General features: G+C 39.2%; 9 protein-coding genes and 1 non-coding gene across 12 annotated transcripts; 4 read left to right on the top strand and 6 right to left on the bottom strand.

The window, feature by feature from the left end:
* Window positions 1-36,826: 36,826 nt before the first annotated feature.
* glulb (glutamate-ammonia ligase (glutamine synthase) b) lies at window positions 36,827-39,394 on the top strand. Its single transcript, XM_085448267.1, has 7 exons — window positions 36,827-36,938; window positions 37,308-37,491; window positions 37,601-37,762; window positions 37,846-37,992; window positions 38,090-38,217; window positions 38,305-38,504; window positions 38,589-39,394. Exons 2-7 carry the CDS (start codon window positions 37,326-37,328, stop codon window positions 38,905-38,907), a joined length of 1,122 nt encoding a protein of 373 aa, XP_085304393.1. The 5' UTR covers window positions 36,827-36,938; window positions 37,308-37,325; the 3' UTR covers window positions 38,908-39,394.
* A 20,336-nt stretch (window positions 39,395-59,730) lies between these two features.
* znf648 (zinc finger protein 648) lies at window positions 59,731-62,663 on the top strand. The gene is made up of 2 exons (XM_085447994.1): window positions 59,731-59,809; window positions 60,087-62,663. Exon 2 carries the CDS (start codon window positions 60,087-60,089, stop codon window positions 61,551-61,553), a length of 1,467 nt encoding a protein of 488 aa, XP_085304120.1. The 5' UTR covers window positions 59,731-59,809; the 3' UTR covers window positions 61,554-62,663.
* Window positions 62,664-63,053: 390 nt separating this feature from the next.
* sec16b (SEC16 homolog B, endoplasmic reticulum export factor) lies at window positions 63,054-78,672 on the bottom strand. Of its 2 annotated transcripts, none has more exons than XM_085447992.1 (25): window positions 78,269-78,672; window positions 77,916-78,194; window positions 77,585-77,673; window positions 77,385-77,487; window positions 75,129-75,331; window positions 74,902-75,053; window positions 73,009-73,070; window positions 72,747-72,885; window positions 72,394-72,624; window positions 71,864-71,961; window positions 69,615-69,696; window positions 69,397-69,514; window positions 69,208-69,319; window positions 68,936-69,041; window positions 68,159-68,296; window positions 67,950-68,063; window positions 66,240-66,315; window positions 66,001-66,160; window positions 65,725-65,888; window positions 65,593-65,621; window positions 65,330-65,437; window positions 65,147-65,242; window positions 64,954-65,068; window positions 64,596-64,639; window positions 63,054-64,207 (listed from the first exon to the last, which is right to left on the bottom strand). In XM_085447992.1, the coding sequence occupies exons 2-24, from the start codon at window positions 78,176-78,178 to the stop codon at window positions 64,623-64,625; spliced, it is 2,775 nt and encodes a 924-aa protein (XP_085304118.1). In that variant the 5' UTR covers window positions 78,179-78,194; window positions 78,269-78,672; the 3' UTR covers window positions 63,054-64,207; window positions 64,596-64,622. The 2 variants fall into 2 exon arrangements, with proteins under 2 accessions (XP_085304118.1, XP_085304119.1); XM_085447993.1 differs by having other exon boundaries at window positions 65,147-65,239.
* Window positions 78,673-79,535: 863 nt separating this feature from the next.
* gadd45ab (growth arrest and DNA-damage-inducible, alpha, b) lies at window positions 79,536-81,430 on the top strand. The gene is made up of 4 exons (XM_085449000.1): window positions 79,536-79,692; window positions 79,999-80,100; window positions 80,202-80,409; window positions 80,614-81,430. The coding sequence occupies exons 1-4, from the start codon at window positions 79,643-79,645 to the stop codon at window positions 80,725-80,727; spliced, it is 474 nt and encodes a 157-aa protein (XP_085305126.1). The 5' UTR covers window positions 79,536-79,642; the 3' UTR covers window positions 80,728-81,430.
* A 2,209-nt stretch (window positions 81,431-83,639) lies between these two features.
* gng12b (guanine nucleotide binding protein (G protein), gamma 12b) lies at window positions 83,640-114,182 on the bottom strand. Of its 2 annotated transcripts, XM_085448933.1 has the most exons (4): window positions 114,116-114,182; window positions 109,835-109,898; window positions 85,774-85,894; window positions 83,640-85,672 (listed from the first exon to the last, which is right to left on the bottom strand). In XM_085448933.1, the coding sequence occupies exons 3-4, from the start codon at window positions 85,864-85,866 to the stop codon at window positions 85,547-85,549; spliced, it is 219 nt and encodes a 72-aa protein (XP_085305059.1). In that variant the 5' UTR covers window positions 85,867-85,894; window positions 109,835-109,898; window positions 114,116-114,182; the 3' UTR covers window positions 83,640-85,546. The 2 variants fall into 2 exon arrangements, with proteins under 2 accessions (XP_085305059.1, XP_085305060.1); XM_085448934.1 differs by lacking the exon at window positions 109,835-109,898 and having other exon boundaries at window positions 114,116-114,172.
* Window positions 114,183-116,169: 1,987 nt separating this feature from the next.
* Window positions 116,170-120,375, bottom strand: LOC146680509 (protein wntless homolog). Its single transcript, XM_085448610.1, has 12 exons — window positions 120,249-120,375; window positions 119,399-119,662; window positions 119,176-119,300; window positions 118,929-119,084; window positions 118,680-118,816; window positions 117,921-118,089; window positions 117,737-117,834; window positions 117,594-117,661; window positions 117,360-117,499; window positions 117,149-117,232; window positions 116,849-117,014; window positions 116,170-116,740 (listed from the first exon to the last, which is right to left on the bottom strand). The coding sequence occupies exons 1-12, from the start codon at window positions 120,352-120,354 to the stop codon at window positions 116,640-116,642; spliced, it is 1,614 nt and encodes a 537-aa protein (XP_085304736.1). The 5' UTR covers window positions 120,355-120,375; the 3' UTR covers window positions 116,170-116,639.
* Window positions 120,376-120,557: 182 nt separating this feature from the next.
* dr1 (down-regulator of transcription 1) lies at window positions 120,558-123,891 on the bottom strand. The gene is made up of 3 exons (XM_085449135.1): window positions 122,921-123,891; window positions 122,633-122,796; window positions 120,558-121,752 (listed from the first exon to the last, which is right to left on the bottom strand). The coding sequence occupies exons 1-3, from the start codon at window positions 123,138-123,140 to the stop codon at window positions 121,606-121,608; spliced, it is 531 nt and encodes a 176-aa protein (XP_085305261.1). The 5' UTR covers window positions 123,141-123,891; the 3' UTR covers window positions 120,558-121,605.
* A 1,596-nt stretch (window positions 123,892-125,487) lies between these two features.
* Window positions 125,488-128,154, bottom strand: LOC146680507 (retinol dehydrogenase 8). The gene is made up of 6 exons (XM_085447483.1): window positions 127,825-128,154; window positions 126,899-127,060; window positions 126,621-126,800; window positions 126,450-126,543; window positions 125,894-126,077; window positions 125,488-125,809 (listed from the first exon to the last, which is right to left on the bottom strand). Exons 1-6 carry the CDS (start codon window positions 127,919-127,921, stop codon window positions 125,579-125,581), a joined length of 948 nt encoding a protein of 315 aa, XP_085303609.1. The 5' UTR covers window positions 127,922-128,154; the 3' UTR covers window positions 125,488-125,578.
* A 67-nt stretch (window positions 128,155-128,221) lies between these two features.
* On the bottom strand, window positions 128,222-139,846 carry scinla (scinderin like a). The gene is made up of 17 exons (XM_085447481.1): window positions 139,742-139,846; window positions 138,717-138,909; window positions 138,462-138,616; window positions 135,948-136,109; window positions 135,683-135,832; window positions 135,482-135,568; window positions 134,277-134,409; window positions 133,285-133,373; window positions 132,965-133,177; window positions 132,754-132,887; window positions 131,856-131,946; window positions 131,107-131,277; window positions 130,836-131,010; window positions 130,641-130,756; window positions 130,423-130,500; window positions 130,268-130,328; window positions 128,222-129,704 (listed from the first exon to the last, which is right to left on the bottom strand). Exons 2-17 carry the CDS (start codon window positions 138,892-138,894, stop codon window positions 129,559-129,561), a joined length of 2,139 nt encoding a protein of 712 aa, XP_085303607.1. The 5' UTR covers window positions 138,895-138,909; window positions 139,742-139,846; the 3' UTR covers window positions 128,222-129,558.
* Window positions 133,663-133,734, top strand: trnac-gca (transfer RNA cysteine (anticodon GCA)). Its single transcript has one exon. It is a non-coding gene; the product is annotated as a tRNA-Cys (tRNA).
* Window positions 139,847-143,524: the final 3,678 nt, after the last annotated feature.

Here is a 143,524-nt window from a genome sequence, read left to right as displayed (position 1 = left end):
ATCTAACGGACATCCCTGGGGCACCAGTAGTTGTTAGTGTCTCGTAGTGGAGGTGGCGGTGGGGGCCGAAGTGCAACACGGTCTCATTACCTCCACATGCTCACCCTGCAGCCCACAATGGGGGTCTGAGATGAGGGGTGGCGGACAGAGCCTGATTCGTTTTGATGTTGCGCACATAACGAGGCTCCCTAGTGTTACTCCCTGTCCCTGAGTGGAGCCCCGAGGAGCCTGACGCGTGGCCCACGCCGTGGCTGCATGAATGCCTTGCTGCAGCATCCCAAGCAAACCTCACAAAGGTCATGGAGTAATGTCTGCTGAATTTCTGTGTCCTCAGGGCTTTTCTCATTAACAACCCGGAGTGGGTGGATCTCCAGCGTCAATCAAGAAACACTCTAAGGATCTCCCAGTAGGATAAAGAGAACAATACCACGCTGTACTCTCTCTGTAACAAAGCAGATATAATACAGTTGGGACTATTCTGCAACCAAACCTCAGGAAGGCATCTTACCCTTCTATCCCCTAACTCTCATTCTCATACACTTCCTCCCAGCCCATTTCCCGACCACATGCATCGCACCGTCACACATATCCTGCACTTAATCGCCTCAGCTTGGCCTCCAGACTGACAGTTAAGCTTGATAAGGTATCTGGTTTTCCATTATTGTGTCTAGGATGATGACTGAGAGCATGTACACATGTACGGCTAACACCGAGCTGTGTCTGCCTCACTGATGCTTCTAACTGGTAGAGCCTAATACCACCTGATTGCCAGCGCTCAGAGAGGCTTTACTCCCAGTCTGCCACCCTCTCCACTGCCTCCTCTCCCAGCTCTGTTGTTTGGTCTCTGGAATAATCTAATAGGCACATCACGCCTGAGATACTTCGGCCTAATATTTTCTCTCAGAGTCAGCTCGGATGCGGCTGGGAGTGAATGCCAGCTGACTGTCTGTTGAAGTATTCAGTCATGACAGAGTGCTGGAAAATTTAGATGTATTTTTTATACATTTCAATTATAGCTTAAAAAGGTATCTGCATGAAAAATACACTTCCTGTGACCCCATATCTGCACTGCACTGCACACAAGCTGATATTAACATCACTACTAATGTTACTGTTAAGGCAAGTTCTAATAAAATAGTAAGAAGTAATAAACAAAGGGTTAGGTCATCGAAATAATGAATGTATTCTAGATGTAGGATAGAGTCTATATAGAGTTAGGGAAATAATTATTTGATCCCCTGCTGAATTTATAAGTTTGCTTTACTTATTTCATTGAGTGAAATAAGTATATAGCCAGAATCATTACAGACACTGCTGACCTCAGCGTATGTGTATAAAAGACATAACAAGGATGTCAGGGATAAGGTTGTGGAAATGCACACGTCCAGAATGGAATGCAAGACCATCAACAAGAAGCCTGTTGAGGTGATAACTGTTGGTGCGATTTTTTGGCAGCGGAAGAGACATATGGGGTGTGGATGATCATGAAAAAGGTCAGCTCAAAACCACATAGAAGTAGTCTGCTAATTATATAAAGGCAATTGGGGACCACAGTCATCAAGAACACCATTGGTAACACTCTTTTTTGTAATGGACTGAAATCTTACAGCACTGGCAAGGCTCCTCAAGAAGGCACATGTGCAGTACAGACCAGTCTTACGTTTGCCAGTGAACATCTAAATGATCCAGAGAAAGCGTGGGGGAAAGTGCTGTGGTCAGATGAAACCAAAATCTAACTTTTTGGCATCAAGTCAACGTGCTACATTTAGAGGAATAGAAATGCTGAGTATTGCTCAAAGAACACCACCCCCACAGTCCAGCACAGAGGTGGAAATATTATGCTTTGGGTTTGTTTTTCTGCTGAGAATATGGGATGATATTTTGTCTATCGAGTGTCTATCGAGACTGAGGTTTTGGAACAAGCCATTTGAGGACCTAGTTTTAGTTTTCTTGAAGGACAGATGGATAATTTTTTTAAAAATTATCTGGAAGGCAGAGAAGTAGCGAACATACAAATGCTTTATTATTGTATTTAACTATCTGTATTTCACTTGGGTATTTATTTTTCTGGCAACTTTTTACTTTTATTCCCTACATTTTTACACAAATATCTGTAATTTCTTACATTTTCAAAACAGACCCTTTACTTTAGGTTCAGCTGTGTCATTTATAGCATTTATAGTTAAGGGTTAAAATGGGTCAGAACAAACGGTGTCTGTAAGTTGTGTCACTTTAGAATCTACTTATTGCTGCTGAATAAAGGGAGTAACATTTTTTAAGTGGCAGGTATTTTTAAATGCAGCTTTTCTATTAGCTCAACAAACATCAGCAAACACACAAATTGTTCGTGTGTAGTTTGTCGCATAGTGGGCTGCTAGCTAAAGGTCCCACTTCTTTATTCCCTAAGAGAGAAAAGAGTGTGAAATAAGTTCAATCAGAGATGGAGAAAGATGTAAGAAGACAAACAGGACAGGACAAGAAGAACAGAAGTTATATTTAAAGGTAAAGACTGCTCAGTGACACTTGCTAAACTGCAGATTTAAACATTAAATGCAGTTTTAATCACATTTTGGATCTGTATGTGATGTATTATGATAAATTATTTATTTCCATATTGTAAAATGTCAAAGCAGCTAAGTATACAAATTTTGTGTTATTCAAATGTTGCATCATAGCAGGATAAAAAGGTTAGCTTGTACTGTGGTGAATTTACAGTAAATCACTATGTTCGGCTGGTGCACGGTGGCTGTGGTACTCATGGTCAGTATTAGGTTATCGATTTGCATTTACACCGATGACACTAAAATAATTCACTTAATTCCACCTAGACAATATACAGTATACTGTCAGTGTAGGATCAGCCAACAGAGCTCGTGAAACATCTCGTATCTTGTTGAATTTAGTTGTCTAAGGAAAGTAAGTAAAGTTTACTTATTAAGTTCTTGTCACCGATAAACAATCACAAAGTGCTGTATGTAAAAAAGAGTGAAATAAATAAGAACATTAATTGCCATAATAGTCAATAAAAAATACAATAATACACGAAAAACCCCTTTTAAAATAAATTTAAAATTATGAAAAATATCTCAACAGAAAACCTTTTTAGACAACGTTTTTAAATGCTGAGACATAGCAGGTTTTCCTATCGGTATGTTAAAATGAGAATCTTAAAGCTTCCATTAGAAATTATTGTGATTCTTTTTCCCATGCTTTGCTACTTGTGGAGGCAAAGTCAACCTCTACATAAGAAGTAGAGAGAAGTAGAGAGCAAATAGTATTATTTTTAACACAGGCATCTGTACTTCTATTTAAGTAAAGAATGTCTGTATTTGCCACAACTAGAACACCACTATTGATGTGAACTGAGTTAGGTTGGCAGTATATTCTAAGCAAATTACTATAAATTTAGCTTAAAATAAGCCATTATTAATGATTTTTAAAATTTGGATTTACTAGTAGATGCAGATTTATTCCACAGATTACATAAAGATGTCTAAAAACACGTATTATTTAGTAAAAAAATACTAAATAATACAAGCACTCAGCAGAGCCATAATAATAGACCTAATAATAGCATGTGATAGATACGAAATACCTGAAATAATAAAGTAGGAAGTATATATAGCAGCTTACAAACTGTTAGATAAACAACATTGAAATCAAAAATGCACATATATTTGAAACGAAGAAGTGATATTTCATTTTATCACGTGAAATAGGCAATGTTTTACTTACTATGTTTCAGTCAGGACCACTACAGCTCAAAAACTTAACTGAATTGAATTTTCTTGTGCACTAAGAGCAGCAGCAAGACCCAGCAAAGACTAGATTACATTAGATATACCATTAGAGGAGGAGCTTGAGATGGGTTGCAAAGGGAATGACTCAAAAGTCAGCTGTTTGATTTCTTCAGGTCTTTCTGAACTAATGTTGTGCTCAATGTCTTTCATATTTAAGTCAGTCTAATCTTGGAAGTTAAACCACTTGAATGTCAACACTGTAGTATTCCACCAGCTCCACCAGAGACAACTCTCTCTAACATGGAATAGATTATATGTGAAAATAACAATATTTTAAAAAAGGCTAATAGCAAACAAACAGCAAATAAAACAAGGCTGATAATGAAGATATCACTCCTTTTTCATCAGGAGTAAAAGATTAAAGAGCATTACTGTTACTGCCTCATCAAGAGCTGAGGAGAAGAAAATAATCTAATTTTAACCGGCTATCAATTTCAGTTTGCAGAGACTGCAGGAGCAAAATCAACAAGAAAGGGTTACAAAGAAGCCTGTCTAATTTCTCTGTTTTTCACCTTTACTTTCTTTCTCCTGGAAACCCTGTAATGTATGTGCCTCCAATATACTGACTTCAGCAGAACCGTGATTGGCTCCTTTGTGCCTGTCCTATCAGATGGGAGTTTAAAAAGAGAGGTCTCCCTCAGCCTTCAGACATCTATTCAGTCCTGCTCCTCTCCCCTCTGCTGTGCCAGGCCAACAGAATGAGAAGCTGCAGACAGACAGACGGACAGCAGCAGGCAGGTGGAGATGGGATGAAGCACACTCGAGAGTTTCTTGTTGATCACTATCTGACACACAGGCAGGGGAAGGCAATCAGCACAGCAACCAATTCTTACTTTTCTCCTGCAGCAGCGTTTTATCACAGCAAATTTTATCTGCACCTGATGCTTAGATACTCAAGGAGCTGAGGACATGGAAAGAGATTACCCAAAATATACAGCCTGGATGAGACTAGATACCAGCTGCTCACAATGCTCCATACATATGCTCAAAATGTATTTGTTTGTGGAACAGGAAATTTATTTTGTGCCTTCACCTAATTTTTTACCAAGACTTTCCTAGAAAACCTTTTGAACATGTGGTAAATTTGTGATGAATATGCAAAATGAATGTGCATATGCAAAAAAACAAAAACAAAAAGAGAACAAAAGAAAGAAATGTATGTCCATGACCATTTCACAACTGTGAGGGTTTCTATACATGCACTGTTTAGAAAAAAAAAAACTTTTCCCCATTGGCCGCCATTCTAAAAGACATCGCTAAAACAGCTGCCTTCCAACAGCAAACAAAGTCTAGAAAAATAGGTTTTAAGTAATGATTCTCCAGAAGGGTTCATAGAGTGCAAAAGGCAGAAGCAAAGCTTGCTCATATGACAGCTGTGAGTCCGGGTTCAAATGATGTAAATCAGTAAATCAGTGTAACATAAACAAGCTAATGCTGACTAACATTTTTGCAACCATGTGCGATGAACTTGTGAACTTATTGCCTTTGAAATGGTTGCATCCAAGCCAGGGACCATGTAAAACACCATTTACGATCTTCAGAGCAAATCTGGTGTAGCAAAACAATAACACAACCATAAGTCTGGTATCAGTTTGCTGTTGAACAGGATCAGGCTGGTAATTACATGCGGTCTGTTTGTGGTATTGCGGCGATTAAGTGTGATAAATCTATATTTATTTGGCAAACCTGCTGCGAACTACATACACAGAAATTCACATTAACTATTTGTGTTAATGTTCAAGCTGGAACATTATAGTTGGAATGAGAATTGATGTATTTGCTGCATTATAGCAACTCAAATGCGACATTACATAAATGCTAAGCAAGTTTTATATATAAGAATTATCCAGAAAAACTCATTTGCAGACAAACTGGTGAAGGTTTGTGAATAATTGCTGTTTAATTTATAAAAGCAGAAATAATTAGCCAAGCTTTCTACTTTGTGTGAGTAGATGCTTAACCTTGTTGGGTTTAATTTTGCAAAGGAATGCTTAACTTAAATTTCACTATGTTTTAACAAGCTCAGATAAAACTGAATGCCAGTGGCAAGCGTCTTTTTTCAAAGTCTGTAGGCTAATAGGCTATTCAATGGAACACAGAGGTACTTGACAAAGAGTCCCACTACAAACATCAGCTGTCAGATGTCACTTAGTCACTATTATGGTAGATATCATAGCCATAAATATGTCCACAAACTATTGGCTATTTTTTAAAAGCACGGAAATATATGCAAAGGATTAAGTAATAGTTTTGTTTAGGGATAAAGAATTCAATTATTTAAAATGCAAATATGCATCAAAAAATTATAACTGTTTGCTCATCTTTAGTGCAAATACTTTACTTTTGCTTGTTTGCAGGATAAAACAGTTTTTGTCTATGCATTTGCATGACCATGCCTGCTTTTTAAGGCATTTCTGCAGCAGCCTTTAACTGGCTTGCAATGTGCTCTGGGAGTACTGGTCTGTTTTCTCTTAGTCCAAAGCAGGAGATGGGGATCAGAGGGTGAAAAGTCAGAGGGAGGACAGCTTGACAGATAGAGCCGGGGTGGTGGAAGGGTCAGCGCTGGGAGGGCCATTTCCTCGCTGATTTTTATCTGTCTATTAACACAATACACCACCTGGCAGCTATAAACACACATGAATAAGAACACGGTGAATGCATGCATGTTCAAGGAACAAACTTGCAAGAGAAAGAGACTGCCTGATTGTGGATCATTTAAAAACTCACAAACAGCCATGCTTGCAAAATAATATAATTCAGTATGTTCTTTTTAAAGCACCATTCCAGGAACAGAGTCCCACATTAATCAAAATAACTTTGATGACAAACTTTAAAGGTAACGCTTTGTCCCAAGGAACCGTCTCTTTGATTGCATTTTCCTTTTATTCTTCAGTTTAATCAGAGGAGCCTTTTCAATAGAGAATTCAATTACTCCATACACCTGAACACACAATACTCTGGACCTCATTCAGAGTGGGTCATTGTTGGTCTAAGCATCAGCGTCTCTAATAGGAAATATTGATTCAAACTTCCTCGCCTTCTTTCAGTTCAGGCGCCAGCATGTGTTCTGGTCTGCAGCTGAACAGATCGGAGTCAAAAGTGAACGGGTGTTTATTTCATTTGGGCGTATTTCCCTGCGGACAGCCAACGCCTCTTTGCAGTTTATTGCTTGGATTATCATCCTGAAAAAGCAATTAGTATGAAATGATCCCTTCAATTCATTACTATTGGGAGAGAGGGATGAGGATTCAGGGCAGAACACGCTAACCTTTCTATGTGGTTTGAATACCATTTGTAATGAAACCTGAAGCACTGAGAGCTGCTTAATGTTACACACTTAATAATCCTGACAAAGGTAACCGTGTCTCAGCAGCAGAGGATGTAAAGGAATCATAATGGCAAAAAATACTTAAAGGAATGAATGCCCTTTTGCAAGAGTGGTGGCATATTTTGTTAAAGGTCAACGCGGTAGAGTCGACTCCCAGAATAAACAGGAGTGCTCCATCCAGCTCTGGAAAAAAGCAGCGTTCTTTGGACAGCACCAATTTCAAATTCAGCAGTCCAGCCAGAGCCAAGTGGAGTATATTCATCATGTCCAGGTCTAAAGCGAACAGCATCTACAAACGACTCCTGCACAGATCACTTCATAAATCTACTAAAGCGCACTTAATGAAGGTCTCCGATCCCAGGCACAGAGATTTACATACAAGTTATGACACCGAAGAAGGCTCCGAGTCGATGCTGTTATCTACTTTCATTTGGTTTTAGCTGGTGCAGAGGGCACTTTCTATCCAAGTCTCCATATGCCAAGTATATCAATTTAATATTACAGGCAAGAGACACTCACTGCAAGACCACACCATAAAAACCATTCAATAGATATTTACCGTCAATGGCTGTACTTCTATTGCAGTACTACTTACAGGATCGTGCGCACCCAATGCACTTTAAGTTCAGTTTTCATATGTGTTATATGATATTTATTTAAGAGTGGATAACAGATTTTCTCTTTAGGTTTTCACAGTTTTCTCTAAAAGCTAATTAAGATTTAATAGGTAGAATTTAATATTTACTTCAAAGCTGCAAGCAGAACCTCAGCGATATGGTATGATCAGAAAGTCAAGAGCATCTCTAAATAGGGTTTAAAAATGCATTCTTGGGGGGATTTGTATTGTAATGTCCCCTGTCTGTGTGTTCACTCTGCTGCTTTGCAGCGCTGCAGACTTTTTGCTTGAATCAATCAATTCTCCCAGTTTTAAATGGTCTCTTAGTAAGTATACTTCTCTATACGGGGAAACAACAAAAAACTACACTTGTCCACATGACAACACTACTAATACTAATACTTGTGGTTTTTTACACTGGCACGCTTTAGGACATCTAAAAATGGGACTTTGAGAAACACTCCTGAATTTTATAAAGGCTTGTCTATGTCGGCAAATTTTTTGAGTTGACTGGGTAAATTTGCTTCAGGTGAGACCTGTTTATTCAATGTCGAAAATTCTTTCTTGAAGCTTATTTTCATTGACTTTTTTTATTTCTTAATAAGGTCAGCCTAGTGATGTAGTTTACTTCCAGGGCATCAAGGACGAAACCATTTCAGCCCAAAAGTTTAAAGAAAAAATCCACTTATTACCAATTCTGACAGGCCTGGAGGGCTCCAGATCAGTTGAAGATGGTTGCACTAGCTGGCAACCATAAAATAAAAATTCTGGGAGCCCTGAAAAGTTGAAGAAAAATCAAGCAGATAAACAGAAGCAGCTAAAAAATGAACGTCATATATTTAGAACAAAATTCCCGGTACAGATTAGAGGAGAGAAAATGAAACATACTAGAACAGAGCAGATATTAAACATTAAAGTCCTCATGGTGCTTCAAAACAAAAATATGAATACTGTATATTTTTTACTGCTTTTTAATGGCAAGTTCATCCCTCATAGTAACATAAAGAAATACAGTGTCATGTCTACAACAGAGCCTCCCTCTGTGTTTTCCATCTCGGAATAGAGGCACTCTACAGAGCATGTAGTCTTCTCTCTGTGTATATCTCTGTGTGTGTTTGTGTGCGTGTATGCTGTCTACCTGCGTCTACCACTGAACCCATTGCAATGGGAGGGAGGAATCCGTGATCTCCCATCAAGCGCTCAGGAGAGCGCAGCCACGCAAGATTGATGACACCCTCCGGAAGAAACAAAAGATCTGCCGCCTGCGAGAACCGGCTTATGAGACCTGATAGACTCGTCTCTTAATAAACATCACTGATATGTCAGCCACAGCGTGTTTCACCCACAGCTGCATCGTGGAGGGTGCAGCGAGCAACTACACCCTTACTGTCACTGCACTCTCACAGTGAAAAGCCATAGTGGTTACAGCAGATGAGACAGGGGTAAAATACTAAACCACTAATATCACAAGTTTTCCATAGGGATTCTGGGGGGAATTATTGAGGAGTAAAAGAAAAAATGCCTCTCTGTCACAGCACTGCTTTAAGGCAGTTGACCTTAAAGCTCTTTTATTTAGAATTTCTAAATAAAAGAGCTTTCACTCTTGGGACTTCTGGTTTCATAGTGGGTGTCCAGGATATCCAGGATACATCGGGTCCTAGGGAGGCGGTGCCAAGGAGTATAACATTTTATAGGTTTCCTTGTTAACAGGGATATTGCATTAGCCATGCCACTTTTTAGCATTCACCATTGATTTCAATTACAGATAAGAATTTCTAAAAAAGCTCCTGGCTAGCTGTCAACACCGACCACCCAAAAAGCTGCTTTTTATGCAGTCATGTCAGCGTCAATCGCAATTGTATTTCTATCGCATATTCAAAGTAACAGAGCTGACCAAAGTGTTTTGCAAGTTAGTTAGTGGACAAGAGAAAAACCATAGAAAAATAAATACAATAAAATATAAGACTGTGAGATTTTACTTATGTTGAATAAGTCATATTATTCATCATTAGTTTATTTTACATATTTGTGTTTCCAAATCTATTATTTAAATCTTTAATTGTTTATATATGCGTGTATGAACCTGATGAATCTGCTTTTATGGTTCCGTCACATTTACCTGAGTCTAAGACCTAGCTTGTGATTGGCTACTTCAGTCACATGTTACTGTTTTGATTTCACTACATACCCAATGTGTACTCTTGTTATGGTTAGTGATAGCCAAAGCGGGGCTTTGCTGCCACTCCTGCTGCCACTTTGTAAGCCAACTGTCAAAACTGGGGTGAACTACACCAAAAACTTAAACTAGCCATCATCACTTGGCATGGGTGTTCTGAACCACACTTGGGCTTTGTAAGCTCAGCACAGCATCAGGCCATGAGTATTGATCATCCAATATCTAGCCATTATTTGAAAAAGTGCACCAACCGTAAGTCATGTTGGAAATCTGTCAGTGTTAATTTCACAAACTGTACAAAGGTGCTATTTTATGTGTTTTATGGGGAAAAAAATCCAGTTTCAGTTTTCTGTAAGAAAAACTGAACCATCTTAGTATTGTTTAATTTCATTGTCACTATAAAAATCAAGACAATATTTGCAAAAACTAAAATAAAAAGTGGTCTGTAAATAAAATTTTTTGCCATTTAGCTCCATTCAGTATTATCCCTTAAGGACTACCTTTACGCGTCCTGAGGATGAAGTGCAGTGAATTTCAGCAGAATGGTATCAATAAGAAGTGAAGAGGCTTTCCGTAGATCAGCTCAGCATTTCTTATTCTAAAATTGCAGATTTCCATACTTGCCTGGTTATGGTTTTCTAATAGGACCTTGAAACTAAATCACACATAATCAATACTCAGTGATCACTCTGTGAAATAGAATGTTTTATTTGAATGAATAAAACTGGAACCATTGCTGCTCCTACTGCTAAAAAGCTCTAAATAAATAGTGTTTTGCCCATGTATGTAATTTCCACAGGGAAGAAGAAACTGAATGACATCTATACATACATGAGCAGCTTTCCTTTCTGAACTCTGCCACATTTATATACTCTGCTGTTTACAATATTCTGTATTCTTGCCATAAAAAATGTTGTATCTGTCACAATTCTATCTCCCAGACCTTCCCTCAGTGCTGTATAATGCCTTGTTAAAGTCAGCCGTGTGTGAAATGGCGTTTTAAAATAAATGAAACTGAGCAGGAAAGTGAGGAGAGGGGGAATATTGCGATGTCAAGCTGACAGACAGGCAGTGAAAATGTAACAAGAGCTATCATCTTAAAGGAAACTGGATTAAATAAGAACCTAGGACCGTCGGTGCATCTCCAGCCCTGATATTGACATGTCTCCAGCTAGGGCCATTTTTCATTGTCTCATCAAGACAAAGCATTATGGGAGATCAATCTCCCCCTCTTGCATCAGATAGGCACATCCCGCTTAAAGTGCTGGGTGTTGGTTTTATTATTCCTGGTAATCCACTGAATGTTTTGGACACTGCGAGAACAGCGCTGTCACACTAGCATGCCAAGAGGAAGCTTAATTTTAACCTGGAAGGATTCATAGCATCTGTTGTCGCCACACAACCGGATGTTAATCAATAAAATACTGCTGGAATCATTTTGCATTTACTTAGCCATCACGCTGGCCCTTTACTTGTAAAAGGTTGAGTCAATTTAGATAACAACTGTGAAAATCAAAGGCAAAAGCTTCACTTTTAACCACAAACTAATGGTTGTAAAATTCTTCTCTGTGTTGCAGCGCATGATAACAAATAACACACTGAAAATTGTGCCCAACGATGACACGAACATCTACATCATGCCTTTAAGCGCAAGTGTTTGTATATCTTTCAGGGTCATTAATTTTAAAAGTCAACCATTAACCTGTGGTAATGTGGGCTGAGAGATGTAGTAAAGCAGGTCTCTATAAAAACAAACACAGATTGCAGATGTGCCATCAGAGCACAGACACGGTCAAAACTGCTTAACAAGTCCAGCAGTCTGAATACTTGTTACACAAAAATTGCTCATTTTGCAGCTTTTGACTTAAATTTTAATCTTTCTTGTGCAGCAGGTCTGAATGAGGGTGATATCTGCATATGAATATGCAGAATCTGTAGGCAAGGGAAAATATTTTTGGTAATGGAGTTTCTTGGTTTCCCTTTACATTCCAAGTTCTATTGACCAATCAAATTTGATTAAGGTCTTGCATGCTTTTGCATGCAGGTGAACAGTCACTGTGTAGTGCAAAAGAAGCATGGCATTGCTGAAATCCCAGCCCATTGAAAAATGTCTAATGGTAATCTGTATTTTATTTGTTTTTTTGATTCATTTGCATTATAAACAAAGGCCTGCAGATTAAACAGGAAGTCTTGGCCCAGATAGCCGATGCCTAACTGGAAGCCCTGAAAAATGGTCTGTTACTCCCAACGGCTTCCCAGATTGCATGTATTTTCAAACATGACAATTGAATTTACATTTATTTAATCAAATTAAACTGAATCTACAAAGTCATTTTAGTTAGTAATAGAATTTTTCCAATTCGATTTACCACGCTTAAATACTTAAACATTTCTTGTTATTGAGCAGTGAAACTTCTGCATAATTTACTTAACCTCATTAAAGCTTAAATCCACAAAACCTGGGTTAGGGTTAAACTGCCTAATAGTCTTTAAGATAGAGTGTACGGGTTCCATCTCAACTAACAACAGCAAAGACTATGTAAGCATTATTGAATCAGGAATATGTATCCAAACGTGATCTATAACAGCATAGCAGAGCTAATAATTGTTATTCATTTTGTGTGCAGACTTGTGATGGTATTTTGTTAGGTTTTGGTATTTACTTAAATAAAGACTTCATCAAAATTGAAGTTGATATTAGGAATAATAGTTGGAGTAACACTGTGATGCGCACTCACAGATCACTTTATCCAGAGATGTCAGTGAAGTGCACAACAGCTCCGCCTGAAATCTGACTTTTACATCTCTCTCATGTATTTTGTGTTCTGTACACTAACAACAACAAGAGGAGCATCTTTCTCAGCATTTAACAATGACAATGTTCAATGCTGGTAAAAGTATAAGTCACAGCAGAGGTGTACTAAATACTTGTAATAAACAGAACAAATACCACATAGCAACAGTAACCAGTTTTGTAACAGAAAGACAGGTCCTTGTATGTTGTCCTGTGACAATAATACTCATGTGTGATTGGTTGATTTACTCCTTATGAGTTGGAAGATTTGAGCAGTTATATTTTTATGATTACCAGAAAGACAGACAAGCTGTTCATAAGTATAAAAGTCTGTTTACTCATTGTCAGACAGCAATTAAATTATTTTGCATTATGAGCCCCAAGCAATGAAGTGAATAATTACAATTTTTAAATAACAGCTTTTTGCAAGAACAATAAAGAGCGCAGCCGAAACAAAAACAAACTGCTGTGCTCTTCTGCCTGAGCTCTCCCTTAGTGAGTTCAGGGCTCTGTGATTTTACCTTCATGGCCCCGCAGGGAGTTAGGTACGAAGTCTTGGCTTTGCCTGTTGATTGCACTTTGACCGATCATTTCCTTGAAGTGCTCCAGAATGTCACATACAAAAAGCATTCTTCATTCAGTGCAGGGAAGCCAACGTCCACTGAGATCAAAGAGACATGAATGTATCTGGCACTCTCCCACAGAACCATAAGTCCTGAGTGTTTAGATTTCAGTGTCTATAACTATATTTGGCTGCATGTGTCAGAGAAAACACACAAGCTCTCTCAAACTAATGTTTTCTTTGTGAAGGAAAAAAAAATGTATAAAGTTTATTTCCCAAAATACAGCAAAAAATAAAATAAAATCTTTGAAGCTTTTTTACCTTTTGAAAACATGTTTGACATTTCACACAATGGTAAGGAACAACAGCTAAAATCAGCAGAGATTTAGCGCAGTGCACCCGAGTCAAGAACAAAAAGAGAACCTGATGTATCCTGCCCGAGGAGAAAATCAGACCCAGAGCTGTGTTTGCGAGGATTAAGATGTTTGACGACCAGGGCCCCCTGACCGAGGCGGTTTCTGACCACAAATAAACATCAGCCTCGGCGGGTCCCCGTGCTCTGGCCTCTGCACGGTCAGCAACAGGAGCGCATCAATCACAGCTGGAGTGGGGGCTCCCCAAGGCGGGTGCATTGAAAAAAAGCCTCAGCCAGCTGCCGCCCCAACCCTTCACTCATACAGTCATGCACACGCAAACACACAGAAGCTTATTCTCCCAGCACAACACAAGTGTGATAGACACCCCATAGTGTGGCTGGAGCACACGCGAGGCTGAACAAAAAATGAAAAGAAAGAACAGAACTGTGATGTTTTTATTTAATAAAATACTTCATCTCTTTTGTTTACTTAAACTATCCAATAATTAAATGCAATTAAATTCATACTTTTCTGGTATTTAGCAAACAGTTTATTAAAAGTTGCTTTTAAATAGGTTTAAAAGCAATGGTAGTGGAAGTCCCATATTAAAAATCTTACTACTTTATGTGAAAAGCACAGTACTAACAGCTAAACAGGCTTAATGAATCAAAGCATAGGCTTAAATGTTATATACTATTGGGATATTATTGTCAATGCTTTAGAACTTAGATGACATTTAATATCTAAGTTCAGTCTTTATTTGGATTATTCAGAGTGTAAGAGACAACAGCACAGTCCAAATTCTGAAGAGGCAGAAAAATACACATATACATAACAAATGCATTTACATCTAATTGAATATATTTAAAGTCACATTTAATCATGTCTGAACTAGAGGACTTGATATGGTGCTATGAATGATCTACTAAAAATGCTCCATATTAAATAATTGCTGTGTTGTAAGATAAAATCTACTTTGCAAACTCTCGGTTATAGCAACGTTACATTGAATTTAGCAATTTTAATTTAAATTGAAAGAAAATGCCTCAATATTGCACTGAAGTCCCTCTAATTGGTTACTGTTCTCAGTTACACTGTTGAGAGACAAAAGTGAACTCGGCAACATATCAGTAAGTTATTTCTATGTCAGCAGCCTGTATTATGTCCTTCATCTGCAGGTAATTATGTGGAATGATTTTGAATTTCTGCTGCTAACAATTCTGAATAACTGCACAACACTTTCACCAAGGTGAAAATACATTATGCAGTGGTAATAATCCACTGCTCATGTGGAAGCAGAACGAAATTATGCAGCTTGTAGTATTTATATGTGTATGTGATGTGTGTACCTGTGCGTGTGTTTGTGCGTATTAGTGCATTGTATTTAAAACAAATCCTCAAGCTAGCGACTAAATGTGTAATAAAGCTGGTTTGTGTGAAACATCAGTGTGTTTATCTGATATCAAAGTGCCTCTTGTGAATCAGGCGTTCGTTTATTTTGTGCGTTTTACAAAAAGGGATCTCATCATTTCGAGCAGCCGTTGCTCTTCTGCAGCAGCTGTACAATTGAGTTGGATTTCCAACAACATTTTATCACATTAGGTTGAACACTTCCGCATGTTGTGATCAGGGAGCCGGTGTGTTTGTAGGCCATCAGCTCAGAAGATCATACTTAATCTGTTTCTTTTCCTGGAAAACAGTTGATATGATATGCTTTGATTTTGTCTCCCAGTTTTGTTTTTCAGTAACAAATCTTCACCTTAATTTCAGTCAGCGTTGGCTTGTCCTCCCTCCTTGGTTAACATTGCCCCCTGCTGGAAGACAGCAGACTGAGCTTTAATTTTTAGCAAACTGAGCTGCAACTCAACATATCAACATATTATTTTTTTTTCCTGACAGATGTTCAAAGTCCAGAAAATGTAAGAAAATCACCAGTCACTATTCTTCAAAGCTGAATGTGACATATTAAGTTGTCTCAGGTTTTTAAGCGTTGCATAGAAAAGAAAAGGAAGAAATTCATACACTAAAGAACCTGGGAGATTTGTCTTTCTTTCTTTCTTTTTGGCTGTAAGAATGAACAGTTAACTGATAACATATAGATAATAAAGCCATTGTCAAAAACACTAAGGAAAGAAAACATTTTACAAGCAACAATGACATTTTTCTTTCTTTCTTTCTTTCTTTCTTTCTTTCTTTCTTTCTTTCTTTCTTTCTTTCTTTCTTTCTTTCTTTCTTTCTTTCTTTCTTTCTTTCTTTCTTTCTTTCTTTCTTTCTTTTCTTTCTTTCTTCAAATTTCCAAAATGGGAAAAACCATTGAACAGAATAAGAACATTGGTAATATTTAAACATTAAAGACACAATATTGTGTGTGTTGTGTTTGTGAGGGAGTACTTGCACAGTTATTTACAATTCAGAAATGGCAGGGAAAGGAAAACAACAACAACAACAACAAAACCCCCGGAACGTATACAAGAGAAACAGGGAAAGTACTTGGAATCACTCACACTATTTAAAAAAATAGAATTAAGTGTCCACAAAAGGGCCCATATAGCATAACAGCAGGGTGAGGTTGGCCAGTCCTGTTTCATCATGTCCTAACCAAGTCCTAATTTACGATGATTGATGTTATTTAGTTGTTATTTTCTTCATTTCAGAAATGTTTTCTTACATCAATGCTGTGGTCTTATGCATTATAGTAAAGACTCCTAATTGTATTAATAGCTTTGCTTTTTTCTACATCAAAGTAATACCACATGTAAAAATTTCTGAATTCAACATCCCTGCAAAGGATTATTAGCAAAGTGTCAAAAGTAAAAGCACTCGTGCAGAAAAACGGCTGCTTAAAAGACCGAGGTCACTGTGACCTCAGAATTGTATGCCACGGAACAAAGCCCAATGTTAGGAAATATGTTTAATAGGTAAAATATAAGGAATTATGTGTTTGGATTGTTATTTCTGCTGTTTAGCTGAAGCTGAGCCACCAACCTTGACCTCTTTGTTTTTGTGTTTATTGAAAGTGCAAGACTAGGTCTTAACAGAAAGACGAAGGAGAATGCAAAGATAAAAGGGAGATAACAAGCTTAAGTTAAGGACAGAAGGTGTCTGGCTGAAAGAGCATAATTATGTATCTTACATTGCATGAAGGTCAGTGCGAAGCTTTGTGTAATGATAAAGGGGGAAAAGAAAGTCAGGTCACCAGCGTTTGAGTCTGAGCGCAAATGAGGAAGTTGGTCCTGCTTTTGTTTTAAGATAAATGGGATTAATTAAAATGACAAAATGTGGCGTGAAATGTAACACATAATGAAGTAAAGTTCCTTCTTTGGATACTCAGGTATATAATTTAGATTTGTTGCCAGGGCCACAAGTCAGTCTTTAGATTAGCAATGAATGTTACATTTTATTACTGGACTATTTCTTACCCATAAGATTTTAACTTTGTCATGTTAGTGATCATGCACCTCCTCGATTTGTTGCACCAAACTGAATATGAACCAGGGCACTGGTGGAAAAAGCAAACCGATGTGGGTAAACAAGGAAAATGTATGCGAGGCATCACTAAATATTCATATTTTCTGCTTTTTAAAAAAAATGTTCTCAGCACAACTTTTTCCTGTTACGGCCTGCATATTATAAAAACGCCGAGGGAAAAAAAAAAAGAGCAGTGGTGCCAGCAAATTAATGTGTGCTTCAATGTGCATAAACAGCAAAGCTCTATCATCGAAGTGCTGAATATTCATTTCCCAGGACGCAGCGTGAGCAAATTAAAACAGCTGACCTCATCTGTTGGATTGATTGATATCTGTCAAAAGTGGAAAAGCAGCCAGACGGAGCAAAGATTCACCTGACAGTGTTCAAAGCACCACTCGAGTCTTACAAGTACACACGGTACTGTAACTTTAAACGATAAATTTCAATAAAACTGTGCTGGATGTTGGCTTTGGTTTGGAAAAGACAAATCTTCTGTACTAAAACTCCACATTGAACAAAGGCTCAGAATCCTGACCTACATGTGTGTTAGTGCATGATTTGTGTTATAATTGAAAGCTGGTTAGGGATGCATTAATTAGTCAAGGGTTCTCTCCTCCTCTGCCATTTGCAGCCATTATGAACACTGCCTTCACAAAGCTCTCCATGTAATTGATATTGTGAACAAAGATCATAAAATCTACCTAAATCAAATAAAAAATAGTTAATTGGTCGACATATTACATTCCAGAGTCCATTATGAAGAATTATATTATATTCCTTTTCTCTGGGAGGTAATTGAATTTCTAATAGAACATTTAGTTTTTGAAATGACCTTTTTCAATTAAGCCTCTTTTAATTGAAACTATATCTTTTTCAATCACTGGATGTCATTTAATTAAACTATATCAGAAATATATAGGACATGCTGGTTCTCAAATTGTTTCAATTTTTTTGACACTTAACTCTTTCTGGATTTTTGTGCCTTTGGCAAACTGCCATCTGATAAAATAATATTCACATCATCTTGTCATTAATATTAATTGCAGTAAAATGGGGATGTTACATTAAATCTCTAGTTACATTATAATATATTTATACTGTGATACAACTGTAGACTTATTACAATTTTAGACCAAAACGGTTAAAGGTGAAAAGAACAGATTGGACAAAGAAAGAGATTATACTAATGTAATAACAGGGTTATTAAATAAATAAGAGAAAGACAAATCTAGAGCTCACAGAAAAGACCGATATCCAAAAAAGAAAACATTTCTCAAAAAAAAAAAGACAACATGCAGCAAGTATTTAAACACAAAAAGTGAATTTCTAAAGAAATTACTTAAAGTACAACCATCAACTGGAAGATCCACATCAGCACACGCATCAATACCTTCTTGTCATATGGTGTCAAATACAGTCAAACCTGAATGTGTCTAAAATGGGTATGAATGGGTGAATGCTGCATGTAGCAAAAACACTTTGAGTGCTCAGTTAGAGAAGAAAAGTGCTGTATAAGCACCGGTCCATTCATTCCATTACACTGGATAGACAACAATGTTGTTATTGCACAGTAACTGTGATACAGTAGTATATCATCAGCATACACGTGAAATTTTATAGAATTGTTTATAAAATGTGGTCCGGAAGCAGCCAAGGCAGATCTCATATCCTGAAGGCCCAATGGCTGAAATATTTTACTAAGAAACAAGTTGCAGTTTCATTATTTCCACAGATACCAGCATACCATCCCATTCGCTTAGTGCTGTAAAGCTTAGCTTATTAAGCAAAGTAACTGGCAGCACATTCCTTAATTGATATCTCTCAAGCAAAAACACAAAAGCATTGATTTACCAGCTTCTTAAATATGAATATTTGTTTGTTTCTCAGGTCTCTCTGAGGGTATGCTCATTATCTGGATTCCTTAGAGTCCAAAAGCACTGGTGGTCAAGGTTTTGAAATAAAAATCCAATATATTATGCCGCATTATTGTAGATAAGGCTACACAACAGTACATAAGTAATATCTGTGCTTGAGCACTTGAGCCTAGAAATAGTGCCCAATCTACATTTCTGCTATATTTATTTCAACAACCCTGCAAACTCTGGGCATCTTGCATGGTTGTCCTTTGTCATCTTTCGTGTCCCTCAAGTATCAGCTTTGGGTGCTCTTTTATTCTAACTTTATTCACTATAATGGGCTCTGGAGACAGACAAGTCCCAGGTTTCCCCTTAACATCTTGGTCTGTTTAATTAAAACAATACAATAAAACAACTGAACTAACACTTCTAACAGCTAAATTTTCACTTTTGCACATAAAAAAAATCAAAAATCCAATATCAGGTCTTAAATCCTGTGGGTTGACTGACAGAAAACTCTTCTGTCAAAATCTACTTTTAATACCTCAGTTGTTTGGTCTTAAGTTGTTAAGTTCTCTGATCATAAAAACAAAAAATATATATATTATTTGAATAATTTTTTCTTTATCAGTTAATTAATACTAAACAGACCTTTGACAAGATAATGTTACTTCACCAATGAAAGCAGCAAACAACAAATTTTCATTTTGATCTGTGAATTATTCGTTAATTTATTGGTAACTTTTATTGTTTAATGTATAAAACTAAAATAGGAATCTATCCATCTACATCTTATGCCAACACCTTAAAAAGGACAAACATCTATACATTTTTCTTAATATTGTTTAACTATTCAATAGTTAACCTTTAAGCTGCTTTTTAGTTTTCTAGATGAGCAGTGAGCGGCAAGCTTTCCACTTTGTTGAATCTGTGAGGGGAGCACATATATTTAATGAAGTGTGTATTTTTTTTCTTCTTTAAAAGAGAAAAACAAGACAGCACAATGAGAAATCCATCAGCCATAATAAGATTTGACAAACAATGTGCACACCTTGCCCATTGCTGTTGTTGCCCTGGAATATTTTTGTCTTTTACTCTCACCTTTCGGCGTTGCATCGTAATGCTCCACTGCTGTCTGCTTGCTTTCTTGCAGCAGCTGTCGTTGTCCCCCGCGCACCCACCTCCCTCCTCCCTTTTTCCCCCAACCCCCTCAAAATCACCTTTTCTTTTCGAATCAAATTCAACATCTGGAGGAGAAAAAAGTCCCCCGAACCGCTTTTGTTCTCTGCGTCAGAACAGATTTCAGGCTAGCTGAGGCACAATGTAGGACCGCTGTAATGATTTGTCCTAAATATGTTATATTTTAGCAGCAATGACCAACTAAGGAGAATTTTTTTTTAACACCTTCTGTTTTTATTTACATGTTTAAAACAGAATTTATTTTTAAATAAATCACATTCAGTCTGCAAACAGAATCTTCATCATCTTGTTAAACATTTTCATCCACATTCTCCTGACAGACGAGAAAATTTGAATATATATAAAATCTGTAATGATATCAGCATAAATACTTTGGTGTTTTCAGGCTCTGTTCAATAAAGGGACCAAACATTACAGTCGACACTGGATTATGTCAACTTGAGGCCAAACCTCAACTGCAAGCGGTGCAGATCTGTGACAGTATCTGACCAAAAGGGACTAATAAGTAGGGGAAAGAGACAAACATCAGGGCTGCACAGCCGAGCGGCGGTTGTTTGTTTCCAGGGTGTATCACCCCTCAGAACATGGGATGCCTTTACATCCAATGTGACAAGACTTCCTCTATTCTTGACTTCTGCTTCTGTGGCTGCTGGGTTGGAGGAGAGCAGGGTTAGGGTGTGTGGGGGGATTGGAGGGATAGAGTCGGTGGGCTCCTGGCAGTGGCCTTACAGAGGATTGTCTGACACAGCTTCCGCCTCTTCGCTCCACGAATGTGTGCCTGCAAGACAGCACGCAGCCATCTGCTGGATCCCCCACCATCACAACCATCGCCACCACCACACCCCAGACCCTCCATTCACCCACCCCCCGCCATCCGGATGCTGCTATAACCACTGACAACGCAACAAGCTAATTAGGAGATTTACTGCGCTAATTACACATGCACAGAAGTGTTGCTGGAGATTTCTATTTGGGGCTCAGCTCTGCGCACGATTTCCCCTCAATTAAAGGCAAATGTAGCATGTAAAACTGTGTGATTGTCTTTTACACCCCTGCGTGATGCTGATTCACAATGACACTCGACAGACAGCTGGAATGGCTGAGGGCCACCTGACTTCTGAGGGCTGTAAGAAAGAGATGCGCTCCAAGCCCCTGCAACCAAAGTGAGAAATGAGTTGTGCAGTGTGCCAAGGGAATGCCAGACTGGAGATAACACCCACAATCCATAACATTGTGGTCTACTTTCTCTGTCAATTAAGAGACAAGCAACAAGATGACTACAAAGGCAACAACAAGCCTACAGAATGGAACAGCAGCCCAACGCACCCAGCAGTTTCCTTTGATATCAAAGTCAGGTTTACTGCAAAGCTTTTCAAAAGTTGCATTGAGCCCCAAAGGAGGAAAAGAACAGTTATCAAATTTATTCTCTGTAACTGAAAAGGCAATGTTATTTTGAGCAATCCTCCCCAGAAAAACTATGAAAAATATTTCACCCAAATACTAAATAAAGTTTTTTATATTGCTATATTCCACCGTGAACTTGCTCAAGGTAAAGCGATCCTCTTAAAATATCCTCCGATAAGCAGACAATGTCATGTACGGTTGCTACATCTGCAGAGTTATCTCGAAACTTGTTATCAGAGAGGTGCCTATTAGCACTCTCAGCAGATAGAGAGCCTTATTAGCATTCAGTCAGAGCTGCGTCTGTCCTGATTAATTTAAGACTAATTTTCACTCTCAAAATTAAAGTTTTCTTGCTGAGAGATAGATTAAAAGATTAAAATATTCTTAAACTCTCTCACATCTGTTTATTTAGTATGGAGCTCAAGAAAGTTAGCTTAGCTTAGCACAAATACTGAAAGCAGGGATAAAATGCAAAAATCCCCCTGTCAGCAACAATAACTGTAACTGACACATTCAATATTTTGTTAATGCTGGACCAAAAACAAATGTATTCTACTAGTGTTTTTGCATGTTGGATATGTATCTTATACACTGATTCCAGGAAATATGCATGCATTGTTAAGTCTCATGTCAAAAGCAATTGTCTTACTGATCCTTTTTTAATAATGTACAGCCACAGAAATGAAAGTGTACACAGCTGTGTTTCAAATTTTGTCAGGTACAAAGTTTAGTTTGCTTTAGGCAGTTCGGGCTCGCTGCCTGACACTTTCTGTTGATACAAAACGTCTGTCTGTATATGCCAAAGACTACAGTAGAGATAATAAGCATTCTAGAGCCAACCAGATTTGTTTTACCAGTCATACTGCATATATGTTATATGTGCTACATGTAGACTTTGCTCATTCAGTTTATTATTACTTTTGCAACTTTTTGCTTGCATTTTAATTTTAAAATTTTTGGCTCAAAGTTTCGTTTGGTTTATTTTTAAAATTATTACACATCCATAGCATCAGCACAAATATCACTTGCATTAATTTTTTACCTATTAAAGCCATTTTTTACAGCAATTTGTAGAGGCCCAAATAATTGGACAAACCAACAGCGTTTTAATATATGGATAGTTTGATGAAGATCATCTATCTATCTATCTATCTATCTATCTATCTATCTATCCATCTATCCATCTATCTATCTATCTATCTATCTATCTATCTATCTATCTATCTATCTATCTATCTATCTATCTATCTATCTAGCCAGTAGACCTATAAATGGTGTATGGTGTCCTATAAATGCCCTTAAAAGCACCAAGATGATGAACACATTCAAGAAGTCCAGTTCAGTGACTCAGATTTGCAAAAATGAAGCCTAGGTGACACTGATGGGCATCCCATAATTTCAGTATTTACATGGATGAGTTATATCAAAGGTTTTGGATCCTGTTAAATGGCCACTAGAGGAAATGTCTTTAAAAAAATCTGTACAACACATTTTCACCTGTGTTCACAGTGTGCAAACAACTATCATAGTTATGATGTTTGTTTATTCCTTAATGTCCACGTAACCTGATTACGGTCTTATTCTGATTTTCAAGAGTCCATCCTGTCCTCTCTGGAGTACTCCAGTAAAATCCAGGATATTGAGACATATGATCATCTGATTCAGGTTTCTGGACATTTAGTCTGCTGCTAAAAAAAAACCCCAGACTGGTTTACTTGACGGTTTACAAAATGAAACACAAATGGCAGGCAGCACGATGATACAGCGGTTAGCAAAAACATTTCTGTTTTGAGCCTTTCTGTGTGTGAAATGTGAATTTCTCTCTGTGCCTGTGCTGATCTCCTCTGGGTAGTCTAGCTTTGTCCAGCAGGTACAAGTCTATGGAAGATGGAACTTGTTACCAATACAGATGACAGAGAACCCAGTAAAACTGAATTAAAACAACTTTTAAAACAATATTTATTTGGTCTGGTTTTTGAGCATGGTTAGAAATTCCAACATGAATTTGAAATTTTGTGTGTGTGCTGTAGTAATGATTGTAAATCAAATGTTATGTTATGTTATGTTATGTTATCGTATCTTATCTTATCTTATCTTATCTTACCCTGATATGATGCCAGATTTGTGACCCCAGGAAGTATGCTTAGTTGCTGTAAAAAAACCTAAAGGTCACAGACATGCATGTTAGATTAACAGTTGATTCTAAATAAGCCGTGGATGTGAAGAAGAGGAAATGTGTGTTCAACAAAATGAAGTATGAATAAACTTGTATTGTCACGTGTTTTCAGTTGATTTTAAAATGTTATTGTTTACTTATAAAATCCTAAATAATATGGCACCTGATTACTTAGCTGATCTCCTCTGTCTGTAAGAGAGCACTAAGATCATCAGGCCAGCCGCTCTTAGTGCAACCTAGGTCTCGGCTTAAGACCAGAGGAGACCGTGCCTTTGCACCCAAATTATGGAATAATCTTCCTCTTGATAGTCGCGCATCAGATTCTATTCAATCTTTACAATTGTAATTTATATCTGGCTCTGCATTTAGATTATGCAATTATTTTATATTTTATATCTGTAATTTATATTTTATATTGTGATTTTGATTGATGATTGTGATATTGTGATCTGTATCATGGTTTTACTGGAAAGCACTTTGGTGTACTTCGGTCTTTAAATGTGCTATATAAATAAATTTGATTTGATTTGGTCAGTACAACTAGAAATGCACATGATGAGATACCTAAACATCGCAGGCAGCAATGAATAGAGTCCATTTTCAGGTAAAAGCTCAAAGATGGTGCCAGGATGAAACTCTGGGAGATCCTGTCTCTTATAATAAATGCCAGTTTCAAAACCTTTCCAGAAATCCTGAATTGGTTATTGAGAAAAAATCCACAAATCATGTTGTGATAAGTTTTGTGTAGAAACTATTTTGTCGTTTGCTGAACAGACGGATGATGAGGGGACCATGCTCATAAGGCTATGACAGTATGCAAACATTAAAGGTGTCCCCCTAAGCCGAACTGTAATTTCAGCTAGCTGTGTGCTGCATTCAGTTGGATGTAGACAGTGGAAATAAAGTAGTTTCAACATGACAAATGTTCACGACAAGTTCTATGAAATCTGAGTAACCAGGTCATGATTTATGGAAGTTTGGGATTTTTTTGTTTTGTTTTGCTTTGCTTTATTTTGATTTTTTGGAGTGAAACCAGACAGGTACCATCTTCCTTCGTTATACTCAGGAGAAGGCAGACATCTCTGCAGCTTATATCTCCTAAACGGTGCAATCAAATCAACTGAGGCCAAATGAGTAATTTGTGAACTCAGTTTTGGGGTGAATTGTCTCTTTAATGTCAGTGCTACCGATTTCCTCTTTTAACTGTTGGACAAAAAATAAATAACAAAGCAAATAACGCTAATCACAGTAGTCCAGACTATACTTGTGTCATCATGTAGTAATTTCACCTCTAACCAGGCCTGGTTAGAGAGTGGTCATTTAAACAATGCTGTACAAACATGCTGCATGCACTTTTCCACCTTACTGAAGGCCAAGCAGAGCAGCAGATAATGCCTGGGAGCCCACAGGCTCTCTAAATATTAATGAACCTCTGTCTCACACGGGAATAGCAGGAGCATCTTTTCTTTTTCCTCTCCTTTAGTGTGCTTGTTTGTTTAATTAAAAGAGTGTGTTTTAGGGAAATGAGCTGCTGTCAACCACCTCTGGGGTGGTTCTCACCAGGAAGTGCATTGCTGGCATTTCGATGGAGTAGCCCGACACTGTCGTGAGACCTGGTGGAAAATTACTTTGTTTTTAGCCACGTCTCGCTATTATTTGTCTTATTTAACAATCTAATCATTTAAATATGTAAATGTAGGTAATAAAGATAGTTATTTGTAACGAAATAATCCTAAATAATAAAAAGTAACCAATAAAATCATGCACTTTTTTAACAATGTGCTATAAAACAGCCGGAGAATGTGTGGCTGATGTGTGGATGTGGCCTGGCTGCATAAAAACATGGCCTGAGGCAGCTTTTAAATTCAAGCTGCACAGTCCTTCATCATTAATAAGAGTGAGGTATCAGATAGGCTCATCTCTTCCATAACAATAACACGAGTAAACAGGACCTCCTTTGGCAAGAATGATCCAGGGCTCTGTTAGAGCTTCCAATTTCTCCATACTTTATCCTTTCAGAATCCAATTCACTCAAAAAGACGACATAAATGAGGCTGAGCTATAGTTTGAACAGATAGCAGACAGAGAGCTTTTTTTTTTTTTTTTTTTTTGGATTTCCAGTATAACAGTGACAGGTTTGCAGAGAATACGACCACACTCGAATCCCTGTTTTAATTGCTTTTCAACTGTGGTAACAAAGGAGTAATTTAGACCACATACAATAGCATTCTCAGCTGGCCTGCCCCAGTTATTCCAGAAAGAAACTTTTAATTCAAAGTGCTGTGTAGATTAATTTTCTGATATGTTAAACATTGTTCTGCATACTAATTGACACCGTTTTTTATTGTGCAAAGTAAGTCTTTTCATGGAGGCGTAATTAAAAGGGCTGCTGAGGCTTTTATAGCACACGTTAGAACGGAAATTAGCCAATTACCATTTCTGTTTGAGGGGTGAAATGACCATCACACTGCCTGGCACTCTTTTATGTGTCCCACTTAATGGTTTTCACCCCCCTCACACTCACATCTCTCCACCCAAATATTTAGTATTCCAAGCCAAAAGAGAGATTGGAGAGCAAATTACCCAGCCAATATATCACTCCCTGGACTGCAATCACTTTGAAACACAACACACTGGAACGGAACATGCGCTAATTTCCAAAATATGTATGTTTTAAATTATGAGTGATGATTTATAATCCTTTTGATTTCCATCCCATAATGAGTGAGTCTCTAATTTTCACACGTGCTATAGGGTGTATTGTTACTCAAAAATGCCTCTGCATGTTTATAGTCGCAACAGGGATGCAAAAGTAATCTTCAGATTAAAATGCTCTTTGCCTTTGACCTTAAACTGTGTTATATAGAGTAATGCAAAAAGTGACGCTTTCAGGTTCCAGTCGTGGTTAAGAGTGAAAATAGAGTATGTGGAGTTATTGCGCCACCCTGTGGTTAAAGCAAGTGTAGAATATATAGACACCAAATGCAGTGGTTCCATGTGAGACCGGACTCACCACATCACTCGCCACATCAGGGGCAGTCATCATGTCAAGGCAGATTTACTGATAAAGTGCAATATCACAAACTGATGGGCTTCACAATCTGGACTACAGATAATCTACTGTTCTTTAATCACAGGTAGGCATGCAATACATGTTGTGTATATAAAATAGAAGATTTACAGCAGAGGTGTTAAACTCCAGGCTTCGAGGGCCGATGTCCTTCAGGTTTTAGATCTCACCCTGGGTCAACACACCTGAATCAAATGATTAGTTCATTACCAGGCTTCTGGAGAACTTCAAGACATGTTGAGGAGGTAATTTAGCCATTTAAATCAGCTGTGTTGGATCAAGGACACATTTAAAAACCTGCAGGACACCTGGCCTCGAGGCCTGGAGTTCGACACCTGTGATTTACAGTATGGAAAGAGTATAGCGTATGATCCATGAGGACTTTAAGCAATCATGCACATCAACGATGAGAAGCCAAGCGCAGTATAGACCATATGTCAGGGACTGGCAACTGTTACTACCAAAAAAGCAGTTTTTGAATCCATTTTTAACCAACCAGCCTTATAATGAAGGTGACGCAGCCTGTTAAATGTGGTGATTTGTAATTATATATGTGCACTACTTTGCTGTAGTGCAGCCTATTTATGATTATTCAGTACTTTAACTTGACATTTTCATTGCAATGATAACACTACATAAATGAAACTGCAGTGAAAGCAATGAAAGCAGTTTATGCATATTACAGTATGTAAGAGGGTTAGGGTAACAGCTGCATGCGACTCTGGAGGTGCAGGTCATGAAATCAGCCTTAATCTGTTCAATATCTGGTATATACAGTGGAGTCCAAAGAGCTTGCATTAGATTTGAAAATAATGGATTGGTTTTGAAGCCAAATTGTTTGTTGCATAATATTTCTTATTTCTCTCACTCGCCTCTCATTTCATGTCAGCTGTGGTTTCTGAAACACCAAGAATGTCCAGACGTATGTAAACAGCTATTTAAAAAATCCCTGAAAATTACTTTTATGGTAAAGTGTAAACGATCCAAAATTCACATTAAGAAACACAAAATGTTTCTATGTGTAAAATCAATGAATGGTGGTAAACTTCCATTAAAGCAATGTTCAGGTGGCACTTTAATTGACTCACTACAGGCTTGTTCAAGTTGCAGCCATTGTTCACCTGCCATGAATATAACTGTGTGTCAAGCGTTGAATGATTGCTCTGATCATTCAACACAATGAGCACGCTGATGGTGGAAAACAGGACGTCAAACTTTTATTCTCAGTGTCAGTTCATGGCTAAATTTTCCAGGTGGTGGGTCATGACTCGTTCTCTAAAATACCTTGGAGAACGAGAATCAGTTTCTATGCAAAGCATTGGGGAGAACTAAATTTACCACAGCTTAGTCGATTAACATATTCAAGTTTCTTTATTAAGAGACAGAAAATCTGCTTCATCGCAGAACACAAAACTCCAGTCAGCACATATAACGCTGTCTAAGAGGGTCGTAGTGCAGCCAAATAACTCTGGACATATGAATAAATAATAATAATAATGATAATAATGATAATAATGATGATGATGATGATAATAATAATAATAATAATAATAATAATAATAATAATAATAATAATCAACTGACTGAATTTGTTCAAAACTATTTTAACTGTTTGGCCTTCACAATGACATGACCTCCATCTCACTGTCATTAAAATAAAATATCTTTTAAAATGTAAAATCTAATTTTAAGTCCAGTTGAACTAAGATGCTCATTAATGCGAGTTTTGGTGGGCATCAATTTATTCCTCTGCAGTAAGTTTAATTGAAGCTGTGATTACGTTTTATTATTATTTATTAACATGCGGAGGGTTCATGACAACGCTGGGTAAACTTGGGTAAAACACGAACAATTTCAGATAGATCTGTAGATGTTTTTGGAGAGACTGCACAATTCATACAAGTGTTGTTCTGCATATGTACCACCAGATGTCGCAGTCTGACCACATCTAATGGTGCTCTTAAACTTGTTTACTTGCACGCATTATTTTTAAAATCAGTCATTTTGTCGCTTCCTTTTGACTGTAGCCCATCTTAGCTGTAAGAAAATAAGTCAAACTGCTTTAGCGTTCAGTTTTTGGACTCCAGCTTTATTCCACATACAGCAAATTGTTTTTCCTTGAGCTCTCTGGCACTACAAAGACCTCAACCTCTTATCTGGGCCTTAATCAATTACATCAGCTTTTTTTTTTTAAGAGGGGCAAATATTTATCTATATTTTATTTAAAATATTTTGTACTAAAATTATTTTTTGTTACATCAAATACCCATTTAGATGTATATTTTAATTAGCAACCCTACCGGTATAAAGAGCTCTGGAGTTTTCAATAAATGGAAACACTTTTCATTCACCATAGTCTGCGAAAAAAAATGACAGTGAAAGAATGAAAGAAAGAAAGGGAGGGAGAGAGAGAGAGCGACTTGGCAAGAAAAATAGGCTAAGCTGTACTTTTGCTTGTACTGGCAGACCTTCTGCTAGCCTTCATGATTAGTTTTTAGTAGTTTTGAATGCAAAGCTATAAGTAGAAATAAGGTTTTGGTCTCACTGTAGTACTGTAGTATATGCTTTTATTTTGAAGGTATACCGTTGCTGGGGAACATTGTATGGCATTACATACATTGTGCATTCAAGTAGTTAACTGATGAAAAATTCATGTTTTAAGATATTCTTTTGCCAAGACACACAAATTGTGATTCACATCTTAATTTTGGGACTGCAGAGAGTTGTTTTGCATGATTCACAGTATAAATTAATCCTCATTTCTCTAATATTGGACCTTGGTGGAACCCCTAACTTCAAAGCAAGCTATTCTAGTGCCTCTCCTTATAAGGCTGTCATCCCTTTAGGCCATTGTTCTTCTGACTGACTGCAGAAACAGAAAGTTAGGCTGGGAAAGGTGGGTTGGTTTGCTCTGCTCACAGACAGAGCTCTGTGCCTGAGACTGGAAGATTAGGAATATCCCCTTAAGGACTTTTTCTTTTAAAAAAGTTAATATTTAAAGCTGGTGACACGGTGATGCAGTGGTTCACACTGTTACCTCACAGCAAGAAGGTTCTCGATTTGAACTTGCCAACTACCTGTAGACTTTCTGTGTAGAGTATGGACAGAAGGAACTCCAACTCCACAGCCCAAAGACAAGAATGTTAGGTTAACTAAGAGTCTCTTTGTGTTGGCTCGTTAATAGAAAGATTGTCTGTCCATGGTGTACTCACCTGCAGTTAAGCCAAATGGATGAATGAAACACTATGTTTCGGAGGGTGTCACCCCATCACCTCCTGTGGTTTTGTTTGCTTGTTTTCCTTGCTTAATATGGGCTTAATATGATACTTTGTAACAATGTGGCAAAACAATTGGAAATAATAATATGTCAGCTCTAAAGTTTACACTGATTCTTGTTTGTTTGTTTTTTTATTATTTTTTTTTTTTTACAATTTTAGTAAACAAATTCTAAAAAGAGGCACTGAAACCTCTTGAAATGACCTAAAACTTTTAAAGAAAGCAGTTTAAACCACAATAGTTTTGATGGTCTTTGAAGTTTTTCAGTTGTGTTTCCATTGTCACAGAAAGAATTAGTTCTATTTTGTAGTTTCTTTGGCTCGACTGACTTCTGTCCCCAGCTTTATCTAAGACAACTCTGATTTCAACACGACACACTGCTCTGAGCATGTGAGCTCAAACCTCAGGAGCCCGTTCTCACTCCCGAGACGTAACATCCCGACGTTTTGTCACGTCCCGCGGCGTTCCCGAGGAACGCGAAAGGTGACCCTAACCCAAACGGTTCTCATATGTCCTCAGTTTTCCGATGTCGTCACGTAAGAACGTGTTAGTTGCCCGAAAATGTAATATGTTGACGATTTGTCACCTAGCGTAAAATAGGCTGCCTCACCATTTCAGGGTCTGCAGCCTTTTTTTTTTTTTAAATATTAAACTTTATTAAGAAACAGTATACAGAACATGTATACAATCAGAATAAAATTAACATAAGCCAGGGGGTGTAATACAAAGAATTACAAACATTCAAATAATTTGTAATTACTACAAATAGTAGTTTTCATAGCCTTTTTATTAAGTGATCCACTAATCAATTTTATGTAACATAAAACATCATTATAGTAATGTTTAAAATTAGGTTTTTTGTTTCTGTATTTGCATTTTTGAAAATAAAATTTAGCTAAGATAACTAACATATTTATTATAAAGTAAACATCTTCTTTTTTTGCCTTCGAAAGAAACAAAATACAACATTTTCCCATTTCACAGTAAAGTCTTTATAGAGATGTCCAGCAATGAATCTACCGAAGTCTTTCCAAAATGTTCTAGCGTATGAACAGATCCAGAAGAGGTGTTGCACAGTCTCAGGATGGCTTCCACAAAATTCTATTCGAAATATGAGAGGCAAGAATTTGGGTGCAAAGTAAAAAAAGATAAGGGCTAATCGGGCAACCTTGGCGTACACCTCGATTAAGACTAAAACGAGAAGTGGTGCCATTTTTCATTCTAATAGAACTATTAGCATTGGAATACAGAGTTTTGATAGCTCTGCAGCCTTAAAGTACGCATTTCAAGGCCGATTACGTCACAGCGGCGCGCCGAGGGCTGTCCCAATTCAAAGGCTGCTCGAAATGCGGCCCTGAAATGCGTCCTTCATTTCCCTGAATTTTAAGGCTGTGGCAGTGTAGACTTCGTGGTCCCATATATCCCACAATTCATAGCGCGGCAGTCGGTGTGGAGAATTCTGCCGCAGACGGCAGAAGCGGAGTGGCCGAAGAGTAAACTGTGAAAAGTAAGTACTGAATATTATGTCACTTATTTATGTGCAAATGTTTAATAACGAAGAACATTAAACATTACTGTTGGCCAGATGTCGGCAAAGTTATGTGGCATTAGTGACGTTTGTACTAACTTGGTTTTAAAGCCTTTACTTTAAAATACACGCCGTTCAATAGCTGAGCTTAATCCTACAGAGAATGATCAAAGCTCATGTAGAAACAAACAAACAAATGAACAAAAGATTTTCTCCTTCATTTCTGTCAAACAAAGCTATGACACGTTTCCAGTGGTTAGTATCATGATTGCTTGGCAACCTGGGCAGCGCAACCTGGGCTTTTTTTTTTTAACTTTATTGACAAACAACAGTATAAGCGCAACGGAGGCTAGACCGTCCCATTTCACAAGCCTCGCACTTCCGGCCTTAGCGGTCTTTGAGTACGCGGCCCTTGAGGATCGTTGAGGCTGCGTACTTTAATAAGGCTGCAGACCCTGAATTGGGAGACAGCCATAGGTTTTGGGAGTGAGAACGTGTTGACCTCAGACCTGCTCTGCCTAGATGACTTTTAACAACAGATAAGGCCTTTTGTTTTTGACAGGTAAACATGTAAAAACATATCTGAAACGTCATATAATGTGTCTTCCCAATCCCTGTTTTTATGCACAGTGACAGGTCTAGATGCGTTTTACTGGTGACGTGTATTCAAATTAGATGTTCGTGCTGTAATTGTTGTTGAAACAGCTCCAATTGGAAATACTTTTTTTCTGCTTGCTGGAGCACTCTGACCTCAGACCTGTTTTCTTCACTAACCTTAGTTGTAATCAGGGGGGATTCTAGGATCAGAGCTTTGGGGGTGCTGAGCACCCAGAGAGCTGCCCAGCCAGGCAACATAAACTTTACTCATCACAATGAGACTTCTTCCCTGAATCTGTCGGTCCCTGCATCCTTAAATGTCTCCAGTTGTCCTGAGTTCTCTCTGACTGTCTCCTTGGTGCTTGGTGCTGACTGTCTTTCCTTTTCTTCTTGTTTCAATGTCAGCCTGCTATATTTTTATATGCTTTCCTCTCTCCCTCTTTGGACTGACAATCATACACATATAGATTGTATTCAATTAGATGAAAGAAATACATTAATATGAAAAAAAAATACTATTAATCACTAATAAAGAAGACCTCTCTCAGTGTACTTTGAACCAAAAGGCAAATAACCAAACCACATGTACATAAAACATATAAATATTGAAACACTGATGCAACATTATTCTTGATTGACGGATCATTTGATCTTACACTTTTACCTATGTGGCTCCTTTTTTTGAAAAAACGTCCTTATATCCATTATGAACCTGGCTGTCTCTCTGTACACACACACACACACACACACACACACACACACACACACACACACACACACACACACACACACACACACACACACACACACACACACACACTCAGTTAGCTAGTTACTACCTTGGGTTTAATATCGGCACATGTACATATGACAAAATAACCAGTGGTAACAAGTTTTCGATTTTAAATAGGCTATATAAATTTCAATGGGAGCAACAGGACGGTCAAATGTCGCTGAATTTACTACAGAGCAGGACGGATTGTAGGGTAGCAAACATAGTCAGAAAACACGTTTTCAACACAGCAGGTTACCTGGGTGTAATGTTTTTCAGCTAAAAAGAAACATGGTCCGACTCCTACCTATGTAAAGAGTAACTGAAGGTTAAATGCAGCTAACATGTCCTGTTTTAAGCCAGGCACTTACACCTCTGCTCCGCTGCATCTCAGCCACCACCGCTCTGGCAGAAAGGGGCTAGAGCCAGAATAGGGGAGAGGCGAGCTGGAACAACAACAAAAAAAGTAAGAAATATTTGGGGGTGCTTTGAAATGGGCTAAAAACGCCCCTGGTTGTAATCTTTTTTTTTTTTTTTTTTTTTTGTAAATCTTCAATACACCTGCTCAAATGCCCCACATGTGCCAGTTTCTACTGAAGTTATTTGTTGTGCAGCAAAAGTCACACTGAAGTATGGAGAATTTTCTTTGATAATTGATTGATTAATGTATACAGTTCTAAAAAAAAAAAAGAAGAAGAAGAAAACTGCATATTACATTGTGCATATTATGTTCATATGTACAACATTTTTATATTCTTGTGCTCTACTTCGCATGACTCACAGTTCAAAATAATCTTTATCTTATACTGGGCCTAGTTGTGGTATCTCAGTTCATCCACTTTCGAAAGCAAACCGTTTTTGCTGTTTAACTCTACTAATGTGGATTTGCATGATTCACATTTTGAAATAATCATTATTTTATACTCCTTGGTCCAGCCCTTTAAATCATCCTCGGTCTGAAACAAGTCATTTTAGCTCCTGTCCCTTTGAAGGTAGTCCCTCCACCATCACTGCCAGCTATATTTCCTCTGACTGGTTGCCCCTCATAAGCAGAAGATGGGTGGGTCTCTTAGAGCCAGAGTTTTTGTGTCTGAGATGACCATCATAACAGATCCACTGTAACTTTGAGAGGATTTGTTTTTCTATGTAAGAGTAACAGAAAATTTGGAAACCAGCATATGTTCACTACTGAGAAGACGCTATCAGATTATCAAATGTTCCTAATTAATTTTTGTCAGTTAATTATTATTTTGATTAAGCATTTATTTCAGCTCTTCATTCGGGTACCTGGTTGCCTGGGGAAATTATGAACTTGACATTTTGCTCCAGGGCACATTATGAGGTTAATCTAGCCGTGCTCCAGTACAGAATCGTATCATTTGCATCTGTGGGACAATCCTAGCTGCAATGATCAACAGAAAACCCGTCTCCAAAAAAATGAGAGGAAGAAATTATGTGTTTTTGTAACAGGCCGTTTGTAGCAAAGTGCACCTTTGAGAATTGGTTCTTTGCTAAGCTGACTGACTGTTATATGTAGACACATAACTAGTTGTTGAGGTAGATGCCTTTGAATGATTCATAGGTCAAGTACAGGTCTTAAGCTGCTTAACATACAAAAAGTTTCATCTGAAAATGGTCAGGTAGAAGAACTGGAATGAAAATGAGTGTAAAAAGCAGCCAATAGTCATAAGGAACACTTTGAAAGACCTTCAGAAAGCCTGGAGATGTATTTCTCAAGACCATTTTGAAAACGACAAGAAAGTCTGACTCCTTGGAAGCAAAATATAAAGAAAGGAGGGGTGTATCAAGACTTCTGGATAGTACTGTATATGCCTGCAGGGACTTTCTCAGCAACAAACATGCTGTCTTTTTAAATTTAGACCTCAGACTTTCTGTTTTTTGTTAAAAAAATAGCCAACTTATACATTTGATACATTAGATGCCTATCTTCTTAAATACATCTTTCCAACAGTCAGCATGACATACAACTTTGGGATCTGCACTTGATTTTTTAAGTGGTCTGAACCAGTGGTTAGCAGACCACAATATGGACCCTTGCTAGCATTTTCTTTCAACCACAAAATAAATAAATAAATCGTATGATAATATAAGACTGTAGACAACACAATCCACCTTCTGGATTCATAGTTTATGTTAGGAATTTAAAAAGAAGATTCACAGTTATTGACCTCATTTATTGATAAAATGGGAGCTATAGCTTCCCGTATATTGCACGAGAGTCCCATATTAGGCTTGAAATAATGAAAAATGACTGAAATTATATTCACTCACAAAACAAACTATAATAAATATTTTTTAGTTTTCACTTTCTAAAGGGCTATTTGGAGGTAATGTAACCATGACTGGTTCACGCGTAGTTAAGGAAGACACTCTGTTACCTCACTTAGCAGGAGTATGCATTTCCCTGTTATTTTTGGCCATCATATTACAAAATGTGTTTAAGGTTTAATAACCTAAACCAATTTATATTGGTTGTCAGCCCCAAACGTCTTTTATTGGTGCCAGAATTATCCATATGTGTGGAAAAACATGGAAGAAATGTTGTGACATATGCATAACCTGATTTCAAATTTTAGAAATAGTTAAACTAACAGGGCAACTATTAAATTAAATCTAAACATGTTTGAATAAAACTCTGAAACAACAGTGACACAAGCAACTGTCTCTAGAACTAGCTTGGATTAAAATTCACTGAAAAGAAAAACTGAAAACAAACGTTTAAAAAGTTGATAAAACTGTACAGCTTTGACTCGAGAACAAAAAAGAGAAAAAAGAAGTTCATGGTCGACCTAGGCACCGATGACTGCAATCTGCCTAGGCTGCAAAATGAGCCCAAATCATCACCCCTCCAGATGCTTTACAGTTGATATGAGGTTTTTGTTCTAAAATGCTGTTGTTGGTTTTCTATAAACATGGTGCTGTGCATTATGGCAAAATATCATAATAATTCATCAAGTACTTCTTGTTACTACTTATCCTTATCCTTACTTATCCTCTTACTTCTGATGGAAGCAGGAAAGGTAGGCTTTATTTTTCCACACATGTTATCTAATTTTAAGTCATAGTAGGGACCAGCTGATTTTTATTAAGTCCAGATATATAAAACCCAAGCAGGTAGATATAAATCCCACAATATTAATTTCAATAGTACTGTACTATATTTACATGTGTAGCACGTAGGTGTGGTAAAGCATTGCAGCACAGCATGTAAGACAGTGTCAAACAACAGAACTGCTCAGTGTTGCTAAATCTTTTAACCTCCCATAAAAACAGCAGTGTTTGCAACACCGCAATCAGCTTTTCTAGGGCGTCACTACAAGGTCCAAACCTTGTGAGATATTTCACATCATTAAATGACAAAATGCATAACATGAAACGATTTTCATGGGTTTGCAAATGCGAATTTCATCGGATTTATAGGTCACGTGTGGTAAATGGTCCCTATATGTTACCTTGCTTTAAATGATTCCCAAACATGTGAACCTTTGGGAACAGCCTGATCTTTTCAGTACACCGAGCAGTCGGTGGAGGGCGCAATGCTGTTTATCGCTTCTCCAAGGCCAGCCGACACTCATTGTGGATGAAAACTGTCGTTTTACCCACTTTGCGTGTTACAGTTTAAGCCGGTTTGTTTTGTTTAACCACGGGAGTGCCTTCACGCGCTCATGTGAGAAACATGAACAAGTAGTGATTTTTTTTCTCCTTTTGTTATCTGCTGCCACAGCCACAGAGAACAAACACACTCGCTCACACGTCTCCTCCGCGTCACGGGCTGATCACGTTTTCCTTCCACCAATCAGGTGGTTCGAGCAGGACTATAAATCCAACAGGGGACGCGGTGAGGGGCAGCAGGAATGAACAACAATAGAAACCTACACAGGAAACACACATCCATAGACTCTGTACATCTTTTAATATTTTCTTACACTTAACATTAGGTAAGTCGTTTTTTTAATTGAATCGAATCGTTTTTTAAATGCTTTTAGAATTTGTGCGTGCGAGGAAAAACAATGATAGTAGTGTTAACTTGCATCTAACGTCCATTTGCGCTTGTGTTGTATTTTTCCACTTGCGCGAGCTCCTAGTAAACAGCTGTTTGTGTGAGAGCAATAGTCGATCAGGCCGGTTGATCACAGATGAACCTGTTGTATAATCAGTCGTGATGGAGATTTCAGTTGCATTTAGGTACTTAGGTGTACTTACCTGTGTTCTGTGTATATTTTTGACATCCTGCCTGCTGTTTTACACATGCCTTCATACACATTGATCTGAATTGAAGCTCATCATGCGTCCATTTATCTCTGTAGGTTTTCGGGGTCAAGAAAATGGCCACCTCAGCGAGTTCAAAACTGAACAAAGCAGTTAAACAGCAGTACATGAGCCTCCCTCAGGGGGAGAAGGTACAAGCCATGTACATTTGGATAGATGGATCTGGAGAGGGACTGAGATGTAAGACCAGAACTCTGGATTCTGAACCCAAGACAATAGAAGGTAAGATGTAGTTCCAGTATGATCAATATGATTCAGGAAAATAAAAAAGCACGGATGGCGACATGTTTTAAGAAGGTTTTTGAACAGGGTTGTTGTTGTTTTTTGCCAGATCTCCCTGAGTGGAACTTTGACGGCTCCAGCACCTACCAGTCAGAGGGTTCCAACAGTGACATGTACCTAATTCCTGCTGCCATGTTCAGGGACCCATTCAGAAAAGACCCTAATAAGCTGGTGCTCTGTGAAGTGCTCAAGTACAACCGCAAACCAGCAGGTGAGTGGAAATTTACAAACCGGGGCGTCATGAGATTTTAAGCCGTCTTAAGTTTTAGCTAATTTCTGACTCTGTTCCAACAGAGACCAACCTCCGATACACCTGTAAGAAGATTATGAACATGGTGGAAAACAACCACTCATGGTTCGGTATGGAACAAGAGTATACTATCCTGGGCACAGATGGACATCCCTTTGGTTGGCCTTCCAACGGCTTCCCCGGTCCACAAGGTGAATGTTGGCCTCTAACTTGGCTCATTTTGTTGAATTATAATACATCAGTAATCACAGCTGAGTGTTAATGTTTAGTTTCTTTCCACTTAATCAGGGCCTTATTACTGTGGAGTCGGGGCAGATAAGGCGTACGGACGAGACATAGTGGAGGCGCACTATAGAGCTTGTCTGTATGCTGGGGTTCAGATCTATGGAAGTAATGCTGAAGTCATGCCGGCACAGGTAATTTTCCATCATGACAAAGGCAGTGTGTAAAAACCGGTAATTATTAGTGTAACTGTTAATAATGCCGCCTTTGTTGTGTTTTAGTGGGAGTTCCAGATTGGGCCTTGCGAAGGTATCGACATGGGAGACCACCTGTGGGTTGCTCGCTTCATCCTTCACAGAGTCTGTGAAGATTTTGGTGTTGTGGTGTCCTTTGACCCCAAGCCTATCCCAGGGAACTGGAATGGAGCTGGCTGCCATACCAACTTCAGCACAAAGGAGATGAGAGAGGATGGCGGGCTTAAGTAAGGATGAATTCAAAGTCAGTTAAGTTTAATAAATGAAATGTGGGTTTTTGGTGTGTTTCTAACTCTAACTCTCATCTTCAGAGTCATCGAGGAATCCATTGAAAAGTTGGCAAAAAGACACAGGTATCACATCCGGGCCTACGATCCCAAGGGTGGGCTCGACAACGCCAGACGTCTCACTGGTCGTCACGAAACCTCGAGCATTGATGAGTTCTCAGCCGGCGTGGCCAACCGTGGGGCCAGCATCCGCATTCCTCGCTCAGTGGGGCAAGACAAGAAAGGTTACTTCGAGGACCGTCGCCCATCCGCTAACTGCGATCCTTACGCTGTCACAGAGGCACTGGTGCGCACATGTTTGCTCAAAGAAGAGGGCGAAGAGCCCGCAAATTACAGCAAGTGAACGGTTTAAAACAAAAGTATCATTAGCAGTACTGTATTTAGCTCTGTGTCTGTTTCAAGACTCGACAAACCAATCTTTATTTTTTGAAATTTCTACTTGAAACATGAAATAATGATTTAAGTATTCCTGCATTCTTTGTGAATTCAACTGACACAAACACTGCCACATTTTGTCTTGGTGTCACAGTAGCTGATCGTTTGTATAGATGCACATTAACACAATGTGTTTAACTTGTACTAAAGGAAATTTAAGTACAGCAGAGTTTTCCTGGAGCTCATGTTACATTTCCCCAAAGGACAAAAACCCAAAGGCGTTTGAATGTTTAAGCAATCTTGGCCTCTGTCTCGATAGTGGTTGTGGATGGGTAAGGTTACTATGTAAGCCAGTTTACTTTTGTAGGTTTTATAAAACTATGCATGTCTGTTTTTATCTCTTCTTACAATTGTAATTGTTGCGCTCTTTAATAAACTGCTAACATTTTTATGTATGCCTTGTTTGCAGCTTAATCCCACACACTTCATTTTATCTGGAGTTCTATTCCAACAGGAACAAGTTCGCATGACACAGGACTGTCAGCTGACACGAATCCCTGAAATGTGACTGTTATTAAGGGAAAATGCACTGTAATGTTTAACAAACTGTGATTAATTTAGACAAATTACAGCCACACTCCCCTTCTCAGTTTAAAAACTCAAGCACAAGATTACGCTGAACCTTTAGAGTGGTTTTGGTAGGTTTATCATTTCATGTTAAAGCTTGAACACACTGATTGTGCTAAGGACATCACAGTAGATTTCACTCTAGCACAGGCCTGTCCAAAAATAGTGTGTGATTGTCTTTCTGGTCTGTTTTAATCACAAGCTTTGATAAGCTAGAGGCTTAAAGTAGGTTGAGAAAGTAAAGACAGGATGGCAGCCTTTGTACTAAAGTCTGTCTAAAGACCAGCAATTCAATGGAAAAGGGAAGGCGCTTCATTTCGAGAAGTTGTACAATACTATTTAGCTATCATAATAAAAAAGAAATGGCTCAAATTGTGTCACCATTACACAACTTGAACTAATAAGCAAGGCTGACTACTAATCTCCATTGCTCCATTAAAAAGCACATGCATACTGTACTAAGGATTCAAATTCAATTAAAACCTCCACAATGTAGACCCACATATGGTGCCTCTCATTTTGTAATAAACCTGAGCTGATGAGAGTGAGTTATTCCCTACACGCACATGCCAAACGTGTTTACTTGCCAAAATAAGAGTGCTCGATGCTCAGTGTGGATTTGATGCCAAACTTTTAGTCCTGACATGACAGCTCCTCAGGTCATCCTCTCCCCATCTTGTTCATGGTTTACACAAATCACTTTCAGTTCTGCTTTGCACGACTGCTTATTGTTTTCTCAAAGCATGCAGAAGTGTATTAAATTTTTCTGTCGGGCAGCCGCTAGTCTGTTTATGTTACTCCCCCATGAAAATCAATTTGCAAAGATTTGAAACATGCATGGCTTTGGATAGAGTCCTCCCTCCTTTCGTTGTTCATAAGGCCCTATTGTTGCAGTGACAGGAGATTCAAAGCAAATATGAAGCATTGATAATGTGTCACACAGCAATTGTTATGAACAACACACATATTATTACTGGATGCATTAAAATGCTTGACTTGAATTAATCATGGTAAATGTTTATCAAGTCAAAAGCGTGAGGAATCCTCATGTATCAGCTATGGAGCGTGTATTAGTGGAAAGTTAGACGGGGTGAAACACATCTGAACCTTCCTAGTGACCAACAGGGTCTGAAAGGGTAAATACTTTTTATTTACATGTGGACGATATTTTCCAAATGTACAGAACTGGAGTGACGTATTTACCATCTGATGTATCATACTTTGATGAATTACTCTTGTTGTCTCCTAAAAGTTGGAACAACTCCCCAGAAACTGTTCAGATTGTGGTTTGTAGTATGGTGTTATTTAACTTTAACTGGGAAGCAATCATAATAACGATAATATCCAACTTTTGTACTTTCGCTCCTGTAGTTTGTTTTTGTCCTGTTTGCTGATCATGATCTTTCCATGCTCCTCCCCCCACCTCCAACCAGTACTCCCAGTATTCTCTAAGTCTGATTCTGTTGGTGATCTCTTTTTGTTAAAAGGGAGTTTTTCCTCTCCACTGAGGCCAAGTGTTTGCTTTTTGTGGCTTTTCTCATCTTTGGTGTTCTCTCTTCACCTCACAATATAAAGCACCCTGAGATGTTTATTTATCCGGTATTGTTGACAACATTATTTGAAAGTTAGACCATGTTGGGTATGAGTTTTAAGCACAATAGCACTTTTTTTTTTTTTTTAAAGGACACTGTCAGAAAAACAAACTTTTTGTCACTTCTGTACAAGTAAACCTTCAGGTGCTCAAATTTTATTAACCAATTTTAAAATAGCCAGTTTATAGCCTACCATTCACCACTTTATTGTAAAAAACTGCAAAACTTCAGCTGAGATTTCATGACACATTCATGATCGTGCTAAAAAAAAGAACATGTGGATGCCACATTTGTAACTAGAATCGTTTCCACCATTTATCCTTTGCTCATGAATCTGTTGCATACATTACTTTTGACGAGTAATGGATTGTGAAAATGTAATGATAAGGGCCTTTACTGAGAGACACATAGTATTCCTCTTCTGTCTGGAAACACTGGAACAAATGACCTTATGTACTTATGGTGTTCTGGCATTTATGAAGTGCTTTTCTAGTTTTACTGACCACTTAAAGTTGTTTACTAACTCTATTCACATTATCAACCCTGTAAACATGTCTGGCCAATTAATAATCATTAGTTGACCTAACACGTGTGTCTTTGCTGCAGGAGACTGCATACACAGGGTGAAAACGCAAACCAAGCACGCCAGGAGATTCAAGCCCAGAACTTTCCTGGTGATAACTTATTATAAAACATACAGACAACAACATTATATCATTGTTGCCATTATGTTGTTGGAGTTCGTTTTTACTGTTTTAATATTTTAGATGGATTTTGACTTGTGTGTCTAAAATGACTAGGACAGAACTAAATTGAAACATAGTTTAGTTTAGCTTTGAGGGGCTATATCATAAACACGGGTGGCCTGGGAAGTTCGTTTCATGCCATGCTTCACTTGCTGAAAATTAAACCATGACCAAGAGCTGGTCTGGAAGAGTGCTCTGGTCTGCTAAACCTGCTGTAAAACATACTTTCTCCAAGGTTCATGGGGTGAACACCTGGGGCATAAAAGGTAAAACATGTTAACTACCTGCTTCATTCAGTGAGGATGCTTTTTTCAGAACAGATGGCCAGAACAGTAGCGGTTTTCACAGTTTCTTAGACACAGTTTTCCCCTTAAAATAATGGCTCTTTACATTTTGCATCGAAGTGGTCAGATTTTCTTGTAATTTTTTTCCAAGTTTTTCTGGACATCGGCTGCTTTTTCACTCATGTTCAGTCCACTCCTTGCACCATAAAACAAATTAGCAAAAAACTCAGTTTAAACTGTATGCTTAGGCATTTTGTTACCAGCAGCCTGTCACAAAAACATGTGATTTGTTCCAATTTCTTTAACTGAATCTATTAAAAAAATGCCAAAGATTATACAGTTTCACAAGAATAAAACAGAATGGTGCACTAACAATGTGTTTCATAAAGACCTATCAGCTGAAAACTTTGTATATCTCAGTATGGTGTGCAATGCGTCCTTAAAAACATGTAGAAAACTGGACAAGCGGAAGACAGAAGAAGTGGCAAGTGGGAAAAAAAGCTATCTACAGCAGACAAACAGTGTCTGAAAGTTATGTCCTTAAGAAACAGGAAAAAAAAATCCAGCAAAGACCTGACACATGACTGGAGAGATGCATCTGGCTCTTCAGTCAATCTATCTACTGTCAAATCTAATGGAATTATGAACACATCAAAATATCATCAAATTCTGATCCACAATGCAATACCATCTGGAAATTAGAAATGGCTTTATTTTTCAGTGTAATCTCAAACTCACTGCGAATGCATTGAATGCCTACCTGGATTTGAGGCAGCCAAAATCTAAAGAAGAGCTTTGAATGCCCTTCAGTTAGCCTGGAGAAATAGTGTAGAAGACTATTTAAAGAAATTACAAGCTGTTTATCTCTCTGTATAAGCCCTGAGATGGACTTGTGCCATGTTCGGGGTGTGCCCCACCTCTCTACCTGTGACAGCTGGGATAGCCACACAACAATGGATGGATAAGCAGTTAACGTATATGGATTCAACTGTCAGTTTCTATTCAGCTCAATATGGTGTTCTGAGCTCAGATGCCTTTAAGAAAAGTGGAGCCAAAGTGCATGTAGCTTACAGTAATACACGTGATAGGAGTTTTAGAACCCACCAAATTCAATTTAGTTAAGAGCTTACTGCCAAACAAGAACTTCAAATCACACGCATTGGCCTCCTTAAATCATGCTCAGCAACCAAGCTCAGGAAATGTTCCAGCACTTGTAGAGAGGCATTTTAAGTTACTGCCTTACAGCATATTTTGTCTTTTTTTATATAGTTTTTGTTTTAGTTAAATATAGTGGAGGAAAAACCAAAAAATCTGTTTCCACAAACAAGCCTTACAGCTCGAGACCATCAGCACATACTCAAGCTTCCTTGTACGTGCATATTTATTCTGCTGCATATATACTGTTTCATAACCTATTGAATTGTCCTATTGTATTACAAGCACAGCCACTCCTTATGTTATTTAACCCCGGTGGACTGTCTGTAGAAAGGTGTGTAATTTTGTCAGTTTTCCTTCAACAACATGACGATATTTGAGATAAACTGGTCAGAAGGAAGGTCTCGTGAAGAGAAAGATAACGCCTTCGGCTTTGTTTCCATGGCAGCCACAGTGTAAGCTCAAGCAATCTGGTGTGTGTAAGAGAGGTGGGGGCTGGGTTTCCATACCAGGCAATTACATAACAGCGGCAGTTGAGGAATATGTATAGTACACAAAACAAAGAACAGAGTTTACAAACCTAGACTGCAGCTTTTTTGCTTTTTTTTTAAAAATCTGGTGTATTACAACAGAGAATCAGCACACTATGTAATCCCACTTCTTTCTATGGAAAGAGGTACACTATGTAATCCCACTTCTTTCCATAGAAAGAAGTGGGATTACACTATTATTTGCAATTCAGCCAGAGGTTCACAGTTTAATCAGATATCTGTAGTCCAGACAGCAAATGAAGCACCATGCTTGTCCGTGCTAGGTCTAATCTCATCACATGAATGCAATCTCCTGTTCTATGGAGGCCCTTCAAGCCTAGCTATCAGCACTGTCATTGGTGACAGCACACTGGTTGTGACTGCCGCCCCCCCCCCCCCCCCCCCCCCCCCAAACTCACGTGGTGGTGAGTTTTGGGGACAAATCATTGCAATGTGGTTGGTCTGATGGTTGGAAAGTTGTGCAGCTGTGAAAGCAGAGCAGCACAGTGAGACAGAGAGGTTAGAGAACCCTGGGAGAAGGAGCACGGACGAAGCCTGGACCACCACCAATTGTGACAAACGTCACTGCCATTTTAAACAAACAATCAGCAGTTGCACAAAGAGAACCGGCTTCACCACCAGGATTAAATGTGACCTTAAAGCGATGCATCTTCTTCCACCAGACAGTTACTAAGGTACATTCTCCAGCTGGATAATGGGAAACAACATGGCTCAGTTCAAGATATATCCAAACTCTGCACAAAAAAGTCAGTTATGGTTGGACAAGGAGGTGCTTTGTGTTTTTGTATGTGTGCCCTAATCAGTTTTGCTCTCTTGCTGTACATCCACCACAGCTGACCTGCTGATAGGAGACATGGAAAAGCATAAAAGTGACAGTCCCAAGTATAAGCTGAATACATCGAAATGTAAAAAAATAAATAAATCAGTTAGTGTTAGTTGTTTCACAGAATGGTACATGCGATTGGAAACTTTTCTCAATTTAAAACTGATACACCTGAAGCCTGACTTGACACTTTCTGCAAGACTGGTACCTGATGAAATATGTATAAACAGCTAGGGGGGATTTTGTCTGGTTTAGCATAGACATTTGGAGAAGCAGCTGCTAGGTGTTTACCAGCTTGACTGTGAAAAGACTGAAAGAAATAGTTCAGAATATAACCAGCATTACAAAATGACTCAGTTTAAAACTTTTTTTTGTGATTTACACTAAGTAAAAATATGTAAAATGTTTATAATTTTACAGTGGGGTGCCCAACTGGGTCCCTCTGTGTGGGATCCACATGTGTCCCATACCATCCCACAAAAGATTTATGTCTCCTTCAAAGCTCAAACCAGGGAACTTTTGCTTGATAGTCGAACTTTCATGGTCCCTGGGACTTGAATTTGGATTCCATGGCTTAGTCTCTCACTCTCAGTCTCATACTTCTGACAGAATAACTACATTATGTGGTTTCCTCTTCTCCACAGTTCCCATTTCCCTGCATGCTGTTTACACATTATAAATAATGTACCAGCAAACATGCCGGTGCAGGCCCATAGTGGGTAGGTGGGTGAACTGTGATGTTGTGTGTGCAGTGCAAATTCACACTTATTCCGCATGGGTCGCAACTGGGTGTGCCTATACACCCACTATAGGTATAGCTGACAGCAATTTTGCTGTTTGGGGTCCCTATATGGGTTTTCTGTGAGCAACACCACTAAAGCTTGCCCACAGAAAACTGTCATGGGGCCCAGAGGGGTAACCCACGGGGGCAATGAGTGAGTCCCTCTTGGGGACCCAATAGTACACAACTGCTATGGGCTCCACATGGGTTAGCCCATATGGGTATTTTGTGAGCAAGTCCGTAGTGGATTTGCCAAAAGAAAATCCATATAGGAGTCCAAAAGAGCAAAACTGGTCTGTGTTTGTTCACCCTTTTTAGCCATACCCACTTGGGGCCAATGTGAGATAAGTGTGGTGTTTCCCTGCACACACAGCCCCACAATTCACCCACATCCACCTTTGGAGAATGCAATGGTCTCATGTTGTTAGTATGCCACTGAGACACAGTGTTCTGTCTAAGTGTGTGTGTGTGTGTATGTACGCATGTGTCTATGCTTTTGTGGTCTTTGGAAAAATGTAAAAAAAACCCTGATTAGATCTATTTTCTGTGCTTACTTCAAACAACAGATTAGTCTTTGCCCTGACAAGGACAATCAGCAATAAATTCATCCTTGGCTATATTTGTTTTTGTCACTGTCTATCCAAATGTAGTTAAAAAGTGTCAATCAATGAATTAATCACTGCTAACAAATGGGATGGATAAGTTTGAAACAAAAGCAGCTAACTGAGTTGTGAGTTGTTTTCAAAATGGATTCCCTTACTCTGATTGGCTTTCTGGACTCTGTGGTTCTCACAGTGCAAATTCTCCCCTCTCCCCCTAAAATCTCATCCTGCCATTGACAATGCCCCATTCCAAGACCTACAAGAAGTACAACACCACCCCCACCCCAGAGTTAAAGGCTGTGGAATTTTACAAAGGTCACACAAGTGAGAGGAGGGTTAGCACGCAATCAGATAGAGCCTGTAAGCCTGAGGCAAGTAGAATAACATGAAAGCACTAAACAAAGCAGTTTTGTCACTATTACAGTAGTAAAAATTATTTTCTGGCATTCTTAGAGACGTACATTTTTATACACATTTTGTAGGATTTGATGGATTTTGTGGCCATTTTTGGAATTCAAATGTCCCCTGGCACTCAAGGTCTTTACCCTGTTAATGATCATGACATGTTCTTGAACCAGTGTTCTCAAAGTGCAACCCTCAATGTGCAAACCTTGGAGAAAAAACATTTCTAGTGCACATTTCATTCATACATAGTTCATTGTATACTTTGATAAAGAAGTGCAGAGCAAGATTTTTAAAAAGCATGATCCTTTTTTAAATTCAAACAGAGCCAGGAAAGTAATCCTTTTTCAATAATGAGTAAAACTGGTATCAAGTACTGTAACAGCTGCCTAATTATACAGCTGTAAATGTCAATAAATCATCATCCTCTGACATATAATAAACACTAACTTAAAGTGTTTTTATTATATGTCAGAGGCTACCTAAATACCTCAGTAATTAAGATATTTGAGACTTATTTGTCTGCACAGTAAGCTCAATAGATATCATTCTATCCTGTCCTAAGACAAAAGAATCTTGTGACAAAAGTTCAATCTTGCTGTTTGCCTTAACTCATCCTGTCTTCAGTTGACCTTGTCCTTTAATATTTCCTTTGGTTTTGATAACCTTTGTCATTTCTTGTTGTTATGTTAAAAATCTTTGTTCATATAAGTCATGTTATATAAGTGATTGAAAATAATAAAATATTTGGCGGCCACAAAATAAAATCTAGATGACAGCAATAATCCGATTGTTTATGTCCCTGTAAAACATTATAATCAGATAACATTTTGGGAACCATCTTCTTACAAATAAGAGCTGCTTAGTTTTGCTTAGCTTATCTTAGCTTAAGTTAATGACAATTTACCAAACTACAAGCTACATATAAAGCTCATTAATATAAAGTCAAAGTATCCAGGCTACACATAGCATGGTATGCATCAAGCCTTAGTTGCTGGTAGATGTAGCTGTTTTCCTACTGGTAATTGTCTTCTGTTGGCTTGTTGAAAGGTCTTTGAAGCACATATTGCAGGATGACGACAGTTTTATGGCAATTTTGTGTCATTACTGCTCATTCTCTTTTCTGGGGTGTGAAATGCTGGACTCGCTTATTTGGGCATAATGTTTCCTTTGGCAGTTGTGCCTTGATTCACTGGGATACACATTGCAGAGGACAATGGTGTCACTCCTCACTCATCAATCAATTCTAAAGTCGCTGAAAAGACGTTTTTTTTCCTAACTTTTCATATGCAGTGTTACGCCATCACTAGTATTTTAACAACTTGGTTTGGGCTTGGTTAGAAGTGACAGGGTGGTCACTTTCAACTCGTCATTTCTCAGCAGGCAGCAGATGTGGTAACTGGGCAGATTTTTGACCCAAAAAACAAATGGGAAATAGAATCGTACATGGAAATGCAGTATATAGGGGAAAAACAATTCTAACAAACTTGAAAATCTAGATTTGGTATGATTAGCCTGAACTCTTTGAAGCAAGTGTTGTTGTTGTTTTAACATAGTCCTCAGGAGTAGTTCTGCAGGATTACTGAAGGACATTCAAAGCTCTTCTTTGGATGGTGGCTGCCTTTTGTTCCCTTCTTTGGTAAAATGATCCCACACTGTTTCAATAATGTTCAGGTCTGAGCTCTGGGCAGGCCAATCCATGACTGGTGGAGTTACCTTGACTCTATCAACACACTGGTAAAAGTAAAATTTGTCTTCATCACCCCATCAGAGGTCCAATTCTGTTTACCACAACTTTTCTCCCTGTTTCCATTTTTTAAGAAAATGAGGCTTGAGTGAGTCAGTAGATTGATTCACTTGAATGGTCAGCTGATGTCCTTTTTCCAGTGTAGTACACAGCAGGAGATATTCTCTGACTGACTCCATCAGTGTCATGGTCCTGGGTCGAGCGACCCAGTGTTTGAGTTTTATGTATCTTTTGTATTTATTTGTGCCTTAGCTTAGTTCACCTAGTTAATTTCTAGATTGCTGTTTAGTCTTGTTGTCTCCCCCTGTACTAAGTCTCCCTGGTTCATGTGTCATGTCTGCGTGGTTATGTTTAGTTCATGTCATGTCTAATCTCCATGTTTCCTGTTTTACTTTGAAAGTCTGTATTCAATGTCAGTGTATTTAGTTTCTCCTGTCCTGTCGTAAGGTTCATGTGTGTCAGCTGTGCTCCCATGTGTGGCCACTTCCCCTGATCATCCCTCATGTGTATTTAGTCTCTGTGTTTCATGTAGTCTGTGTCGCGTCGTCTGTGTTTCCACCCTCCATGTTGTCACAGCCAGTCTTAGTATTCATAGTTATGGTTTCCTGTGTCTTCTTAGTTTTTCCTAGTTTTACTTTCCCAGTTTAGTCATAGTTTAGTTTGTCACTGCGTTTCTGCCTTGTCTGCACTCCTTGTCACCAGCCACAAAGGCTCACTTTCAGTTAAGTTTACTCCAGTTTACTCCAGTCTACTCTCGTGTGTTCGCACCTGGGTCCACCACACACACCACCACACGTCTGCCTCCTCAGATCGTGACAATCAGATTGTTTTCACTTTTGGAAATACACAGTTTAAGTTAGGTGAGAGCACCGAGATGCAGACAGTGCAGGGTGTAGCAATGGGAATTGCATTTACCTGTGTGTTCCACCCGGGGTCTTGAGAGTGTAACACCGGAAGGTGAGAACCGGAGACTCATGACTGTTTATTAAGAGTTTAATAAAAGTTTACCTCGGAGGAGGGAAAGTTCAATCGAGCATCTTGTGAAGTTTATAGAGAGAACAAGATGAAACATGGTGGCAGCGGGGTCTAGAGTGATCCACACCGCGCTTTGAAGACAACAGATTGAGCGGACGGTATCGACGCGTCCAGCTAGGCTAGTTAGCCTCGGAGGTGCTAACGGCTCAGGACAGCAAGTGAGACGCTGACGAGAAGAGCGCAGCGGCGTCTACGATGGATGGATTGAAGCCACCCGCACAGTGGAGTATGGATTCAGTGAACCTGTCTAAAGCGTGGAAAACATGGAAAGAAGAGTTTACACTCTACACGGAACTAGCTCTGCCGGACGCTGAGGAAAAGGCGAGAGTGAAGCTGTTTTACTATCTGATCGGGGAACGGGGCAGGGAGCTCTGTGGAACGCTGATCGGAGCTGAGGCAAGAGTAACAGTAAGTGAGCTGATGAGAAAAATCGATGAACACTGTAATCCCAAAGTTAATGAGACTGTCGAGAGATACAGATTTTTTGCACGCAATCAGGCTCCTGGAGAAAATATTGATAAATATGTTACGGACCTGAGAATGCTGGCGAGCACCTGCAACTTTGGACAATTAAAAGACTCACTGATCAGAGACAGGATCGTCTGTGGCACGAACAGCTCCGGTTGGAGGGAAAGGTTGCTCAGAGAAGAGAACCTCACATTAGACAGATGTCTAGATATTTGTAGAGCAATGGAGATTTCAAGAGAATACAACAAAACAATAGCGGGACAGGCTATAGAGGAACTGCATGCAGTAAAACAAAAAGAGAGAAAAAGACTGGATAAAGAGATATCATGCAGATTTTGTGGAAGAGCACATGAAAGACTCAAATCAAAATGCCCAGCATATGGAAAAAAATGCAAAAAATGTGGCAAAGAAAATCATTTTGCTATAGCATGCAGGAGTAAAAGCAGACAGAGTGAAAATGGAAAAAAGATCCACACAGTGACGGAGCAGGACTCGGATTCCTGTGAGGACATAATGACTGTCACAGCTATGACACAGACTGCAGTAGAAGTGAACCAGATCAAAGAATCAGACATGAAAAAACGAGAACAGCTGTTTGCAGGCATGATGATTGGCAACAGCCTGGTCAAGTTTCAAGTTGACTGTGGTGCAACCTGCAACGTTATTCCCATCAACTTGTTGAACCCGAACATCAAAATGGAGCACACAGACAAGGTTCTTGTGATGTACAATAAGTCAAAGCTGTGTCCATTAGGAAAGTGTAAGGTCAAGCTGACAAACCCAAGAAACAACAAAAAGTACAGAGTCGAGTTCCAAGTGGTAGAGGAGGATTGTAAAACACCTCTACTTGGGAGAACAGCTAGTGAAGCGATGAAGCTAATACAAGTTAATTATGATAACATCTGTGCTTTGAACAGCTCAGTGACAACAGCTCCATCAGAGAAAAACGCATGGTTGTTGGAAGAGATAAAGACTGAGTTTCAGGATGTGTTTACAGGAGATGGATGTTTGCAAGGTGAATATGAGCTGGAAATCGACACAACAGTGCAGCCCGTCAAACTGCCAAAACGCAGAGTCCCAGTGTCGATGATGAAACCACTGAAAGAGGAACTGATGAGCCTTGCAGACAGACAAATAATAGCACCAGTGGAGGGTAGTACTGATTGGATCAGTGGGATGGTGACAGTGCAGAAGCCAAATGGCAAACCCAGGATATGTATTGACCCAAGACCGCTTAACAAAGCTTTGAAGCGTAGTCACTTCCCGTTACCGACAATAGATGACATATTGCCAGATGTGTCAAAAGCGAAAGTTTTCACAGTTTGTGATGTGAAACATGGCTTTTGGCATGTGAAGCTTACAGAAGAGTCAAGCCATCTCACGACATTCGCAACACCATTTGGTCGCTTTCGTTGGCTGAGAATGCCGATGGGGATCAGCCCAGCGCCAGAGGTCTTTCAGCGCAAACTGATGCAAGCGTTAGAGAACCTGCCAGGCACATACATCATTGCTGATGACATCCTGATCACTGGAAAAGGAGAGACGACTGAGTTGGCAGAAATGGATCATGACAGAAACCTGAGACTTTTCCTGGAACGCTGCAGAGAGAGAAACATCAAATTAAATGTGGAAAAACTCAAGCTTAGAAGACAGGAAGTACCATACATCGGACATCTACTCACAGCAGAGGGGCTGAGCGCTGACCCAGAGAAGGTACGGGCCATCACAGAGATGCCAGCACCAACTGACATAAAAGGGGTGCAGAGACTAGTTGGAATGGTCAACTATTTATCAAAGTTTTACAAGCATCTGTCAGACGACTGTGAGCCTCTCAGACAACTGACGCACAGAGATAGCCTATGGGAGTGGACAGACGTGCAGGAAGATGCATTTAAAAGACTGAAAGAAAAACTAACACAAGTCCCAGTTTTGAAATATTACAGCCCTGAAGAAGAGCTGACGCTGCAGTGTGATGCCAGCGAGACAGGACTGGGAGCAGCTCTGACTCAACATGGAAAACCAGTGGCATTTGCAAGTCGTGCATTGACGCTCACTGAACGAGGTTATGCACAAATTGAAAAGGAATGCTTAGCTATTGTGTTTGGGATGGAGAAATTCCACCAATATACATATGGTCGTCTTGTGAGAGTGCAATCAGACCACAAGCCACTCGAGAACATTATTAAAAAGCCACTGTTACATGCACCTAAGAGACTGCAAAGGATGCTATTAAGGCTGCAAAAATATGATATAACCATAACATATGTTCCAGGCCGGGACATGCTACTTGCTGATACGCTGAGTAGGGCCTACCTGCAGGATAGCATCAAAAGCCAGACAGAGTTGGAGACAGAATGTGTCAACATGGTGGACTATGTACCTGTTTCAACAGAAAGCATGGACAGAATACGGGCAGGGACGAGAACCGACCACACACTACAAACGCTGATAAAAGCAATACAAAAGGGGTGGCCGGCCTGTAAGAAAGATGTACCTGTTGAAATAACCCAGTTCCAATCTTTGCAGGATGAACTGAGCACACAGGATGGATTGGTCTTCAAGGGAGAGAGAGTGGTGATTCCAGAAGCACTGCAGGCAGATATAACCCAGCGAATTCACTCAACACACATCGGCACAGAAGGGTGCCTCAGGAGAGCTAGAGACTGCGTCTACTGGCACGGTATGAACGACCACATCAAAAAGTACATCGCTACATGTGACATATGTCGGTCTGTGGATGCAAAACAACAGAAAGAGACACTAAAACCACACGAGCCGACCACTAGACCATGGACCAAAGTGGGGACAGATTTATTCAACTTTGAGGGTAGGGACTACCTAATAACTGTTGATTATTACTCCAACTTTTGGGAGATAGATTATCTACCTGATACCAAGTCGAGTACTGTGATTAGGAAACTAAAGGCTCATTTCGCACGTCAGGGAATCCCAAATATTGTTTTTTCTGACAACGGGCCCCAGTACAGCTCAACAGAGTTTGCCAACTTCAGCCGGAAATGGGAATTTCGACACCATACCTCATCACCTGGCTATCCGCAGAGCAACGGCAAAGCTGAGTCTGCCGTTAAAACTGCCAAACGACTCATGAAAAAGGCGAAATTGGCTGGACAGGATCCATATTTGGCCTTATTGGACCACAGAAACACCCCAACACAAGGTTTAACTACCAGCCCTGCACAGAGACTTAAGCAGGAGGACGAGGACACTTCTCCCAATAGGAGACAGATTGTTGCAACCCACAGTGACTGACAACAAGTTAGCACTGATGAAAAACAGAGAGAGACAAACAAAGTACTACAACAAGACAGCGAAGGACATGGACACATTAAACCCAGGGGACTTGGTGCGAGTCCAACCTTTTGAACCACACAACTTATGGACCAAGGCTAGAGTGTGTAACACTCTGGGAAACAGATCCTATGATGTGGAGTTGGACAACGGCAGAGTCCTCAGAAGGAATCGTCGCCATCTGAGGCGAGCTACGGAGGTCAAAAAAGACATGTCAGCACATCTCCAGCCTGAGGGGCAGAACATTACTGTGCCGACAAAGAGCAAAGAGAACACACAAAACAGCACTACCAGGTCAGGACGGGTAGTACAACAACCTGGATATTTGAAGGACTATGTATGCAATTAAGGGGTAATCTGTGAGTTATACGCTGTAATTTGTTTACTTGTCAGAGGAAAGACAAAAGAAAAAAAAAAAAAATCTGTGACGACATTTGAGTTATATGTTGTGATTTGTTTACTGGTTAGAGAACAGAGCAGAACATCTGTGATAATATTTTGAGTTATGGCTTTGTGATCTGTTTACTTGTTTGGAAGAAAAAAAAAAATAAGGAAATGAGAAACAAAACAGAAAAAATGAATAAAAGTAATACTAAAGGAAAATAGAAAGAAAGCTAAAAAAGTAAGTGGAAGAAAGAATTTTTATTTTTGAAGAAAATTGTGTCTAACAAAGAAATGTCATGTCTAAGTTTTGTTCCAGTTGCAAATTGAGTTCTCAACTTATGAATAGTTCATTGTCTTTGTAAAAGAAAAGGGATGTAGCAATGGGAATTGCATTTACCTGTGTGTTCCACCCGGGGTCTTGAGAGTGTAACACCGGAAGGTGAGAACCGGAGACTCATGACTGTTTATTAAGAGTTTAATAAAAGTTTACCTCGGAGGAGGGAAAGTTCAACCGAGCATCTTGTGAAGTTTATAGAGAGAACAAGATGAAACACAGGGGACTAGATACATTAAACCCGCTCGCTTGTTGGAAATTCATTGGACTGGGGCCCGTTCTTCGTACGTCGCTTACTACATCCAAGATCAAATGACACATCCAAGATCAAATCATCGCGCTAACCGTGAGCTCGCTAATCCGGTTCCCCGAACACACCTGCTGTTGACGATTACTACAGCTGGACGCAGGAATGTGACATCACTGGGTGTCGTAAAAGGGGCTACGCATTGATAGTAGAAACATTGATCGGCAACCCGCTGATTGGTCGGCGAAAATGTCCAAGGGGCGTGCTCGGTATTTTCCGGCAGCAGAGCAAGAACTCATGAGTGAGGGATTTCAGGAGTTTCAGAGTTTAATTAAAACGCAAGAGAACACTGCAAAGGCTGCAAAAGCAAGGAGAGAGGGCTGGCAGAAAGTTGCTGACAAATCAAACTCGTAGGTAATTTAATAATAATAATAATAATAATGGATTGGGTTTATATAGCGCTTTCCAAGGCACCCAAAGCGCTTTACGATACCACTATTCATTCACTCCCACATTCACACACTGGTGGAGGCAGCTACGGTTGTAGCCAGGCTGCCATATCGCGCCATCGGCCCCTCTGGCCAACACCAGTAGGCGGTAGGGTAGATCTATCATATGACACTATATTGTCCAATATCATATGGCATTATATTATATTATAATATGTTATATTATATCCCCTTTCACATTAGAGCCACAACAGGACCCACAAGAACATGGGAACAAGTAAAAGTGGAATACAGGAGTATTCTACAGAATGGTAATATTTATCTCTTAGATTGCTTTGCGTCTCTTGGCAAGGTAATACTGGCCTGTAATACTCTGTTAGTTTGTTCATAACAGCAACCAAGAAAAGGGCAGAGGAAAAAAAGACAGGTGGTGGTCCTGCACCCCCTCGTCAACAAGTTGGTTAAGTAAATAATACCCTCACGGGAATATCGATATCTCTCTATGAGCACACTGTCGCGCTGAGCTAAAGGATCCTGTCTGTCCCGCAATATACGCTGAATTCTGAGGACTCTCCTTATCAATCTTGCACCTTCCGCAATGGGTTGGTCGCGTATACGGACAGGACATGGCTGCGACAGGCTTCCCAAATCCACCTTCGCTTTTATAGCCGTGGTCTCTCATCTTGATTACACGAAGTAATTTACAATTACTACTCTGAAATATGAATTACATCTGTAATAATCACATACATGTAATAGAATGTTAATAGTACATTTCCCTTTTTTAGGAAATGACCTGTATGTATCTGTGTGACATCAATAAAAGGATCAAGTGCTGCATTATCTTTAGTTACATTGATAATATTTATTTATGGTGAAACAGTGGAAAAATATCGCTGTTGCTTTCGTATAAATGAAGCGGACATACCTGCGTGGCCGCGATCTAATCCTGTTTACATAAAGTAAACCTGCTCCCGAGCAGGTTTACGCTTACGGCTCTGTTGCTATGACAGCAAGTCCCGGATGAGCTTCGGGGAACCGACTGATCCAGGATCACGCGAAATCGTCAACAATCTAATCCGGCTAACCTACTTAGCGAGGTACGAAGAACGGGCCCCTGTTCTCACATGTGACTAACTTGTTTTTTGGAAACTGGCTGAAGAAGTGAATGCCAAAATCAAAGTGCCTCAGACAATTGTGTTCTCCCATGCACATCTGTTACATAACATCTAGAAGAGGTAAGGGCTGGGGTGCTTGTGGGAAAACAGATTAGCAGTATGGTGAATCAACAGAAGTGGCTCCTTCCAAATAACAACTAACAAAGTCCATCTTCCAGCACCTCCAGCTCATCTGTTCTTATCTCACTCTTGCATGCAAATAAATAAAGGTTCCCAAATTGTTGCTGTAAAGTTGGAGCCCTAAATTTTAGCCACTTCCAGAAATAAAAATTTCCCCAGACTCAAATGTTGTAAGCGTGTGTACTTTAAAAACAGTCAAGACAGAGTGGAATTAGGAGTACTGTTGATAACTTTGTACACAAAGGAGATATTTACAAAATAATCCATGTCACAAAACAAAAAAATAATAATTCACTAACACTACATAAAAGCATAATCTAAGTTTTAGTATGGGCAGCCTAACAAACAACAAAAATAAAAATATACCAAAATATACCATGAGCTGGAACTTGCTTTAAGTGGATTAGTTGTATGGGCTTTGTATGCGCTTTAAGCCTTTAATTATACTTATTCAACAGTACCTGTCAAATGCAATTGCTGATGGCAAACTATAATCACATACTAAGGTAAATTGGACTCATACAAGTCCACTTCTTAATAGACTCTAATTTAAATTTTCTCAATTGCAGAGAAATAATAGAATGAAAATCCTTGTAAACTGAGAAACTGCAGGTGTGAGCTTGAAGAACAACCAAATTCACTTAAAAAAAACTACTAAGGACAAAGAGGGCAGCTTTTAGTCTCCCAATACTGTAATATTCACCCTAATGAATGGTATAAGTTTAGGGTCCCATCTTTCTGTGACCTTATGTCCACAGATAGTAAATAAGATTAGGAAGGATACTTACCAGCAACAGGTTAGTAAACACTTTCATAATAAGCTAGTACCCCTTTCAACACTAAAGTCATTCTAACAGGATGTTTTTCGACAGTGCATTGGTACAACTGTTCCTTACTATATTTAGAAGCACACTGAAGTTATGAATCCTGCATGCCAACGATGGTGCCAAGCTTGTCAGCGCCGTCCAAGATGCAAACATACTGAACCACTAATTGTGCACATGAGAAGTAAGCCTGCAGCTTATGTGACTACATTCAAATAACCAGTGATCAAATCAGGTTTGAATTAAATACATTACAGTTTGTTATCATTTACAGTGTTCAGCATCATAAAGAATCTTAATTCAGCTCTTTCGGGTTACTGTTGTGCTTTGCATTGCACTCTATTGTAAGCTGTTTTCATTTTGTTCTCCCCCTGTACCTCATCACCCCATGCACGAACCAATTTGGCACAAAAAGAAAATCTACATGGAAAAACTGAAAAGTGAAACCACACCAAATTTATATTGAGTGGTACAATATGTCCTTTAAGGTAGAACTTATGTAAGTGGATGAATAGTGAAAAAAACCAACAATTTCCACAGCCACAGAGTGAAGGTCTGTGGAAAATTCCCCATTTGGGTATGTTCTCAATTAAGGCAGTTTACTCTCCAGCATGAAATTGAAGAACCACCTCCAGGATGACTCTGCACTTTTTCAGTGCACTTGAATGAGTTGCATGGAAATCAATAAAATGTTTATTCAAGTGTAACTTCCAAGGAAAAGCAGGTCAGTCAGAGCGAGTAGAACTAAAATTTGCATTTGGAGGAAGAGTCGCTCTCTTTCCATTACTTGCTTTGAAGGAATCACAAGGGGATTATAACACTTTCTTTACTGGGGGTCTGGAAAAAACACAAACACAAAGTAAACTAACAAACCACAATCTTTTTACTCCCAACAGAGACTTCCTGGGTGATGCTCTTCATGCTGATTGTTAGTACAGCTTCGGCATCCGGGTTCACGTCACTGCAACCCACTTATGCAACATCCACCAAAGCTTTGTTATGACAGCTTCAAGTTGATACATATACAAAGAAAAAGAGTAATTACCAGTTTAACTCCTGATCTGATTTTAACATTATGTAGAGTTAGAGTTACTTTTTCAAACTTGGAACTTGATGAATAAACTTGAAATAAACTAAAAATGATGGTTTTCACAAAACTAAATGTTGGACAACACATAAATATGCACAACTCCAGAGATTATTTTCATTGTTCTTTTTGTTTTTTCTTTTAATTGTGATATCTATGAAATTGTCCTAAATTGGTGTATCAAATCATCCATTTGTACCTACTGTTCAACAAAGGGGGCAATATCCCTGAAAGCTTACGTGAGAAGACATGTACAGGTATTCTTGTGGTGGATATGTGTGGGAAACTGAAGCCAAAACTTTGTGTTGAGGTACAAACGAATGGAAAATGCAGCCTTGTAAAGGTGATTTGTTAAGGATCTGATTTCAATCTGTTCTCCTGGGAAAGTGCTCTGAGTGCAGACTACAACTGTCAATTTAATTAAGATTTAAGTTACTTAACACATGCAGGTTTAAATCCTGTCAGTCCCTATAGTGTAAAAAACAAAAACAAAAAAAACCACCATTAATCTGACAGGGAAAAATAGGAAAGCTCTGGAGGATTTTATCAGGGAGGGGAAAAACACGAGTTCTCAAAAATAATAAAGACATGTCCTACTATTGAGTATGAAAGAAATATTATTATATTTTGATTACAGGACAAGTGGATTCCCTTATTTCCTTTTCCATGATGACTCTGTTTACTGAATGGATATTTCGAGGCCATCTACTGGCAAAAAACTGGACTGCAACTTATTTATCACAAAAGCTGTACACAGTGTTCTCTAAACAAGGGGGGGGGGCACTAAGTTGAAGCCATTCTCCCATGTTGATTTTGTTAAGCATACCTCGGGCACATATAAGTATCCTTCAGAACTTCTGTTGTTTCGAAATCAACAAGATTCATCTGTTGATATATCCATAGATATTTTTTTTCATTCAGAGACTGAGCTGAAAACATCGTGTTCTTTTCTAAAGCAACACAGATGTCTACAATAAGATGCATTCTAAAATTCACCCTTTTTTCTCTTTTTCGTAGAGCTGGTGATTTTCCACAGTTTTGGCTTCTGACTTGGCAAAATATCAGGTGAACAGTGACATCTTGTGGTCGTTACCCCAAAATGCTCATGGACTTAAAATAGAGGTGAAAATAACTTTGCTGTGATCTGAAACACCGTCATCAATGTGATACTTTATAGACTTTTGGACAGTACGGTGCTCACTCTTAGATTATTACTAACGGTTAGAGTTTAACGGGGAATGAAAATATACTTGAATATTAGCTGTGCTGAAACGGTTAGTGTTGGTCAAATGTTTTCAGCTCAGTGTAATTATTTAACAAGCAAATGGTTTAAATTTCTGTCCGTCTCCACCTGACCTCATAATGCATTTAATTAAAATATCAATGCACTAGTCGCATACTTACAAATACGACCATTATTTTATACCCGTTCAAAAACAAAATATGTCACTCACTAATAGCAAGGGCGAGTAAACTTAAACTGAGCAAAAATGTTTCCAGGTCTGTGATATGTAATTTAAGTAGAGTGTTGCATTTTGTTTCTTCCTTGGCTTAAAGGTAATTTGAACGTTTCATTAACGCCCTACTGAGAGCGTAACCTAAATATCAATGCGCGGACGGCGGCACTAACTCACACATTATCAAAAACATTTTATTTTCTTCTTTTTTTGTTGTTGTTGTTGTTGTTTTTATTTCTATTTTTTAAAGCTGTTAAAACAAATTAATAAAAAGAAAAGAAAAAGAGTCAAAAAGAGTGTTGGTAAACTAAAAGTTAATTAAAAGTTAGTCTTTCCAGTTCAAGGATCCAACTTAAGCGAGTAAACTGTTAAAGTTTCCGACTTTCTACCGTCCAACGCAATCTGAAAGTCTCCGTCTGATGCAATTACTCAACAAGTCGTATGTAAAACGGGTGGCAAGTTCAGTGAGCGGAGGGTAAATTGAGCCCGGCTGTGAAGATATAATTGCTGCTGCTGACTTGCAGGATAGATGCTGACCTACAGAGGCTTGCTGCCAAACTCCGCCCGTTAACGCAACCGGACATCTCTCATAGAGTTATACTAGTACCCGGCCTAGTATATCTCCCAGGCATCTCCGGGATCTGACCTGCTCGCGTGGAGACTCCAGGGTAAGCTGCTCTATAAAACGATTTAATGTGTGAAATTACAAAATAATGAGTTGTTTTTATTTTTATAGTAATATAACGCTGCGGGAACACATAGTAAAGTTCTGGTGTCATATGACGAGCATGGTGTCAGAGCATGTGTGGGATATTTACATGATACTGGTGCATGCAGCAACAGCAGACTTGCTGCAGAAAGTCTGTGTGGCATCAGTTATGAGTAAAAAATAAATAAATAAATAATTCAAAACACATTTCTGACAAAATCAGTGTCATTCTGCAGATGTCTACTGGGACAGATGTTGACAAAAAAAGGAAAAGGAAAAGGAAGGGAAGTGTCACTCATTTTCCCCTGGATGGATACATCTTGAGTAACACTCACAGTGTGAATATAGAGTCTTCATTTGGCAGTAATGGTGTAAGAATGGAGCCATTCCCAGAGAGTAATGAGACTGGAATCCTTTATCTGAATCCTCAAACACCAAACTTCTCTCTTGTGGAGAGGTTTGCAGGGCTTTCACCGGGAGAAGAAACACCAATCCAGGATGAGCAAGAACACAAAGGGGCATCGCTACGATGCACTACATACACTAAGACCAATGAAATATGTAAACCAAATGACGTGCTCCAGGATGCTGTGACACAGAATGAAAGCATGTTCTTGAAACAATCCAAGAGCCAAAGTGATGTCTCAGACCAACAGAGGACATCTAAGCTAGAGTTAAGTAGTGAGGAATCTTCTCCAAGCGAAGGTGAGAATAAGACCAAACATCTGAATGTAAATAGTCCTTCACTTATGAAATTGCTTAAAAAGTGTAAAGACGACAAAATCCCTCGACTTTTGGTAGCAATGAAAAAACGCAATGGAGTTGACACTGACACAGAGGAACGTCCATTCAAATGCACGCACTGCCAATGGGCTTTCAAGAAGCTGTGCAACCTGCAGAGTCACTTACAAACACACACAGGCCTCAAGCCGCATGTATGTGATATATGTGGCAAGGCTTACTCTCATCAAGGCACGCTGCAGCAACACAAGCGTCTGCACACGGGTGAAAGACCGTATCACTGCCCCTTCTGTGTCAAAACCTATATCTGGTCCTCAGATTACCGTAAGCATATCCGTACACACACTGGTGAAAAGCCATACATCTGTGACACCTGCGGCAAGGATTTCATCCGCTCTTCAGACCTGCGGAAGCATGAGCGGAACATGCACACCAATGACAAGCCCTTCCCATGCACGCACTGCGGCAAGACCTTCAATAAACCCCTAGCTCTGAAGCGCCACGAGCGTAAGCACCTGGGAGAAAGACCCTTCTCCTGCCCCGACTGTGGGAAGAGGTTTGCCCTGGCTAGCCGCATGGCAGAGCACCAGAAAATCCACAGAGGAGTGCGTCCTTTTGTCTGCTCTGTGTGCTCCAAGTGTTTCACAAAGTCCTCCAACCTGACCGAGCATGAAGCCATTCACAGCGGAGTGCGGCCCCATAAGTGCACAGAATGTGGCGTGGCATTTGCCATGGCTTCCCGTCTTGTTCGTCACCAGTTCATACATAGTAAAGAGAAACCCCACAACTGCGTGGGCTGCAGCAAGAATTTTAGCCACCCAGCAAAACTGAAGCTTCATCAGGAGCAAAACTGTGCAGGGAGGATTTTTGTTTGCACAGAATGTGACAAATCTTTCCAGTGTTCCAGAAAACTTGCACAGCATGTGCAGAAACATGGGGACAAAAGTGTCGCAGCCTGTTAAAGACAAGAACTGTACATATCCATTACTGTGCTACAGCTGTTTCATTTCAGTTATTAAGGTCAAGAAACATTGGACGAAAGGTTATAGGGCACCACTTTACATATGCTAATGAGCAATATTTATTTAGAGTGCCACGAGCTTTAAATCTTCACTCTGTTTCCCCAGGGTGCTGGGTTCCCACGAGAATGTCTTGGGATAAAAATTACCGCCAGCACAGCACTGACACTGGAGCTGACAGTTTAATGGTGTGATATGAAACTCATTAAAAGAGCACTGAACCCTTTTTTAAAACTGTGAATGCACTGTAAATGTAATTAATGTTACCCACAATATAGCAGTTTTGCATTTAGGCATTTAGGCATTTTATCATACGACTTCTTCAATCATGCACTACAGCCATGAACTTTACAACACATTTCCCAAAGGAAGTGTGGAAATACATAAATGCACCACCACTCTGTAGCAACAGTGGCAGAAGCCAAACATACACTAGACATACCAGCTTCAAATGATAGGCAGCTTATTGTTCTTAACCCTTGCGAAGAATAATACAAATACAATTACAATATTTAAGTACTGCTCTTGAGTAGATAAGATTTTGCATCACTGATACTAAAAACATTACTGTGACAACATTAATAGACCAGTGCATTTGTAATCATTCAGGGAAGCTGGATTGCCAGTCAGTTACTGCTTACTCTTTTTGCTGATTTTGACTTTTTGGATGTGAATTTCACGTACTAGTACTTTGTATTCATAGTGCGCTTTATTTATTCAACTACAGCATTTGTCATGCTTACTTTTGTAGTTTAATTTCTATTTTACCAACAGAAATACACATAGTGAGAAAAATTGAGTTTGCCCGGATACAGAGTGTGATATTTTCTAAACACAGTAATAGCATTTATGATATTGTACTAGATGTCAGATTCCTATACGTTAGGTTTAAATGTATTTTAATCATGCATGCTGCCATCTTCTGAGTTTTGGTTCTTTGTAATCATATTGCTACATGTACAAGAAGCGTAGCATGTTTGGAGTTTATCAGTGAGTAAAAGTGAACTAGCATTTTACTGTGAATCCGAATCTCAATAAAGATTTTGTATAAGATGTCTGCCTGTTGAGGTTTTTTTATTTGTTTATTTTCCAATTATCAAAATATGTAACTTTGTTCGAAATATATTAGGTTCTAGTATAGTCTCATCTGGATGCCATTTTAAGCAGTCTTTCATAAATCCACTCTGATAATTTGTATAGTGACACTTTATTGGCAGGACGTATGCCGTAGTTCACATGCTGCTCATCTGCATGTGTGTGTTTGTTTGTGCGTGTGTTGAATTCAAGGCCAGCGTGTGCCACTCATTCTTGGCTACTGCAGACTAATCGTAAAAGGAGACGGCACCTGCCGTGTTGTCACTTGCTCTACATTAATTGAGAGGCTCTGTCGGGAATTGCAGCTATTTCTTGGCAAGATGTAATTATTCAATATGTGACTATTAACATGACTGCAGATACAGCTTTTAATAATACTTTCCTCTGCTGCGAGAATCTGCTGAAAAGCTAGAGAATAAACACATTTCATGTGGTCGTATAGAGGTACAAAAACACAATACATTGAAACTTAAAGTCAAATGACTTAACAACATCCCAGTTACATCCAAACATGTTTACACGGTGACACAGAAATAAAAAAGGTCAATCTAAAATCAATTACAAGAGTATATATTACTGTTTTTTATATACAATTTAAAGAGCAGTGTGTAAAATCAACCTTTTATATGCTGAGCTCCATTTCATTACAAATAAGTCATCAGCACATAAACAGTTTGGTCCTGGAAGCGTCTGCTCTCTGGTGGGTGTAGAGGCTGTAAGAGGGTACTGGGTATTTGGCTGGTAGAGGTCTTCCCTGAGCTATCCTCCCCTCTCTCGCCATGTGGTATCATCAATCTTGGCAGTATGACAACATGAGAAGACACTATTCCAATTTTATTTTCAGCATTTATTTTCTGTCCCGTGTGCAATTTAAAATACAACTGTTGCACTTTTCAGATGACAGAAAATAATCAAGTACTGCCCATGATGTGGTACAGCTCTGCAAAGCTGGGCTACAAATTATGCTTAAAAAGCTTCTGTGACCACAGCATTTATTAGTGTGCGTCTTATTTCTGTTTTAAAACAGTGGTTGGAGCATAGATAATATAACTGCAGTGGTATATGTGTGTATATCTTTAAATATTTTCCACGCTTATATTTAGCTGGATATTTAATTGCAGCATATAGCACAGATGATCGTGGCATAGTGATCACAGTTACACCAACATTTTTTGCCACAGTAGAACTTCAGCCCCAGTGTTGCTGGCGTGATTGCTCTGAGTTAAGCTATCCCTTTCCCAAGATATGTACTGCGTCTGCTGGTAATTTCCCCTAAGTCAGCTTTTAGAACACACCTCAGCTGTTTTTGTCACTGCAATATGAGTTGATATCCAAGTCGATGCAGAGTATTCCTGTAACTAACAAGGAACATCATGGTTTGCAAGCTCTAGGATTTTAAAGGGCATTACTAAAAAAGAACTAGTGAGCGGTATGCATCTTACAGTACACGACATGTGGTGTGACATTGTGATATCCTCACTTTTGGTGCAAGACGCATGACCCTGCAAACAGAACATGTTTAGTTAATGTGAATCCGTAAAGAATTATAAAGAATCAATATGCTTATCTTTAACCTCCTAAGACCCGAACTCTTCCACGACATGCATTTTTAATTTCTCTTTGATATTTGGGCATATTGGGGCCAGATGAATGTAAAAACAAAGAATTACCTGATTTTTTTTTAACCTTATTTTTGTTTTTAAGAAAATTAAGAGCCACATCTGAGGATATTCATTTAAAATTTTGATAGAACAGTAGCAGTATAATGCCCTCGTAAGTGGATATCAGGCCCATGTAGAGCAAAATTGAGTATTTTAGTCTAAATAACCCAAAATGTGATGTCCACATATGTGGACGGCAGGTCCTAGGAGCTTAAGTAACGTCATTTACCTGTGACAGAGGTGAGTCTCACGGTTTCTAACCCAGCTGCTGGCCTATAGTGAAGACATGGGTATTTAAAGAAAATGCTCACATTTGTAGAGTTAAATGGAGGTAAAATGTCCTCAGTAACAGCCGAAACACTTGCAATGTTTTAAGTTTCTGCACTAAAAAAAATCCAAGCGGTGTCCATCATGACTGTAATATATGAAACTGGACACGCTAGCTAAGACACTCATTGACCTCAGAACATACAATAAGAATGTGGAAGCTGACAACATGTTTATGTTGAAATCTATTATTAAAATAGTGATAAGTGACTAACACTGACACAGAGCCAGAATATTATGTAACTGATCACGTGACCCACCTGCTTTCCGTGAGAATGGATTAATCCCAGCAGTGGAAGACTGTGGTGGAAACGTGCCAGGAGGGATACTGGCAGGCGGTGGAGGAGGACAGACGTCAGCAGATGGCGAAAAGTCCTGTAACATACACAGCGATTAGTATCATTAAATGAAAACTGAGATCACATCTGAGCTCATAGTATGCTTGATACTTACTGTGTGAGCTGGGCCTCCCTGCTCTGAAGCCTCTTTTTGGACCACTTTAGGTTTTGACTTGAACCAGCCACTGAACCATCCTTTCTTTGTGTTCTGCTTTTAACACAGAACAAAGTGTGATGCATGTAAACTAATTCTAATGTCACTGAAAGCTGTGTGACATATGATAGGCAGCCCACCCACCTGTTTAGGAGGCTCAGTGGTGTCCTCAGAAGCTTTCAATCCTTGAGGGACAATCTGCTCGACTTGTCCCGGCTGACCGAAGTTCGTCTCAATCATCTGACCGTGTATCTTCAAAGGCAAATAAAGGCAAACATTTTAACTTATAAGCAGCACTAATCAATGCACAGCACAATACATTTGAATGTAATCTTTAAAATTATGCTTATGCGATAAATAAATCAAAGCGAAAAGTTGCCAGTGGAATATTAAAATGCATTTCTCACCATCCCTGCTCCAGAGGATGCTCCGGCCCCTGTAAAAGCAATAAAAAGAAAATGTCACACTGACTCACCGCGGGCCATAGTAAATACCCGAACAGAGAAGGGAATGATTGCTGTCTAACATTAGAGTCTCACCCTCTGCTATTGCTGGCAGATTATTTGGAGGACAATGTTGTGAGGCACTTTTGACTTCACCACTATCTGTGTTATGATAACTGAAGTTCTGGCTTGGAGCCACTGTGGGCACTGAGGGAGTATAGGCCACTGTTACTGGTGTAGCTGGGCAGTGGGCCTGTGGCCTAGACAAAGAGGCAGAGAGAGATCAGTGACATAATAGACTCTGTCAGGACTCAGTTACACATATCAAGTAAGAGTGTTGTCTGTGTGAAAGAAAAAGTAAATGAGGCACACCAGTCCTGAGCTGCTCCCATGCCCCATGACCTCACTGCCATTTCCTCAGTGTCTCCTCCATCTTCATGCAATATGCTTTCTTGGTCCTCATGTCCTCTATAATAAAGGAGTTCAGGCTCAGGACTCTGAATGCCGTGGCTCAAATCATCTAAATCTGATTCTGCATAGGGAAAAAAAGCATTTTATTAAGGTATACTTCTGCTCTACAGTGTGAAAAAAGCTACACAATGCAAAGTTACCTGAGGGCATTTCATGTGACATAACAGTATTCCCAGGAGCTGGCTGGTATGCTTCAGTAGAGTCGACAGTTCCAGTCTAATAAAGATAACACCATATTAGTTACAGAGTTTAAGTTCCATTACAGCTATGTTAGCAGTGTGAGTTTGTACCGTGTACACTCCACAGATGCTAATATTTCCCAAGTACAACATTTACCATGTGATGAAATTAATTTGACAGTCATTTTGTTATAAAGCCAAAATGACAATAGTTAAAAAGAAGTGAAATATTGGTGGTGCTAGACGAAAGGAGCTAGAGCTGTCTTTGCAAAATTCAGAAGCAACCATTCAATATGTTCATCTTATGTCAAACTTGTCATCATAGGCTACAGTGCCTGGGATCCCTGCATGTCTGTACCAAATTTCATGGTAATCCATCCAATAGCTGCTGAGATATTTTAGTTCGCTCTACAGTAGAGGAGCAACCACCAGATGGGATAACATTACCAACTCTACTGACACAGTAACATGACTAAAAAAGCTTTGCTACACAACTGGCATAACCAATATTCAATACATTTTATAATGATTAATAATTATTATTTTTAGTAGCATAATCAGCCCTGAATGTTTACATAAATATGGAAACTGAAGCAATTTAAGGGACCATTTTTATTCCTTTAAAATCTATTAAAGTAGTTTTTTTTCTTATTAATGAGTAAGTAAAGGGATTTGAAATGTAGAGAAAGATATAATGAAAATATTTAGCGGTCTATCATAAATGGCTGTGAGGCAGGATATGAACCCAATACGCTGGATTCAGGAAATGGAACATGAACTCAAAAAACAGCTCTAATGGTGAAGTCTTCAATTCACAGCTGTAACCAGGAATCAAAAACCTACGAATCTAGGGTAAAATTCAGAACAATGGAGCACATAACCGAGAGTAAAGCAGGAACCGCAGGAACCACAGAAAGCATGGAGCAGAGGAGCACATAACACTGAGAAAGGACACAAAAAAGGGCAAGAGGAGACTTGAGTTATAAATACACACAAGGTACTTAGATAGATGGGAAACACCAGGGAACACAGCTGGAACTAATCAGGGAAATTAGACTCAGGAAAGTAAAACTGAACACTAAACACGTAGGGCAAAGGTTAACAAAATGAACCAGGAAATAACTAAGGGAGGCAGGAATACACAGAGACCCTAACCAAACCTAAACATGAAAAAACTAGATGTGAAATCAGAATTTTGAAATAAAATAAAAAGAAACCAAGAAACACTTTAATTAAAAAAAAAAGGTATCCCAGACCCAGGGACCATGACACAACCATCAGAACAATGATGATTTGCGAGCCTAATTCATGAAACAACTTCCTACTACTTATTTTTATATCACAGGAACGCAACAGTAACTTATGTGTGCAAATAATACCACTGATATCTGAAAAAATATGCCTCACTTACCGTTTTGATTAGGTACCTCGTATCACTCCTGTTCAAGGTGTGATGAGGGAAAAATGTGCACAATAAAATCACAAGTCACTTGTGAGCAGTTGTGATTGCTGACAGTGCTGAACTGATGCTAAGCTAAATTAGAAACCCTCATATATCATACATTTCCTCCACGATTTAATTCTTCCTTGTACAGCAGTGACAACGGAGACATTTCCTCTCACACACAGGTAAACATAGTATGATGTGAAAAGACTGAAGAACCTGATCACCTGTAAACTGTGGTGCCTAGCACGTAGGTGCTTCAGCCAATCAGGTTCTTGCCCGTCTCTATGGAGCCCTGCTTCACTGAACTGACCCTCTGAGTATCTCAGTCTGTCTGACAGCTGCAAGAAAAACATACATACAGTATAACCATTGTGTCGTAATTGAACAGATCACTGATAGTTAGTCAGATGTGTAAGACAACCTGTAGGTTTACCTTGACGACTTCACCAGTCAGCACAAAGAAAGGCTCCTGATGCCTGAGGATCGCCTGTCCGACCACCTCACAATAATCAAAGGCCTGAGATGAAAGCCCACAGTCCAACAGACGATTGGCGTACAGGAACTTATACACCTGACCAAAATACAACAATAACCACAGTCATGCATTTATTGCAGATTTAATGGTAATGATTCCAAATATTTAAGTCTTTGCTAAGGGTTGTTTGATCTAATGCAGTGAGTCTAAAATAGTGTCCAGAGATACAAAAGATGGGCAAAGTTTTGCCGGCAATCTTTATCCTTCAAGATCAGGTCCTCTACCAGAGGTCTAGGACTTGAGGGTCCCAAGCAGTATCTTTGCTGTTCCTAGGACTGCGATCTTCTGGACAGAGATCTTGGAAGTTGTTCCTGGGATTTGCTGGAGCCTCTCAACTAGCTTGGGGGTCACTGCACCAAGTGCTCCAATTACCACTGTTACCTTCACCTTCCAGATGTTCTCAAGGACCATACATTGCAACAAAAAGATATTCTGATTCTGAATGAAATGTTAATGTATTATCTTCCTGTATTGAATCCAAACTAGAAACCTTTTGTTAAACTGTGTAAAAGTGTCTAATAAATTGATGGGGGGAAATGTATTCTATGTGCTAGTGGAGCTGTGTTATAATGGAAAAATGTTAGATGTTAGATGACACAGAGAATATTCGGTGCCTTTAAATTTGATATTTCCATTTGGTACACCATTAACACAAAAAATATAAGTAGCACCCACTTGAAAGGAGGGTATTGAAAAGCTTTTGTTCCCAAGAGTCTGGCAATACTCATATAGTTCAGTGCACTGGATGGCAGTGTTTGTGGCAAAGCACTCAAACAATTTCCTAGAGGAAATAAAAACAGACAAATTCAAAGCAAAGAGCTGACAGAAATTAAGATCAAAATAAGACATGCACGTGTTTCAGCAGAAAATTAAGCTTGTGCTGTCAGTATAACCAGATGAACAGCACTTGGACTGATGAATGGCAGCAAGTCTGAATCACAGCTCACCTGTGGCTGCTGCCTAGAAGTGCCAGTCTCTCAGCCTTCTGTGTAAACACCCCGAAGGGAACACTGGCTGTCAAGTAGCACACATGGGCAGCATGTATGAGGCCTCTGGAGGCTGCACAGGGAAAAGCAACACACATCAGTTTGTATGTGTGTGCATGACAACCTGTCAGTCAGTCGGTGTATCAGTACCGAGTGTATCTCCCATGGTGACGATGGCCTTCTGTTGGATGGCTGGATCTCCTGTCTCATTGGAGAGCATAACAGCCAGATGGGGCCTCCAGTCTCCCCATTTTTCATTTCCACAGCACTGAGCACAGAAAATCACTATTAAACCTTAGTAATAAGATACAGGCTATAGCATAAGCTTGTCTTCATATAAGAGTTTTGTTAGGTTCTGGATATTTTACCGTGGCTGCAGCAGGAATTCTCCCAGAACGCAGCTGGAAGAGAGTCTGGAGGGGATCACTGGGCGTTAGCTGGCCTGTGAACCTGCCAACAGAGCAGCCTGTGTCACTGCACGTCTTAAGCAAGGCTTTACAAAAACAGGAACTATCCCATTTAAAGTGCATCTGTTCTGCTAGTATGCACACAAGTGAAACACCACACTGATAGCTCAGATTCTGCCCCTCTTGTCAATTACAAATCAAAATCAGTCTGCCTATCTGCCAGCCTTCTCCCCAGACATTCCTCTACTGACAACCTGCTGCTGGGCTGCTGAGACATACCACTTAGTCTGTACAAATAGTCTGTAAAAACTAGACTGGGTTACATGATAAATAGCTCACGGGAGTTTAATGAGAATATCTGTATTATAATGATTTCTGTTTATTACTGTTAATGAAAACTAAACAAAAAAGAAAACTAGAAATAAATGATTTTAATTACGAGGCTTTGGTACCGATTTTTAGTGTATGAGGGAAAGCCAACTGTTCTTCTCTAATACGTTTGGTGAACTTTTCAAACGTTTCCACTGACAAACAGCACCTATATTGTCATTAATTAGTTAGTAAATAAAAATGACAGTGAAACTAAAAAAACAACAAAAAAACTAAACATTTTGAAAACAATTAAAACCAACCAGCGCGGTTAGACACACACACTCTGAAACTCTGAAAAATAGCTGACGCTCAAATTAATTGAAACAAAAATATAAAACAAAAAAATTAATGCAATATGGTGCAAAAGCCAAACGGAGTATTTATGGCAAACTGAGTTTGTACAATTATAATGATCTTCAAAGTTAATATCAGGCATGAATATCTTTATTTTTCAAAACAACCTAAACCCCCTTAAGCAGCTTTCTCATAATTTCTTTAGGTAGTCTTCAGGAATACTTCTCCAGGCTTTTTGAGGGACACTCAAAGCTCTTCTTTGGAAGGTTGATGGCTTCTGCTTCATGACAGAACCTCCACTGTGTTTTCAGAATGGTGGTAGATACTCACTACAAGACTTGTTGCCACTGATTGTCAGTCCATGTTTTGATTAATTTAGCATAGTGGAATGGCTCATCCAGTGGGATCAATTCTAGGGAAGCTTCAGTAGATAGATCAAATGAAGTGACAGATGTAATTCTGAGGTACACTTTCAGCTCTTTGCTGGATTTCTCCCCCTATTTCTAAAGGATATTGCTTTCAGATGCTGCTTCATCTGCTGTAGATTTTAGGGCTGCTACACCTTATTTTATCCCCCCTTTGTCAAGTTTCCCGTTTTCATTTTTTAGGATATGTGCCAGGTTTTTGATTAAATGCTCTATAGGAATCACCTTGCTGGGACAAAAATATATTATATGCCTGTGAAACTGTGTTTTCTTCAGTGTCCTTTATAGATTCAACTACATAAATGGGAATAATTTAAACCTTTGCGACAGGCTGCTGGTGACAAAGTGATTAAAGAAATCATTTAAGATTGGTTATTTGCTAAGTTTTCTGCTATGTGTAGACACAAGACTGGTTCATCTCTTGAGTTCGGTGCCTTGTTATGTTTGAATGAGTCATAGGTCAGTGTTAAATGTGTTAAAAAGAAACAATCTCAAAAATGGACAGTTCAGGACCACGACTGGACTGAACTGGACTGAAAATGAGTGAAAAGCAGTCAATGTCCAACGAAAAAACTTTGAAAGACCTTCAGAAAGCCTGGAGAACTATTGCTCAAGACCACTCCAAGTCTAGTTTCCTGTTCTGGAAGCAGAATATGTAACCTCTACTTTTAAAAAATAACCTTCTCATCACTACTCCTAATCTTAGCTGTCCTTGCGCCTAAAGGCAGGAAAGTCTGGGTACTCACTGTGATTGCTTTCAGCAAAAACAATCAGATCTCATTTTAAAATATTTCTATCTAGCATATCAGATCACTAAGGTACTGTTGGACAAATGAAAAACCTCTTGGGAGTGCTAGAGGAAGTTACTGGAACATCAAAGTTTCTATTTTTCATCCTCTGAGGATTTGAAAGTCCACATTTTGTGGAAATATATCAAATAATTTGAGTCTGGACCAAAATGGACCGACAGGAACATTTCTCACACTTCCTAGTAGTGCTAACGCAAGTGTGAAGGAAGCCATAAATATCTAAGTTTAGCAATTCTTGACAAATTACCACATAGAGCTGTGTGCTGATTTCTCTCAGCTGTCACGTCTCAGAGGCCATGAGTTTTCTCACCTGTTCAGTACAGTCATATAGGACCTGTTGTCCATTTTGCTGGCCAGAAAAAGTGCATGTCCCCACAGGCCGCTGGTCATAGCCGACTCCAGGGCCTCCTGAAAACCACATATGAAAGATAGAGACTGAGCTACAGTACACAGTACAGACTGATTAATATTTGATTATTTTATCCTGACTAAATGTGACTGACTAAATTCTTGCATATATACACATGAATTTAACTTGATTAGCTTCATTTTATGCTAATTTATATATTTACTCCAGAGCATCCCAGAGGAAACATTGTAAATTTGCATTCATTATACAATATCATATTACCTGTTGCTCTAAAGAGGTCTCTATAATGTTTCACGCAAAATCAAACATTAGAGAAAAGTGCAGAGGATTAAAACTAAAATCATGTCTCATGGTCACATTAATTTATCTTGGCTCTGTGCAGTGGGCCTGACGTCTTTTGAAGCCACTAGAGTTAAATGCTAGACTTGTCAGCAGCTGTTAAAAAGCTAATTCAAGGTGAATGTGGAGACCTTCTTTCTTCCAGCCAGCAGTAGTTGAGTGTAGGTCTGCAGGCCCTTCTCAGAGTTCTCTGAGCTAAAGCTGCTCCGGTTTCCTGTGAGCAGGTCGTCTCCTTTGCAAGGTGGTGCTTCAGCAGTTGTATCCTCATTGAAGTCAATAAGCGTGGGGGCATCTGATGGGCAGCTTCCATCTGAATGTGAGTCCTGCATCAGCAACTCTGCGATATCTGACCCGACTATTTGCTGAAATACCAAAATACAGTGACAACTGTATCAAAAATAATCACAATAATTGCCCTGATGTCTCTCTGATGGCAATGTGATCCCTCTACATACTGTGTAATGCCAACACATAATCCACTTACTCCATTCTGTCTGCAGAGCAATATCAGAATATTCCACAAAAGGGCAGCAGAGCTTTTATCTTGCAGTTTGTTGTCCCTCGTGCAGGCGCCTGCCATCTGGTGGGCAAACTCTATAGCATCCACTTTGTGCAAATCCTCCCTTCAGTAAAATATACATAACATTCAAACATGGAAGTCTCACAAGTCTAATAATAATCCTAGATCTGGCATACAGCTGAATGCAGTTTGTTATTGTCAGAATTACAAAACCAAAGACTATTACCTGGTTAAAGGCCCTGGGAAGCTTCTCATTTCATGCTGCTCCTGTGTCTCACTTAGAATAACCTATGTACATTTAAAGACAAAAATAATGTCTTGAAACCTTACTGGAAACATTACTGCTAATGTTTTATTGTAAGGGCCAATTTACTCTCCTGTAGCTGTAAATTATAAAGGTATTTCTAAAACAAAAATAAAATAAAAGCCCATTTCTGCAAGATTTACTATTTAGTACAGAAAACTGGATAGTATTAACTACTGTAGTTACTAACGTACCTAGTGGTTATATTTAAGATTATAAGGTGTCAGTCTGCTGAACCAGAACCCCAATACAGGAAGTCTGGATCAGCCCTCTGTGTTAAAAAAAAAAAAAAGAAAAAAAGTCCAGCCTCTGACCCCGAGTATTACCCAGCAGGCTAAATTTCATGGGGAAGCATTTAACTGTTTGTAGACTCATATCCACTGTTTTACTATAACTTTTAGTAAAAATAAAAATAAAAATTAAAAATTAAAAAATTAAAACACTAGAGGTACATTTGAAGAGAAAAATCCTCCATCAAGACTTATTCTCCCATGTGCAGTTTCAAAACATGGATTTATACTGATACTGACAGCAGACAAAACAGAACTAAAACCATGGTGGACAAAATGTGCCACATCGAGTAGAAATATAAAACATATATTTGTAGCTACTGAGTAGTGGAAAACTTAAAACCAATGTGCAGGAAAGACCTCAACAAATCAATATTCACCAATTAATAACCCTAACTACTCTGTGACATAAATATTTTCAAACTCAAAGAGTTTTTAGGTTTCCAAGAAACCATTATACATGCTGTGTTACACGTTTCAGGGGAATACAAAGCAACAACAGAAAAAATAATGTATTCTGTATTAGGGCTGTGCAATATGACCAAAATATCATATCCTTATATTAAGACATCTACCGTCCGATAACGATATAAATCACAAAAATGTAACATTTTCTGTAAATTCTGTGAATCTCGGGCAGCTCGACTTGCGTTAAGTGTTTCCAGCTAGGCGTCGTGTACCTGGAGTTGAGTGTTTTAAGAAACGATACATTTTTAGACATAAGTTGTAACGGCCGCCGTTTTCTTTGTGAGTATTTATTACACAGCGTGCTGCGGGGAAAAGCCTGTTCTAACGTTTGAGTCTAAGGTTTATTTTTTAGCACCTGACGGCTCTTTTTTTGCTTCTCATCCGTAAACACTCTGCATCCTTCACGTGATTCAGTTTATTTTGAAAAGTCTCAACAGGATCTTGAGCTTTATTGTGAAAGGCTTATGTGGACCAAGCGGACACGCGATGGTGTTACCGTCGTTGTTGCTAACGACAAGGCATAAAAACAAACGCTTGTCTGTCTGTAGTGTGGTTATATTAAATGTAAGAGAAAGAGAGAACTTTAAGAAATTAATATAGCCACTACAGTGACCATCAAAACGATGAAAAAAATATTGCCATAAACAGTTTATTTTGCGACACCACGAAACAAACAGTAGCGTAAAATGAAACATAGACATTTTTATATCGTCATCCGATATATATCGGTATATCGAACAGCCCTATTCTGTATGTATTTATTTATTTTATTTGTTATGGACCCATGTGTTTCTTTAATAAAGGGAAATTAAATTAAACAAATGACATTGCATGAAATATTAATGTTAATGGCTTAATTATCACTGACATGAGCAAAATAATTGTGGATTTGTGAAATCCTTTCCAACAGACCCAAATCAATCCTATTAGTCTGACTATAGTATACCTTTAGGACCCTTAAGGTCCATGAGAGTGCTATAATTTTCATCTGGTAAAAGATTAGTAGTATCCTCCATGAAAATCGGTTGCTTTTTTTAAACAACTTGACTGAACCTACCTCCAGACTGTGGATTTCCAGGTGGCTGACATTCTCCTGTGCTGACAAGCCTGTAGTGACCCGAATCAGTTGACCCGCAGGCCCAAAACTGATAACAGCATGAGGGATCGAGTACTTCAGAGGAGCTGACATCTGATGCACATGTGCTTGGTCTGAGAAAATACAAAGCTTTAAAAAAAGAGGCATAAGCAGAGACAATGTGGACGTGAGAGGAACTGCGTGCTCACCTCCATAGGGTTGAGGGGCAGCATCACTGTGTTCGGCTCCATTCATGTACTGACTCAGCTCATAGCTGCTGGAAGATAACCCTGAGTTTTTGGAGCTTTCTAATGTCCCAAGGTAAAAAGAGGAAATCTCTTCATTGTCTCTGGAGGGATTGTCCTCAAAGTCATTGAGGTAATGCTGAGAGCTGTCTCTCACCTGGTTGTACCTGGAAGAAATGCATTTTCATGTGCATTGCTTTCTTCTTCACTGCGAGAACACATAGCAGTTAAGTCTATGCTGTATTCGTGTGACTTTCTTGCTCACAGAATTTGCAGTGATTATTAGACAGACAGTAATGCAGGAAGTATGTTTGTTTTTTAATAAATATTTAGGCATTAATTGTTTATACAGGGAGTGCAGAATTATTAGGCAAGTTGTATTTTTGAGGAATAATTTTATTATTGAACAATAGCCATGTTCTCAATGAACCCAAAAAACTCATTAATATCAAAGCTGAATGTTTTTGGAAGTAGTTTGTAGTTTGTTTTTAGTTTTAGCTATTTTAGGGGGATATCTGTGTGTGCAGGTGACTATTACTGTGCATAATTATTAGGCAACTTAACAAAAAACAAATATATACCCATTTCAATTATTTATTTTTACCAGTGACACCAATATAACATCTCCACATTCACAAATATACATTTCTGACATTCAAAAACAAAACAAAAACAAATCAGCGACCAATATAGCCACCTTTCTTTGCAAGGACACTCAAAAGCCTGCCATCCATGGATTCTGTCAGTGTTTTGATCTGTTCACCATCAACATTGCGTGCAGCAGCAACCACAGCCTCCCAGACACTGTTCAGAGAGGTGTACTCCTTGTAAATCTGACATTTGATGATGGACCACAGGTTCTCAATGGGGTTCAGATCAGGTGAACAAGGAGGCCATGTCATTAGTTTGTCTTCTTTTATACCCTTTCTTGCCAGCCACGCTGTGGAGTACTTGGACGCGTGTGATGGAGCATTGTCCTGCATGAAAATCATGTTTTTCTTGAAGGATGCAGACTTCTTCCTGTACCACTGCTTGAAGAAGGTGTCTTCCAGAAACTGGCAGTAGGACTGGGAGTTGAGCTTGACTCCATCCTCAACCCGAAAAGGCCCCACAAGCTCATCTTTGATGATACCAGCCCAAACCAGTACTCCACCTCCACCTTGCTGGCGTCTGAGTCGGACTGGAGCTCTCTGCCCTTTACCAATCCAGCCACGGGCCCGTCCATCTGGCCCATCAAGACTCACTCTCATTTCATCAGTCCATAAAACCTTAGAAAAATCAGTCTTGAGATATTTCTTGGCCCAGTCTTGACGTTTCAGCTTGTGTGTCTTGTTCAGTGGTGGTCGTCTTTCAGCCTTTCTTACCTTGGCCATGTCTCTGAGTATTGCACACCTTGTGCTTTTGGGCGCTCCAGTGATGTTGCAGCTCTGAAATATGGCCAAACTGGTGGCAAGTGGCATCTTGGCAGCTGCACGCTTGACTTTTCTCAGTTCATGGGCAGTTATTTTGCGCCTTGGTTTTTCCACACGCTTCTTGCGACCCTGTTGACTATTTTGAATGAAACGCTTGATTGTTTGATGATCACGCTTCAGAAGCTCTGCAATTTTGAGACTGCTGCATCCCTCTGCAAGATATCTCACTATTTTTGACTTTTCTGAGCCTGTCAAGTCCTTCTTTTGACCCATTTTGCCAAAGGAAAGGACGTTGCCTAATAATTATGCAATCCTGATATAGGGTGTTGATGTCATTAGACCACACCCCTTCTCATTACAGAGATGCACATCACCTAATATGCTTAATTGGTAGTAGGCTTTCGAGCCTATACAGCTTGGAGTAAGACAACATGCATGAAGAGGATGATGTGGACAAAATACTCATTTGCCTAATAATTCTGCACTCCCTGTACTTGCCTGTTTGTTGATTTCTTGTGTACACATTCTCCTCTAGCTTATTTCTACACTCACTCTTGATCAAGAGTGACCATCTATCACCACAACATATTATACTGAAACCCCAACATTATAGGTTTTCTTTTACTTTTTATTGTTTCTTCTTTTTTGTTTTTATTAAACCCTCCATACAAACTTTGTAGTGCTAGAGAACCGTTTAACCTGTCAACATTTCTGGATGTACCTCTCTCTTTTGTGCAGGTATCATTTTCACAGTATCATCAGATAGCAAAGGCACTGGCTTTGATAGAAGTAGAGTGCACTGACCCACCTGTACTCCTGAGCATTCACGCTTCCTAGTTGTTCTTGGTTGTGTGCCCTGTCATGGTACCGATCTGCTCTCCATGGTTCTTGAGGACCCCACTGGCCACCATCTTAAAAAACAGCGTTACACATCATCCCATCTCTCTTATACAGAGAGTAGAAGATGACTTTAAAAAAAAAAAGCTTGGCTGTTTTGTATCACTACACCTTGTCGTCCATGCTGCCCTCTGTAGTCATAACAACCATAGCTGTCTCTGTAGTCCCAGTGGCTGTAAGGTGGATAGTCATAACCATGCCTGAAAATAAAGGAGAATCTTAATGAAGTCATTACATTTCCATCATCTGTGATGCACTGCATATCCCAGCATGCACTGTTAGCAAGGACAGAAAGCTACACTAAGCTTAGTGTTGGAACCAGGCTTCTTTTACCAACTGTTGTGCAACTTTTATCCTACATTGCATTCACAAACACACTAATAATACCCAAATAATAACTCCAGCTTAGTAGCCAGTTGGGGTCACTTGTAACTGTACAAACCTGGACAGAGGTCTTTGGTGCTCAGGTCCATACCCATACTGATACTGCTGACTGTTGTATGGATAAAAGTCAGGTGTAGGCAGAGGGAAATGAACATTGTAACGGGCATCAGGATGGCCCCAGTGCCTGTCCCTCTCTCTGAGGTCCGGAGGTGGATAGAGCTGGTCCCTTTCCTGCTGAGAGTGGCTGGTGTATCCCTCTCTGTCTTTTGTTCTGTGGGAATGACGGCCTGAGTCCGGCCAGTAGTGACCTCTGTGATCCATGATGACCCTTTAACACCTGCGGTAAAAAATGGGAAATGTCTGCAATCATTAATTCGCAGGAAGAAAGTTGCAAACGTTTGTTATACTTACAGCTCACACATCCCAGCCACAGTCAAAGTACATCCACAAATGCCACATCACTCCATGGGAAACTCACAACATGAGCTGATAACAAATCGGTATGATAACAAGAGGATAAAGTTCACAAAATACTGTGACCCATAAAAAATGTCGTCTCGGTGCTCTGGAGGTGAAATCAGAGTAAATCCAAGTGCGAGGAATATATATATATATATATATTACCATAGTATAGTTACATATTAAACAGATTAAAAAGCACACATAAGCGGCGCACATTCCTTGATCGCCGTTGTGTTTGCATTGTGTATCTCAGTGATCTGAAGGTAAACAGTGGAGCACGCCCTGAAGAGTTTGACAGCTGCTGTTCCAGGAGGCTGTAAAAGAGGAAATCACGCTCATCCTCGGGATAATCACAATAAAAACTAAACTGACCTTCTGGTCTACGTCAGCACAACATGACAAACCGTGCCTTCGACTGTAGGTTGCATGTGCAGAAAAAAGCGCAACTTGCCACGTTGCCGGTCGGCAGGATGCAGATGACGGTCAGCTGGTCTCCGATCAGATTTAGTTTTCGAGACAGCGAAAGCGTCAGAGCCCAACGTTTTTTCACAGTTTAAAAAAAGTACACATTACTTACCAGCAGAGGCGCTATATCCCACATTTCCTTTCATTCAAGTCATATATTTACATCTTCCATCACATGGTGCTGCAGATGTGTAGGCTGCACATCCATGACGCGAATCTCGCGCTCTATCACACCCCGTTTGATTGCGATCTGGTGACTGTGGTGGTCATTAAAGTGCAGTGAACTTACTGTCATGTTCAAGAAACCATTGTAAAATTATTAGACATTTTTATATTGAAGCCAGAAACTACTTTGCACCGTAAAACGAAATCACTAAAGGTTAATGTTTTAAATCTGTATTTGTAAAAACACATGAATGCATTTGGGGTCTATTTGTTAAAATGAATATTTACTGGGGATTTTTTTTTTTTTTTGCAAATGTTCATAGAAGCTATGACATGTTACTTTGTTTCACCGTGTGGAAGTGAAATAAAATGTTTGGTTAGTTGCTGTAATTCTGAAAATGCCTCGTGATTACTGACGAATTGGTTTTACTATATTTCCAGAAACTAGTTCTGATTATTCTCATATTAGTCATTGTCCTGTTATGGCCACGGGATGTCGCTTTCTTCTAAGCACAGGGTCAATGTGAATCACGTGACCAGTCATCCACAACTGGGTAGGCTTTATGCAAATGAGTTCTGCGTACACAGGATTTTTACTACTGGAACCCGGACGCTCCGAGCACAGCGAGAGTCTCACTAGACAACAGAGGACGCACAGATTCCGCTCTGGACATTATACCAAGACCCGGTTGGATGTGCAATATGACTTTTGAAGATACCAGTGGAGATAATTCAACAGAAAGGTTAGCTTTGCGTTGAACTCTGCATTTTCCTTTAATTTAATTCTGTTTTTAATACGAATTTAGAAACTTTTTGTTAGAATTATTGGTTTGCAGATATAATTGCACACTGCCCTTTGTGACCGACATTCAGCCCTATTATATTGAGCCGTCCCCCGGTTCTTGCATTTGTATCACACATGCAACGTTACATCACGAGCTGGCATTCACATGTCACGTGAACGGCGTTAGATGGAAAATTGGGGCATCAAATCTTAAACTAACAGCCTCTCTGATCATGCGCGTTCTGTTAAACTTTTGTTTCTTTAGAATGGACTCGGTGGCTACAGCGTTAGAGGAGGTCCTGAGCTCTGCATTGCCTCAGGGTTGCATCACTGTCGGAGTTTATGAAGCAGCAAAGTCACTCAATGTGTAAGTTGATAGTAAGCTCGCTACTGCCGCACTATGAAAAACTAGCTGGGATGAGCATGAAGTAGTAATGTTTGCTTTATCTTTTTCCTCATTGCTTTTAGGGATCCAGACAATGTGGTGTTGTGTCTACTGGCCACAGATGATGAGGAGGATGTGGCTCTGCAGATTCACTTTACCTTGATACAGGCATTCTGCTGCGAGAATGACATCAACATCCTGCGTGTGAGCAACATGAGGCGTCTGGCAGAGATACTCGGCGGAGTGAAGCCTGGAGGAGAGCCAATGGACTTGCACTGTGTTCTAGTTACTGTAAGTACTGTTACTCACGTCCGTGTAGTTTAAACCTTGGGAATATTGCTCATTTCCTTTTGAGCAATCAAATGTACCTGGGGTTTATTGCTTCTCGTTTCTGCTGTCAGCACTTGGGAGTTGGCATCAGTTATGCAATCTGAATTATTATTTGCAAGTTTCATAAAAGAACAGATGGTAACCGCTTTGCTCTTTCCTGTGCAGAATCCGCAGTCATCCCCGTGGAAGGACCCTGCACTGAGCAAGTTGAACAGATTCTGCAGAGACTGCCGGTGTTTGGATCAGTGGGTGCCTGTTATCAACCTTCCTGACCGATGAAGCTGCTTGGAATATAAATGTATTGTGTGCAATGGGGAAAAAGTAACTGCCTAAGGCCTGTGTTAATGTCTGTGTTGGACTTGATTGGAAAGCACCCCAGAGAGAGAGAAGTGGAGAGGGAGCGACGGGAGAGTTAGGAGAAGGAAGGGGGGGAAAAAAGAGCACAAGCGTTCCAACAAATTTACCAGGTCAGGGTGAACTTGTGGGCCAAGGAAGAGTGACTCAGCTGTCTGGGTTCCCGGATTTTAACGTATGACTGCGCCTTTCTCTGCCGAGAAAGAATAATTTTCGAGGAAACTGAATCATGTGAGCATGGAGCACACGTGGTGCCGAGCACAGGCGCATGGACTGGGGGAAAAGCCGACAGAGTGTCTCAGCTGACAAGACTCCAGGAACTGGACCACAACAGAGTGGATCAGTCAGCTGTCAGCTTGAAAAACTCCTCATGAAAATTTGACCAAATTGACTCAGCATTTCTTCAAGAGAACATTTACTTAATCTTATTTAAAAACTTGTCACTTTGATAACTCTGATAACTCAAAAGGGAAAGTTTTCACAGTTTATTATTATTATTATTATTATGGACAATACAATGTTTGTCCGGTAACTTGTTATGTTATTAATTTAATAAGTTATATTTATTGTGCATAGTTGAAAAGATTGTGCCTTGAAAATTTGAATAAAATAACATTTAAAAACAGTTCTCAGATGGGTTTTGCTTTACCTTTTCAGCAACTACTCCATCCGTGCACTTTTAGAAAATCATGCATGAATTTCCTGACATTTGGAGTTTGTTGTTACATGTCACAAGGGAAGTGACTCGTTTATTTATTTACTTGACATATGCTTTCGCTTTTCTTTTCTTTTGCATTTCAGCATAAAGCCAACCTGTTTAGGAGGGTGTACAACAAAGACAGAAGTGGAGTAGCTAACGTGTTTTCGGTAATCCACATGGTCTGAGAAGGAACTAGAGTTGTGCACCTCATCTGGGCTTTGTTTCCCAGCTTGAGGGGGGAAAAAAAATCTAGCCTGTGGCAGAAAAATGGACAACTACAAGTCTTTTCAGACCAGATTAGCTGGCTTTGAAATGTGCTGCAGGCATTAGGTTTCTTGAAATAAAGTTTACTCCTGCATGGGAACCCTAGTAAACGTTGACCTTTTGCACATCTTGGAGATCTTATTACACAGAGGGGTGGAGAATTCCCATTGTAGTCAAATCTAAGTGGGATGGGGCTCATTGTGACAGCTCCTTCTTCACACCCCTCTGCATTCACGCAATCAGTGCTAAATTTACTGCTGAGAGAATTAAAAATAGCAGTGAGGCATGAAAAAAAAATGTTGAAGACCTCTTTCAGGCTGTAAAAAGAGAAAACCAGAACTTATGGTGCTTGCACAGAGTTAGAAAGGACAAAGGTTTCCACACAGAGCGTCACGAGACAAAGGATGCATGAGTCAGGGCTATTCAGCTCTATTGCTAGAGCTGTACAGTACTTTAGCTTTATGCCTAAAAATAGCCACATGAATAGAGGCATACCCTCTGACCACTGGCAATAATAGTTCTTGTAATTAACATGCAGTGTACGCACAGAGACTGACCCACTGAAGAGATGTCAGTTTGCAGGCAGGGATATCACAAAGACAACATTCCTGTCAAGCGGAGGGCTAACAGATGGGGAGGGAAAACTGGGTCAAAAAGGGACTGGAAGACTGAGGAGGATTGTGGGGTATGACAGAAGCTACACGGTCTGTGGTTGTCTTAAACTGACCGCAATAAACAAGAAAATTTTGCAAATCTGATAAACTGTATAGAAGTCTGTACATGTAAATAACGTTAACCTTGATAGAATTTTTAGATCTGAAGAGGTTTTTTAGGTTGTTAAACAATATCAGAAATAGTAGAGTCTGATCTGTATGACATGACACCTCCTGAAAATCAGTTTGATCACTGAAAGGCCTTCCTGACACTGAGGGAGGAGCTTCTAAAAGTAGGTGAGATAATGGAGATAGTGGATTATTGGCTTATCCCAGGGCTTCTTCATTACCAGGTAACACTATCACTGCAAATGATGCTGCTACAAAAGCCAGCCATGTAAGTCATCTGACTCGAGTGGGGATTACATGAATGTGGGCCAACAAATATGGCCTGACCTGATTGTGGATGTAACATCGCACCTGAGAAGACTGAGACAGGAGATAAAAGGGTGCTCACAGAAGTAGGGATTATTGCATAACATGGTACTCATGGCTTACGGGCATGTAAACAACTTTGCTGAGAAATTAGAACAATCAAAAATGTTTGGGTCTTTGACCTGATTCACTCACCCACTTGTCTAAACATTGTGACTTGTGATTCAGACAAAGGAGTAATATTCATGTTGTTACAATAAGACATTTTCTATATAATTACAGTGGTGGGCGTGCATATAAAACATGCTCAAACTCTCAATTAATGAGGTCAGCAACCCCTCATAGCCAAAAGCTCAAGCTCCAAATTGCTTTAGATGCTCGATATCAGGACATTTTTCTGCTCTCGGCTCTACATAATGTCAGTGAGAGTGGATATCCCTACTATGAATTTCTTAATGTCAGGAACACAGCTACAGCTACAACCACAGCTGTTCAAACCCTGCTGTTTACAAGGGGCAGCCAATCAGCAGATAGCTTGCTTAAAAGGTAGTTCAGTTTGTTTTAGATGTTGGATTCACTTAAGATCTGCACCAATGCTCAGTCTAAGACAAATAAGGATCATCATGAACTTTAAATGACGAAAACCTACTATTGTAAAGTCCAATATCAAACATATGGAGCCGAAAAATGAACACTGTAGACCCTCCATTTGATTATATAAATGATGATTCATGCAATGAAAATGTCTAAAACAGGCTTATGTAAATTTAGTTGAATAATTTAACTTGTTTTCCATATTTATTTGCATTGAATATATGCAACAACAGGCAAAGGTTTGAATATGACAGAAAGCTGTTATTGACACCACGTGTGAGAAACCACAGACTTATCAACAAAAACATAAATCCATACAGACTGATCAAAATCAACCAGATGTATCGTTAACACAGCAACACGTAACACTTTTTAATCCCAAACATTGAAATCATGAAACAAAATAGAAAGTCAAATGTTAAGGTTTGACTGAAACCTGAAAAGAACATTTACAAGCAAGCACATACTCTGGTACATGGGCACAGTGTTACAAGCCTTTAGTAAGATATACCCCATATATCTCTTAATTCACCTAAAGAATCTTATAATTCACAGTTTTAGACAACAGCACTTATGTGACTTAAAGGTAGTCAAGAGGTTAAAGTAGGATTAACTTCATTATTAAGGCCCTGGCTGGTAAAATTACAAGAGTAGTTGCTCATGTTTTAGCAAGAGTATAGCTCACAAATGACATAAAGTTGCAGCTATGTCAACATGATATAATCAAAGGAAGTTTGAGCTGTAAACATGAAATGTTTCAAACTCATAACAGTCATTTGGTGTTCATTAGTTTCACAGTGCCTGAAGTGTACAAACAAGAAGCCTCAGGTCTGCAGACAGAAGCAGCGAAACTAGATCTGATGAGTCTGATTACTGTAAATATTTTTCTTCTACAGTAACGGCTTCATGGCAAGGTTAAGGTTTACTCCATTTAAGAGTGTCATCCTCCAAGTACTTGCATCGTAAGACTTACAGATATCATGTTCGTGTTCTTTTATCGCTCTCCGCTGAATACAACCAAAGTTGCAAAAACAGCAAGCTTACAGCAAAATTAAGCATCAATTCATCCTGAAATATTGGCACTGCACTGTACAAGTGCACCACATCATTTTTTGAAATGTCTAAAAAAATCAAAATCTGAATTATATTTGAACAAACTCTTTGCATCTCTGGAAAGGTTATATAAGGTTAGATATAAGAGACACGTATGATCGAGTAATCCCTATGATCTAAAAGCTCAGCCTTCAGACTGCTCTAAGCACAGCTTCAGGCAGTCCCCCTCCCTCTTGGGCAATAAGGTATGGTGCAGAAGCCCCACCTACTTGTGAGAGGCAGCCAATCAGATTAAACGTGACATAAGAGGAGGGGAATAGGAAGTAAAGTAGAATGCACAAAAACTAAGGAATATTTTAAATTGTAAAATCATATAAAACTACTGTAGTAGAGTCTAAGAATAAAATGCGGAGCTGGAAATTATCATAATGGGTCTCCTTTGATGATTTTAGACCATTTCTTCTGAGTCAAAATGCGTGACAATAAAAAGTACATCAGTGGTTATGGACCTCCCTTTCTGTTTATCCCGGAAATGCAGGTCCATTAGAGTTTGGACAGTTAACTCATCTGACAGGATATCATTATCTTGTTAATTGTCTCATTCTGAACAGAATACAAACCGTTTCCTGATGAAAGCAAGAAGTGAAAACCCAAAGCCTAAATCTGATTAGACCAATGACTTGAAGGGGGCTTGTTTATACGTGCTGTCATAATTACAGTCATCAACTCTCCCAACTCTCAGCTCCTTTCAGGCTGAGGTCTGTGGCCTTCCAGATCCTGTCAGATTACAGTGCAGACAAACAAAAGCCACCACTTTTAATCATCTTTGTTAGAGCCGCAGCTTTGATCAGAGGCAACGGCTTCAGCCTTCTGCCCGTTCTTTGGTGTCACAGCTATTTGACTAAAAGGCAGAGAGGACTACATTCCTTATCAAACTCAAGCAGGCATGTGAAAAAGTTAAGGGGTATACTGGCCTTAAGGCAAGTTGTGAGCAGAGCTTTTACACATAGGATTTAGCATCAAAAGCAAGAGTTCAGGTGTTTCCCTACAAAACTGTGCAAGGCTTCTTGTCCTTGAAAGGGTTTTCTGAAGCAGGGATACCCATTAGCAGCGGGTCATTCTTGGCGTGCTCTCCACAGTAGCGCATCAGCTCCGATGAAGCCTTGGACACCTGCAAAGAAATCAGTAAATACACCAATCTCCTACAAAAAAAAAGAAAAAAAAAAAGAAAGTGGAACAGTCATAGTGGTGTGAATGTGACTGCAGACATACCTTTATCCTCTCGATGCTGGCTTCTATCCTCAGCTGCTGCACCGTCCGTCTGGCCTGAACTATGCTACTGGAGCTCTGCATTTTTGATGACATTGCAGTTTTTAGACAGCTGTGCTTAAACCTGTGTAAGACAAAATATGATCCTTACTGAATGCACGTTAATTAGTGTAGAGATGCATCTGGTATTTAGATAAAGGAAACCAAATAAACCACAGTCTAATTAATTTGTTGATATGCTGACTGGCAACAAGATGTTCCTGCGGGAGATTAAAGAAGTGACACAAAGGCCAAGCTGCTGCTAAAAATACATGCGAGGCTATAACAGCAACAAAACAGAATCTAAGTTGATGAACATAGACTTGATGCTATTAGTATATAGAGACGAATGAGCTTAGCATCAAGTCAAATTGCAGTTATTTGGCTTAAAAGCTGTATTCGATACCTCCCATGTCCCAGCTGCACATTACCTTTCTGCTAAGGTTACAGCATTTAAATGCAATATTAAGTTACAAAATTAAATGTTGAAAAAAATATTGTTTTAAAATGATACCAATAAGAGGAAAGATGTGAAATAGAGCTATAAAAGTTGAAACGGAGCAAGAAGGAATCTGGCTCGGACTAAAACAAAAGAACACAAAAAAGTCTCTTCTGCCAAAAAATTAATGCTGATGTACTAAGTGGGAAGTGCAATTTTATTTCATGACCCAACGACAAATCATTGTGGCATGATTTGTCATACCTGACATCAATTGGCTTGATTTTCCTCCACCTGCCATAAGATTCTCCCAGGAAAGTAAAAATCCAATCAAATGACAGATCACTTATTGACACTACACGAGGTGGTTCTAGACAAAACATCAAGGACCAATGGCTTTAACCATCTTTGAGATACAGTCTATATCACTGTGTATGTCTGCATAAAAATGTTGCAACAATCTATGTAATACATGAAATATTTCAGTTATTGGCAAGCACTCACTAACAAAAAAGGGCTGTAAGAAAAAATACAAAGCTGCATGTTTACGCATTAGAGGTTTTATGCATGATGTCCTTAGATATAAGAAATCAAGTTACTAAAATGTGGAAGCTGAAACAAACTCTATAACTGTGCAACTTCTCAGAAGTGGCAGTTGACCAAATCCTGAATTCATTCAATATGCGTAAAAGCTGTGACCCAACCCAGTTTCACAATTCCCACTTCCAGGATACATTGGTTTGCTTTTACCGACTCATTACGTCATTGCTCGTAGGGGAGGCGACACGCTGGCCATTTTTTACATTTAACTTTAGCCAACTGTCAGGCAGAATTCAAAGGGGAAGCAGTCTTTGAACAAATCCTCGTGTTTCCTTTCTGTTTTCTCCACTAAAAGCAATTTCCTTTAAAAACCAGAAACAGTCTCTAACGCAAGAGTAACACAATGTCTTGTATTCAAAGTTAGAGTAAAACACAGTAAATGCACTGTTGAGCAATTTTATTGAGAACTTAAACTGTGCATAGCAATTGTTCAGCTGATAATTTGCAGCTTTTGTTCCTGGAACACATTAAGAAAACACAGCAGAGAGCAGCTCTGTGGGACTGACAAAAATAACCTTTGGCATGTGGTGCAGTAAATGTTAGCTCTGTGCTCTGATGCAGGATATTACGGAGGAGGGGAACACGCTGAAACGGAAGGGAGATGAAACATGGGCAACTGCAGAACTGCCTACAGAAAAAAAGACAAGACCATACATCTCTCTAACCCCCCCCCCCCCCCCTCACCCACCCACTCCTTTCCGCTTCCTCCACAGGAAGCAGTATCGCCTGTTACCCTCCAAAGTATAAATGATTAAATATGGGGTGGAGGTGCTAAAAATAGAAGCTACAGACATGGGATAATAACCTAGGATAGAGAAAGTGTAGCTGTTATTGCTGGAGTGCAAGGCTTTTGCAAGGCAGTTGTCAAGGTAGCTTTCCTGAAAACCTGCATGCTGACATTAAAACCAAAAGCACGATTGCACATATTTACTGTCAGGCTCGTGTACAACATTCTGGACCTGTGTACTCATTGTACAAAGGAAGTTACCACTTCATGTCATGCATCTCTCGTCAACACAGCTGTGCTGGCCAGGCAGGAGTGGACTCTGAAAAAGGTTAGAGCTGCGTCACAGCAGGGTTAGTAACTACCCACTAACGTCTGCACGGACACTGTGTGACGCTGGCTGTTACTATCAAGCCCTGAGACCAGAAACATAAAAGTGCTGGGTAACAGTGACTGTTTACACTGATCTAAACATTAGATTTTTGAGATGGAAGTGTAGAGACCTTTCATCTTGCAACACAAGTCACAGACTAAAAAACATCTAAGGTATTTAGGGCATCCATACCTATCCTGGTATGGCTGTGTAGGTTTACTTGCAGCTTGCATGTTTAATGTTAGTATAGCAAAGGGCACTATGCCCTAAAAAACTGTGACCCCCTGTTGCATATTATTCCCCATACAAACTGCCATAATAAGTACACTTTAGAGTCCAAAAAACTCTTTCCCAACTAAGCAGCTTATCCTTCTAAATATTGCAATCCTGCTTAGCACATTTTATGCCTAAATGAAAAGGAATGCTGCACAAACATGCTACAGCTAGCATGAGTAACCTGTTTGGAATTTCAAATATTATAGCAGATATACTGATCCAAAAGAAAACTTCTATAGGTGTACTACTTTGCTCATATAAAACTGGGTCAAGGGAATTAAAGAATTTAATAGATAAACAAATTCAGTAATGGAATTGCTGTCAATTAGACGCATAATTAAGAAGATCCACTTAAGATTGCACTAGTTGTATGACAGCTTTGAAAGTGAAGCAGATTGGTGGCTTTCAGATTGTTTAGGTGAAGCAACTTTTAGCTATTGTTCCCTCACTGGTTATGCCTTAAACCATTAGGCAAGAAAGCAAGTAAACCTGGCTATGCCTCACATTTCCAGCAGACCAGGTGTGTCTACCCTGGAGCCGAGTACCTGAACTTAATCAAAACCCTGACCAAAAACAAGCCACACTCCATTCTTCAGAGAGATGCTCCACCCTGCATTTTTCTGGAGAATGATACATACTGCAGCAGGACAATGAATCCAAACACACCTCAAAGCTTTGAGGGCCTACTTGAACACCAAAGTAGACCAGGGAGTGTGGACTGCTACCTGACCTCAACCTCAAAGAGCATTTGTGGGGGCACTTCAAAGACAAGTATTCCTGGCATCTCAAGAAGTTCAGTGGAACACTGTCAGATCATGCCAGTTTGTGTCCATGATGTTATTAAAATACAAAGAGTGAAATAAAAACCATTCTGAAATAAATGTACTTTTTTTCTAGAGATTCAGCTTCTCACTTAAACTATTAGGCAAGAAAGAAAGCAGAACTTATTTATACAGCACATTTCATTCTAGGTGGATTCACAATGTGCTGCACAAAGCACGAGCTACCACAGAGGCTGCAGGCACAAACCTAGTCAGATAATATGAAACTAAGTCAACAGACTGACGTGAGCAAGTGAATAAATAAAATAACTAAGAATATACCCATAAGATCCATAACACTTCACCACTTTTGACTGATGTCCCAGAATAAGCAGGCAATGAAGAAGAAAAAAAAGTATTAGGGGTTTAGTTCTAAAACAAGCAAAAGCCAATACAATGACCTCAGTACAGGTGCTATAGTGGTCATATTTCCTGTAGAGCTGAAATTAGGATGTTTACCTGATAATCCTTTGAGCTGCACATCCAGACAACTAAAAGTAAAAGCATGGACAATTCTTTCTGCACATTAAACAGATAAAAGGTTTAAAACCTTTGTGCTATTTCCCGATTTATCAAATTGCTTGATTTATTTTGGCTCTGCTGCTGATTTGTGAAAAGATTTGTAACCTATACCACTTTCTATAGAAAGCTGTAAAAAGTTCATAAGAAAAACAAAGTGAAATTATTTGCAATAAAAAATAAGTTCCAGGTTACCAAAAAAAAAAAAAAAAAAAAAAAAAAAAAACTCATGAGAACAGCTAAAAAGTAGCTGCTGGGAGGTGATCGTCCACCAGTCACAGAGACGTGGAGACCGCAGAGACCAGATGTGGCATACTGTCTTCAGCAGCCAGACTGAAAGAGGTGAATGGGTTTACAGATCCTTCCAGCAGGATTGGTTCATCACACACAGACTCTGCTGTGCAACTTCGTTCAAAGGAACTGTCTGATACAGGGAGGTCCCTCTCCTGAAATGAGCTGGATTCCAAGTAATCCCTTATTATAAGTCAAGGCAGTGACTAGTGTTACAGTAACCCTGCTGCTTCTGAGGGATCAAAATAAACTAATTACTTCTAAATTTCATGCATGTCAATAATGTGACTTTTGTTGTAGGTTCTCTTTAAGATTCTGACCGTACTAAAGCTATTTGAATAAAATGAGTATTTTTATATTTCTTGAAGAAGAAAAAAAACTCCCATACTTTTCCCGTAATATGTATGTACTGTAGTGAGGCAAACCGGACTGGTTTATAGCATGCATACTCAAATACAAGAAACGTTTAACCTGGATTTGCCCCAAAGTCAAAAAACATAAACAAGCTCATTTGCCCCGAATGAGCTTGTTTATGTTTTATACTTCTTGAAAAACATGAAGTATTCCTGAGTTAAAACCACCACTGCACTATATGCAGATAGTTCCTACTGCAAGGAACACTTTTTAGTACACTAGAAATTTTATTTTTGAAATAAGACCTCAATTAAACAAATGCGTGGTTTAAAAAAAAAGAAAAAAAAAAAAGTGCACTCATTCCAGTAAAACAAACATAAACAAGTAGTGAACTTTTATCACTGCGGGTGTGTGATTCCAAGTGCGGCAGAGTCTTTAAGATCCTGCTAGCCAAAAGAATGTCTGAAATGTCTTCAGCTGTGTTGCGCCTGTCTGCATCTAGCGTGTGTGCTTATGTGTGGCAAATGTAAACATGTGGCATACTGAAAGGATTGATGAAAACATATTTGAAGTTTTACAGCAGAGGGCTTACTTTGATGTGGCTTCAGGGCTTTTGCACAGGTGGGCCCTCACAGTGCCAGCACAGAGGTCCTGCAGAGTTTATGACAGCAGCTTTTGCCCTTTAGTGTGTAATAGTGCACACAGATCTGCTGCCTGACCAAATACTCTAATGACCTAATGACATATCATATGCCCATATGTGTACTGAAATACTCCTTAGCTGTTATTATCATTTCTTTGGTCCATATGGTCCTCCCTAACCCTAACAAGCTCAAAGCGGGAGTGATTGCTACAAAAATTTGCAAAACTCATTAATGAAAGCTCAAACTATTCCCGTTTCCATCCGTGACTAGCAAGAGTTCAAGAATTGGCTGTTGGTGCTGCAAATTCTTCATTTTTTAAAATTATGTTCTGTGTTTAACCTTTCTGAGACAATTCTTTTTTTCTTTTTTTTTCAAGAGTGAAATGGTCAAGAGGGTGGAAAAAGATAGGCACACGCAAACATACAACTGAACAAATTAATTTTCGGTGCAACATTCAAAAGCATGGGTACCGTTTTCTTGATGCTTTACAAATGACTTAAATTGCCCCACTGCATGCTTCTCATGCTCTCTTTTTTTTTTTGGCATGTTCCAGTTCCAAAGCCTCACTTGGCATCTCCCTTTCTCACCTACAGTGACTCCAAGACCCACAGTTTGAGAAGTGAACTTGTTATTTAACTGACATTTTGGTCTGTTTTCTGGTTTTTGACGTGCAAACCTTAGGCTAATTAGAGATTTATTGCGCCGTTATATCGATACACCTCGTTCTCATTCCCCAGGCACCATTTAGTGGTATTTTATTAAATTTGTGACTCATTTAGGTACAAAGTGTCCTGTCCTGTGGCACTGGGTAATGGCAGGTTGGGTTACTGAAGTGGCTTTCATTTCCAAACAGAGTTACTGTGAAGTGAGCAATTTTAAGCTTTTTTTTTTTTTTTTTTTTTTTTTTAAACACGAGTTATGAGAGTAACCACAAAAGTAAAAAGCTAGTGAGAACAAAAAGTAACAGAAAACCAAACTGTAAGAGTTCCCAAGGTGATGCACTTCCACCTGCATGTGCGCCCAACCTGCAGTGTCTCCATGCCTCCGTGCTTTGAGAAGCACTGCAATAGAATACTGAAGCCTGTTATTTAGCTGGCTTACAGCCCACTTGCTGGTCTTTGATTTGCATGTTTCAGGCTAATTACAGCTCTAGATTTTTATGCATCGATTCAGCTCATTCTCATCCCCAGGCTTTTAGTTCTGTTTTACTAAATAAGCTCACATGGCTCATTTAGGAACAAGGTTAGCTTCCGGACCCTTACGCACTGGGTGATGACATTAGTGATATGTGGGTGTAACGGAAAACTCCTACAAGCAAGGTTACTATTGTGAGAGGGCATATTTCAACTTGAAAAACAGTATTTTCCTAACCCTAATCGACAGGAGTCTTCTCCCACCCCCATTCTCTGCGGCCTGCTGGAGCGGGAGGGCTAGTAGGAGGAGTTGGCCGTCCGACTGCGGTCTGGGGTGTGGGGCCTCCCTGCTGCTGCGGAGTCGGGGTGGTCTGCCTCTCCCCACCGCAGGGAAAAGGGTAACACCACCTGGGTCTGGGTGCAATTCCCCCCTCCAGGGGCAAGGGTACCTAGACCCGGTTTGTAGAGTAAGCTTGGGGAGTGTGATTGTGTGTACAGCGTCTCTTTATGTCTGTCTCCACGTTGGTTGAGTGTGGAGTGAGTGCATATGAGAGCATGAGGGTGGGAATGGATGTTTGTGTCTGTGTGTGCCTGTATGTCTGTGTCTATATGTCAGGTTGGGTATCAGACGCCACCTCTCTGGGGACACCTCAGGCCCTCCAAGGTTTGGAGGCCTATCTCCACCCACCACCACTTCCCCTGCCGGTGGCGGACTCCCTCAGGTGTCGGTGTGTTGGTGGTTCTTTGTGTCTGGGGGTGGGCGTCCGGGTACACACCGGCTCACTCCTTGGCGGCCGCTTGTCGGGGCCTGGGGCCTGGGGCTCGCTCGGGCCCCTTTGGAGGTGGGGTGCCCCCGGCCTCTCGGCCTGGGGCTCGGTCACTCAGGCGCAGCTGGGGGCCGGCGGAGCTCACGGGCGCGTCACTGCAACTCCCCCTGACTTCTGCTCCGCGGCTGCTGGGCGAGCCCTCATCTGGGACTCTCCTCAGCTCTTACTGGAACAGTGGCGCGGCTGCCCCTCTGTTGGTCTTCCATGGTCTCTTGTGTTCTGGGGGCCTCTGGATGTCTGGAGTTTTGATCTCCTCCATACCCGCTTCACACCCTGGAGGACGGGGCTGTGGCCCCCCCACACTCCCTAGCAGATCATTACATGGAGAAACCTTTGGAATGCAAGCATGCTGATCCACACAGGTATGCACACATGGGTATTCACAGACACGGACTAAAGCTTTCTTGGCTGCTGCCTCAAAGCACACTGTGCGCTGTCTATCTTGCGTGCTGCACAATATCGTTTATTACTTAGTAAATACTGATATCTATGACTAGCTAGTTTATTGTGATGGTGCTTTGTTTTCTCTATTATTATGTTGCTCTTTGTTGTTTGCTGTCTCCTCTGTTTGTTTTTGTTTGTTTGTTTTTTGTTTTTTTTTTCTCCATACAGGTGACCCAGGAGTTTTTTTTTTTTTTCTCTCTCTTCCCCCCCCTTCTCACCGTCTCTTCTCCCCTTTGGTTTTCTTTCTTTCTCTCCCCCTCTCTCTCTCATTCATTCCCCCTGTCCTATTTATTAAAAAAAAAAAAAAAAAAAAAAAATGACAAAGGATGAACTGAAGCTCTGCCATCACGTAATGTCGCATACTGCTGTTTCTGATGTCATTTAGAAAAAAAAAAAAAAAAAAAAAAAAGAGAAGTGAAGTGAACTTGTTATTTAACTGACATTTTGGTCTGTTTTCTGGTTTTTGACGTGCAAACCTTAGGCTAATTAGAGATTTATTGCGCCGTTATATCGATACACCTCGTTCTCATTCCCCAGGCACCATTTAGTGGTATTTTATTAAATTTGTGACTCATTTAGGTACAAAGTGTCCTGTCCTGTGGCACTGGGTAATGGCAGGTTGGGTTACTGAAGTGGCTTTCATTTCCAAACAGAGTTACTGTGAAGTGAGCAATTTTAAGCTTTTTTTTTTTTTTTTTTTTTTTTTTTTAAACACGAGTTATGAGAGTAACCACAAAAGTAAAAAGCTAGTGAGAACAAAAAGTAACAGAAAACCAAACTGTAAGAGTTCCCAAGGTGATGCACTTCCACCTGCATGTGCGCCCAACCTGCAGTGTCTCCATGCCTCCGTGCTTTGAGAAGCACTGCAATAGAATACTGAAGCCTGTTATTTAGCTGGCTTACAGCCCACTTGCTGGTCTTTGATTTGCATGTTTCAGGCTAATTACAGCTCTAGATTTTTATGCATCGATTCAGCTCATTCTCATCCCCAGGCTTTTAGTTCTGTTTTACTAAATAAGCTCACATGGCTCATTTAGGAACAAGGTTAGCTTCCGGACCCTTACGCACTGGGTGATGACATTAGTGATATGTGGGTGTAACGGAAAACTCCTACAAGCAAGGTTACTATTGTGAGAGGGCATATTTCAACTTGAAAAACAGTATTTTCCTAACCCTAATCAACAGGAAAAGGACCTTGAAAAATAAAGCAAATCAGCAAGTGGAGAAAATAAACAAAGTGCAAGCAGGACACGCACCAGGGTATTCATCCTGATAACAGGGTTTGGGTTAGAACTGACGCATTGCCTGTCAACAGTGTGGCAGTGTCATGAAAAAGCACTCCCCCCTTCCTGATTTCTTTTTTTAATATTCATCACACTTACAGATAATCAACAAATAACAACAATAGACAAAGATAACCGGAATAAAAACAAAATGCATTTTTTACATGATGATTCAATTCAGAGTTAACTCATTAATTAACCATATTGTTTGGAAAGCTGAGCTCAATTTCAATAGAGACACAAGTGTAATTATTTCAAATACTGTTGAATCAAGAAATCACTTAATCTGAACCTGTCTGATAATATGAAGTAAGCTAAAAGATCTATAAACGCAACACATCATACCACGATCTAAAGAACAAATGAGAAACAATGTTATTTATATCTATTAGTCTGGAAAGACTAATAGCCAGATTGCAAGCCGTTCAAGGTTCAAGGTTCTTTATTTGTTATCCACAAATGACAAAAACTGGGATCAGTGGTGAAGACTAAGGAGCTGGTGGTGGACTTCAGAAGGGGTCAGCACAGAGATTACAAGCCCATTATCATCAATGGAGCTCCAGTGGAGAGGGTGCAGTCCTTCAAGTATCTTGGTGTCCACATCTCCTCAGACCTGACATGGGCTGCCCACATTCAGGTCCAGACCAAAAAGGCTAGGCAGCGCCTGTATCACCTACGACAACTGAGGAAGTTCAGGGTCTCTCCAAAGATCCTCAGGATTTTCTATACAGGCTCTGTGGAGAGCATCCTCACACAGAACATGACATCGTGGTTTGGGAACAGCTGTGTGAAGGACCAAAAGGCTCTCCAGAGAGTGATCCGTACAGCAGAACGCTGCTGCAGGATTGCTCTCCCCCCGCTTCAGGACACCTACACCAGGAGATGCCGGACTAGAGCAGCGCAGATACTGAAGGACCCGTCCCATCCTGGCAACAAACTGTTCCAACTTCTGCAATCTGGTAGAAGGTTCCGCATCTTCCGGGCAAGGACAGAGAGACTCAAGAGGAGCTTCTATCCCCAAGCCATCCGTGCCCTAAACACACACACCCGCCCGCTCACATCATCTATAATTGACTGAGACAGGACTCTCTTCCAGACACTCTAAACCCAGGCACAATGTACATTTCAACTCCTTTAATTTTAAACATGTTTATATTGTCTATCCTGTAAAATAGTCAGATGTCTATTCATATTAATGTACAGAATTCGCCTGCTTGCAGTATTCACTGTGTGTTATACTTGTATAACTATGCATGTGACAAATAAAGAACCTTGAACCATCCCAGGAGTGGCCAGCCTACCAAAATTACTCCAGGAGCAAGAAAGAACCCAGAACTACGGACATGCAGCACTCACTTGTCTCTGTTAAGGTCAGTGTTCAGAATATTTATAAAAAAAAAAATTAAAAAAAAAGAGTGGGCAAAAATGGAATCTACTGGTGAGGTCCAAGGTGAAAACCACTGTTGACCAAAAACAACACGGAAAAAAACATTTTGATGAATAGATTCTGTGGACTGATGAGACAAAAGTTAATATTTCTGGAAGGTTTGCGTCCTGTTATATCTGGCATGAAACTAACACTAACACAGAAACAGCTCATGTCCTGAAGCTCAAGCTGGGCAACTCAAGAGTTGGGAGTTCGCCTTGTAATCGGAAGGTTGCCGGTTCGAGCCCCGGCTTGGACAGTCTCAATCGTTGTGTCCTTGGGCAAGACACTTCACCCGTTGCCTACTGGTGGTGGTCAGAGGGCCCGGTGGCGCCAGTGTTCGGCAGCCTCGCCTCTGTCAGTGCTCCCCAGGGCAGCTGTGGCTACAATGTAGCTTGCCATCACCAGTGTGTGAATGTGGGTGCAATGTGCTTTGGGGTCCTTAGGGACTAGGAAAGCGCTATACAAATACAGGCCATTTACCAAGTACAAATGATTCTGAAATACTCCAGCAAATTAAATGAATAAATTTTTTTTTAAATATGTAAAAGTCAAAGTCTGGACTTAAATCACATTGAGATGCTCAAAACCCCTCCAAAGTGGCTAAATTGAAAAAAATATATATATCAGCGAAGAAGCTATCACAGCTATCACAAACACGATAGAGTGCAAAGGGTGGCGCTACCAGTTATTACGTCTAGGGGGTAATTACTTCTTCGCAAAGGACCAGGTTTGGATATTTTTTGGCTTTTAATAAATCATATTTTCATTTCAAATCTTCATTTTGTCTTTACTCGGACTGTGTATGTCTAACATTACAAATTCTTTGATGATCTGAAGGATTCAGCACACATATGATAATATGTCAGTAAGCCATTAAGAGTGTTTGGTCAGGCAGATCTCTGTGCAATGTTACAAGCCAAAGGGGAGCAACTACAGCTTTGGATGGACTATGTAATTTCAATACTCTGCTGCAATATATCACTATTTATAATACTTAATTGCTTCAATAAAGAACAAATGCTTCATTAACTCCTATCTATTGCATACAAAGGTGTTATTCATTGTTTTGCCCAACTAAAGGCAGGCTACTAACCATGTCCTGTATGATTAGTTATCAGCTGCAGTTACAAAAGTGTTGCTCCGTGGGACACAGAGCACCTCTGTTATCTGTCCCTTACACTGAGACAACCCCGGCAGGCTCCACAGTCTACTCCTGGGCCAGGATCTGTGGCAGCCTCTACAATAAGCTCTGAGGCTTAGGCTCATTTGAGAGGCACAGTGACAATGCAGACAGGCTATCAGTATTGTGCCACACTCACAACAGCTATTTTTGCATTGTTCACAGCAGAGGCAACTGGGACAGGAGTTGTGAGCTTTTACAAGTTTAACTGCGCCCTCATGAGCACTAATCTCAGACAGCCTGATGTTATCAGGGAACCAGACTGCCCAGTCAGGCGTGCAGAGGAAAGAGACAGAGGCCTCCCAAAGAGAGACAAACACACAGCGTCTCTTCTGAGTGTTGGAGGAGGCAAACTGTATGACTAATGCTATAACATTTCAATGTGTGCATGAGCATCATCGATTACAAGCTTTGATGGTGACAGACTTTAAAGGCGTCGGCGGTGTTGTCCAAAAAGCTTTGAACACCTAACTGTGTGAAGTCAGCAGACATGAAAAGAATCACAGAAGGTGTCGGTGTTTGCGCTGCAGATTAAAAAGGAGATCGGGGTTCTGAGCCGCTGAGTCACAGGCTGCAAGTTTCTCTCTGAGCTTCTCACTTTACTTTACATCCATTTCCTGAACTACTGGCATGCAGATTTTTTTTCTTTTTTTTTTTTTTTTAAAACCAAGGGTGAGGTCAGATTTAGGACAACAGATTTTCACTCCAGTTTTCGTCTGCCTGTCCTTTCTTCCCACCTGGGCCCCATGCGCGGAAAAACAGGTTTCTTTTGAGAGCGTGTGCATGTTCGGTCACACAGCCTGCAGACAGGCGCAGCCGTTTAAAAGTTCAAAGCTTTGACTAATGTGCTTCTGATTCCCTGAGAAATAAGTTCATCTTGGTCTTTTTCATACACACCCTGTGGAGAGGTACAGTGAATGACATCTATAGATTAGAATGCTCTTTGAAGTTCTGGCAACTTGTCTTTTATGTACTTGGAATTTAGTGAAAGACAAGCAGCTAAAAAGCCCCAAACCAGGTGCTGCTCTCTTCTACTACACTTTATCATGCTGTATTCAGTTTCCTCCTCCCTCTGCTTTGATTATTTTCCAAAGAAATTAGATTTGGCTTTGGGAGATATTGCCTTTATTTGACAAATACAGAAGAGCAACAGACGGACAAAAGAGGAACTACCCCACCATGTCTGAAGCTAAATCTGGACGGCCAGATGCAAGACAACATGCCAGCCAGCAGCTGTTGCTATTAATATGGAAATTAATGTGGGTGGGGGTTATCATGCAAACCTGTTGCAAAACTCACTTTGAACATGTGTAATAAAAAGAGCTTTGAAACAACACTTTTTTAAAAACTTGTTGATTTTTTCATCCACCCACTTTGACTGCAATCCATCAACAGTTGTTTGATGGCTAACTTAAAAAAGTTTTCCATCTAAATCAGGGATGTCAAACTCATTTTACATTGCGAGCCACCTACAGCCCACTTTGATCTTAAGCGGGCCGGAGAAGTGAAACTCCCCTTTCTGAAGCCACATATTTGACTGTTTTCTACATCTTAAAGAAAAAGTTGCTGCGACAAAGAAAAGAAATCTGTCAGAAAGTTGAAATCTCTTTAGTACTGAATAGCAGAAATTAGGCTCTCTTGTCAGATGTCATTTTTTGGAGGAAAAAAAGGAGGCCAACAACACTGTACACAATGATAAACTGATGCGTAATGAGCAAGCAAATAAGGCAGAAAATAGAGATTTTTGATGGGAAACTGGTCTCAAAGTACACTGAGCGAAAGCTGTGAGGGAAGACAGCCAAAGTAAGTGGGAATTCATTACAATGTTTTTCAAACGTAAGGTGTAAAGTAGTCGTCTCCTTTTGCTGCTGGTTCAGTGAATTTTGGTTGGAGAGTGACAAAATCTGTAGTTTTGGAATCTGGGAGATGTTGGCTTCCCGCACCTGTTCGTTAATTGTTTGCCGATTTAGCTTTTTGGTGGTTGTTGAAATGGTTTTATGAGCTTTTAACTGAGATTCTGATGTTTCTGTTGTCTATATTCAAACAACAGATCTGGCGGTACATCACATTAAGCTAGATGTTCTCCCGCTTGCCCCCGATTGTTTAAAGCGATGTTCAAACAATCAAAATGCATTGTGGGAAATGTAGTTTATAGCCAACATATGCTTTAAGCAGCATACAGTAAATGTATTTGAAGACAATAATGCACAAGCTTTCGCGGGGGTTACGCTTGCAATATGTGAACTAAACGATCATTTGAGTCTTGTTACTAGCATCTGAAATGATGAACTTTCCTGAAATAGCACACATGAGTTTCCACTTCAAAATTAGTGACAAACTCCGAGTCATCACAAAGACATGTTATAGAGTGTGCACTCACATTTTTTACCACCTATTTGTTCATTTTAAAGTTAGAAGGCAACTATCTACTGATCCCAAGTAGTGCAAAGAAATGTATTCAGTATCTTTGTTTGACAGTAGTGAAAAGTTTAACATTTTAATATAATCGCCCAATCCTCCCTGACACCACGTTACTAGCGCCCTACTCCAGACAAGCCAGACATCCAGATTGAAGGGGACGGGGCGTCTGCAGGGATATTTCTGTGTTTATCCAGACTTTATTATCGTCACTTAGATTTTGGAAATGGTTAATAAGTCTGCTGTCAACCCTAAATCCTCCAGACAAGAATCTGTCTTGGCTCCAGGAAAGAGCCCTCAAGGCATGGCTGAGTGTAAGAGTTAATGAACCCTTAGTTAGTTCTGTCTGCTCACAGACAGTCATCGTCTTTGACTTATCTTGCTGCAAACAGCCACTCAGAGACAATTGAGCCACACAAAGGACGTCCATAATCAGAAAGCTAAAGACCCGTTTTACTTGTAAAAATGTTCTAACTGTGATCCAACTGTGATGGGCCCTACACAAAGTGGCTGAGTGTGTATGCATCTGTAAATGTGAGTATTCAGGATGTTATTTCCTGGTGAGTGTGAGACATGAAAGCAGTGGGATTTTTATGCCACTGATATCACTGCACACATGCACCAAGCTGTCTCCACCCGATCATGGGAGAAAAACTCCCACCACCACCAACAAAACAAAAAAAACCCCACTCTCAGCAATAGGCTGCATTTGCTGAAATCCCCAAAGGAAAGAAAAGTGAGCAGGATGGAGGAAAAAAAAAATAACAGCCTACTCTCTCCCACCAATACTTCCTGGAGCCTGGGGCAGTCCTGGATCTGCATGGGTCTCCCCGACAACTGAGCTTTGTCTAGACAGAAACCAATGCACCGCTCACCAGATAGGAATTCAGTAAACCCACAACCCCTCAGTCTCGCACCACCTTTAGCTCTCACATGGCACCCAACGTACAAGTCACAGCTCTCATTGTTTAAATAATCCAGCATTTACACTTCTAACCAACTGCACCACCCTGTTATTCATGAACAGAAATGGATGCATTTAGCTCCAAAGGGTTCTTTCTCTGCAAGAAGACCAACCCGTTTTACTCCCTACTTTGTGGGAAAATAAACAGGGAGAAGGAAATTCCTCTCAGTCCACATTAAACTGCAGCATCACATCACAAGACGCTTCACATTTAGCTTCAAAAACAGCAATACTGAACACAGACAGGGGTGTGAATGAACAGTTGAATAACATGTCAAACCAAGTAATCTACAACTTTTTTTTTTACATGCTCTGTTGCTCAAGGATAAACGTCAGCAGGTCGTCCTCCCTTGTATCACCATTACACATTCAGCTGACACTTCCATGCCATTCCTCCAAGGTTACCAACACACAGTGCTCTCACCTTTTCCCCACTTCCCCCCACACAGCATGCCTAACCATCACACATACACTTATTAGCTTACATGCATGCAAAGGTTGTTCTTTCTTTACTGGTTCTGCCAGAGAGGAAGGCTAACTCACTATACCTTTACTACTGGGTGGCAGGTTTAAACATTTTATATACATTCTATTATAAAATAAAATTTTGAGAACATTTAATAGCAGGCAGTACTTCACACTTCACTCAACCATTAAAAAAAAAGTGCAAAATAAGAAACCACATTTTGTGGCAACTCATTAGCATACATTTTATCAATGCTCAGTGCACATTTTCTGCAAAGAAAGCATGCGATTAAAAGGGTAAGAACGTGTAGGAAATTATGAGCATCCTGAGTCTAATTCTGAGTCTAATGATGGTAAAAATCTAATCTAGTATATTTTTTATTTATATTGTGGAGGGTGCAAAAGACTCCTGCAAAGACAATGCAGTCCATTACTTTTATAGATGATTTGTGTGTCCATCTTTTCAGATATTACTCTCCTTTCTACTCTTTTCCACTGCAATGCAAAGCAGGTCAGTGGAAAGTTGCTCCAATTACCCAGGATTAAAAAGGGAAGTTTATCTGAAGCTACTACTCATTTTTTTTAAATGTTATTTCTTTAATGATTTGTTGCTTTTAAATTTTAGTCACTTTCACTTTTAAAAAAAAAGAAAAGATGATTATTCTGTAACTGACATCAGCAAACACATTCATTCATTTGATCAGCTGCTGTGCTCGCAATTGCTACCAAGGTCAAAATGACCCCTTCCTCCTGAGGTTTGTCAGGACATTTCAATGAGACCCAGTTTATCTTCATGTAAGAACTCCATCCTGCAATTTAAAAAAGCAGGGATGATAACTGATCTACAACTAAAATAAGTTAAGCACTCTAAATGTGCTTGATTTCAGCACATAGACTGCAGACTCAAAGTTTTGGTGTTATCAGTGGTGTAGCACTAAAGTCTGAGCCCTATACATGTGCAGGCGCAGTGCCACCCCGCTTCTTTTGATGACTCCACTATCACACCTCCTACATAAAACTAAATCAAGCTAAATCTATGTGTCTGAAGTACTTATCCAGATTGTCAGTAAATGTTAAACTACATTTAAATATATTCTTTCAACATACTTCAAATACTGTGTGAATTTTTTAAGCAAGAACTGTACATGAACATAGCCACTGTAGCATCATCTATTGGTTACTTTGTTCTAGACTTCACATCATGAGGCGTTTTCAAAGTGGGCATCATGAACCGGATCAGGTGGATCTCAATGGGAAACCGTCAGTAACTCTATGCTCTTAAGGTAGCAATTTCTCAGCCGATTCAAAGAATGCAATTGCACAAGATGCAACACAGAATGTTTCATAAGCATCTGAGAAACAGCACTTCCCTTCCCGAAATATATGTCATGTCTGTGACGGAATCAGACTCAAGCAAGACAGATCTGAGTCAGAAACATAGAATCTGTAGTCCATCCTACATCAAAAGTGGCCAATGGAACAAAACCTGATGCACTCACAGGTCACATTTGAGTGATGGGAGCAATGTAAACACAAATCGATTAAATGTTTTAATTTAACTATGCAAGTGTGGATTGTTTAATGAGCCATTTAAAAAATATATATAGTTTTTATTAACAAATTTATGCGATAATTAGACAGTTAGACTGCACATATTTATTGCATTACATTGTTTGACTACATGGCATGACTTACAGAGCAAGCTGAGCTTCGAAAGCTGGACCTGAAGACCTGCTAAGTTTAACACATATTTACACATACAGTAACTGTATCTCCATACCAATATCAAACACAAACAAGTTTAGCAGCTTACATCTTTTATGGGTGTTTTTGAAATCTAAAACAAACACTTGAAGTTTGAAAAACTCTTCTCTTTATTATGCTAAGCTGATGTTCTGGTTTTTCATAAACTGGAAAAAAATTTGTTGTCAATAATCAGTGACTCTAACATGCATTGGGTGCATGCTAGATTTTGAGGCAACCAAAAAATTTATTCTGGTATGGCATACCACGTTGCATGGCAGATTACAACCTGCAAATATAATACTGTCTGCACAAATAAAATGAGTCTGGTTTTTAGTCAAATGAGAGCTTCCTGTGGTTTTTGTAGAGAAGTTGATATAATCGCATGATGTAATCAAACATGCCCACTAGTGAGAGAAGGTGGTGTTAAGTGATAGTGGCTGACAGGGAGACTACTTCTGCTGCCACCTGACTGCTTATCATGACGAACAAAGGACAGAGAGGCATAAAAAGAGGCTAGGGATGGGAAAGAAAAACACAGCCTTCTGACCTCACACTAACAACTCTCCCACCTCCCTCTTCTTCTCCCTCCGGTGAACTCTAGAGCACCCCAGAGCTGAGTGAGCACACAATGAACAGCCGTGGGAGAGGCAGAAGACAAGGCTGCAGACGTAAGAGCAGATAGGGTGGACACCGTGCAAAAGTGTCCTAATAGGGACACTACACAAGTGCTTGCAGCTTATGTCTCGTGACACCTGATTGTAAACCTGCAGTCCTAACCCATTACTAATCTGCCCTTTGGACTAACACGTTATTACCAGAGAGTTTGCATACACTGAGTTGAGAGCAATGAAACAGGTATTATTAACTGAGAAAGAATTCGAAACATCCACTTCGCCCATCTCTGCACAAGGAGGCAAAGTACATTTGGGAAAGTTTCAGGATGACAAAAACCTATACAGCACATCACTGAGGATTTAGTTTTCACGGAAATTCAAGTTTAACTGGTCTGAATGCAACTGCAATCTCAGTGGACATTTTGACTGAACCCAAATAATAATAAGAAGAAGAAGAACAAAATTACTATTTGAAAGTACATTCGTTTATTTAGTTAAGCATTTGTCTTTAACTTGTCCATTTATAATGTGTCACCTTAAACAGTCACACTTTCAATCATAAATATTTTAAATGTATTTTACAGGAGCAATTATAAAGCGCAGTTAAGCAAATACACTTGTTCAACAGATTTCCTGAAAAAGAAATTAAAAATAATAATCATATTTTATACCTTTTTAAGTTTGTATGCGAGTTACTCTTTCAGCTCTGTTTTTGTTTTCTATCAACTTACAAAAGTTGTTTTGTTATAGACACCAGATGTTTGCCAGCTACATTAATAACATAGTTACAGCTAAAATGAAAATAAAAGCATGTCTTTACTAGTTAGGGCACATATCTTTGACTGGGCAAAGGACAGAGAGACCTTCAGAGTCTACAAGGCAAATCAGTTCTCACTTTCACATTAACTGGCTCTACCATTAACCTCCTAAGACCCGAACTCTTCCACGACATGCATTTTTAATTTCTCTTTGATATTTGGGCATATTGGGGCCCGATGAATGTAAAAACAAAGAATTACCTGATTTTTTTTTACCTTAATTTTGTTTTGTTTTTTTAAAAATAAGAGCCACATGAGGATATTCGTTTAAAATTTCGATAGCAGTATAATGTCCTCATAAGTGGATATCAGGCCGTTGTAGAGCAACATTGAGTATTTTGGTCGAAATACCCCAAAATGTGATGTCCACATATGTGGACGGCAGGTCCTAGGAGGTTAAACATGGCGTCATTGTGCAGTAATCTCATAATAACCATTAATATTGTCATTCCAGTTCTGTAAGATATAAGAAGAATTCTGCAACCCCTCCTGCCTTCATTTCCAAGACAGAAACAATGAAGTCTGTAGTACGTCTTTCCAAAGAGAAAGCATTGAAGGGAGGGATTATAAGACTTCAGATTTCCATGCACTGCAGCTTTAACAAGGTTTTACAATGTAGTGTAGGTTTTGTGTTGTAGTCATGCATCATGCATCATGGCTCATGTCAGAAGCATGCTGAGCAATAGATCAGTCAGTGATACTGCTCATTTCCAGTCATGACAGTTAAAACACCAAATAAACAGGATTTACTGCCGCCACCAACCAGTCAAGCTGCAGTTCACATTTTCCCCTCTAGTTCCTAAACAATGCACAACGGACAGAAAATCATTTTTGCAGAATATTATAAAGTGAGGTTGACCTTTTGCATTTAAAAATTAATTACTTTATCACTTCATTCTTTCTTTTTTCACTCTTCATACATTTAGTAAGGTTAAAGCAACTTTTGAACACCAAATTTGAATAATTTCATTACTGACTTGCATTTCACTCTCAGCATCTTCAGCAACTTCAAAACTTCAATGTCAGTTTGTCTGCCACATGTTCTGACCTGCTGTGTCACTGTTGAGAAGTGAATCACAGCTGCTTCGATTTTAACAATGAAAGCTAAACAGAGCGCTTTTCAATATATAATCTCTTGGCAATTAAGCATTTACATCAGTAAGAGCATTTATGCTGTCATTAAGTTACAAAGACCTAGACAGGTCTGCGATTTCAAAAGTGCAGAAATCTGTAGTTTCATGCAATAGCGACCTGCTTATTATCCAAAATAAGCAATTTAACTTCCCAAAAGATTACCTCAGTCTGCCTACATGACCTACATGATATGACAGTCAAACCCGGTCCAGTGCAGAGAGTTCAGATGGTGGCTGAGCCTTTTTCAGTCATGCATTTTGGAGTATTATAATGCTGCATTCATTCAAAGCACCGACCAGGATCTCACAGGGAAAGTATGTGCGCACCAGTTGGAGCGGTTTGTTTTGAGAACAGTGCAACTGCATTGGAACGTGGCTGCAGTGCTGAGCTGCATACCACCCTGTTTCATCTCTAATGAATGTCAATCAAAGGCACATTTTTACAGCAGCGCAGACCACCAAGTGTATACTTGTAAGGCAATGCAATTAAAAGCAACTTATTTCTGGACTGGAAAATATTTCGCTGTGCCACTGTCTGGTAGAGGAAAATGTTTTAGGAAAAAAAAAAATCAAAGCAGGAAAGAGCAGCTTGTACAAAAGAATCCCAGGCATGCAACCAGTGGCTAGGCAGAGTTTCTGGGCAGGATGACATCCCGACGGCTGCTTGGCCTCCCTCTCTTAACTGCCAAACCCTTATGTTTGTTAACTGGACGCCAACACTCCCTGAACGGCTTCCGCAGCAAAGATCAGGGTGGCTGGAATTCTCGTCTGGCAGACATGTGGCACAGGAGCGTCTCAAAGTGGACACCACAGCACACGAACAGATAAAGCAGCCTGTGTGCACTGTTTATTGTCAGGGCCCTGAAACCATGATTAGAGCGTTGGGTTGTTTTTTTTTTTTAAACGGGGCACATTTGTTGCTATGCAGAAGCACTTTCTAATACCTTCTATACAGTAGCATGTACAATGACAGATACATATGAAAACAAGCAGCTGCTGCTTTGTCTCTACAAGGGAAAGTCACCCATGCTTTGTATGAACTATAGCTGGAGTGGACAGGTACTATAGTTGCATGCTCAAAAAACAAAACAAAACAAAAATGCAGGTTTGCAGGATAAAAATATGCCTTTAGTTGCATTTATGTGTACCAAGGACAGAAATGGAGCTAAACAATGCATGGAGCCTGTGCAGACAGCTGCATGCATTGATTAATGAAGATCATTACTACATCATCAGATATGCAGTACAGGGACAACTGAACGCTTCCTGTGTGGACACAGCTTAACTGCCTATTGCCGTGTTAGTATCTCCATGAGGATGTACACAGTCCACAACTGGGGTAATTACAAAAATCTTGCTAACCTACCCACATAATGCTAATGTTGAAACGGATCATGTTTACCATGTTAACCATTATTTACAATTATTTTTTCTATAAGGAAATGGCAGTGGATCATCTTTCAGTTCATCTTTAGAAAACAACTCTGTTGTTGCAGACTGGAGAATGTATTCAGTTCTTGAACCATGCATGCGTGCGCAAAACTTCATGGCAGTTGCATGAAAATTCTATTGATGGAAACTGGATATGCAGTGACCTAGTTGTTGACTAAGCTGATATTTCATCGGGAGCAACAAGAGGGCGGCATTGTAATTACACATCTGAAACTGTAGCAATAATTCATTTGTGGCTTTATGTCTACATAATGATGGGTAGACTGGACGTTCTGTTTTATTCTCACAAAGCATGCCATGGAGAAGGTTCCTGTGCTAACAATAAACTACATAGTAGATTTATAGTATTAGTCTAATGCATATGGTTCCCACTGAAAAGGGTTTTACAGGTAAACAAGGAGCAAGTAGAATCAGTGGCTGAAGTAGCCCCAGCTGCACACTTCTGAGACTTTATGTTCTTTGACTTGCAAACTTGATGAATCTGTTTGTCCTACTTCAAAGCCAACATGTGTCTACATTATAGTTCTGCAGATAGAAGAGCTAATCTCAAGTGGCATCTGCAAGCCTTCGGGGCAATCAAAGGCCACCCAGTGAACGCCAGTCCATGTTAGAGGTACATAAATAATACTAGAACTTAAATCTCTGTTTCACTGCAGTTTCTGGGAACACGGGACCAGTGCAAAAGAAAGTCCAGATGAAAAAGAAATGCTATCGAACGCATTCACTTCCCATACACTTCAAATACGTTTTCCAAGAAACAACTTGAAGCATGGAATGTGCGACATGAGAGGAAAAAAAACTTCGCAAAGCAAAGTACAAAATAAGTGCTACCCGGCATGAGATCTGGTGAGCAAACTACTTCCTGCAGAGGGGCCGGCCACTCCTGCCTCAGCCCATTGCTAACCGGCATGAGTAGGAGTGTGCGTGCATGTTTGCGTGTACAGTAAGTGATTGTGGGGTGAGAGGGAAATTCGAAGGGAGGGGTGGGGTTGTTGTTCAGGAAGTAGACAGTGCAACAGAGGAGAAGGAAGGAAGGAAGATGCCCATATATGAGCAGGCGCTTACGAAACAGGATGGAGGACATGACTAAAGAGGCCTGGGATCTCCCGTGGGTGCAGAAATAATTAAGTAAATGTGAAAAAACCTCCTACACATATAAAAACACACACACTGTCAATCAAAAAATGCCAAGCCCCAATTTTCATGCATCCTGACGCTTGCACAGTAAACTGCTGTGTTCAGTTAAGATCTCACATTAAACCTGCTCAGTAAGAAAAAAAAAGGTGTTAGAAATTGAAGCAGTTATTGAGGAACCAAGATAGTCCCACCAAATGCAAGACATTGCCCCACAAGGTTTCTGTTAGCACAGTGGAAAGACTATAGACAGAGGCCCTGCAGCCAATTAATAACACACCTGCACACAGGCAAAAAGAGCCTTTGTTTAACACCTGCATGTAGACTGGGTCACCTTTTTTCACTTGCTGTTTGATTTAAATTCAGGTGAATGCATATTTTTCAAAGTACTTACTTTGGACCTACAACTGATTTAAAGCTTTTATTTCCTGAGGGGCTGCCCCCACAAATTGCACAGTAGTTTACATTACACACACCATAAATTTCACTATACACCCACAGGTTCCTATAAAAGGCAAAAGGTTTGTGTTGTACCCCTACACAAACATGTAAAAAAATAAATAAATAAATAAAAAACCTACACGTTATTAACAAATGCAAAGTTCTTAACAGGGTCACTCTGCACAACACATGAGTATTCACACACAAGAGTCCCAACACAGCTGCAACAAATGAGCAGATGTGCATGCTTATGGAGGTCCCAGTGTGGGACATTTCAGATTCTCAGTGTTTCAATGGCATAAGCGAAAAAGGAAAAACAAAGCGGTTTCTACATCAGTTATTAATTTAACAGACCTTCAATATGCTGCAGCAATGAAAGGGTTATCTCATGCCTAACATAAGGACAAACCTATAGACTGTATAATACTGCCACCATGTGGGGGAAATTTGTAGAATTGAGTCATACAACTATCTGTAAGAAGGTATCCACAGAGAAACTAATCTGAAACTAGCTTTTTCTTTCATTTCCTAGATTGATATTGTGTTAGCAGCAGATCTCTTAATTAAAACAGATACAAGTAACAAAGAACAGATTGTTTCCTTATTAGTACATGTGTATTGATTGGCAAACCTGAGACTTTTATTATGTGTAATATACTTTTAACTGAGTTATTAGCCAAGACATTTTTATTATATTTAGGTGCATATTTTCCTGACCAAGAAAATAACAAACATTAGTTCAAGTAAGTATCCAATGCACCTAATCATAGGTAATTATTTAGAGAAATTAATTCATTAATGCTATCAAAACAGCTTCTATTTCTAGTTAGAGAAGATTCTTTGGATCTAAATCATGATTTTGTAGAAATGTTTTAAGTACTGATATCATTTGGAGCCAAAACGTGTACAGGCTTTTCTTCCTTTCTTCTTTCTGGCCTGAATCTAGTAATGTTTCACATTTTTCCCCTCTAATATTAAATGAAGAACCACTCAGAAAATAGGCCATTTAAGGCCCTCACAGTAAATTCATATTAAAGGGGTTATCAAGTATAAAGTTGGATGCTTGAAAACAGGGGCAGGGGTGAGTAAGATCCAATTTCATACAGTTAAGTGAAACAAATTATAAATGTTATGTTTCACTGTGTTTGAAGCATACATTACCAGTAATGTAATCAGTAGCATGTATTTGTATCTTACAAATTCCACACCTGTGATGCCTTTTTGTAAATGTAGGACCCAAGTCATAATCCTAAAGAGCAATCCCCTATGATTTAAGAATATAAGAAGATACAGTGTAGACTCTTTCTAAACACAAGAGGGCAGCACCTCACAGATGGTCCTTAAGTCTGAAGATATGAAATACTCAAACAGGCTGTGCCTAATTAATAATGAATAGGCTGGTGAAACAATGTTTGCAACCTGAGCCACCTTGCAATTACAGAAATGGCTGGTGGCGATAGTTGTTTTAAAGATGGGAGGCAGCCTATAAACAAGGACACAGACCTGTGTGCGAAATGTTCTCAGGGAGCATGTACTTGGTGTTTCTGTCTGAGTGGGCAGCATAAATCTGGAAAGAAAAAGCAAAGAAAATATTATTTTTCAAAAAATTAGCCAATCGTGGATTCATGTTTACCATTTCTTCCAGATGAGGCCAAACAAAGAGCTGTGAGCTCCCACGGTGTAATTAATGAATGCTAGCCCTCTGACACTAGTTTCCACATCATTTAGGACAAAATGTGAAGCAGTGGTGGGTGGGGTATACCCAACCCACTGCTCTACTTGCATTCATTACCACATTCCAGTGAGACCAGTTAGATGGCCAGTCCTTTAGTCAGAGAACTTTGTGTCTGGGCAGTTTGTCCCAACAACAGAGAAGAGGCAGGACTTGGTGGTTTAAAGTAAGGAACAGATATCCTCAAATATTTTTAGTACTTTCCACTGTTTATTATTTTCTTTCCACAGTAGTAATTCATCTTACACATTCTTCAAGCCTGAGCAATACTCGGAAGAGTTGCTATATAAGCATTAACATATAAATAATATTCTTAACTGAAACAAATGCAACAATTAAATACAACATAAAAGGTTTTTGCACAGAGTAGTAGAGTTTTTGGGGACAAACATTCATACTGAAGGTACCATTTATTCAAACGCACAAATTAACTTGGATTCACTTTAAATGTGTAACTGTTATTTAGTCATTATTTACAGTAGTTATACATGTTCAATATCAAATCAAAGCACACACACACAGTCCTGGAGTTGGTTTATGCAATTGTCAGTTGAGCTGTACATCATGTAGAACTGCTCAACGAAGCACGTGTCTATAAATAACCCACTGCAGCAATATGACAAGTCCCAAAATGTCACTGAGATCAGACACAGGGTGACACGAACAAGTAACCTGGCTACTGTCACACAGGGTCTGTGTGTTGCTCTGCGGGTCAGGGGGAGACGTGGCAGATGAGATGTTAATCCTGCCACAAGGATGGGAAAAACAACAATGAGGCTGCAATTTCTGCTCCCGCTAAAGGAGTTTACAGCAGATGTTCGGCGGAAATAATTTGGAAAATTAAAGGAATCTTTGATGAGAACGCAGAAGTAATAAAATTTCAACACGCAATGTTCTAAGATGCTAATATTGGGAGCAACAAGAAAGCCAACAAGTAAGGCGAAGTAAGAGACGAGAGCGTGAGTTGGTTTGGATAAAACAACAACCTCCAGGGCCAATCCAACAAAGAAAAAAGCCAGGACTGAGGTTTCAACATGTGGAATCCCAAAAACAGATGACGTCATGGTGGCTACATCCATCTTCTACATACCATCTATGGTTTATAGACAGATAAATGAACTGAAGTGGCACAGCAGTTATAGTCAAATATACAGAGAGTTTATTTGACTACACAATCATCTTGTTCAATCAAACCACCTAAATATTGTGCATGCGTTTCATTCTGAAATGTTACATTATAGGGCGCTCATTTCAAAATTGCTTTCCAAGTAGACAAATAGTAAAAGAATACACAATCCCAAGTGACATCTTTGTTCATTTATTTATCCGAATATTGACATAAATCCTAAGTATTTTTATAAAGGTTTAAACTGGAAAAAAAGGGAATCCTTACACTTACAGAACCTTTATGAATTGCTGCTTGATGAATACCTGCATCAATTAACTTGTAGCTGACTAGTTCCCTGCATTAAAATATCTGTTAAATGTCCATGCTTTTAACTGTCTCCATGACATCTGGAGGAAACAGCTGCTGTGTGAACAACGGTCTGATTTTGATTAACTGATTAAGAGCTACACTGGTTTTATTGTAGAAGGTCTGAATATTACAATATTAATAACAAAAGCCCTTCTCTAATCTAATAACTTTAAATAGAACAGTACACTGCCTGGTGGCCATCACACAGTTTTCAGAAATGCCGCATCTTGTTTGAAGACAGAGAGAGTCAACACTGTAATTACAGGGTGCATGTAACTAACTATCGGTTTAAAAATGGAAAGTATTTGAGAGGTAAAGTCATTGAAAGCTAATTGTGAAAGCCTTTCATCACTTGCTGATAAGCAGTTAATGCCTTGTGCACTAAGCAGCCCTCTTACGTGCGACATATTCTCCTCGTTGAGGGTATAATACCTTCATCACTGCGACACGCTCCAGTGAGGAGGCTAAGAGAGCTCTGACATACGTCAAAGCAGGAGGACATTTTTCACATATTGCTGTGGACTAACAGCTCGAGGGTGCCGGCGGCGACTGTGCTGTGTTGACTGGAACTTCTCTCTAAAGGTCTTTGTGACCAGAGCTGTGACGCACAGACGAGTTCCCCAGAGGCTGAGCGTGGAATTTGAGTCAAGGGATAGAAGGGGGGTAGGGGGGGACCTTCTCACGAGATTAAACCACGCTAAGGTCTGCACCAGTAAGTGTGGGGTAACCAGGCAACATGACCATACCCACGTCAGCACCACAAATGCACTCAGGTGGAGTCACGCTGGACTGCCAGAAGCCATGACAAGATAATTCTCCTGAAAGATGAAAATCATTTGTCATGGACACACAGAGTTACGTTGCATGCTCTCCACAAACATGCTCACAGGTTCAATAATAATAACAGCCATACCAAAATTATCTCACAGAAACGTCATCATACTACTGAAAGAAAGTAAACACGTGTAGCGCTTAGAAAAATATGTAGCATCTGTTTATGCAGTGTAAAAGACAGCTGTTTTGATCAAAACTTTGCCAGTTTTACACTCAATTTTTATATTAGATTTTGGCATGCTGCACTTTCCTTTGGGGTGGACCGAACATTTGCTCAACAAAAAAGCTTCAACTGAATGCCCCCTAAATGCAAAATTTTCAAATGCATCCCTTTATTCATTTAAAAAGTCTGACAGACTAACACTAAAACACTGCTGAATACTGCAGATGGATTTCCTGGTACTAAAAATCTTGATCAATACATATTTAAAATGATCATCATTACCTGTCTCATTAGCTACAAAAACAAACAATAAAAGCTATTAACTGAGAGTTAATAGATTACTAGCTCGGTTAGTAAACTGAGACTAGTTTTGCCAATTTTCTGTAGTAATTGGAGATGGGAATCCAGAAGTGGTTCTAACTGATTCAATACATGGGAATTATGTGCCTCAAACTTCCTTTTATCATTGCTGGCATGTTTGTTTTCCTGACAGTTGGATGTTGCAAAATGTCAGAAGCTTTTGCACAACTCAGTCATATGCAATTCTTTGTCTTCTACTCTGTTTCTGCAGTCTTCAAAGTCAGAAAAAAAGACTAAAGACTAGTGCAGGTCTTCATATTATCCACAAAACAGATACTGTGTGGAGTAAACGGATCAGAAATCAGAAAGGGATTAATACCAAATAAATGTAAGTACTAAAAACACTCTTAAACACTTATTAACATTTAAATAAAAGCTAAACTCTACAGTTATTTTTTAATCATAAATCAGTCTATCATCTACATTACTAAAAGTCCAGTCCAAGAGTTTGTGCAATGCATAGGCTTTAAGAATGCGACTTCACATCTTAAATTCAGATTTTAGCTGAGCACATTCACCTGAGAAATACACCGCTTGGAACGTCAGATATTATAATGAAGTGTTGCTACTCCTATAAGAACAGCAACTCCTCCCGAAACACGTCTGAGTTAAAGAGAAGTTTAAACATTTAAGGCAGACTATGTTAATCTACTGTTTACTGCAGCTCTAATAAAGCACTTCACTCACATTTACTGAACTACGTTTAAAAAGAAGAGCATCAGTTTCCCCGCTCTGATAACCTACAGTATGATAACTTCCCACAACACGCTGTAGTGTTTTCACACTGTTGTAATACTGGCGCTGTTAAATTCAAAGAAAGCCCTGCTGCAGGTAGGCTTTCCAAGAAGTGTAATATTCCATCATACTTGTAAATCTCTCAAATATTCGCTGACCTTCACAGAGATTTATCCAGCATGTTTTCTCAGAAATATCGCCATGACATCACTCATGTCTCCTCTTGAAAAAAAAAAAGAATCCTAACCGCTGATTGAAACACCTGTTTACTAACCATGTATTTGCACAAAAAAAATTTGCCAACCATTTAAAGCTGCAAAGTGTTCTTTCCCATACTCTTACCTCGTGTTTACACTGGTTGTTGCCTCAGGTTAATGGACTGGAAGTCACAGTCTACCATCTGGCGTTTATTAAAAGCAGCAGCAGTGTGGACACAGCAGAATGAAGAAAGATTATTTATGTAATCTCTGTACTGATACTCACCTGGCCTCTCGGATCCAAAACCGGGTTTGTTCCTTTGTTTTGTTTTTGTTTTTTATGTGGTTGTTTTGTTTGTTTGGGGGTGGTGGTTTCAAAGTCGAGCCATGAAATAATCCCACACGAAGCTCTCGCAACTCGACAAAAATGTCGACTGAAAAGTTTCAGCTCGGATTAAACAAACATTCAGCCGTGTGGAGGTGAAAGCGCAGTGACGGGAGACGCGCTCAGTCATCTGCTGTTGGCTGCTGCTAGGCAGGACTACACGCCGCTTCCTAATCTTTGGACAAGGCAACAGCGCCCCCTGTCGGTGGCTTATACAGATGGTAATTCATAGGATCCTGATTGTGCTACATCTGCACCTGAGATATTCAAAATGTAGAAATCCAGGTGTCCACGTCCACGTTTCAAAATGATCCTGCACTTGCCATAAATATATTTTCAGTATGAAGTGCGGTTTTGTTTTGGTTTTTGTAATCTTGATAAATAAAAAATACAAATATTTTTCATTAGTCAGAAATAGGTTTTTTTTTCCCCTTTAATTTTGTCTCCTGATTGTCAATACCCAGAGAAGTTTATATATATATACATATGTATATATATGTATACATGTGTATATATATATGGTAAATGGCCTGTATTTATATAGCGCTTTTACTAGTCCCTAAGGACCCCAAAGCGCTTTACATATCCAGTCATCCACCCATTCACACACACATTCACACACTGGTGATGGCAAGCTACATTGTAGCCACAGCCACCCTGGGGCGCACTGACAGAGGCGAGGCTGCCGGACACTGGCGCCACCGGGCCCTCTGACCACCACCAGTAGGCAACGGGTGAAGTGTCTTGCCCAAGGACACAACAACATATATATATATATATATATATATATATATACATATACATATATATATATATATATATATATATATATATATATATATATATATATATATATATATATATATATATATACATATATATATATATCTCCAAGACATACCTGAAGCACTGGTAAGCAAATCAACTAATTTTACTTACTTATCTAGCTCAGTGGTGTCAAATTTAATTCATGGACTTCTCAGAGCTTCATCTACTGACTTGACCAATAAAGCAACTACATAATAATCTAAAAATGAATAAACCAAATAAACATTTTTAAAATTCTTCCCATTTCTTCTAGTATAGGTTTTAGCACATTCTGAAAACATTTACATTCCATAAAGCATCTTGCAGATGAACAGTCTGAGATGATGAAGAAAATTACATGCCATTCCAACAAAAGGCCTCAGGGTTTTTTGTTTTTTTTCGCATTAAAGAAATGCTGTTATTGTAGATAAAGAGAGCTGTTAGCTGGACTCCTCGGGTTTTAACCACAATCAAGGAAATAAATGTCTAAAGTTACAGATACAGTACTAGCAGTCTTTTACCCGGACTTTGCTCCATAAATAAAAACAAACAGAACAGTGGATGTACTGAAACACAAGCAGGAAATTTTCAGTGATATAATCAAATATTTGCTGGAAAAAACACCTAATTTTTTATTTATTTTTTTGGTTTATCTCTGGCAGGCCATGGGAAATATCTTAGACGTCTATAAAATGAACACTTCAGACTAATTTTCAGACTTTTCATCTGGTGGCTACATGGGTCTGTTCTGGTGCTTTGGCCACATATTTGAGATCCCTGGTCTAGATGTATGATTTAATTCATTTGTTTGTTACAACCTTACGCTGCATGTCATGAAAGCTCATTCTTGCATAAAGTAATAAACGCCAGAAACATTCAGTAGCAAAGTAAGTTGAAATAAGCAATTTGAGCACTGTTTTATTAGTAGAAAGCATATATATAATACTTTCACACAATGCTTTTTCACTACTTACATTAAAAAAATTAAAGTTGTATTTTGTATCTGTGTTTTAGACTGAATGTGCACAAAACCTGAAAAATTGTGAAGAAATGTTTAACTGTCCATGCACTTTGTTGAGCCATACACTGTATATATATAGTATTAAACCAAGTATTTAACAAAGGATTTAGATTTATTTTGGCATTTTGCAAAGATACAAAGAGTGAAAAGATTGGCCACTTTTTCTTTTCATTACAAGTTTAAGGAAACAAATCTACATTATAGGAGGTTGTAACAACATAGTCACATAAGGGGAGTCACAAGTTAACAAATTTCCTGTCATACCACGTAGAAGATGTCTGTTAGATAACAATAAGAACTTCAATTTATAGCATGCTTTAATTATTTTTCCCACGGTCACAAAGTTTAAAATAAGCAGCTTTTGGAGGCCTCTAAGGTCTGACCTTCCAGTGAATCTAACTTTGAATATTCAAGCTTTCCTCACTTTTCCTTATACTGTAGCTTCCTGTAGCTTTTGTTTCCCCAGTCTGTTCACTTGTTAAAGGTTACAGTATTGTACAATGGCTCACTTGTACATTCAATAGTGTAGAAGACTCTGGCAAGTAACATCAAATTAAAAGATAACACACCACAAATATCCTGAAACAAGCCCAGCAGCTATTCCTCAGCCACCTTCCCAGTGATCCTGTAGACCTCTGTCGGCCCCTGCTCTCCACAGGTCAGCTGTGTCTCTTGGCTCTCGGACTTGTCCGTCATATCTGCAACATAATCTCAGATAAACACCTCCAGCATATTTACAAAGCAAATATCTCTCGCCATCGGTTCGCTAAACTGGATTCTGACCAAACAACAGAACTGTTACGCACCTGTGTGTTGAGTGTCTCCTAACTTCTTCCTGTTGTGCTTGTGTGAGGGGGCATAGAGGAAGATAATGGTAAAAACGTACAGGTTCCACATGCCATAGATTCCTGTAAGAAAAGCACTGTGGACCTGGAGAGTGTAGTCTCCCCAGTGCCAATGACCTTCGCTGACCTATTTGAAAAAATAAGAATATTTGAAATAATTTTTAAGAAACCCAAACATGTCCAAATAACAAATCATAAACATATTTTAAAGAAGAACAAACTGCAATTAAAACTGCTGCTCCTTAGAAGGCTAAAACTTACTTGATTTAAGATGAAGAAGATGATGGTGAGAGCAGCACATGTGAGTGTTGCCAGCATTAAAAATTTAAACCTGAAAATAATACCCTGGGGGGAAAGCACACCTACAGTCAGTAAAGTAAGTAGAATTTCTGCATAATCTAGTGAATGAAAAGCTTTTTCTTTTTGTCAAATTCACTACTTTTTCTTATGTGATTTTGATATAAAATTAAACCTTATAGCGCAGTCTCCGAGTCTCTGGCATTGTAGGAAGCTGTTGCAATTTCCCACTAATGGTTCTGAACACGCAGTGCACCATGCGACACAGGGAGAAGAAATAAAGGCAAACAGAAATCCCTGCCACAATAATGAAGGTAATATGTGGTTTCAGATAAGAAAAAAATCTTGGATGTTAATGGTAGCCTGACTGCTGAATTACTTTTTATAATAAAGAATAGATATTTGAAGGATACTGCAAACTTACTCCTGGATTCTGACGCCCACACACTGTAGAATGGATTGCTCAAACGAACCCCCCTTCGGTAAGAGAGAAAACAACTTACTTTTTTTATTAAATCCACACCAATAACACAAAAAATGAAAAACATTTACCTTTCACTCAGGTCAAATATGAGAAGAACAGAAGATCCAAACACCACAAGCCCAACTTGCCACCAATAAGCTGAGAGGAGATTCCTCTGACGTTGGTCCTGGTGATTTAATGAATGAAAGAATAAGTAACAACTGGCAGGAAGGTGCAGAGAAATGTGCAAGCAGCAAAGAAAGACCTGCTAACCATGAGGTGTTCACCACAGAAGATGATCCAGAAACAGAAGAGTACAGAGTATAAGGCGCACTGCTGGGCATCTTCAAACAGCAGCATCCATGTCCACTCAAAGCCCATGGACAGCCACTCCACCGGCATGTCCAGGAAGGCCATTGAGAGGCCCAGAGCAAAAATCACCCTGAGCAGGACGAATACATCAGTGAAAGAAACACTTACATCCACTCTAACAGACAAATAACTCCTTCTGCTCTATTGCAAATGGAGAAATGACCTAGCTCTAGGCAATCATGCACTTAGATCAAACACTTTTCATTTCCTCTGCTTGGAAATGCTACACAAAAGTATGTTGGACTTCTGAAAAACAAGCTCTTAAAAGTATGCCAGAAGGTTTACTTGCAGTTTTAAGTTCTCATTGAGTATAAAAGAGCCAGGAGCTCCTTACAAGTAGCTGTATTGTATAACTTCACTCTACCTTTTAAATAAGATGATTTTGTTTCAGTCTGCAATAAAATCTCAATAAAATCAGTCCGCAGAGGCAGCAATCGCAACCTAAAGTGCTCAAAATTAAATATTCTTATTCTTATTAGTGGTAGTAGGAGCAGCAGTAGTAATATTATTATTATTATTATTATTATTACATTGTTTTTTATCATTTGAGAAATTATTAAAATTCAACTCAGTATTCTGACATAAAATTCATAAATATACTTAAATGTTAAAATGTCACTCTTAATCTCTCTTTCCACATGCAGGCTAGCCAAAACATACTTTTCCAAAAGGACCGGAGGTCTCGCCAAGAGCCGAATCCTGTACCAGTACCAAACTGTAGCCACTGATATCCAGGGACTGAACACAGTCTTCATGCTGATCCACACTTTGGTGAAGCCTCCATTCTGGTGGATGCCCTGAGGAAGAGGAGGGACATCAGATGTCAGAGTGCCAAATTTTTAGCTTTGGAGATTAATTCAAACACAACATGCCGTATAACAGAAGTTAACATGTAGAAATTATACTCACCACTACATGGATGTCCTTTATTTCCCCGATGCCAACGTTCATTGTGTCATTCACTGGCAAACGCAGGTTCATTAAAAAATATTTGTGGGCTACACTTCCCAGCTCCATGAATGGTATTGGGTCACAGTGATAAAAGCGCCCTTCGTTTTCATACGTCTGAAAAAAACACTGGGTTTTTCCTCACTAAGCAGAGAAAAGTGTAACTATTTCTCATTTCTGTGTATAACATGAAGTCATGCAGGTTTACCTTGGATACTGCAAATGTGCATCTGAGTGGCCTTTGCTCCACCGAGTGAAATTTTGTGGTCCACTCAGACGTCATGTCGTCCCTGTACGCCAGACGGGCATCGATAGTGATGACCACATCATCTTCTACACAGGCAGGAAAATTGCTCATTTTATTAGAAACCCACTGTAACTAGGAAACTACGCTATTTACATTTCTGACAAAGACAAGACACACGTCTTACCAATCTGATTTATCATTTTGAATGCAATGTCAAACTGCAGAACAGCCAGCATGTATTGAAACCACGGACTCATTTCAGTGTTGGGTAGGGGTACATGCACAGCAAAAACAATGTCGTTGGCATCGAGCGTTTTTGCCAGAGGGTCGTCAAAACTGTGGACCTGCTGGCATCGATTTGAGCCCCAAGGCATGAGCCAAGCACGTGTCCTGTGGAAATTGATGCATTTGGTGGCCAAGTAGCTGATTGCAGTGGTAGGACTGGGAGCTATCATAAAGGAAATCAGATATATATTATGAAAAAAGACAGACTAAAGCTTAATCATTAAGAGCATTGGGAAATTTTGTTTTTCAGAGCGCTTCCAACACAAAAAATTATGTTAATTAGACTTCATTTTCCTAAAATTGAAATCATTGAGGGCTATCCTGCATTTACAATCAAGCTGAGTAGCTCAAAAGCACACAAACAATAAAAAAAATATACAGTAGGTGCAAAGAAACTCCATGCAAAAACTATAAATATAGTTAAATATGGAAACTCTACAAGATAAAAGATGCAAAACTGCTCACCCAGGTGTAGAAACAAGCTAAACTGCTTGCAATCAAGAATTTAAATTAAATAAATGTTTAGTTTTTAGAATACATAGAAAATAGAAAACAGTGAGGAAATAATTGAGAACATTAAAGGAATGTCGCCAGCTTTCATTGGCTGGCTGAGTAGAATCTGCAGTGCAGTAACATCTAAATGCACATAACAAAGATTGAATAAGATAAATTACTCCAAATAATTATTAGAAAACATTATTATTTGCAAACAAATGTAAAAATATGTTTTAAAAAAATCATCTACTTACATATCAATGCTCCAACCAAGATGGAAAATATTTGGAATAATAAAATGAAGAAAACAAATAAAACCAACTTTTTAGTGCTCATCTTCTCTATGATCGCTCCTGCCATTTGTAAAAAATATTTTGGGTAAAAAAAATATAAAAAGAAAGTGTTGTCCAGACAAGCCAAGTGCTCCACTGAAGCTCATCTACCTGCTCACACACATCTGACTCTCATATGGGATACGCCAGACATTAGGCTCAAACAGAGCATGTGCAGAAGGGACAGGAGGTGGAATCATTAGGCATTAAAAAGATCAGAGAACACTGGTCTATAAAACATGATTCCTTTATTGCTTAAAGAATACAACTTTGTAGTATAGGCAAGTGAATGTGTATCACAACTAGGTTACTTATCTTTACACTGAGGATTGACCACAGTCACAATGCAAATGTTTGATACTGCACCCAAGGAAAAGGGAAATAACAAATCTGGCCTCGATATCAAAGCGTCTTACAAAGTTATAGGTTAATAATATTTAACATTATTCACACTGATCTGGAGCCAGCAATGAGAATCACAGTAGCACCTACACCTTAAAAAGAAAACAAAACACGAACTCTGGGCTGTTAGTCTATCTTTGGTTCTATCAGACAAAAATATTCAGTTTTTCAAAGGTGCAGCTAAGAACCAATACTGTGTGTAGTTCAAGGTAGAAAGGAAACAACATAATGTTTCTGAATAAGCTAAAACAAAAATGTATTTTTCCATTATCTAATAGTACAATTTCAATATTGACGCCCCCTCAACTCTTCCACTGTCGAACAAATAACTCCACAGAGGGGTAAAGAAAACCCTTTTTGACAAAATGGCAAAGACAAGAGAAGAGGAATTAGATGCTCTGGAGTCGTCAGGAGCGATTCGCCTACACCACTGATTGTTATCTAGCACTATGGTTGACATAAACAAGCTAGTTGGTGCAGTACCTGAAAGAGCAAACACCTGCTGCACCATTACCAAACTTCAGTGAAATGTGCCTTCAGTGCATCCACAGTACATCCAGAAATCTACAAATTACTCACAACATAACATCAAGACATAATTAAACGGAAGTAACTTAAAAAGGGGGGGCGGGGGGATAATCCAAATTTTATTAACAGCTTTTCAAACCAAACAAATTTCAGGTTCTGGTATCATCATGTTGACATCCCCCTCCAACTCCATCTCCACTGTCGATACCAAATGTGCATTTTCCTTGTGTCACTGATGTGCACCAGCGGTCAAACACATCTCAAGTCTCTGTCAACAACAGCACTGGGAGGTTTGCCCGCCAACACTGTCCCAGGAAGGGATTCGGACAAGCTGAACGGTATCCTGGGATCATATGTCATCCTCTTCGTCTTCATCCTGAGAGGAACCGGCCTGTTGGGCAGCAGTGGCAGATGCTGCCGCCATCTGTGCCTGCTGGGCGGCCTGCTGCATCTGCAACCATTCCTGCTGAGCGAGTTCTGCCTGCTGCTGTCGCGCCTTCACAAACACATGAGAGGCATGAAACAGGCGAAGGTGAATGAGGATTATATCAGGCAATTAGAGAAGCTCATGGTGGTGATATCTGATGTCTAATTAGAACTTGAATATTTTAAGACACATTCGTTTTATATGTCACTATAGCACTGAACATTGAAAAAAATGAAAATAAAGTTTCTGCAACATATTACTATCGCTGAATTATACTTGCTTATACTTGTTTCTAGAAAGGGATTGAGTTAATAATTAGCAAAGTACTGCTGAAAGTTAACTAAATGGATCTGTCATGCATTACTGAACAGTATAGTGCAAATAATGTGCCTCAAGTGGTTATGTGTAACAGCCACTCAGCACACAGATGATTTAAATCGGACATGGCTTTGTTGTATTTCTCCCTAAAGGTTTACTCATTTCCTAAGGAACTTAGCCCAAAACAAAAGACCAATCACAAAAGACCTACTTCAGAAAGACTCAGATCTCTACATAATGTGAAGTTCTGGTCCAATAATTTTGTTTATCATAACATTTCTGAGCAATCATAGTTGTGCTGGTTTGTTTAATTATTTTTTAGAACACAGTGTGGCAGCAATAAATTCACATTTTCAATTCCACTGTTTTCGCGGACTCTGAAAGCAGCACAGAATGATTTCCTCTAGTCAGAACTTCAAAAACAGCTATGCTCAGTTCAGTGGCTGTTGGAAGCACCTGGACATTTTCTAACAGCTGCTTTTTATCATTTTATTATGTCTTTGCTGTTTTTAAACCTGATTTTTAAATGCCCCTCAGAGTTAGACTAAATGACCTGGTGTGGAAGTCAGTTCCCTGAGCTGAATTATGTGGATTTGTACTGTTTCTTGTGTCTCCTCTCTCAAAATCATACCTTTGCAAACAATTCCTGTTGTTGTCTGAGGAGCTCTTCTTCAGGGATGCCCAGGTTCTCCAGTCTCGAGCTGGCCTTCCTCCTCTTCAGAGCAACAGTTTTACACTCCTGCAGGACGTCTTTCACCTCCGTGATGTACGATGCGAAACCGAGGCTCTCGAGCGCTGCGGTGCGAAAGCAAGAGGCGAAAGTGTTTCAATCACTCTCTGTGGTTTAAGGCTCATTACATGGTGCTGCACACACATACACACACCTTTCAGGGTATAGGGAAAACAAAGCTGGACTCACCGTTGATGACATGCTCTGGGGAAATGGTTTTCTTCTCCGACTTGTTGCATATATCATTGGCTTCTGAGGATATGAGGTGGATGAACTCTGTGCAGCAGTTAACAACAAGCTCCCTGGCATCGTTGGCCACCCGTACATTGGGGAGAGTTTCTTTAATCATTTTGTTGATAGCTGCTCTCGGGATGGTGAGGTCGTCGTCATTTCCAGAGGAAGAAGCCATCGTGGCAGTCGACGGGACAGAAACCAGGGAAAAAAGAAAGAGAAACTCCGATACTCGACGGAAGGAAACTGTTACGAGGCCTTCTCGGGTCGGCAGAATTAAAATATAACGGTCAGGTCAAGACAACGTCAACGCAGAGTTAAATGTCATATGGGAGAGTGACGTTCCTCCAAGTTAGCCGGCTAGCTTAGCTAGTAGCTAATAGTTGAAACAATTTCCGCAGAGTGGAGCCTTTGTGCGGAACGTGGTAGAAAAGAAACCGTTAGAAAACGCTAAAGCACATACACCATAAAAGAAGACAAAACGTCAATACTGTGTGGAAAGTGCTTAGCTAGCTAGCAGCCAGGCTAGCTAGTAGCTGTGGTCCCTGTCGCCAGAAAGCCGCCGCAACGCAAAAGACAAGTGAAAGCGGAGAGCATGGCTACCGCTAGGCTAACAATGAAGTGCCTCCCGCATGGCTAAACAGTTAGCTGCATAGACACAGAAACGGGACACACGTGCCACAACACTGCCTGTTGTTCTACCCTGCATCGAGAGATGATTTGGACATTTTAGATAAGCAGAAACATGGTATCGATTCGTTTATACGTTTGAAATGTGGGCAACATTAGCTTAATTCAGTCCGGATGCAACGTCAAACAAAGAGCCGGATACCGTTCTTCTTCTTTGGTGTTTAAAGCCTGTCTGAATCGCATTGCTGTGTCCTTGTGGTATTTGTCGTCCATTACTGCCCTTAGAAGATATGTTTGGAGAATTAATACAGATGGTGGAAAAACATCGAGATCAAAACAAATAAACTGAATATGTACTTTTTTACATTATCTATATATTTTGATGGTAGCTAATATTTCGTATACAGTCAGAGGACCGAATCCCATATGCACCTCACATCCAAAACATAAAAGATGAGGCCAATCCATAGCTGATTGTGTGAGTTTTATATCCAGGTATGTTTTTACTACATTATCTTTAAAAAAAAATGAAGCTGTTGCCAATCAGATGCTTTCCAGATGGTCTTGTTGTACCCATCTCCCGAATTTCACTTTTTTGTTTATTTTTCATATTCACCATTCCATAATACCTGTTTCCATTGATCTTCAGTCCAGTTCAGCAATTTCTCCCTGTGTCCATAATTCCAGTGAAACCTCTTCTAATGAAGTTTCTGTTCGTGGATCAACTGATAGTCTTTGCTAGGGTTTTTTGTATTAAGGACATGATTTCCAAAGACTTTTCATTTGCTGTACATAGTTTTTCAGACCTTCCACTTCTTCTTTTGTCCTCCACTTGTCCAGTTTTCTCAACAACAACAAAAAAAAGCACACAGTGCAATATGCCAGGTTTTCGCCTAATAGTTCAGTGGGATTTATATTGTTGGTGCAACAACACAAATTATGTGCTTTGGTGACAGGCTGCTAGTAACAAAGTGCCTAAAGACATCGTTTAGAATGGGTTCTTTGCTAAGCTGTCTGTTATGTGTTTACACAACACTGGTTCGTGTAGTGAACCAGTATCTTTGTACAGTACTGTATGTTACCCTCGTGTGGTAAACATAATTATCAAGAGCATCTCTTTTAACCCTGTTATCTCCTCCCCGGAAGGGTACGTCTGATAACGTGTCTACTAATGCTTTTTCATGTATATTTTTCAGCACAAGCACAGATCTTGCTGAAACAAATTTGAGCCGCAGTCATTTATGGCCCTATTTCTGCAATAATTATCTATTTTATTTTTGGACTTATCAGTGTTCAGCAGCATCCAGACTGGTTTCACAGATGTTTGAATTTCCTAATAATTGTTTACTGCCATCTAGTGTCCATCAAGAGAATACCAGCTTTTACTTTATTATTTTCTTTTTATATTCTAACATAATCAATTTTCTAACCAAAGCCTGTCAATATCCTACAAAAAATAAATAAATAAAAGTTTTCTCACATTAAAGTCCATGTGGCGCGAGGCTCAGAATTCAGCGGCTATATTCCAGATTAAGCCATGAGTAATTATGTTATGTAATCCAGCAGATTAAGATAAGATAAAATAACCTTTATTAGTCACACACAAGATTATGTAATATATACATAATCTTCTGACACTGTAACAGAACCCATTAACAAAACAATGCTTTTAAAAAGACAAAAAGTTCATAAATTAGTCGTTATAACTCTGAACTACCTGATTTACTTTGATTTAATCTTGCTGTTCGCATAGCTTTGCTTGTTTCCCATATTACACAAGGCTCAAGGGCTTGTCAACTTAAGACAGTTATGCCACTTGAATGCACCAGGGTGTGGTTTAAACCTGCAAGAGCTTACTGCCACGTATGAAAAGAGACTGCATTGTCATGGCATTTCATAGCTTTATTTATTTCAGGGAGGTAACACTGCTAGACAATAACAGCCAAATATGCCCATGTCACAAAAATAACAAAGATATGACATGATTCAGTTGCTCTTCTCTAACTTAAAACTCTTTCGGCTTCTCCACTGCAAAAGCTTGATGAAGTTCAGGCTGGCCGTGAAGACCTTGTCGTGTTCAAACACCATTTTGTAAAACGTTTCAATCGGGAGGTCACCATTTGGGTCAGCGTACTTGAGTGTGGTCATAGGGGTATAGAGAGTGTTTGTCTGGTGCCGGAAAGGGGGATTGTCCATGATGAGGATCTTGAGGGTGTGCTATGAAGAAAGATCATTCATAATATAGTTTATTGCTCTTGTAGTGCATTAAAGGTTAAAGGTGAAGTATTTGCCAAATGATACCTCTGCCACGTCCTCAGGAGTCTGTCCGAGGGTTTCAAAGATCTGTTTGTAGTTCTTTAAGTAGACATTTGTGAACATGTCAGCAGTCACTTTGTCTGCTTTGCTGAGATCAATCTTTAGGCCCTCGTCATAAACCTTACGCTCAAACTCGGTTATCACTGGACCTGGCTCTATCAGGCTGATGCTGAGGAAGAAACAGAAGAGAAGAACATCAAAAAATCTCTTGAAATAGGAAACTGAAATTCAGTGCACAACTGTGAAAGGTAATTAAATATTACTTTCATTATACAGGAAACTTTAGAAACCACATTAATATTCAGTCATCATTTGATACTGTGTTAGAACATGCCTAAACATCACAGTGTGCTGTGGTTCAAATATTTTCCTCCTAATGGTGCAGAAAGTGCTAGGTGTTGTTGTTCAATATGACTTCACAAATATACCAGATGCAAGGGCTAGTTTTCAGGTAGTTACATTTTGGTTGCACTTTTTTTCTCTCACAAACATGCTAGTAAAAGATGAACAGGAATAAAAAATTATAGACCTAGCATCTTACTTTAGACCAAACCTCAGGGCTTGTATCGCTAGGCTTTCACAAAAGCCTTCCAGTGCAAACTTAGATGCTGCGTAGATATCGTTGAATAAAATCCCTGAAACAGGGAAAGAAGTTGTGAAGCAACTGTCTTAAAAAAATGTTCTCATGATCAGCAGGTGAAGCAGCTCTTACCCTGAATCCCCATGACGCTGCTAATGACCACAATATGACCTTTTTTCCTTCTCTTCATGTCGGGCAGGATTTCCTTCATTAATCGCACAAGTCCAAAGAAGTTGGTGTCCATGACACTTTTCATCTCTTCAATAGACTGACACTCAATGGGTCCAATCAGACCCATCCCAGCATTACTTACTGTGAAATAAGGTCACACAGACACATATCATTTAAATTTCCACAGACGGTCGAAAAGCCAAATTAATACTGTTTCAAAGCAAATGGTAGGAGCTTACTGAGAATGTCTACCCTGCGCTCAGGCAGACTGTCCACGCAGGCTTTGATGGAAGCCTCGTCACATACGTCCAGCTGCTTGATCTCCAAGGTCCGGCCCAGGGTCCGACCTGCTGCCTCAACCAGAGGCTCAGCCTTACTCAGATTTCTCATGGTGGCATAGACTACAACAACAAAAACTCATCTGAAGCTGTTGTATTTTTATTAAATTTAGAACTGAAATTAAAATTTTACATTACATTTGAGAAACTATCACAAAAATTATCTCCACCAGGAGCAGCAAATGTGGATTTTTCTCAGATTTCAACTTTCAGGTGTTGCCTGTTACATCAGTACGACATGGTTACTAGTTACTCAGGGTAATCAACAGACCAGGAGGACCATTTCTTCCATAAAACATGTTTAAGATAAAAACTGTTGATGGTGAGCTGTATGGATTGTTTCTGGAACCAGAGTTAAAAAAAAAAAAGAACTTGTCAATATTTTGTTTGTAGAAGAAACCCATCACATATTGATAATGTAAATAATGTGAATTTTATCAAGTTAATATCCTTCTAGTGAATGGTTTCAAACTGGTATCACATTTGCACAGTTAACTTTAATGAATAGTCTGCAAAGTATTAATAGTAGAAATTATTGAGCCAGACACAGCAGCCATGTAACGTTCAAGGAAAGTTCAAGTACATGTGAGATGGTAATATTTTAAAACATCCTACACACTTCCAAAAAATTCAAAAGGAAAACACATTTTTACACCATTATGTGCTAGTTTTTTTCACATAGTTCCTCTAATTTCTCTCATTTGAAGCATTTTCAATCACAATTTAAATACATTATATTTTTCTTTGATCCCTCCACACCTGACACAGAGTTTTGAAATGTAGTCAACAACCCCAGCTATCTTAGAAAAAGTCTGTTAAAAAGTTACCCATGAACCTCTTCTTCTCATCTTTTGCAATATGGACAGCCAATGCGAGGCCAATCCCAGAGGAGCAGCCGGTGATGAGTACCACCTTCTGGTTCATCGTGCCTGGTTAGTGCTTTTCTTGCAGCTCCAGCAGTAGAGAATAAAACGGGAACAAAAGAGGAGAGGCAACAGACCACATGCGGGCACTTTTAAAGCCCCTTCCTTAATCAGAGGTTTACAACTCAGCAAAAAGCTGTGTGCACATGGTCTGAAGATTAGTATCATTCGTGGCATTCACATGGTGCTGTTACATGGTGAGGATTTAGGCTAATGATAAATCCAGTTGTAATATGAAGAAAATATCAGACCTATAAGCAAAGTGCATCATCTTATTTAAATAAAATAAAATACAATCAGACAATGGTGAAATATTTTATTTAAATTTGGAATTTCCCACAAATTGTTTTGCAACAAAGACAGCAAAAGGTAAGTTCTTTGTAAAAATATGGAGAAGTTAATTTGTGGTTTTTAAAAGAATCTATTTAAAACACAGTTTTCAAAATAATTTTGAGTAAATTGTAAGACCACACTTAATCTAGACAATGTAGTGGGTTGGGTTTTTTTTTTTAAAGTAGATGTAAAGTAGATGAAAAAAAACATTCATTGCTGTAGCAAATAAAACTTTCTCAACATTGTATTATTTTTTTTTTTTTTTACTGTGGGCTGTGAATTATTAAATTCAGTTTTTTAAATATGTACCCTACTGCTCAAAGTTTTGAGATAAAAAATAATTTTTGAAAATTAAAGTCAAGTTGATGAGAAATGCTATTAATATTTAACATGAACATTGTTTTTTTTTTATATCTATGCTGACACACACACAGGCCCGTTTTCACCAACTGCCATTCATCTGTTGTAATAGCACGCTGAGTCACCTAAAGCAAGTCTATCCCATTAAATTCATTAATCATTCAATTACAATCATCTCAGCACATCTAAAGTTTGTGAAACTGAGTCAGTGAGTTTGGTTATAGTCTCAAGAAAACAAAACAAAAAAATAACGTGTACTGCTTTTACAAAACAGGAATAAGTGGCTCTGACTGAAAACTAGAGAGCACAACTGAGTAGGACAGCTAAATCAGAAACCTTTTGGTTCCAAAGCAGACACCTCACAGGTCCTTAAATGACAGATTCATTAAATGATATCTCCAAGAGCCAAATTTTGTTGGTTTGTCATGAGAATACCTAAAGCTGTTGTATGAAAATTTCAGTTATCTGGTCATTTTCTCCTATAGCCTCAAACAGCCTTCATTTATTAGAAAAACTTTAAGATGATACATTTTCTTTGGGTTACACATGTTGCTGGAACACACCACTGACAGCTGCTGAAAAGAGCCTGAATGCACTTATGTAGATATTGCCTTAAATTAATTATTACTTCTCTTCTATAACATTTATGAACATTGTAATGTTATTTTGTGTAAAAGCCAATGTACTTTTCTTTTCTTAAATAGTAGCTTGACTATATATATATATTTTTTTTTTTTTACTCTGAAAAAATGGGTTGGAAATCGGATGGGTTACGTTTTAACCTGCACCACAGCTTCAAGCACATATTTGCATCTGCACTTTACCTGCAGAGAAGTTCCATCTTAGGTGCCAATTTATGCTTCAAGGTCAACAAAAAATGGCAAACATCAAAACTATCCAGATTTTTCAGAGATGCTTAAAATATGCGTTTATTCCAATTTAATTCTACTGGGCATAAAGATTTTGGGACCACATCTTTGGGTCCCAAGCTTGGAACCATCCGGTGAAGGACGGGATCTCTTCCCCCTGCTTAAGGATGGTGATGGGGGTACCACGGCGGCCAGAGGGGTCTGAATCCACATATTGTTTGGCTGAAAGGAAAGCAGGATGTATTTGTGAACTGAGGTCTCTTCTGTACAGTAGGCTTAAAGGGCCATTCACTATAACCACATTCAAATTGGAGCTAAAATTATAGGAAGAGTGGTAAATTTAGAAATGAATGTAAAATAATATTATTTAATATTCTTTAAAATTATTCAGTCATAAATTTGCAAGATTAAAATCTTAAATGTCCAGCAAAAATATTTTATTCTCTGAGAGTAAATCAACAAATTTACAAACAACATAATATGAGAAAAAACAGTCTTAAATTTCTGAGCTTATAGTCAAATTTTTGAGAAAATAAATTTGTAAATTAATAATCTCAAATATTAATCTAAAGAAATAGTTTTTAGGTAAATTTGGTCATTTCCTTACTCATAAATTTACAATAGTTATCTCAAATAAAATATATTTGCTATCAGAATTAATATCTATAATTCATGCCTTATTTTCTGGGAAAATGATTCCCTCTATATATGTTTTTATTCTCCCTGAATTGACCCCGTTGCTGTATTTCTGTAATTCCTTCTCATGTCTAATAGTTTTCTCTTACCCATCTTAGGTGATTCAAGTTTCTCCGTTTCATTTGCTTCGTTTCCAATCCAAACAAAGATCTGATGGGAACAGTAATCAAAGAGCTCAAGGATCAAAAGGAGGAAAACATCAACTAGCTACAACTCGAGTCTTTCATCAAAAGTGCTTTTATACCTGATCCCATGTGTCCAGAATCATGACATCATCAGTTGCCAGATCGATCTGTGAGAAGTCCCCGGGAACTTCCTCAACCTGAAAATTGATCAGCACACAATTACAAAGTGGCCATTTAAAAATTGTTAAACTAGTTGGTAAGAAAACAATATAACTGTTTATATAAATATAACTACTTACATTTAAAAAATCTGATTGATGAACACTTGAATACTCACTGTTAGCCTGCCAGTTTTGTTTGAACATCCAAACAGTCGTGGTTGTCGGACCACTCCCCGAAGGGCCTTGGACGTCTGGTATTCTTTCTTACCACCCAGAGCAGCCCAGAAAACAGCTGGAAACAAGGAGAAAAGGACCGTTTTCTACTGGGGACATCTCACAAATACTACTTTGTGGAAATCAAAGCTCTTTACCTGGCTCCTGTGTCTCCTCCACCCCAGTAGCAGTTCCTCCAAGGAGGCTGGCAACATAGTTAGCTGCAGCCATCTCATCTGAACTTGCACCCTTTCCCTTCCACAGGAAAAGGCAATCAGGAGTCTTCAGCACAAACACATCATTGGTGTTCAGAGAGGATGCAGTGGGCTCCACCTGTGTGGGTGTGACAGAAAGATAGGGAGGAGTGGTGGCATCTGTTCATTATAAAGAACCAGTTTATTAACATTCGGTGTAATAAATGAGGCTGACCTCAACAGCTCGTGTGGTATTGTTGCCGCTCTTGCGGATATGAAAGAGCCGTGTGCTGCTTGGCTTAGTCTCGCCACACTTGCGGGATGTCCCACCCTGATGGATGACCATGGGCTTGTCCTTAAACAAGCTCACAAGATGGGGGGGTTCTTTACCTTGAGTGACCCGAACCTGCGGAGATACAGCCACACAGTCATTAAAATTGATGAGGAGACTGATCCCAGACTTACCTCTAAGTACAGCTGGGAGCTGGTTAATAGGAGCTCAGGGTAAAGACTGAAAACAGGGGACAGCAGTTCCTCTGTATGAAGGTTAAAAACATCAGCCTACCTCTTCTTCTCCAGTTTGTATACTAAGCTAACAGCTGCAAGATGCCAAGGAGGTCATGTTTTTGGTAGTGTCTGCATGCATGTCATCGTGTCAGTTTGTAAACACAATAGCTCAAACATTTTTGAATGAATTCTGATAACATTTTGTAGGTGTGTTGAGTGGGGTCATGTTAACACTCCATTAAAATCTGGTTTAAATCCACCAAAGTCTTCAAGGTCAACTTAATGATTTGTTGGTTGAAAATGGAAAAAAAGTCTGTTAATGTGAATGATTTTGCAAGTGTGTTGTGTATTTTATTGCTTCTTGTTCATAATATAAAAGATGGACCTGAGAGTTGCATCATTCCTTTCACTAACTGTTGCCAGGTACTTTTATTTCTTAACATTTTAACTCTTACTTGAAATCTGGAAAAATCTTACCTGTGTTGCTACTCCATTCATGGAATCATCCAGCTTGACGGTGAGGAAGGCCGAAGCAGTCAGTTCATCCTGAGTGCATTTCTGCCCTTGCCTACAGCAAGCAAAATTAAGCACAATTAAATATGATATTCTCAATTAAGGCATAAAAGTAATGTTTCAAAAACTCTTGATTCTCTCAGCACCCTCACACAGCTTACAAAAACACTAAATACATAAACTGACTACCCACAATTATATTTTATTATTTTACCACAAGTTTAAGAAATCATTAATGTTGTTGGGTTTTTTTTTTTAATCACAATGTCATGAGATTTCAGCAGTACTATAACTGGTAACTGTTTTCATTCTGTGGCATCATCATATCAGACAGACAGAATGGATGTGATGAAATTTGTTACATTTGCATTCCACTCTCAGATTATATTAATATTGGCACTCATTTAATTCTAGAAACATTAAAACTGCTTTAGGCTGATTCAGAAGGGGTCGGCATAGCAACCTCAAAGGGGATTGTGTCTCCTTCCAGGATTTTAGAATCATTAATGGGTCAATGTGTATAAACCCTGCCTAACATGCCTGCAACTGAACAATCCCACCAGCTTTGATCACTTTCATTTATTGGTTCATCTACAAATTCTGCATCATATTAAAGAGTGCTTGAAGATAAAGCAAAATTTCTCTATATCAAACCCAAACCCTTCATGAATAAAAATCTTGTTACAAAGACCAGTATGCTCTACAACTCAGTGGCTTTACTTCTGTGTGTGTTGTGTCACAAGTTCATATCATGCTTACATTTTTCATTCACCTAAACAGAGAAAGTGAGTACCAAGGCAGGAATCTTTGCCTTGTACCCCTTAAAAGAACAATTCTGCCACATTGAGCATGTTTTACGCACCAGGTGTAAATGATGTGCTTCTCTCTGCTTCCACTGTTGTAAGAGTACAGCACCAAGTAACAGTCACCTCCAAAGAACTGTCCATAGGTGGATTTGTCCACTGCTACCTTATCGCCTCCTTCCACACGCCAAATCTGCAGACATCCACCAATGTTGCATTTACTTATTAATTTTTAAAATAAATAAAACACTGTCAAGCTGGTTACTGTACCTGAACTTTCCCAGAGCCATCATCAACCACGCCATACTGGGCAGCCATGGCGGGGTTGTTGTGGAGATTGGATGGATCGAAGGGAATCTGCTCCACCTTGGCAATACGACCAACTGTGTGGGTCTGCCCTGGGCCTGTGATATTCCCTTCAAACCATTTGAAGAAGAACTGCTTAAACATGGTGGGCTCACTCCCTGCTGGCACTATCAGGACCTGCACATGACATAATAAACAACGAAAAACACGTTAAGTCATAAACACAATGAGACAGCAGAAGGATGAAGTTCTGGCAGCAGATGATCACTACATGCTAACATTACCTGAGTTTTACTGGAGTAATTTTTGTCTGCGATAAACTTGTCAGCAGCAGCCTTCGCTGCTTTGCGTTCCTCTTTGCTTGCTTTCTGTCCTGCAGATTAAAGTTTGGTACAGAGATCAGAGAGGTTAAACTGGTCAAATCAAAGTCAATGACTCATGTATGTTTAACAGTAGAAACCATCAAATGGTTCATTATGATTCTTTTAAAAATTGTGTAACTCTGTTAAAATAAATCCACATCATTACATATTTCATGATTTTTTTTTTCCTATAAAAGGCTTGTTTATCAAACAGGAAATTTGGGGGTCTGTAGGAAAAAGCTTTATGACCACATATACCTAGAACCACATATTTCCATATGAAAGCTGCTCAGTGACAGAGGGGGTATAGCTCAGTGGTAGAGCGTTTGACTGCAGATCAACAGGTCCCCAGTTCAAATCTGGGTGCTCCCTGTTCATTTAAAAGTCATTATTGCAATATGACAACTTTGAGTGTTATCTGTTTATAGTAATTAATATATTCAAAATTTATGTTTTTTGTAGACAACTATGAGGTCAGTCATGAAATATCACCAATGAGTTGTTTGATCTGTTTCACAGTGAGCTCAAATTCAGTTTTAGCGTTTCCTAATAACAGTCTTATTCTATAATTATTTGTTGCACCTTTTTGTTTATTAGTTTATTCAAATACACATTTTATCTGTACAATCCATACTGATCTGCATGTAAAAATTTATATTAATTATATTTCTAATTTGATGACAACTAATCTTCAAAAAAAGGGAAAATTTTCTTTCCCAATATTGCTGTTGCAGGATGGGGTCAAACTGACACCCACTGACAGTACTTGGGGTTTAAAATTCTTCTAGGTTCTAGCGTTAAACTCTTTGTTTAACGCTAAAGAGAGTTAGTAACAACTTACTCAAATGAGCAGAGACTTGATTAATATAGTAGATGAGAAGTTGTAGAAATAAACAGATGTAAAAGCTTAATACCTTTCCAGACAAATATATTATTATTCAATCCATTGTCCAAGATGTAGCAATCATTCTGGTTGAGCATATCTTGTTTGAATGGGTTTTTATCAGCCACCAAAGATGTCTTCATGGCACCAGCAGCATCAGAAATCTAGACAGCAGAGAGATCAGAGCATCTGTATTTGTCATCTGAATTTCTTATTTACAAGGATCATGTCAAGGGACCATACGCCACGGTTGAAAGTCTGACAGAGTCTTAAATAATCTCTCATATTTTCATCTAAACCTTGAAATGATCCCATAGTGTTAAATTACAGAAGCCTATACACAATCCACACAGGAAGGAATGAAGAAAATCAAACATTTAAGTTTTTCCTCTATTGTTAGCTAGATCAGATTCATCTGAAGCACATGGTATAGTGGCATTAACTATGCTTGACTGCCTTGTGTACAAAGCAATACACAACGCAGGTAGGATTTCCACTGAAGCAGCATTCAGATAAAACTGTATTACAAAGAACAGATGAAACGTTTTAATTGATTCATTAGAGGCGTGTTGAGGGAAATCACCTTGCAGCCACTGCACCTCTTTTCAGCACAGTGAAATCAAACTCAGCATCAACTCTGCACTTGAATGAGGGCTTCAGTTTTAATGGGCTTTTCCATGACAATATGAAGAATCTGTGGAAATTGTAGCATCAACCACAATCGCGCAGACTACAGGTAAGAGAGAATGCAATCAGCAAAAGTCTTGCCAGCAGAAGGCTGTGCAGGGGAGATCTCAGTGCATGGATGGATAGCATCAGGGGTAATAAGAAACCCACCATCATTTATTAACCTATACTGTGCTAAACATTTAAGATGGGCTGAGATCTTTAAGAGCATTTCTTCCTCAATCACCTGATCTCAACTCCACTGGATGTATTTTGGGCACATGAAGACTGAGAAACCCCCGAGGCTCTTTAAAACACAATGGCAGGATAACATGAATAATCAGGTGTTACAAAGATTTATAGCGTCCATGGAGCTTGAGGGCTGCAAAACTGGAGCAAATCAAATTCGTGGACATTTTTTTTAGAAATAGAACTTCTGATTTAAGCTGTTCAGCCAACATGAAATTTTGCAATAGAAATGCCTTTTACTAGACTAAAAAGTAATACAAGTAGAAATTTTTTCACTGCTGCTCCTTGACTTTTTGGGCTTCTCTGTATGTGTGTATTTACCAGATAAAGTGACGCCTTGTTCCTGTTTGTCTTTTCAACATCTGTATCACTGCCTCCTGGTGCGAGATCAGGCTTGGGTCCAAGTACCTATAATGAATACAACATTGTACTTAACATCCTCTCTAGCCACCAAATGAGACAAATAACTTATTTGTTACAGTCACAATGATTCTACACAAGGAGGAAGTCACTAAAACTTACCTTTGTCACAGCTTCTGGCTCTTTACCTTCATCAATTGTATGGACTTCACCGCGGCCATTTCGCTCATTATCACGAATATCTCGGGCCATCTGAGTGGTTTTGAGCTTCTCAAAGTGATTTGCTTCACTGCCAAACCAGCAGTAAATGTTCTATTAATTCACAGAGAAGATGCAAAGAAAAGAAGAAGTAAATAAGGTTGAGATGACAAAATGCAACATCTAAACTCTGTACGATCTCTGTAAAACATTTTAAATTGTAGATCACCTTTCCCAGATCAATGATGAAGGAGTCTCCTTTGTTAAAGCTTTGCCAGGACAGATCCTCCTCAGTTGCTCTGACTGGTCGACGACCTTTCAAGTGCAGCAGGCGTTTGACATCTACATCATTGGTTACCACATGTTTAAAGCCTGAGGCAACTCCACCTTTCTGTGTTAAAAAAAATCTGAGTTATGCTCTGTGTAAGTGATCTAAGCGCATAAGTTATGTTTTTGGCAGCGTACCGTATAAAGTACCATATAAAGATTTAAAATATTGTGTCACATCTGACCCCTGACCTCTCCTGCAAGGCCAATAGATTGATAGGAAGCCAAAGTGATACTAATGCTAAATACAGCTTTTTAAATCTATTTCTTACTGACATTTTTCCCCTTCCTGGACCTCTGACCTGTTCTTCAAGGTCAAACTTTAATAAAAATGTATTTTATCTTTAAAACAGTACTTAAAATTCTACTATATTTGTACTGGCAAAAGTAAATGACACTGGTATACTGGGATCTAAATATCACATTATAGTTTCCATCCAAGTAGCATGTCTTCTTTGACCTGTGTCCTCACTTTTAAATTTTAGATCCGCCTTTCTTTCAAGTTAACTGAAAAGCATGTTATATCTTTAAAGAAAGTACTGTCAGTAGAAAGAAGATGACCTGCCTAGTTAGTTAGAAATAGACTGTAGTATAATATAATATAATAAGCTAAAGTTATTCATGTCCACTTATTTACAAATCAATAGCTTTTATCCATTACCCACTCCTGTATAATCTTTTAGTAATCAAGGTACCCTTAACTGATATACAAAATACAGCACAGTGAGCTGCTTATAGAGGAGGTCTGTGCTTTCGGAGTGCTTTTTATATGAACGTTTTAGAAAGCTGACACCGCTGTTATGTCTGTAGTTGCTCTAGTTGCAAGAATTCACTTCTTTAAAGTCAACATAATCTCTAAAGATCACGCCTACTCGTTTGTTTACACTGTGCACAAAATGTCAGCAAATCCTACCGCTGACTGGAAAAATACATAAATAAAAGGCAAGAGCAGGTATGGCAAACCTGACAGACAACTAGCTTTGTTTCTAGGAAGTCAGTTCCTAGAAACAGTCCAGCACATAAATACACAGTATGCTAAACATAAAAAAATATGTAGTCTTTGATTCTGAAAAGTGAAGCAAATGCAGGTGCTTTGAATTGTCATGATGATTGAAAACACAAGTTTCCGTGCCATTTTCATTCCAATAAGCACTGTTTTTATTCATATCTCAATAGTTTAAGTAGCACAATAGTTGGACCTTTTTTCGCTCTCTGTTTTTATTTTATATACTAGTCCTTTAGTTCTTAACACAGTTTCATAACCCAGTGCTAAGAGGCAGGAAAACTAGTTAGTAACCAGGATTTCCCCTCTTTGAATGAACAAGTGGTGTAAAAATGCAGGGAATGTTCTTTATTGAATTCCACCATCCATTTAGTTCTGGTCCTCTAGTTATCATACTTATACAGGATGATCATCAATATGCAATAAAGTAATAATTTCTTAAAAATAGTTCTAAACCCAGTATTACTTCTCGTGACAGCTTTGGCTATGGTAGATAGGGGTTTAGCTGCATAAACATGTGGCTGACAAATATGCACGAATGATATGAAGCAATCATGATAACATCGAGCATTATCTCAAACAGCTGTTTTCAGGTCGTAGCAGGTCGTAGCAATTACTAAGGCAGTTCTAATGCTGGAGATTGATCAGTGAGTCTAAGGACCCTGTTAAAACTGTGAACACATAAAAAAGAAGTAAATACAGAATTAAAAGATGGTGCCTTAATCATTTAAATGGTTTATGCTCATATATTACATTTCAAGGAAACCCAGGTGTTCACCAAACTTCTCAAACCTGAGGCTTATAGAATGTGTTCTTTAGAATGGACAGCATGACACCATAATATTCAACATAATATTTTAGGTCTCCCTGACTATCTAAATGTTTTTAGACTCAAATTCTCATAATATAAAGAAAGATTTCAGACTCTTGTATGTCGCCATGTTTTGCCTCTCCTTTTCCAGGAATTGTGAAAGGGAAAAATTCTTTTGGGCCAGTGTGTATCACATGATAAACAGAGAAGGTGTTATAACATGCCTCGAATCCTGCACACAGTGACTATACTCCTCTGCTTGTCCTGAAAAGACCTGCTCATGTCTAACAGGGGGAAAAAAAACCCTGTTTAAAGGACAAATTCAAGGAAGAATGATCATTCCTTTTCCTATGACAAACAAGAGCAAGGTCCCAGTCAGACTAGTCGCTCATTTTGGAGTCGCGTGGGTGGTGAATTATGACTTTTTAGAACTGTTTCCTTCCCTGAAGCTGTAACAGTATATTTACAGAGTTGACAGACATCCAATAAACTGTCACAAAGTCACAGTCATGGTTTGGTAGCTTAGACTCACAACTTTTACCTTTCTGAGGCAAACAAATTCAAATGACTTATACCACCATAAGTACGCATGCAAATTTCACCTTGTATTTGATGCCAGACTTGAAGTAGCCCAGGAAGGTGGTTGACTCTTGGTTTTGAAATTCATTGTACTGGATTGCAGCTCCTTGCAGGTGGTCATCCAGCTGAGTTATGAAAATGGCAGCTGCCCCACTCTCATCCTGGGAAGCTTCATCGCCTAAGATAAAAAGGATGGTAAATAAACAGTGTGGAAAATAAAACAGAACATTGACAGGGAGGGAATTTAGCTATTAGGTTGTCAGCAGAGAATCCAATACCAATCCATGAATGAACATTGTATGAGGGAGCCTTGGTGGTGTAAAGCAAGATGTAAGCATCTCCGGTGAAGAAGTCTCCATAGAGTGCAGGGGGAACAGGTTTCAGATCCATGTTCTCCACCCGCCACACCTGCAGGCCAGGCTTCTTCCCTGCAGTCTCAAACTCTTTGTGTGCCATCGTGATGATGAGGACCTGAAAGGTGATTTGTCTTCATTAAAATCTTCAGGTCACAGCAAGGCCAACAGCTACCATTATATGACTTTTGGTTGGCAAAAAGAAGCAATTTTCACATCATTCTCTGACAATTTAGAGACTCAGCAATGAAAATAATCGATTGTTGGAGCCCCAGTTTTATATATAAATAGATATAAAATCTGCCTTCATACTGAAAGCTGCTGATCCCCACTTTCTTTTAAAGCCATCTGTAGTTCACATCACAACATTTTATATTACTATTTCAGTTACTTTTCATTGAATCCATGTTTGTTAAGAATGCAATTTTCAAGACCTTTTCTGCAGTATCTGTTATTTAACCTGTAACGCAGGTGCTTGCGGTCGGTACGCATATCACAAGGTGTGTCTGCTCTCAGTGGCAAACTATGTTGTGGGGGAACGAAGAGCCGCTCCCAACAAGCAACCACAAAAGCAGGCATTTGTAGGTTATCTTCTGCCTGTATAATACGGTACTACTACCTTGTGCAGTTTTCTACCCAACCATGTAAAATATGGACACAAGGAAAAATGCAATAAACAACAGTTTATCGACGAAATTTATATTAAAAGCTTAACCAGTAAGAAGATAAGCACGTTTATTCACGCATTCTCTCTTTATCCTCAACGTAACTAGTTACAGACACTGAAAATAGTTTTTAGTTTGACTTCCTTAATGCAAAATGAGGAAGAGCTTTTCTAGAGTAGCATACTTCAGCATTGTAAGCATCGCTTTATAAATGCTGTGTGAAAGGCTAACTGCCAGCGAGTTATTAGCATTCGTTCTGCAGCACATAAGAAAACTTTATATTACCTGGTATAGACCGTAGACAGATGTTGGGTGTTAAGAAGATGCGCTGCTGCTCTTCCAGTTCTCCGCCCTGGTTTCCTGAGCTGTCCTCTGCTATATAGGCTGGACAAACATCCGCGTTGAGAGAGGCGTGTCAGTTCGCCCATCCCAGAACAGCGGGTGATGGAAAACAACGCCCTTGAGTTGGTTTAGTTGTTTGGAATGCTTTTTTTTTTCGTCTTGAAAGCCCAGTATGCAGGTCAGTTCCGTATTCCCCCTTCCCTATTTCGATTAAATTGGAGCGGTGGATTTCTACCAAATTCTGCCGAATTTCATTTTTATGTTATTATCTATGTATTATTTATGTATCTTACAGCTTTAGATGCTGAATACTATATAGTTTGTAAAGTGTAAAGTGTCTGATTATAGCCCTGTTTATTTACTTTTAATGCAACACTTGAATGAGTGACATTTAGTTTTATGGAAGAGGGTGGTTTGACTGGAGCCACCTTTGATGAAATCCATGCATTTATCCATAAAGTGTGTGCATTAGGTGTGGAAAAACTTTTAACTTTTATTTAAGCCAACATTTTCTTTTTCATTGAGAAATTCATAAAGTCATACTGAAGAAATATTTAGAGTGACAATTAAATCCTTATCTCATATTACAAAAACGTTTCAAATTCCAACAAAGTGGTCCAGAAAAATATAATACAATACAATAAATACAATAACGTCTCAAAAGGATCAAAAACAGGATGCTGAATCATCTCCTTCAGAAATCCTACTTGGACCTGTAATGGCAAGAACAGCTGTCCTTCTTCTGGAAGCAAATGGATTGTATGACCAGTGATTGAAAAAACTGAGTTGATGTAGCAATCACATAGTTGGTTGGGGATGCATTTGAGTTTGGGGTGTGATCGTGTGTCACTTGTCTGTCAGCAGCTTAAGTTAGCGACCACTCGGACTCCCATGTGGCAGCTTGACAGAAAGCAAAGGCACAAATCTCTCCTCTGAGCTCCGCCAGTCCCCTCAGGTTAGGGCTGGCTCCATCACTCCCACTGCCAGAGCTGCATCAGCACATTCTGCCCCATTTAACAGTGTACACAAAACACACACAGTCGGTGTCTGGGACATACCGCCATGCCTCCACAAGTAAAAGCATACACAATCCTTTCATAGTGACTGAGCACAAAGGCTGCCGATTGCATCCTACTTGTTTTAACTTGAGTGGGGCTAAAACATCCTTGCATTTCATGTTCTATAATTGTTAACTAGTTCCCAGCAGCATTTTACTGAAATAATGCACTGAAGCATACACAGTTACATAGCAGAGCTTCTCCCTGGTATGCATGTGGCTACATGAATCAGTGAGTAAAAACTGACTGTAGGTTTGTCTCAGAATTGTTCAGCACTCATTCATATAGAAAATCCTTCACAGCCATCAAAGAGAGGTCCGTGGTATTAGTAGAACTGATTAGTATACCTGAGTGTTTATCACTAACTTTAATCTACAGGTAGATAGAGCTGATTTTTTTAGATATTGTTAAACTAATTGTTTTAAACCAAAGTAAAAAAAATACATAAATAAATAAAATACAAGTCTGTAGTGTTTCTGTTTACAAGTCGGAAAGTTTCTACTAGGGTTGAATTCTCTAGCCTGTTGTGGCCTGTCTGTGTGAGTTCCCTCTAGCACTTGAGCTTCCTCCCACACTCCAAACACATGCATGTTAAGTTAACTGGTGATTTTAAATTGGGCGTAGGTGTGCATGTGAGCATGAATATCTGTCTCTCAGTGTTAGCCCAGTAGTAGACTGGTCCAGAGAATCTTTCACCATGGCTGTACAGAACCAGGCAAAAAGATAAATAATATAAATTCTTACAATGTTTTTATACCGTATATGCAATATTGATACAATACCAGCATTTCAGTGTTTTAAACAGTCTTTTATAACATGTTAACTTGACACTCCTAAACATCCAGTTAGATTAGTTTTGAATGCAGCCTGAAGGCAAAGGAAACAGGTAATGGATGAACCATTGTACTTAACCACAGCAGCTGTTTACTCTTTGCTATAGTTGTAGGTAGTCACTCTTTTTATCTGATTCTTGGGAAAAAGCCAGTGTGTGTTTTCCCAGAATAGCTCTTTAAAGCAATATATTTTTCTATAACAAAGCCTCAGCTTTTAGTGCAGTCACTGAACTCCTACTTCTGACTTATTTGAAAGACCAATAAAGCAAGGCAGCAAGTTTTCTATTTATTATATTTAGATGAACTTTGCAAAGCAATATTTCTGGATTAAGCAAAATCTCCATGAGGCCCATCACAACACCCTTCCCTTTTTTTTTTTTACCAAGGTTTACTTTAGATGTATATGGGATTCATATGGGATACAGAGAAGGAGAACAATAACCCAGCTGGAATACTGCATAATGCTGCAAAGGACAAGGTATTCAGTCTTCGGTTTATGAGTTCACCTAAAGTGTGCAGTTGAACAGGAGGTGAGGGTCAGGACTGTACAAACTGAATTTGTGCTCCTCAGTGTGTTCATGAACATATTCTTAGCTACGAAAAGACAGCACTGAAACATAGTTAAAGGGGAACTTGCATACATTTGTAAAATAGATGGAATTTATCAAATCAGCAGCTTTAAAACTGAGCCAGGCTGAATGCACAGACTTCTCAAGTCCCTGAAGGGGTACTCATTTCATTTTATATAAAATGTACTAATCATAGGAAGCTCTCGTGAGTGAACTGTGTAAGTTGAATTTTATACATATGACTAAATTTTTAAGGAATGCAGATTTTTAACAGAATTTCTACATTCCCAATAACAAGGAGGGTTGAATAAAAACAAGACAAGTGAAGATTTTTTTAATAGCTTAATTAATAAAAAATAAATAATAATAATTAATTTTTAAAGACGTTATGGTATCTGAACCCTTCCTTTGGTTAAAATGGTTAAAACAATGCCAGAAGCCTATTTATATACACTTAAGCATTAATCAGTCTACCTGCTGTTACCTCAGAATAAAACTGGTACAGAGAAGGCCAGCGTGGTGGCTTGGTGGTCATTACTATAGCGTCACAGCAATAGGTTCAAATTACTGTGTGGGTTTACTCTAGGTGATGTACTCCTTGCACAGTCCAAAGACATACAGATAGCAAGTTGCCCATACCTGAGACCAAGCTAAGGCTCACAACCTTGCCAAGCCACTTGAAGAGGTATACCAAAGAGTTAGAAGCCAGGAGAATAAATCAGCTGTTTTCCACTGAACCATCCAAGGTGATTTTATCTATTGTTCTGATTTTATCTGTTTTGATTTTATATACTGTTTTGTTTGTTTGTTAATTAGTTTGTTTGTTTGCTTGTTTTAATCAATTTTAAATCATGCTTTTTATTTGTTTTTGTTTCTAATGTCTCTGTAAAGCACTTTGAATCACCTTGTTGTTGAATTGTGCTATACAAATAAACTTGCCTTGCCTTGCCTTGCCTTGCCTTACTCTCAGTAGCAGAGGAACAATGTGGCAAACTAGTGGAGTTAAGAGCAGATGGGAACCTCTCTGAACAGGTTCCAGTAACCATCACAGTGGCAGACATCTCAAGCATGAAGGTTTGGACAGCACCAGGCCCTGACATGAGTCACACCTCCTGTCTAAAGAAGCTAACTACATTCGATGAGTATTTGGCAGCATAGATGAACCAGCTAATGGACGAGACACAGCCAGAAGGGCTAGCTGAAGACCAGACAATCCTGTTCCCCAAAGATCCCCAGAAGGGACCGCTCCCATCCAACTACCAATAA

Source organism: Copadichromis virginalis, linkage group LG23, assembly GCF_057382275.1.
Source record: "Copadichromis virginalis isolate Kocher_CV1m ecotype Utaka linkage group LG23, C_Virginalis_male_GT1.1, whole genome shotgun sequence".
Classification (NCBI taxonomy): domain Eukaryota; kingdom Metazoa; phylum Chordata; class Actinopteri; order Cichliformes; family Cichlidae; genus Copadichromis; species Copadichromis virginalis.
The sequence above is the reverse complement of the archived record's forward strand: the minus strand, read 5'-3'. Positions and strand labels throughout refer to the sequence as shown.

Bases quoted from the DNA above. Each gene is read 5' to 3' on its own strand.
- glulb (XM_085448267.1), top strand. From the start codon at position 37,326: ATGGCCACCTCAGCGAGTTCAAAACTGAACAAAGCAGTTAAACAGCAG. The intron at 37,763-37,845 runs GTGAGTGGAAAT...CTGTTCCAACAG, and splicing joins GTACAACCGCAAACCAGCAG to AGACCAACCTCCGATACACC. The intron at 37,993-38,089 runs GTGAATGTTGGC...CCACTTAATCAG, and splicing joins CGGCTTCCCCGGTCCACAAG to GGCCTTATTACTGTGGAGTC.
- znf648 (XM_085447994.1), top strand. From the start codon at position 60,087: ATGTCTACTGGGACAGATGTTGACAAAAAAAGGAAAAGGAAAAGGAAG.
- sec16b (XM_085447992.1), bottom strand. From the start codon at position 78,178: ATGGATCACAGAGGTCACTACTGGCCGGACTCAGGCCGTCATTCCCAC. The intron at 75,054-75,128 runs GTGAGCACGCAG...GTATTTTCTCAG, and splicing joins TGCCCCTCAACCCTATGGAG to ACCAAGCACATGTGCATCAG. The intron at 72,886-73,008 runs GTAATAGTCTTT...ATTTTACTGAAG, and splicing joins TTCCCAGGGCCTTTAACCAG to GGAGGATTTGCACAAAGTGG.
- gadd45ab (XM_085449000.1), top strand. From the start codon at position 79,643: ATGTGCAATATGACTTTTGAAGATACCAGTGGAGATAATTCAACAGAA. The intron at 79,693-79,998 runs GTTAGCTTTGCG...TTGTTTCTTTAG, and splicing joins GGAGATAATTCAACAGAAAG to AATGGACTCGGTGGCTACAG. The intron at 80,101-80,201 runs GTAAGTTGATAG...CATTGCTTTTAG, and splicing joins GCAGCAAAGTCACTCAATGT to GGATCCAGACAATGTGGTGT.
- gng12b (XM_085448933.1), bottom strand. From the start codon at position 85,866: ATGTCATCAAAAATGCAGAGCTCCAGTAGCATAGTTCAGGCCAGACGG. The intron at 85,673-85,773 runs GTATGTCTGCAG...ATTTCTTTGCAG, and splicing joins CCAGCATCGAGAGGATAAAG to GTGTCCAAGGCTTCATCGGA.
- LOC146680509 (XM_085448610.1), bottom strand. From the start codon at position 120,354: ATGGCAGGAGCGATCATAGAGAAGATGAGCACTAAAAAGTTGGTTTTA. The intron at 119,301-119,398 runs GTAAGACGTGTG...CTGCCTGTGTAG, and splicing joins CAAAATGATAAATCAGATTG to AAGATGATGTGGTCATCACT. The intron at 117,015-117,148 runs GTAAGTTTTAGC...TTTTTCAAATAG, and splicing joins TCTTCTTCATCTTAAATCAA to GTCAGCGAAGGTCATTGGCA.
- dr1 (XM_085449135.1), bottom strand. From the start codon at position 123,140: ATGGCTTCTTCCTCTGGAAATGACGACGACCTCACCATCCCGAGAGCA. The intron at 122,797-122,920 runs GTGAGTCCAGCT...TTCGCACCGCAG, and splicing joins CCCAGAGCATGTCATCAACG to CGCTCGAGAGCCTCGGTTTC. The intron at 121,753-122,632 runs GTATGATTTTGA...GTGTTTGTGAAG, and splicing joins AACAGGAATTGTTTGCAAAG to GCGCGACAGCAGCAGGCAGA.
- LOC146680507 (XM_085447483.1), bottom strand. From the start codon at position 127,921: ATGAACCAGAAGGTGGTACTCATCACCGGCTGCTCCTCTGGGATTGGC. The intron at 126,544-126,620 runs GTAAGAGCTGCT...TCCCTGTTTCAG, and splicing joins CAGCGTCATGGGGATTCAGG to GGATTTTATTCAACGATATC. The intron at 126,078-126,449 runs GTAAGATGCTAG...TTTCTTCCTCAG, and splicing joins GCCCTGAGGTTTGGTCTAAA to CATCAGCCTGATAGAGCCAG.
- scinla (XM_085447481.1), bottom strand. From the start codon at position 138,894: ATGGCACACAAAGAGTTTGAGACTGCAGGGAAGAAGCCTGGCCTGCAG. The intron at 134,410-135,481 runs GTAAATACACAC...TCTGCTGTCTAG, and splicing joins ACAAGGCGTCACTTTATCTG to ATTTCTGATGCTGCTGGTGC. The intron at 133,374-134,276 runs GTATTAAGCTTT...TTTAATCTGCAG, and splicing joins TAATATATTTGTCTGGAAAG to GACAGAAAGCAAGCAAAGAG.